At 42.0% G+C, this 123,878-nt stretch overlaps 1 protein-coding gene and 1 pseudogene across 1 annotated transcript; both read left to right on the forward strand.

Annotated features, from left to right (window-relative positions):
• Positions 1–25,347: 25,347 nt before the first annotated feature.
• Positions 25,348–55,118, forward strand: LOC115146595 (gamma-aminobutyric acid receptor subunit rho-2-like; annotated as a pseudogene).
• Positions 55,119–56,411: 1,293 nt separating this feature from the next.
• LOC115145967 (nesprin-3-like) lies at positions 56,412–105,775 on the forward strand. Its single transcript, XM_029687688.2, is given in 20 exon segments — positions 56,412–56,566; positions 57,978–58,133; positions 64,794–64,966; positions 65,296–65,434; positions 65,769–65,939; positions 70,469–70,624; positions 70,821–71,168; positions 78,911–79,047; positions 82,055–82,229; positions 83,003–83,185; positions 83,577–83,720; positions 83,990–84,124; positions 84,803–84,964; positions 85,207–85,379; positions 85,801–86,324; positions 86,327–86,901; positions 92,478–92,636; positions 97,168–97,365; positions 98,458–98,502; positions 102,461–105,775. Coding segments are annotated over 19 exon segments (3,930 nt in total). The 5' UTR covers positions 56,412–56,566; positions 57,978–57,989; the 3' UTR covers positions 102,650–105,775.
• Positions 105,776–123,878: the final 18,103 nt, after the last annotated feature.

The following is a 123,878-nucleotide window of genomic DNA, read 5'->3' on the forward strand; positions in this document are numbered from 1 at the left end:
CTTTGCATATGTGGCTTATTGATACACGGCAATATAATTGTGCAATATCAAACAGATGCATTCTTCTTGTAAATAGGTCTTGCATGGAAATGCTAACAATGTATGTGTCCCAAACAGCATCATATCCACTATATAGTGCTATGCAACATTTGTTGGATTTAACCTTTTATTTAGTTTAGTATTGTGTAGTGATATACAGTACCAGTCAAATGTTTTTATTTATTTTTTACTATTTTCTACATTGTAGAATAATAGTGAAGACATAACAACTATGAAATAACACATATGGAATCATGTAGTAACCAAAAAAGTGTTAAACTAATCTAAATACATTTTAGATTTTAGATTCTTCAAAGTAGCCGCCCTTTGCCTTGATTGACATAATTGCACACTCTTGGCATTCTCTCAACCAGCTTCACCTGGAATGCTTTTCCAACAGTCTTGAAGGAGTTCCCACATATGCTGAGCACTTGTTGGCTGCTTTTCCTTCACTCTGTGGTCCAACTCATCCCAAGCTATCTCAATTGGGTTGAGGTAGGGTGATTGTGGAGGCCAGGTCATCTGATGCAGCACTCTATCACGCTCATTCTTGGTCAAATAGAGCTTACCCAACCTGGAGGTGTGTTGGGTCATTGTCCTGTTGCAAAAAAAAGGTTGTTCCACCAAGCGCAACCCAGATGGGATGGTTTATTGTTGCAGAATTCTGTGGTAGTTATTCTGGTTAAGTGTGCCTTGAATTCTAAATAAATCACCAACAGTGTCACCAGTAAGGCTCCCCCACACCATCTCACCTCCTCCATGATTCACGGTGGGAACCACACGTGTGGAGATCATCTGTTCACCCACTCTGCATCTCACAAAGACACGGTGGTTGGAACCAAAAATCTCAAATTTGGACTCATCAGACCTAAGGGTAGATTTCCACCGGTCTAATGTACATTGCTTGTGTTTCTTGGGCCAAGCAAGTCTCTTCTTGTTATTGGTGTTATTTAGTAGTGGTTTCTTTGCAGCAATTCGACCATGAAGGCCTGATTCACACAGTCCCCTCTGAGCATTTGATGTTGAGATGTGTCTGTTACTTGAATTCTGTGAAGCATTTATTTGGGCTGCAATCTGAGGTGCAGTTAACTCTGCTGCAGAGGATAAGTTCATTAGAGGTAACTCTGGATCTTCCTTTCCTGTGGCGGTCCTCATGAGAGCCAGTATCAACAGCTTCATGATGACTTCAATAGAAATCTCTATTCTGATCACACAAGATCCCCTGGCCTGGCACATTTACAGCAATGCACACCATCTTAACACGAATTAAACAACCATGTCACTAGCCTGGCGCAGCGGTCTAAGGCACTGCATCGCAGTGCTTGAGGTGTCACTACAGACCGGGTTCGATTCCTGGCTGTGTCATAACCGGGAGTCCCATAAGGGGTGCACAATTGGCCCAGCATTGTCTGGGTTTGGGGAGGTTTTGGCTGGGGGGGGCTTTACTTGGCTCATCTCGCTCTAGCAACTCCTTGGGCGCCTGCAGGCTGACTTCGCTCGACACATTGGTGCAGTTGGCTTCTGGGATAAGCAGGTGTGTGTTAAGGAGTGCGGTTTGGCGGGTTATGTTTATAAGATTTATGACTCGACCTTCGCCCCTGCAGCAATGAGACAATATCATAATTGGATATCACGAAATTGTGGAGAAAAAGGGGGTAAAATACAACAACAACAAAAATGTAGGCTGTGCCAAAAGGCACCCTATATAGTGCACTACTTTTGACCAGAGCCCTGTTCCATTCGGGACACTCTACACACCAATTCATGTGATGAAGTCATTGATAGTTAAAATAGATCAACAGCTGTTTCCAGTGGTAGAAAACATGCTACATGTGCCAAAGCTCAGGATTAACACGTTCTACTTGTTACCACACGTGATACTATAAACATATGTCAACTGAATGGGTTAATGGGTTTTTTCCTTTGGCAGAGAGAGAGACTAACACTATCGTCAGATCGTGAAACTTTACTTTTGTACAGCTAACTTAAAGTAAACTATTAGAAGAGGTCATCAGAAGAGACTTGGAATTGTACTTACATTTCATATTCTGGTCAGATTCAGAAGGCTTTGTGGTTCCGTTGTGGGGTAGCAACTAGCTGATAACATCTACGATATGTTTGCACCAGTGAAGACATCAAATGGAATTGCATCAAACACCTGGAAACCATGTGTTTGATGTATTTGATACCATTCCACTGATTCTGCTCCAGTCATTACCACGAGCACATTTTCCCAACCTCCTGTGGTTTACACAAAGAGGAGATATTGATTGCCGACAGTTGAGCCTTCTATTGCAGTAAAGGGCTCTGGTCAACAGTGTTTTGGGCATTCAGCCAACAAGCTGTCCCTGACTAAAGTTTGGCTTAGGTGAAATAGTGTCCTTTGTCTTGAACAAATCTTCAGCAAGGAGCCAAAGCCGAAAACTTTTACTTCAGACACCCACTTTTGCCTAGTGGTTAGAGCGTTGGGCAAGTAACCGAAAGGTTGCTGGATCGAATTCCTGCGCTGACAAGGTAAATATCTGTCGTTCAACCCCTGAACAAGGCAGTTAACCCACTGTTCCCTGGTAGGCCGTCATTGTAAATAAGAATTTGTTCTTAACTGACTTGCCTAGTTAAATAACAATTCTGTCAGTCAACAGGATAAGAAAGCTTCATGAACTATGCATGAGTATAATCTCCAGATAGCCTATTAGATACACAAATCTTATAGCCTCAAGGCTGTCACCTCTTCTGACCAGGGTTGGATAAGTTACTTTTGAAATGTAATCCATTACAGTTAATAGTTAGGTCGCTGTGCCAAGAAGCACCCTATTCCCTATATAGTGCACCACCTTTGACCAGAGCCCTATGCCATTCGTGACGCACGACACACCAGTTCATGTGATGAAGTCATTGATAGTTAAAATAGAACAGCTGTTTCCAGTGGTAGAAAACATGCTACATGTCCCAAAGCTCAGGATTAACACACATTCTATTTGTTACCACACGTGATACTTTAAACATGCGTCAACTGAATGGGTTAATGTGTTTTTTCCTTTGGCAGAGCGAGAGAGAACATGGAATGTAATCAATCTGACTAACACTATCGTCAGATCGTGAACATGTACTTTTGGACACCAAGTAATAATAAAGTTAACTTAAAGTAAACTATAAGAGGAGGTCATCAGAAGAGACTTGGAATTGTACTTACGTTTCATATTCTGGTCAGATTCAGAAGGCTTTGTGGTTCCGTTGTGGGGTAGCAACTAGCTGATAACATCTATGATATGCACCAGTTTGATGCACCAGTGGAGGCATCAAATGGAATGGCATCAAACACCTGGAAACCATGTGTTTGATGCCATTCCACTGACTCCGCTCCAGTCATTACAACGGGCCTGTTCTCCCCAATTAAGGTGCCACCAACCTCCTGTGGTTTGCACAAAGAGGAGATATTGATAATCGACAGCTGAGCCTCCTACTGCAGTAAAGGGCTCTGGTCAACAGTGTTTTGGGTATTCAACCAACAATCTGTCCCTGGGTAGAGTTTGGCTTAGGTGAAATAGTGTCCTCTGTCTTGAAGAAATCTTCAGCAAGGTGCCAAAGCCAAAAACCTTTACTTTTGCCTAGTGGTTAGAGTGTTGGGCAAGTAACCGAAAGGTTGCTGGATCGAATTCCTGAGCTGACAAGGTAAAAATCTGTCGTTCTGCCCCTGATCAAGGCAGTTAAACCCACTGTTCCCTGGTAGCCCGTCATTGTAAATAAGAATTTGTTCTTAACTGACTTGCCTAGTTAAATAAAATAAAAATAAAATATTAAATACACACGTCTTATAGCGTCAAGGCCTTCTGACCAGAGTTGGGTAGGTTACTTTCTAAATGTAACCTGTTACAGTTAACAGTTAGCTGTCCAAAATTGTAATCAGTAATGTAACTTTTGAATTACCCAAACTCAGTAACGCAATCTGATTACTTTCAGTTACTTTTGGATTACTTTCCCCTTAATGTGATGCTCCAGAACTTTTGTATAATTTCAGCAGCTATTTTTGAAAGTGGTGCTCAGATCAGTTTCTGCGATGTTACCAACCATCATATCAAAGTAAACTTGGAGTCACGCAATGATATGTTGTGTGGTCCTCTCACTAAGACTTGGGGAAATCATGCAGTTTATTATGTTGGGGTCACATGTTATCGGAAGTTCTTAATTCTGACTGGAACGTTTCACTTGAACAACCACCCCCCAAATTGGAATGACAAAATGTTGTTCCCCTTGTTACCTAGTTGTGACGTTTCACCACTGACCTTTTATCTTTTCAACCAAAAGATGATAACAAATCAGTTTTTGACAACCACAATAGTGTATGTTAAGCAAGCTAGCTAACTTTATCATAAATCTTATTGGTTGAATAATTGCACACGAATGAAATAAAGTTGGATTTTCGACATCACAATAAGGAAATAAGAATCTCCGACGAGCACGTAAACGCAGCATTCGGCTACAGATTAAATAAATTATGATGAACTTCAAAGGGTGGTGAAAGTGGACGGTAAATGAGCTTGATGCCCTATTCCAATAAAGATCAAGGGTCTTATTCTGGTGACAAGATGATTGATGCTTGGCTGCCGTTTGACAAATAAAAATGATCTCGCTCTTTTGTCCATAATAATTTCATCATGTAGGTATGCTATACACGAGAGCTGTTGGCTAGAGCGCACGTGCCAATACATTGTGGGCACTTTCAATATAACGCAATAGTTTTGGTGACAAAACCATCAGTAGAGTTGACAATGCGATGGAAACCCATTTAACTTTAATTTAATATTCAGCACATGGAAATTTAACGCAAAAGTTATTTTTATGTGCACTACATCATCACGCACAGCCTTTTATCCGCAACAGGTCAATTTGATCGAAACACATCTGTTGTGGGAAAATTGTTTTATGGAAATTTTTCAATATCACCAATTGGATAGAAATCTAGCTAGAGAGAAAGATGTCATAATATATATTTTTCTGAATTTAAAAGTAATCCAAAAAAGTAATCATCTAGTTTTTTTTAAATATCTGTAATCTGATTACAGTTAAAAAAGAATTGTGAACAGATTACATGTAACTGATTTCATGTGCTTTTTCATTACTCCCCAACCCTGCTTCTGACAGACAAATACTACTACTACTACACACACACATGCACGCAGACACACACACAATACAAATCCATTATAACCCAGTGATTGTGTTGCCTATTGAATGATTGGGACAGAACATTGAGTGTTTCTGAAGAAATATGTCTGAGTATACAGGAATGAAAATGGATCCAATTATAATCATAATTACTTCACAGAGGCAGATATTGAATTTCACACATCTCCCTTAAAGCTGAACACAAATGCAGATTTCCTGGAATTGCAGAGGCCAATTCAAACCAAACATATTGTTTTCTCAAGGGGACCCTTGGAAATACTCATAAAGAAGCCCCCATTGCAGATACATTGAGTTCTTTAGGGAAAATAATACCATAGTACAAAAAATATATATATTGGCAAGGATACCCTTAAAAATACTTGGAAATGTCCCAGTTGGAGAAAGATAGAGAACTGCCAGGAGAATAAGTGTACATGGAAAGATTTAGGACACAATGTTCAGAATGTTTCAGGTAGATATAGAAATGCATTAAACATTCAGAAGTTCTCTAGTGTCAATTCAACAAGGTAGAGAATTCCACCTGTTAGTGTTCTATGACTAGCCTGGATGCCAGTCTGTTTGATGCTCTCTATACTCCTCGTGGAATTGTCATGTTTGGTGTTACAATGAGTGACAAGGAGTTGACAAGATAGCAGAAACAGATCTGTGACCAGGCTATTCTGACAATGACACCATTCCATTTTCTCTGTAATATGCTGAATGCTAAGCCCTGCTGAGTCTGGTGCCCTGTGCCCTGGCAAAGAGCCTATCCAGTTGTAGTATCTGTTGAAGCAACACTAATAGCCCTGCCCCGGCCGGGAGTGAAGCAATTTACTATCACGTATACTCCCTCTCCGGCCTCTAGGTCATCAGGTTGTTGATTATCCCGCACACCTGTCACCATCGTCAAGCGCACCAGCACCTCATGACACTCACCTGGACTCCATCACCTCCTTGATTATCTTCCCGATATGTGTCACTCCCCTTGGTTCTTTCCTCAGGTGTTATTGACTCTGTTTCATGTCGGTGCGTTGTTTGTGTTTCGTGTTTTGTTTATTTATTAAATTACTCACTCACTCACTCACTCCCTGTACTTGCTTCCCGACTCTCAGCGCACTCGTTACATTTACCTTCAAATCACAGCCAGATAACAAGACCAAAGTTTGCCTATTGCCAAAACTTCCTTGGAAATAATGCCAGCACTTTAGGGGGGATCACTAGTTAGTGGCTGGCATGTTCTATTATGTCATTGTTGTTTACTCACAGTCATTGTTAGGACCAGTCCTGTAGCTCTCTGTCGGCATCCCAAATGGCACCCTATTCCCTACATAATACACCAATTTTGATCAGAGCCCTATGGGCCCAGGTCAAAAGTAGTGCACTGCATTCTCTAGCTTTCTGGGGTTCAGTCACACTGTGTGTGTGTGTGTGTGTGTGTGTGTGTGTGTGTGTGTGTGTGTGTGTGTGTGTGTGTGTGTGTGTGTGTGTGTGTGTGTGTGTGTGTGTGTGTGTGATGCACCAAGCTACCCCTAGCTAAAGGGATCCTGAGTGGTGCAGCGGTGTAAGGCACTGCATCGCAGTGTTCGAGGCGTCACTACAGACCTGGGTTCAATCCCGGGCTGTGTCACAACTGACCGTGATCGGGAGTCCCATAGGGCTGCACACAATTGGCCCAGCGACTGTTAGGGGAGGGTTTGGCCGTCATTGTAAATAATAATTTGTTCTTATTAACTGACTTGCCTAGTTAAATATTCAATTAAAAAAGTAAAAAAATAAACAGCACAGCCAGGGGTGGACTAAGTGATGTGGAGACTCCAGACAGGCCATTATGAGCCCCCCCCCCTCTTGTGTGTGGACACTTGAGCCATGAACACAACCAGACCTTATGTTTTCATCTGATTGTCAAACAAATCACTTCAAAATGTAGGTTACTTTCACACGTTCCTCCAAAATAAGTCCAGCATCCGAACACTTGCTGAAACTATCTCACCAGAGAAAGCATCCAAGAGAGCGAAACGTATCTATCGAAATGTATCTAATCCTGTCTGGACAAAAAAGAGTGACATGCCAACACATACAGTTCGAGTCAAAAGTTTGGATACACCTACTTTATTTTTACTCTCTTCTACATTGTAGAATAATAGTGAAGACATCAAAACTATTAAATAACACATATGGAATCATGTAGTAACCAAAAAAGTGTTGAACAAATCTATATATATTTAATATTCTTCAAAGTAGCCACCTTTTGCCTTGATAACAGCTTTGCACACTTTTGGCATTCTCTCAACCAGCTTCCCCTGAAATCCTTTTCCATCAGTCTTGAAGGAGTTCCCACATATGCTGAGCACTTGTTGGCTGCTGTTCCTTCACTCTGTGGTCCAACTCATCCCAAACCATCTCAATTGGGTTGAGGTAGGGTGATTGTGGAGGCCAGGTCATCTGATGAAGCACTCCATCACTCTCATTCTTGGTCAAATAGCGCTACCCAACCTGGAGGTGTGTTGGGTCATTGTCCTGTTGAAAAACAAATGATAGTCCCACAAAGTGCAAACCAGATGGGATGGCGTATCGCTGCAGAATGCTGTGGTAGCCATACTGGTTAAGTGTGCCTTGAATTCTAAATAAATCACCGACAGTGTCACCAGCAAAGCACCCCACACCATCACACCTCCTCCTCCATTCTTTACGGTGGGAACCACACATGTGTAGATCATCCGTTCACCTACTCTGCATCTCACAAAGACACGGCAGTTGGAACCAAAAATCTCAAATTTTGGACAGATTTCCACCGGTCTAATGTCCATTGCTCGTGTTTCTTGGCCCAAGCAAGTCTATTATTGGTGTCCTTTAGAAGTGGTTTCTTTGCAGCAATTCGACCATGAAGGCCTGATTCACACAGTCTTCTCTGAACAGTTGATGTTGAGATGTATCTGTTACTTGAACTCTGTGAAGCATTTATTTGGGCTGTAATTTCTTAGGCTGCTAACTCTAATGAACTTATCATCTGCAGCAGAGGTAACTCTGGGTCTTCCATTCCTGTGGCAGTCCTCATGAGAGCCAGTTTCCTCATAGCGCTGGATGGTTTTTGCGACTGCCCTTTCAAAGACACTTCTTGAAATTTTTCGATTTGACTGACATTCATGTCTTAAAGTAATGATATACTGTCGTTTCTCTTTGCTTATTTGAGTTGTTCTTGCCATATTATGGACTTTGTCTTTTACCAAATAGGGCTATCTAATGTATACCACCTCTACCTTGTCACAACACAACTGACTGGCTCAAATGCATTAAGAAGGAAAGAAATTCCACAAATTATCTTTTAAGGCACACCTGTTAATTGAAATGCATTCCAGGTGACTACGTTATGAAGCTGATTGAGAGAATGCCAAGAGTGTGCAAAGTTCATGAAGGCAAATAGTGGCTACTTTGAATAATCTCAAATATAAAATATATTTGGATTTGTTTAACATTTTTTTGGTTAATACATGATTCCATATGTGCTATTTCATAATTTTGATGTCTTCACTATTATTCTACAATGTAGTGTTATGACCATATTATAACAGTTTATGACAAGCAAATAACATGTGATTTGTTTTGACTTGCACTGCCATTTATGTGGGTTATTCTGACTATTCTCTCATAATTGATTTCATATACTTATTTCAGCAATTTGAGGGTTTTCTGTATAGTTGTCTAATGTTGGTGGGGCATATTATTCTGTTTTCATGTTATTCCTAAGCCACTGTGATAAATATAATTGTTTTTCTTGTGTGTATTTTTTTTAACAAAGCTGAGATTTACTTTGTAGTCTAAAGTGTATTAATACAGGTAAAATCAGTTGCTGACACAGACATGGTGTCATAGCAGGAAGATGGGAATGTTGTAAATGCAGAGGATGTGAGTTCAATTCCCAGGAAAGGACATGTTAAATAATAATTACTGAACAAATAACCATGCACAATGTAGTCAACGTATGTCAAATATGTCAGTTGAAAACCATGTATGTTAAAAGCACTGTGTATTCTAATGATTCACTTTTGCCTGCAGGGCATCGCCTATGAAATATCATGAGAAAATATGAATCCACATGTGAAACATTCATATGAAATATCTTCATGTGAATTGTTCCAAAACAAATGGTTTCATATGATTTCACATGTGCAAAACTGTTATGTTCCCCAGTTTCTGTGTTGTAGTTTGTATTTGAGTGTGTGTGTTTCAGGAGATGGCTTCCTGAATTCTCCCCAAGCAGCTAATTGGTCAGCCCCATTGATGATTGGAGCTGACCCCGCCCCCTCGTCAAGTTACAGCTGTGTCGGATTAGACTCCTTCTGAAGCTATATAAAAGCCTGTGTTCTGTTCAGAAGAGACCAGATTGCAGAAAGATCATTGCTGAGAGATGATGCCTGAGAGAGGAGGCTGATGCCTGAGAGAGGAGGCTGATGCCTGAGAGAGGAGGCTGATGCCTGAGAGAGGAGGCTGATGCCTGAGAGAGGAGGCTGATGCCTGAGAGAGGAGGCTGATGCCTGAGAGAGGAGGCTGATGCCTGAGCGAGGAGGCTGATGCCTGAGCGAGGAGGCTGATGCCTGAGCGAGGAGGCTGATTGCTGAGGGTTATAGCATATGTTGGTTGTTTCTCAGGCAGTTGGTATGTACTAGGTTAGTTGTAGATGGGAGCAGCTGTGGTATGTTCTGTGTGAGTTTGTTGCTCAGTTAGAGCATATTTGATGTCCTGTATTTCTCAGTGTGTTTGTGAAATTGTTTATAATATTCTGTTTCATTTGTTCCCAGGGGGTAAGGGGAAGGCACCTATGGAGTGCTTAGGCAAGAGGCCCGCGGGCATACATATACCCGTAGTATATTCACTGTCTAGGCACACTAGGTAAGACCTGGGTGGACCGCCCCCCTGTGTTTTGGTTGGCGCACCAGGTGGTGTTAGTTAGGTAAGGTAGGAGAGGGGGCATTGATATTTACTTTCTTTGCTTTGGTTCCGTCACAGCCCCGTTTCCCCAAAATTACCGCGTGACAGAATAAATTCCTTGTAAACGGTACAATTCTCTGCCTTTTGTCATCCTTACTCGCACCTACAGTCCATACCTCTTTCACTTCACGTTGAGTTGTAGCAGGGTGTTGCGTTCCCACTTCATAGAGGCGTGTGAAACAAAAACAAGAGGAAATGTTACGTGAAACCTTCTGGAAACAGAAGATACTCTACAGGAATGACAGTGGGCTTTTAGTTTTGATTTACATTTGGTTCAGGTGTCAACTAATGTGAACTCAATGTGAAATCAACAACAAATTAAGGTTAAAATGTGGGTGAATCATCTTGGCTCCTGGACTCTGTCCATGAATTTCAAGGCAGCTTTGAAACAATGACTGGTAAATGATCCAGGATGAGCTCAGTTAATCCCTACCATTGTGACAATGAGTCGTCATAATGCTGCATCAAATGTACATGATCTTAGGGGCATTGACAAACACAATGTAAGTAATTTAATTTATGTACCCCTAATTGCACTGAATACATCTGTTTATGCTACAGCTATTGTAATCATGAGCCTATAAACCAGATTTACACTCTTAGCACTGAGGCGGTGTGCAATAGTAGGAAGACCACTTTTGGCTCAACTTTTGGCTTTTTAGCTCAACCTGCACTATCAGCTCCAATATAAATAACATGAGCAAGTCTACGTCTGATAAGCTTCCCAGTAAAGCATTAACAATCAAAACTCAGAAAAGTGCTAAAAATAGCCCATATTAACATATGTAGCCATAGAAACAAGCTCCATGAAGTCAATAACTTGCTTGTAACAGATGACATTTATATTCTGACCATCTCTGAAACTCACTTAGATAATACCTTTGATGATACAGTGGTAGCAAGACAGAAATGCCAACGGAGGCGGTGTTGCTGTCTACTGTATATTCAGAACCACATTCCTGTAAAGCTTAGAGACAATCTAATGTTAAATACTGTTATAAATAATATGGCTACAGGTTCATCTGCCTCACCTAAAGCCCATACTAGTGGGAAGCTGCTATAGACCACAAAGTGCTAACAGTCAGTATCTGGATAATACGTGTGAAATGCTTGATAATGCCTGCAACCTGGATCAGGTTGTCAGTCAACCTACCAGGGTAGTTACAAACAGCACAGGAATTAAATCATGTATTGATCACATTTTTACTAACGCTGCAGATATTTGCTTTAAAGCGGTATCCAAATCCATAGGATGTGGTGATCACAATATAATAGCCATATCTAGGAAAACCAAAGTTCCAAAGGCTGGGCCAAATATAGTGCATAAGAGGACATACATTAAGTTTTGTAGTAATTCATATGTTGATGATGTAAAGAATATTTGCTGGTCTGTGGTGTGTAATGAGCAACCAGGTGCGGCAATTGACTCATTTATGAAACTACTTATTCCAGTTACTAATAAGCATGCACCCATTAAGAAAATGACTGTAAAAACTGTTAAATCCCATTGGATTGATGCGGAATTGAAAAATTGTATGGTTGAGAGGGATGAGGTAAAAGGTATGGCAATTAAGTCTGGCAGCCCAACTGATTGGCAAACGCACTGCAAATTAAGAAATCATGTGACTAAACTAAATTTAAAAAATACGAAAATATGCTACACTATGATACAAAGATAAAATATATAAAGAATGATGGTAAAAAGCTTTGGAGCACCTTAAATGATATTTTCGGGGAAAAAAGCCAACTCGGCTCCTTCATTTATAGAATCAGATGGCTCATTCATCACAAAGCCCACTGATATTGCAAACTACTTTAATGACTTTTTAATTGGCAAAATAAGCTAACTTAGGGATGACATGCCAGCAACAAACGCTGACACTACACATCCGAGTATATTGGACCAAATTATGAAAGACATGATTTGTACTTTTGAATTCCGTTAAGTCAGTGTGGAAAAGGTGAAAAAATGATTGCGGTCTATCAATAATGACAAGCCACCGGGGTCTGACAATCTAGATGGAAAGTTACTGAGGATAATAGCAGACAATATTGCCACTCCTATTTTCCAAATGTTCAATTTAAGCCTACTAGAGAGCGTATGCCCTCAGGCCTAGAGGGAAGCTAAAGTCATTCCGCTTCCCAAGAATAGTAAAGCCCCCTTTACTGGCTCAAATAGCCGACCAAACAGCCTGTTACCAACCCTTAGTAAACTTCTGGAAAAAAGGGTGTTTGACCAGATACAATGCTATTTTACAGTAAACAAATTGACAACAGCATTTCAGCATGCTTATAGGGAAGGACACTCAACAAGCGCAGCACTTACACAAATGGCTGAAGATTGGCTGAGAGAAATTGATGATAAAATGATTGTCTGTCTTGTTAGATTTCAGTGCAGCTTTTGACATTGTTGATCATAGTCTGCTGCTGGAAAAACTTATGTGTTATAGCTTTACACCCCCTGCTATAATGTGGATAAAGAGTTACTTGTCTAACAGAACACAGAGGGTGTTCTTTAATGGAAGTTTATCACATATAATCCAGTTAGAATCAGATGTCTTCAATTAAGTTAAACATCAAATGAATAACTGTATGTTTATCAGTTTGTTTTGACCAATTCAATTTGTCATATTGTATTTCTAGAAATAATGATATTGACATTTTCCAAATTGACTGACCTTCATGTCTTAAAGTAATGATGCTGTCGTTTCTCTTTGCTTATGTGAGCTGTTCTTGCCACAATATGGACATGGTCTTACCTTGTCACAACACAACTGCTTGGCTCAAACGCATTAAGAATGAAATAAATTCCTCAAATTAACTTTTAACAAGGCACACCTGTTAATTGAATTGCATTCCAGGTGACTACGTCATAAAGCTGGTTGAGAAAATGCCAAGAGTGTGCAAAGCTCTCATCAAGGCAAAGGGCGGCTATTTTGAAGAATTTCAATTATAAAATATGTTTGATTTGATTAACACTTCTTTGGTTACTACATGATTCCAAATGTGTTATTTCATAGTTTTGATGTCTTCACTATTATTCTACTATGTAGTGTTATGACCATATTATAACAGGTTATGACTGTGAAGTGTCTGTCCTATATCTGAGAGATATAAGAGAAAATACCTGTATACCTTTGACGTGGAAATGCCCTATTCACTTCCATTCCTTTTTGGGCCCGGTACCATGTTACTTTCAGACGAGTCCTGTGACACTTGTGACACACCATTTGGGAGCAGCAGACATTTCAGTGAGAAGACCGATTTTCGAGATGTCTCCTGGTCTGACAAACACCACTGTAGCTTTGTCACCTTCCACCACATATGCAGAAGGCCCAAATTGGTGGATGCAGTGGATTTCGATGCAGCCCATGCAAAAAAAACCTATATCTAGCTTTAACAGATGGATTTTGATGGGTTTTCTTTTTTTTCATGTATTTTGCCTCGAGCGGAGCATGGGGGGGCTCAAGCTGAGAAATTACTTTTTTTTATGGCCAGCTCATGAGACCCCTTCATGATGTGAGGCCTAAGGCAATTGCCTCTTCTGCCTAATGGTACGTTTGCCAGTGAGCACAGCAACACTGTCATTTGAAATCTGTTATTCAGTTGAACCTTCGCTTTCTATTTATAAAATCCATGCAGTGTGTTGTTTTACAGTTATTCTGCACTGATTCCAATACAGACAAGCTGGTATCGCAACTTAATCACACAACAAATATGAATGTGTTGTGTAATGAGTTTATTTCCACAATGGGAGTGAATCCATGTAAGGAGAAGAAACATGAACTGAGCCATATGGAACTGATGCTCATATTCCCGGTGTTATCCCTTGTTTTTGTGATATTTCATTATTATGTAATGTACAATACAGTTGTGGCTGTTGTATATCCTATTCTCTGTTGTGTAGTGTGGGTTAACCCTGAGGAGGTTCTAAGGGCCTCTGCAGCCTGAGTGTGCCTACTGGGCACAGTTCAACATCTAGTTTTGATTTACATTTGGTTCAGGTGTCAACTAATGCGAACTCAATATAAAATCAACAACAAATTAAGGTTAAAATGTGTGTGAAAAAAAGATTAAATGCCCTTGTGTTGATGACTTTTTACAAATCTAATCAGTTTTCCACTTTGATTCAACATCATTGCATAGATTTTGTGGGTTGAAATGACATGGAAACAAAGTTGATTCAAACAGTTTTTGCCCAGTGGGTGAGGTCTTGCCATGCATAGCTAATGGACTATATAGCTTTACTATCCCCAGGTTGTCATGGGGCCATGAAGATGTGTCTGGGGCTGATATGGGATTGGGCTTGAGTCTCAAAAGTCCTCCCTATCTTCCTTGACCTTCCCACATCTCCTTTGTGACGATGAACTAAATGTCTCCATTTGCTTTGGAGGTTGCATTATATTCTATTCAGTCCTTTCACCTTTTAATTGAGCTAAAGATCAAGCATGTCCTGTTAAAACTCACACAGAGAAGGAGTGGTGTCACCTATAAGAGCATGAACAACAGTAGGCTTGCGTTCCAAATGACACCCTGTTGCCTATGTAGTGCACTACTTTTGACCTGGGCTCCTAGGGCTCTGGTCAAAAGTAGTGCACTATATAGGAATAGGGTGCCATTTGGGAGGCCCCCTATGGAAAAATCACATGAATTTCACATGTGAAGACATGATCTCATGTGATATCAAGTGATTTAATGTGAAGTTAATGTGATAACATGTAACAACATGTGAAGCAACATGTGATAACCTTAAAAATACACGTGACAACATGTGAGCATGTGAGAACATGATCTCATGTGAAATTAATGTGAAATAAATATGACAACATGGGGATGCAAAATTTCAACATGTGACGCATGACACTACACATGCCAACATTTGAACACGTGAAAACCCAAATGTCTTTTAGAATATTTTAGTTTGAAAGGCATAATTTACATTAATTCAATTTAAACAGTAATGGTCCCATGCAGGTTTTGTCTAGTTCCCGGTTTGTTCCAGGGACGTCCTCAAGGAAGCTTTTAGAATGTTGTGTCATGGTCCCCTTGAGGTTATGGTCCAGTTGCGGTTAAAATATGGGAAATCTAGCCTAGTGGTTAGAGCGTTGGACTACTAACCGGAAGGTTGCAAGTTCAAACCCCTGAGCTGACAAGGTACAAAACTGTCGTTCTTCCCCTGAACAGGCAGTTAACCCACTGTTCCTAGGCTGTCATTGCCTAATTAAATAAAGGTAAAATACAAATAAAAAGTTACAGCAGTTAATGTTAGTGTGCTGCTTACTTAGGATTTGAATTCACAACCTCTTGGTTGCTACCTGAAGTGCATGCTGCACCACCAAGTATGTGGTCTATCAGAAATGAGTATTCAACAATGGTATAAAGTATACTACCACACTCTCAAAAAACAAGGGCAGGATTAGGGTACACTACAGTTTGGTACCTTGTAGGTATACTGGCACATTTTTTCCACACAATATTTGAAATATAAGGTACGATCATCACTGCACTTTGATAGGTGGGATGCAATGTATTGGTGGGACTCATTAGCATATTTGGGGGCTTGGTCAAATATGCAGTGTGTGTATTTGTGCCAACCGTCAGTGGAAGTGTTTGATGGTTATTCCAATGCAAGTAGAGGACCTCCTTTGACACCGTCTGTTCTGTCAACTTTGTAAGAGAATTTGCCAGTAATGAGTTGCACTCTGAAGAGGTTATTGTGCATTTCCCAGTAGCTTAGCAGCAACTTGTTGCTGTGAATTTGTCATTTCTTAACTGGAAACTACTGGTCAGTAAGTTATTGTAAAAGTCACAATAACTTACTGGCAACATTTTATTTTTGTACACCAGGGAACAACACTGTACCATAACCGTACTCTTATTTTTGAGTGTTTGGATATATGTTCTTGGTAACAAATAACCATATGGTGGCACTGCTGCTTAATGTCAAGTGTCCCTGAGCACTGCTTCTTTTTAGTTGGTGTTGTCAAATAATCACACAATTATTGACTTGATTCCAGGCAACTTTCTGCAGAAATGTATTATTGCCAATAATTCTGCGGCCGATCTCTGTCACAGCCATATACCTTGTGTCGAAGCAGGAAAATCATGTTGCTGTCATCTAATGACAGCCTAGATGACAGCCTTTTCTTAAAGTATGGGTTGCGACCCGGACCTGTTAATAGGGGGTCGCAACGTGCCAGAGTAAATTTGATAATTATTTAATTAATTACTGGAATTGATTTGGCACACGCTGCTTTAAGCAGCGGTCTCTGCTTAGTTTGGCATCTGCGCGAGCGTGAGAGGGATATGCCCGTGTGCCTCGCAGTTTACCGGATCTTTTTACTTCCGTTTTCTTGAAGATCACTCCGCGACACACACGCTGCAGCGCTGTCCTCCAGCAGCAGATGATGCGCTGTCTGCCACTAACTTGACATTCCCACTTGCCATCACTCACCGCTGTCATCAAATAGACTCATGCTAGCCACATGTTCTGACTGCGCTCAATTGTCATGAAACGCATATACAGCGATGAGTTTCTCTCTCTTTCATACAAACGTATAACGAGGAGCGCCCACAATGTGTTTTGTGTGTGGAAGTGCTTAGTAATGAGTCTCTCATTACGAATAAATGAATTAAACGACACGTCCTGACCAAACATCCACAGCATGATGGTAAACCCAGGGAGTTCTTTCAGAACAGGGCAGAATGCTCCAGGAAACAGTGCTTCGACAGTGGAAAAGTAAGTCAGCTTGCAAGGCATTGTTGTCATTTTATAACAGGTGATGATAAGCAGAAGTAAGGGAGTACTAACTAACTCTCATAGTAGTAGATGTGAGTTTCTCTTTCAAACAATCCCCTGGCCTTGAACACAGCAAATAATAGCTAACATTCGCCAAAGCAAGCTAGCTACTGATAGTGTAACCCGAGTAACAGTACAGACGAAGATGAAAATTATCAGGCCTACTGTACATCTTACTGTATAAATTATTGTTGAAAACCAGTCTAGGTTGGAACTGTTGCTATTAAAATACAATAATAATTGTTATTTTTAACTGGAATAAACTGATTGAAGCAAGATGTTTTTTGAGGCAAACACACACAGTTCTGGGTTGTCCATCTACAGCAGGAAGCGGTTTCCTGCCTGACTGAGGAAGCAGTAGATGTTCTGGTCCAGTTTGGCACCACATACATATGCGAGTCAGGGTTCTCAACTCTGACATACTTAAAAAACAAGTACAGAAACCATTTCAAAGCTGAGCATAACCTCAGTGTTGCCATGTCAAAAACGGAGCCCAGAATAGACATGCTCTCATTAGGATTGAGTGTGTTTTCTGGTCTACATCTGTGATGTGATCGGTCAGAATAAAAAATATGTATTGTATTTTAACAGCAACAGTTCCAACCTAGACATATGTAAGTGTTTTAAATGGGGGAAAATAAACATTAATATATATATATATGGATATTTTATTTAATTGTTATTTGTTTTTGTCTATATTGCATTTGTTTTAGGCATAAGGGCAATGAAATCTACCAATATTTATGTACAGTTGCATATTTTCCTAAGCTTGGGTACCAGGAAAACACAGAATTTCTCATTTAGCTCCCAGGCTGAAAAAGTTTAAGAACCACTGATCTAAGAGGTTGTAAGCTCAAATCCCATGGGGGGGTTGCATCCCAAGTGTGCTAACCAATGTTGAGGTCAATTCCATTTAAGTTCCAGTCAGTTCAGAAAGTGAACCCAATTGTATTTTACCGGTATAATAATTGAATTAGAATTTTAATTTCTGTTGTATATTTACAGACAAAATACAGTTCAGCTGTAGAAATACATTAAAACTTGCTTCCACTATTTTCACCGCAACTTAGTAGCCAGTAATTTACTTTAAAATGGCAATACATGTTTTTTTTAACAGTTTGTGCCATAAGCACATCTAAAGTATCCTATTAGTTTAAATGCAATTGCAAGTGAGGTATGCCAAGTTAATTTGCAGGATGGGCCAAAAATAACGCAAGTGCATTGCGATTAAAAGTAAATATATAGCAAAACACTAGTACACAGTATTCCATTAATGTAGAAATGTACGGTACAATGACTGTAAAATGTACCACAAAATTAACAGAAATGGCTAACAGTGTAGTTTCATCACATGTTGAACTAGATGATTTCACATGTGGACCATCACATAAATTTACACATGAAACGTGACGTTTTACATGTGAATTCATGTGATTGTCCACATGTGAAATCAAGGGAAAACGTTTTTGGAACACCACGTGACATTTCACAGGTGAAAACATGTGATCACGTTTTCAACTGTGCAATTCCACGTGTTATTGCTGTTCAGCTAAAATAGGACCCGGCCTGGGATTTGAATTTACAACCTGGATTTGACATCTTTCTGCAGTGCCACAAAGTCTGTAGATTTTCCCTAAACATTCATTACCTACTGTATAATACATCTCTGCATTTAGCAAAAGAGAGCCACTGCTATTTTTCTATTTCTTATTGTTTACTTAAGTTTATTTACTAAATACTTTCTTAACATGTATTTTTTTCTTAAAACTGCATTGTTGGTTAAGGGCTTGTTAGTAAGTGGAACGATGTGCGCTGAGAGTTGGGAAGCAAGTTCAGGGAGTGTTTCAATAAATAAACATAAAACAAAACAAGAACCATGAACAACACACAGACTTAACACTGGAACAGAAACAATAATGCCTGGGGAAGGAACCAAAGGGAGTGACATATATAGGGAAGGTAATCAGGGATGTGATGGAGTCCAGGTGAGTCTGATGACGCGCAGGTGCGCATAACGATGGTGTGCACCATAACAAGCAGCCTGATGACCTAGAGGCCAGCGATGGAGCACACGCGACAGTAAGCATTTCACTGTAAGGTCTACACCTGTTGTATTCGGACATGTGACAAATAAAATGTGATTTGTTTTGATTTGAAATGTCATTTATGTTATGGGCTATTCGGACTATTCTCTCATCATTGATTTCATATACTTATTTCAGCAATTTGAGGGTTTTCTGTATAGTTGTCTAATGTTGGTGGGCATATTATTCTGTTTTCACATTAGTCCTAAGCCACTGTGATGAATATAATTGTTTTTCTTGGGTGTATTTTTTTAACAAAGCTGAGATTTACTTTGAAGAATAAAGTGTATTAATACAGATAAAATCAGTTGCTGATACAGGCATGGTGTCATAGCAGGAAGATGGGAATGCTGTAAATGCAGAGGATGTGAGTTCAACTCCCAGGAAAGGACATGTTAAATAATAATTACTGAACAAATGGCCATGCACAATGTAGTCAAAGTATGTCAAATATGTCAGCTGAAAACCCTGTGTATTCTAATGATTAACTTTTGTCTGCCTATGAAATATCGTGAAAATTTGAATCCAAATGTGAAACCTTATATTTTCACACGTAAAAATCCACATTATCACAATTGAAGTGTTCCAAAAACACATAGATTCACATGTGCAAAACAAGAGGAAATGTTATGTGAAATCTTCTGGAAATGAAAACATTTGATTTTCCACATGTGAAATCATGTTGTTTTTCCATAAGGGGCACTCTGGGCTATAACATGTAAAGTTCCTATATGCACACACTGATGTCTTCAATTAAATTAAACATCAAATTAATAACTGCATGTTTATCAGTTTGACCAATTCAATTTGTCATATTGTCTTTCTATAAATATTGAGTGGATTATGTGTGCGTAGGGAATAGAGGGGCAATGCTGCAACGCAGACACATTACAGAATGGATTCATCCTTTTTTAATATGGAAAGGCCATGCAAACTAAAGTTTCGTTAGCCTACATAATAACTGGGAACCGGCAGTACAGCTCTGTTAGTCCGTTTCAGTGGCTTGCTTCGGGTGACAGCGGGAGATGTCCGGGCATACTGTATGTTGAAAGCAGTGGAGGCTGGTGACTTGGTATAGACGAGGAACGCACAGAGATGACAAAGTGTATTTCAAAAATCATCAAAGACTAATTATTTTAACCTAAAGCATTTAATAAAGACATTTAAGGTACAATATTATGGGGAATGGGAATGAGAGGGCTACTTACATCATGTTGGAAAGGGATCACAGCAGTGATTGAATGAGGCATGAGTTGAGGTGTTCAGAGGCTTGACCAGTGCAGTACAGGATTTGACTGGTAAGACAAAAAACTACAAGACAACACAGTACACAGTTTGACAAAAGAGCTAAGAATAAGTTAGTCCAAGCAAGGAGGAAAATCATTGATGTGTAATAATGTGAGTGTAAGTAATTGACTACATACAGTAATGAGAGAAAATTGATAGGGGGTACTCAGTGCTTGGAGGGGAAACATTCAACGTGCCAGTGGATGAGCAGGCACATGAGATGTGGCTTCAGTTTATGTCAGGAGAAAGTTGACAATTGTAGTGGAGTCGAGTACTCATCACCTCTTAATCAGGGAACAGGAGGGGACTTCCCTGTAAATACAAATAGCAGATATATTCCATTACATAGTAGGTTTGGACAACAAGTTTCTCTATGAACTTCAACTAAGACACCTCAAAATTCACGAGGTCAAACACAGACTGCGCATCTTGTCCACTTGACACATTAAAGTAGCCCTGTCATGCTCGTCGGTGGAAGGATCGGACCACGCTTCCACATGTTTCATAAATGTGAAACTCACCAAAAACAATCTAGACCATGACGTTCTGGGCTGCTCAGGCAGCTACACAAAAACAAGATCCCACAAACAACAGGTGGGAAAAGGCTGCCTAAATATGATCCCCAATCAGAGACAATGACAGACAGCTGCCTCTGATTGGGAACCATACCAGGCCAACAAAGAAATAGAAAACATAGATTGCCCACCCTAGTCACACCCTGACCTAACCAAATAGAGAATTAAAAGGATCTCTAAGGTCAGGGCGTGACAAGCCCAAGAAAAATTCCTGACTAAAGCCCTGATCTAATGATCTAGATTTCTAATGTTTAGGTGTAGCCTAGGCTGCTGCAACATTTATGTCATGAGTTTTTGCTTGTGTCTGTCCAAAGTGATTATGTGTTATCATCTTTGCTAAATAAATAACGGAGGAAAGTGGAAAGCCTGAGCGCACGCTAAAAAATGCGCTGCGTCAACCTCTCTCTTTAATATAACTTTTCATGGATGAGGCGATGGAAGCTATCAAATAATTCAGAATTGTTTTTAACATCCCAGAAGAGACAGTTGAAAGTTCCATATGTTCAGCAAGTAAAGCATCACAACATGCAATTACCTCTACAAGCTCCTTGTAGTTGCCCTTGTTAATGGAACTTCCCTCTAGTCTTGTCCTCCTAAAAGCAAATTCTTACATGCCCTGCTTTTGTTTTTTCATTTAGCTGAACGATCGTTGTTCTTCAGGTCACAGCGTCCGAGCAAGGCTCAGACGTTACAAAAAGCAGGTAAGGCCAGCAATAGCCTGATGAAAGGCTCCCTGTTAACCAGCTACACTTTTGATTCAAGTTTGTATTGAACGCCCTCACATTTTCATGAAGCTGGTCGACCCTCACTTTTAATTCACACCTTTTCCATGTATCCAAGAGAATGAAAGAGGTTCTTCAACAAAAAAGTCCACAACATTTTCGGCAGCGTTAGCCATTCTGGCGTACAAAACTGCACACTTGTGCTGGTAGCTAGCTAGCTACTGAAGTTAGCAAAGCAAAATTAAATAAATTGCACTAACTGAACACAAAAATAAAGTTCTACAACGAAGAAAACTATTTATAATATACATCCTCCATCTCCTGTAATTTGAAAAAACTATTTAATAAATGTAATAATATCCCAAAAATGCTAAACTATCGCTCTTCACTCATAATCTCTATCCAACAATCTCACCAAGCCTCTCAACACATAGAACCCCCATAATGATCTGTTGGAAAATGGGAAGATTGTTCCTTCTCACTAACTCACTAGGTTCATTCTCTGATCCTAATTCTATGATTAGTTGGACAACATGTCAGTTCATACTGCAAAAGCTTTGATTGGTTGGAGGACGACCTCTGGAAGTGGTCAGAATTACCATGTATGTCTATGGAAGGGGGTGAGGCCTACGAGCCTCCTAGGTTTTGTATTGAAGTCAAGGTAAGCCAGAAGAGGACAGAAGCTAACACCAGGGTTCTACCCCAGACAGTGCTGTTGGAGTTACTGTAGACCTTCATTGCAAAAAGGTGTATTTTAATACTTTATTATGTTTCACTATTTTTATTTTTTATGAAATTTCACTGAGGAGGATGGTCCTCCCCTTCCTCCTCTGAGGAGCACCATAACCCTTACCTAACCCTAACCCAGCTAGCAATGAGGAATTGGCCCAGAAGCTCCCCACTTCAAAATGAATGACTGCCCAGAATCGGCCCAAGTACATCTGTCTATCAAAATTCAGCCGTCTTTCTCAGCTACTTACCAGAATCCCCCCAGAAGCGGTCCGATGCAAATTTAAATAAATGTATACAAAATTACCTGATTTAGTCATTTTAAATATTACTATTATACATTTTATACATACAAATTATACCCATCCACAAAAAAACAAAAACATTTTGTCTTGGAGGAAACAGTATACACTTGGTGACCGTGTCAGCGGCATGCGCCTAGCCCAACACAGGAGTTGCTACAGTGCGATGGGACAAGGACATCCCGGCCGGCCAAACCCTCCCCTAACTCTCCCGGCCCGGATAAACCCTCCCCTAACTCTGACGATGCTGAGCCCATTGTGCGTCGTCTCATGGGTCTTCCGGCCGGCACGTGTCTCGAACCAGCCTCTGTTGAAACGCAGTTTTCACTGTGACGCAGTGTCTTAGACCGCTGCGCCCCCCGGGAAGTTTCATCCACAAAGTTTTTAATGCTTATCAATTGCCTTGCACAAAGTATGAAAATACTAAAATACTACACAGGACGCCTAAAGAATTTCATTTAAATGTTAATTGTATTTTTTGATCACAGAAACAATGAGAAAATATGGAAAAAATAAACAATTAAATGTTAATTATATAAAGCAGCCCATGTAATCATCGGCCAGAGAGTAGCCCCAATCTGCCCGAGCCCCAGGTAATACATTTGGGCCAGATAACTCACACCGGAATCGGTCCGAGCTCAATCCCCGCATCCTAGCAATAAGTAATACTGCAGTAGGTGGCCCAGACTCGGGCCACATGACATCGGCCGAGTCTGACTCTCAACCGAGTGCCCCTACTCTCAGCCGGAATCGGCCAAGATCCACTGTTCTAGCTGGGGACCCTTTTAACCCTCTGGTTGTGTTCGTTTCATGTTAATTAATTTTGTGTTCTCGGTCCAAAATGACCACCCCATCCGTATTTTATCACCTAATGTTGTGTTATATATTTTTATTAACTTAAGTTCAATAGAAGTTTTGAACTTCTATTAGCTATTTATGGCCTGTAGGCCTTATTGACCTGAGCTCATACAACTTGTTTTTGAATAAAAAAAACATTATGTATGGATTATTTTTACTATAACAAATACTAAGATTAAACATATTGTGCTATTTATCACAGACTACTTCACTGTCAGTTTCCTGGCCTCTCTCTTCCTCACCAGTGTCATGATCAAAGATCTGATCAAGAGCCTCACATACAGTATATCGTTTGGTCATTGTGCTGCCACTGTCACGGACGTTGGAAGAACTGGACCAAGGTGCAGCGTGGTTAGCGTACATTTTCTTTGGAAAAATTAAGCCGAACATTACAATAAACACTACAAAAACAAACCGTGATGCTAAAGGCTATGTGCACTAAACAAAGTCAACTTCCCACAAAGACAGGTGGAAAAAAGGGCTACCTAAGTATGGTTCTCAAGCAGAGACAACGATAGACAGCTGTCCCTGATTGAGAACCCTACCCGGCCAAAACATAGAAATACAAATAATAGAATATAGAATACCCACCCCAACTCACACCCTGACCAAACCAAAATAGAGACAGGATCTCTAAGGTCAGGGCGTGACAGCCACAGAATGAATTGTGAGCAAGACCTCCAAAAAGCTTTATATACCAGAGCTGCAAGAAAAGTTCTATATATTATTGAAAAAAGGTTGCGATTGTTTGTGAGAATGCCAACAGGTGAAAGGTTCCCGTGGGGGTTGACATGGAAGCCAAGAAGAGGAGTGAGGTGTGTGTTTTCTCAAACACACATGCATGTGGGGGTTTGGGAGAGGAAGTGTGTCCATCTGATGAATGGGCATGAGCCTGAACTCAATTTTATACACTAATTGTAGTCTCACCAGTTCATTTTTATTGACCGGTCAAAAAGTAACACCAGAGGTGTACAAAAGTGAAATAAAACACCCAAAATGTAACAAAAATCATCAACATGTATTTTGCGTGCTCAGATGCCCTGCGTGGACAAAGTAATGGAACTTTATGACAATCAGATTAAATTAACTACATCTGTCAGAGAAAAAACGTTAAATCGGTCCAATTCGACCGGAACACAACAGGAGAGTTAAATGACAACGTCAATGGGGTAGGGGCGTCCCAAGGATCCAAAATAGCACCGATCGGGGAGAATTGCACTGAAATCCAGATAATATGCATTTCAGGGGCTGGAGCAGAGTGAGAGCTGAGTGGGCGACGACAAAACACGTAACAAAAAGCCGCGCGCCATCTGCTGTTGATGTTGCTGCTTCTCCGCGCCGCGGCGGGGACCGGAGGTACCCCAGGGACCCTGGTGCCTCTTACCCCCCCTGCGGACCTGAGAGCCAGGTCCCAGCGTGGAGCCCAGGTCCCCCCAGAGACTGGCCCTTATCATCTCAACTTGAGAGGAAGGAGGAATCACAGAGAGAATACTAATGGGACCTGCCGTTGCACAGCGCAGCGCAACTTTGAACTGTGAACATTTGGAAACAAGTGATGCATAATAGGGCTGCTCTTTTCTTCTTCTACACGTGCACTTTTCACTTAACTGTACTGCACAACGAGAATCTTAAAGTGGGCATAATCTATCCCTATAAATAGTGTTTGTATGTTTTGCCCACACATTCCGCAACCTCAGTATCTCCACTCAAAAACGAATCAGACCAAGATTAGTTGTAGCAATCCCTCTCTGCGCCCCCGTACATTGGAGGTTGTGTTATTATTAGGTTACATACCTATTCCTGGGTTTTATCAAGCATGTTAAAAATGACAGCTGTGTAGACCCGGAGCTCCCTGCCTGCGTGTTCGCTGCGACGATGACCAACCGTGACTGGGGGCACTGGGCATCAAAACAGCTGTGCAGTTGCTAACCAATGACAATCGGAAGAATCGTCTCGGAGTATAGATTCCCAAGCGGCCGTATTCAAACACAACCTACACATTATCAAACCATCGCAGTTGCAATGCAATGCCTGTCTGAACGCTTGGTTTCCCGTGAGCGAGGAGATGCGTACAAATCCGTGTGCCTGTAGGTCAACTTAACGAGGCTTTTGGAGTAACTTGTGGAATTTTAGACTTGCACGCATAACGATGCCTTATCTGACTAAATCGCTGTTTTTATTATTCTGTCTGGTGGTTACCGGGGAATGCCGTAATCACGGACACCGAGTACGGAGATGGACGGGTACCGTGGAGACGGCAAAGCATGGCACAGAGACAGCAAATCATGGCACGTAAGTTTGTACTCGATACTGCTCACCCAGGGGTGGTTCTGTGGTGTGCAGTGGTTCAAGATCCGTTGTCTTCTTCTTCATCATAATCATTGAAATTCACAAAACTTGATATGCAAAATTGGACATGGAAAAACGATCTAATAACTAATTATAAAGGACAGAGAGGCGGTGAAAATCCAACAAGACCCAGACAGACAGTAGTAGAAGACACGCAACCTGTTCTCAGAGCATTTCGTATTATTCTGTATGTAAATCCGTGACTCTCCATTTAGTATGAAATGTTAAGTTTGGGGTGGTTACATAAGACAATGGTTACTTGGGGCAAAAACTATAATGCGAATGTCTAGCTACACAAAGGTTGTGAGTTCAAATCTCGTCACAGACAACTATAGCATTTTAGCTAATTAGCACCTTTTCAACTACTTGCTACTTTGCAACTACTTAGGATGTTAGATAACCTTTCTCCTAATCCTAACCTTAACCCTTTTAGCTAACTCTTCCCCCAACACTAACCTTAACCCATCATAAGTTTTTCAAATTAGTAACATACAATACGATTTGCAATTTCATAACATATTGTAGGTTTGTAAATTCGTAACATAAAACACGTATTGCTAATTATTAACATATAATACAAATTGTAATTCATAACATATACAAAATGGGTGATGGACATCCACAAATGATTACATTCTATACGAAACATAACATATCATACTAAATGGAGTGTCTCTGATTTTACATACAGGGTAATGTGAAATGCTGTGAGAAAAGGTTGCAACACTAGACAGCCAGGGAAGACCCTAGGTATAGCCTACTTGTTGTGCCCACTCATCAATTACAGTTTAGCGGCTGGCTGCCAGTGCCTTGAGTAAGATCAGCATGACCACGTGTCTCAAAGCCATCTGTCAAAGCCATCAGGGAGGGAAGCACAGTTATCTGGATGTCACCCAATAGGGGTTGAGAACTGCAGCTACTGTTTTCATTTAATAAGGCAAAGCAACATGAATTTCCATTCCACTTTGATTGTGCTTTATGTTATAGCGAACGTCAGGGCATGAACGTGAACACGGGTCGCTGGTGTAAAAGGCCTATGCATTTGGCAAATAGGGTTAGCCCACTTAGCGGCAATTGTAAAGTGGCTCATATAGCGAGGAAAGCACGTCCCTGTGCTTTGACTACTCAGATGATGGCCTCACAGTCCGCCATCCCACTTCGGACGCCAATGTAGCGAACTGGGCGGTAACTGGCTTGAAAGGCAAGCACCCTACACATCACGCCAATACGGTTAACCCACTCGCTACTATATGAATATTCTCAGAGAGACCAAAGTGAGATATTCTCCACTCATTTAGAGTTTTATTTGATCTCATTCCAGATGTGCTTGTGTCGAGTTAGAAATGTATTATTCCGCCAGACAGTCGTTGTGACTTATTATGGTGTTGTCTTGTGTTGTCTTATACCAGCTCCTTGACAAAGAAGCCTCCAGATGTGACCAAAAATCGCAAGCTGAAGACAGAGCAGCTTCTGAAAGTAGATGATCATGATTTCACCATGAGGCCAGCATTCGGAGGTAGGGGGGGATCACACACACACACACACACACACACACACACACACACACACACACACACACACACACACACACACACACACACACTGGCCGAAGAATCCAGATATGCTCCTATTGGATGGTTTTCAGGGGACCCCATTTATCTGTAAGATGTCATGTGAAACACCTTAAACATCTTTCACAGACTGCATGAATTTCCCATTCATGGTATTTACCTACCTTAGTTGAATGCATGGACTGGATGGATGGATCATCCACCTCTGGCCTGCTCGCCTCCCTACCACTGAGGAAGTACAGTTCCCGCGCAGCCCAGTCAAAACTGTTCGCTGCTCTGGCCCCCCAATGGTGGAACAAACTCCCTCACGACGCCAGGACAGCGGAGTCAATCACCACCTTCCGGAGACACCTGAAACCCCACCTCTTTCAGGAATACCTAGGATAGGATAAAGTAATCCTTCTCACCCCCTTAAAAGATTTAGATGCACTATTGTAAAGTGGCTGTTCCACTGGATGTCTTAAGGTGAACGCACCAATTTGTAAGTCGCTCTGGATAAGAGCGTCTGCTAAATGACTTAAATGTAAATGTTAAATGACTGTAAGTCGCTCTGGATAAGAGTGTCTGCTAAATGTAAAATGGTAATGCTTTTGTGCTAGTTGACTTCACTCAGTTACTGAGTTCAATGGTTTAGCTGTAAGCCCATTCACAGTACTGTAACAACTGCAGTCCAACATGACAGGTCAATTAAACACATTAGGTAAAGTGAGAGAACATGATCTCAACTTTTATCCTCCAATTTACACACCTTCTCCTGCTTGTTAGAAAAGCACAGCACAAAGTGAGACTCTTACATCCTGTAAACTATAAATACTTTTGGATAGATACCTGTGTGTTGGTTAAACAATTAGATTTTCTGAGTTTTAAGCAGTTCATATACTTAGAATGATTAGAACATACATCTCCATTTAAGTCAATGATGCCATAATGGGTGGACTGATTCTATGCCCATTCTACTGTATTCTAATTCTATGGTTGTAAGCCTCTGTTTCGGTACCTCCAAATAACCAAATGTCTTACACCCAGCTACCACACTCTAAAGCATCCGAAGAGGATTTTTAAAAGCCGTCTACTTAGTTTTCAGTTACATACTGTACTCTAGCTTGTTATAGCCTACTAACCTGACTCACCATGTTCTTTGTGCAGCAGCATATTGAGAACAATTCATGAGATGTTTCATGGATTTCCTATGAGTGAACCTAGAGATAATTTCTTAGTGCTTTGAGTAGCAACGCGCAAGGATCTGTGTTTTTCAGCCACAGTGCAGATAGGGTACGGTTAGGTTTTGCAACCACCTAAACCCATGCTCTGTCTACCCTACCTGCACTGTGGCTGAAAAAGACAGATCCATGGGCGTTGCTACTTAAAGCACGAAGAAATTGTCTCTGGTGAGTCAGCCCTGTTCCACTTCTTTTTCTTCTTCGATATAATGGCGGTCCGCAAGCAATATTATAGGTGCATGCCGCTACCTACTGTATTAGCTGTGTATCAGCCTACTATTCTGTAGTATGAATTCATTACACTTTGTGAAAAAATTGCCCTACCAACTAACTCTGCACCCATTAAAACCTCACCACTATTCCACTACTTTGGCCCTATCTGACCCTACACCAGGCCATCAGCCTGGGAGGACAAGAAATTATAATTCAAAACATCTTGTAACTGTGCTGCAGTAAAATCTCATACACCCAAGTACTTCTATGCAGCTGCTACCTTAACATCAATCCTCTGTGATTTACATTTACAATACCTGCGGTACAATTATCAACCATGGTCATGAACGCCAAAAAAACAACCTTACTGAAGCACATGTTACTCCTATCACTCTCTATTGGCCTCAGCCTATTCACAGGGATCCTTTTAGGATTCCTCACCCTGGAGCCATCTACATCTACATCTACTACTCTCTTTACTGCCTCAATATACGACACCTTCTGCACTACTCTGATCCTGGCAACCTCAACATGCCTTTCTCTCAGCAGACACCTCAAATCTCCAGCACCATGGGTACCCCTACAGTTGACACACAACTTTTCCCACTGATACTACACATTCCTTTGTCTCATGTCCTTCTGCACACTTCTCACATCTAGACATCTCCCTCCTACACACTGCTGCCACATGACCATAAGCTTGACACCTAAAACACTGTAATGGGTTCGGGACAAAATCTCTAACGGGATAAGTGACACATTCTAAATGGATTTTATCTGGTAAAGACACTGCATCAAAACTCAGTTGTACAGAAAGTGTCTTCTCTGTTTCACCACACTCTCCACCAGGTCTGCGTCACACCAAATGGTGGGTGTAACAGACACCGGGAATCTTCAACTTCAGTTGATCCTCCTCAACACTTAACGCCACTCCTTTTAACGGCGCTCTGCTCCAGAGAAGAAAGTATGGGATGTTATGGGATGCATTTTATCCATTGTTTTTGATGGCAGGCCACTCTGGTAGGGCCACAGTATGATGAAACAGCCACAGTAGCCTACTTGGCCACTGTTAAAACTGTAATTTAAAGTGGGTACAGACTCAGTGTTCACAGTAAACTGGAAGTTGCACAGAATTTTCACAACGTTCAAGTTGGCACTCAGCAGAGCTGACATTTGCTCAGTGCCGAAAATAATTAGAGGGAACATTGCTCCTGACCCCAGATCCTCTCAAGCTCTGTCAGGCTGGGTGGGGAGCGTCGCTGTACAGCTATTTTCAGGTCTCTCCAGAGATGTTCAATCGGGTTCAAGTCCGGGCTCTGGCTGGGCCACTCAAGGACATTCAGAGACTTGTCCCGAAGCCACTCCTGTGTTGTCTTAGCTGTGTGCTTAGGGTTGTTGTCCTGTTGGAAGGTGAACCTTCGCCCCAGTCTGAGATCCTGAGCGCGCTGAGCGCGCTGGAGTAGGTTTTCATCAAGGATCTCTCTGTACTTTGCTCTGTTAATCTATCCCCCTGACAAGTCTCCCAGTCCCTGCCACTGAAAAACATCCCTACAGCATGATACTGCTACCACCATGCTTCACTGTAGGGATGGTGCCAGGTTTCCTCCAGACGTGATGCTTGACATTCAGGCCAAAAAGTTAAATCTTGGTATTATCAGACCAGAGAATCTTGTTTGTCATGGTTCGCGAGTCCTTTAGTCCACTCCAAGTGGACTGTCGTGCCTTTTATTTAGGAGTGGCTTCCGATTGGCCACTCTACCATAAAGGCCTGATTGGTGGAGTGCTGCAGGTTGTCCTTCTGGAAGGTTCTCTCAAAACTCTGGAGCTCTGTCAGGGTGACCATCGATTTCTTTGTCACCTCCCTGACCAAGGCCCTTCTCCCACGATTGCTCAGTTTGGCCAGGCGGCCAGCTCTAGGAAAAGTCTTGGTTCCAAACTACTTTCATATAAGAATGATGGAGGCCTGTGTTCTTGGGGACCTTCAATGCTGCAGACGTTTTTCGGTACCCTTTCCCAGATCTGTGCCTCGACAAAATCCTACAGACAATTCCTTTGACATCATGGCTTGGTTTTTGCTCTGACATCATGGCTTGGTTTTTGCTCTGACATGCACTGTCAACTGTGGGACCTTATATAGACAGGTGTGTGCCTTTCCAAACAATTTAATTTACCACAGGTGGACTCCAATCAAGTTGTAGAAACATCTTAAGAATGATCAATGGAAACAGAATGCACCTGAGCTCAATTTCCAGTCTCATAGCAAAGGCTCTGAATTTATATTCATAAGGTATTTCTGTTTTTATTATACATTTGCAAAAAAAAATGTTTTTTAAATGTTTTCGCTTTGTCATTATGGGGCATTGTGTTTAGATTGATTAAGATTTTTTATATATATACATATACATTTTCGAATAAGGCTGTAACATAACAAAATGTGGAAACATGGAAATGTGTCTGAATACTTTCCGAATGTTATACCTTTATTTATTTTAACACAAAATATTGTTCAAATGCCTGATACAATAAGAGAGAGTGCATTATAAGAAAATAAAGTGCATTTTGACACGACGCCAGGACAGCGGAGTCAATCACCACCTTCCGGAGACACCTGAAACCCCACCTCTTTAAGGAATACCTAGGATAGGATAAAGTAATCCCTCTCACCCCCTTAAAAGATTTAGATGCACTACTGTTCCACTGGATGTCTTAAGGTGAATGCACCAATTTGTAAGTCGCTCTGGATAAGAGCGTCTGCTAAATGACTTAAATGTAAAATGTAAATGTACCTGAATTACAACCAAAATTCCTGAACTCTATGTCCGTGCCAGTGAAATGTTTAATGTGCTAGAATTCAGTCAATATCTGATGGATTATACCATTTCAAAAGTTGGAGTATCTTCCTGCCGTTCAACTGTTGCATTTATTAGAATTGTTTAAAAAAATGACCGTTGCTACATTTAATGTGTGAAATCTAAGCAGACTTGTATTATTGGATGAGTTCAGATGAGACTTGCTCAGGGCTAGTCTTTGTGTTGACGTACATAAAAGTTTGCTTCGTTTGTTGCAACCGAGAAATCTACCAACTTAAACTTTAGGATTGTTTTCTTCGTGACAAAGGTAGCTTTTTTTAACAATGTTTGGAGATGCTGCATTTGAAAATGAGAAGAAATATGGAAGAGAGAGAAAGAGCATGAACAAGTGTTCTTTTCTTTTGATGTTTTCATCTCAACTTGTTTCTTGTTTGGAGCTGATCTGATGAAAGTAGGGGGGCTTGTACTGCAGGGGAACGAAGGGGAACATTGATCAGCAGGGGGTCACACACACATACACATGCTGTACACACACACACACACACACACACACACACACACACACACACACACACACACACACACACACACACACACACACACACACACACACACACACACACACACACACACACCATTCAGCAGGGCATCACAGTGTCATGCAGAGCTGGAAATAGCCTGAGTACAATCATCCCCAACATCCCAACAGAGGGTACATGGATCTAATCACACTACAATGGAAACTGACTAACTCAGGCTCATACAGTTACAGTCTCCTCTCCTCTCCTTGAAGAGAAACATGTATGTGGAGTTACACAGGACTCGTACAGATGAACTAGTGGTGTGTAACTTTCTGTATGCAAAATGGCCCAGTAAAGGAGCTTTCCTTGGACAGGCTTGGCTTATTTTAGTCCCTCCATGCATTTTCAAAGTCTGTGCTTTGTGGGAAGTTTAAAGTGAATGTATGCATGTCGGAACACTGACTTGTAGACTGCATGCAGTTTGTAGACTTACATTATGCATTTGCTTTGCCCTCTCCTAACAACATTTTTTTTTCACTATTAAATTGTTTCCCGCACTACTAGCTACATCTAGTTTCCCATACAGGAACCGAGCAAGCTTAGCTCCAGAGGCAAACCAGTAGTAGTATGCAGGGTGCGATGTGGCTGGAATGAAAGTGCCAAGAATTGCAGCTGGATAAAAGGCAGCAAAAGCAAAAGCCTTTGTCACGCCCTGACCTTAGAGATCCTGTTTATGTTTCTATTTTGGTTTGGTCAGGGTGTGAGTTCTGGTGGGTATTCTATATTCTATTATTTGTATTTCTATGTTTTGGCCGGGTAGGGTTCTCAATCAGGGACAGCTGTCTATTGTTGTCTCTGATTGAGAACCATACTTTAGGTAGCCCTTTTTTCCATCTGTCTTTGTGGGAAGTTGACTTTGTTTAGGGCACATAGCCTTTAGCTTCACGGTTTGTTTTTGTAGTGTTTATTGTTTTGTTCGGCGTCATTTTCCAAATAAACAGAAAATTTATGCTCACCACGCTGCACCTTGGTCCTCTTCTTTTAATGTCCGTGACAGCCATGGTAACGTAACCGAATATAGGGAAAATTGCAGGAAAAAGGGGGCCATTTTATTTAATCGTGTTATTGTTTTACGTGCTCTTAACCAAATGTGTTTGTTTGTTTTTTTTGCTTTGTTTGTAACTTTTAAAAAAATGTATTCTGTACATAATATTGCTGCTACCATCTCTTATGAGAAGTGGCAGAAGCTTTTTTCCCCCCTTTTTTTTCCTTTAACGAGTCCAACGAGCCTGACGTGAAAGACATACTGCTTTCCCGGGAACAGGCTCAAATCCCTGTAATTTGCGTGAAGACGGAGAAAAAGAGGATGGAGGTCAGGCTGCCTTCTGAGAATTCGTAGGCGATCGAACAAACCCCCACTGCCTTCCGTTTTACTAGCTAACAAGCAGTCATTGAAAAATAAAATTGACGACCTACGAGGAAGATTAAACTACCAACGGGACATTACAAACTGTAATATCTTGTGCTTCACAGAGTCGTGGCTGAACAATGACATTATCAACATACAGCTGGCTGGTTATATGCTGTATCGGCAGGATAGAACAGCGGCGTCTGGTAAGACAAGGGGGGGTGGACAATGCATATTTGTAAACAACAGCTGGTGCAGAATATCTAAGGAAGTATCTCATGAAAAGCTGTAAACCACACTATCTACCTAGAGAGTTTATCTGTATTTTTCGTAGCTGTCTACATACCACCACAGACCAATGCTGGCACTAAGACTGCACTCAATGAGATGATTCCGCCATAAGCAAACAGGAAAACGCTCATCCAGAGGCGGCGCTCCTAGTGGCCGGGGACTATAATGCAGGGAAACTTAAATCCGTTTTACCAAATTTCTATCAGCATGTTAAATGTGCAACCAGAGGGAAAAGAACTCTAGACCACCTTTACTCCACACACCGAGACGTGTACAAAGCTCTCCCTCACCCTCCATTTGGCAAATCTGACCATAATTCTATCTTCCTGATTCCTGCTTACAAGCAAAAATTCAAGTAGGAAGCAACAGTGACTCGGTCAATAAAAAAGTGTTCAGATGAAGCAGATGCTAAGCTACAGGACTGTTTTGCTAGCACAGACTGGAATATGTTCCGGGATTCTTCTGATGGCATTGAGGAATACACCACATCAGTCACTGGCTTTATCAATAAGTGCATTGAGGACGTCGTCCCCACAGTGACTGTATGTACATACCCCAACCAGAAGCCATGGATTAAGGCAACATCTGCACTGAGCTAAAGGCTAGAGCTGCCGCTTTCAAGGAGCGGAACTCTAACCCGGAAACGTATAAAAAATCCCGCTATGCCCTCAGACGAACCATCAAACATGCAAAGTATCAATACAGGACTAAGATCGAATCGTACTACACCGGCTCCGACGCTCGGCCGATGTGCCAGGGCTTGCAAACCATTACAGACTAGAAAGGGAAGCACAGCCGAGAGCTGCCCGGTGACACGAGCCTACCAGACGAGCTAAACTAATTCTATACTCGCTTCGAGGCAAATAACACTGAAACATGCATGAGAGCACCAGCTGTTCCTGGACAACTGTGTGATCACATTCTCTGCTACTGATGTGAGTAAGACCTTTAAACAGGTCAACATTCCCAAGACAGATTACCAGGACGTGTTTTACGAGCATGCGCTAACTAACTGGGAAGTGTCTTCACTGACTTTTTCAACCTCTCACATGTCTGTAATGTCTGAGTCTGTAATACCAACATGTTTTAAGCAGACCACCATAGTCCCTGTGCCCAAGAACACTAAGGTGACCTCCCTAAATGACTACCGACCCGTAGCACTCACGTCTGTAGCCATGAAGTGCTTTGAAAGGTTGGTCATGGCTCACATCAACACCATTATCCCAGAAACCCTAGACCCACTCCAATTTTGCATACCGCCCTAATAGATCCACAGATGATGCAATCTCTATTGCACTCCACACTGCCCTTTCCCACCTGGACAAAAGGAACACCTATGTGAGAATGCTGTTAATTGACTACAGCTCAGCATTCAACACCATAGTGCCCTCAAAGCTCATCACTAAGCTAAGGACCCAGGGACTAAACACCTCCCTCTGCAACTGGATTCTGGACCTCTTGACGGGCCGTCCCCAGGTGGTAAGGGTAGGTAACAACACATCCACCACGCTGATCCTCAACACAGAGGCCCCTTAGGGGTGCGTACTCAGTCCCCTCCTGTACTCCCTGTTCATTCATGACTGCACGACCAGGCACGACTCCAATACCATCATTAAGTTTGCCGATGACACTACAGTGGTAGGCCTGATCACCGACAACGACGAGACACCCTATAGGGAGGAGGTCAGAGACCTGGTCGTGTGGTGCCAGGACAACAACCTCTCCCTCAAAGTGATCATGACAAAGGAGATGATTGTGGACTACAGGAAAAGGAGGACCGACCACGTCCCCATTCTCATCGACGGGGCTGTAGTAGAGCAGGTTGAGCGCTTCAAGTTCCTTGGTGTCCACATCATCAGGAAGGCCCTAAAAGACTCCAGCCGCACTGTTCTCTCTGCTACCGCACGGCAAGCGGTACCGGAGTGCCAAGTTTAGGTCTAAGAGGCTTCTAAACAGCTTCTACCCCCAAGCCATAAGACTCCTGAACATCTAATCAAATGGCTACCCAGACTATTTGCATTGCCCCCCCCCCGCACTTTTACTTAGCTGCTACTCTGTTATTATCTATGCATAGTCACTTTAATAACTCTACCTACATGTACATATTACCTAATTTACCGTGACCAAACTGTTCCCCCGCACATTGACTCTGTACCTGTACAGTAGCAGCTACCTATATAGTCTCGCTATTGTTATTTTACTGATACTCTTTAATTACCTGTTCCTTTTATTTCTTATTCTTATTCATATTTTTTAAACTGCATTGTTGGTTAGGGGCTTGTAAGTAAGCATTTCACTGTATAGTCTACACCTGTTGTGTTCGGTGCAAGTGACTAATACAATTTGATTTGCTGCTACTGTGTACACAGATACATTACTCCTCTATGGCTGGAATATGGCTCTGCTATGACATTCATCGGCCAACTCGGAAATGTCTCGAACAGCAGTGGTCACTAACATAATGCTGAACTACCCAAGTCGTATGCTATCCTGCATATGTGTGCCCTGTTCTGTGTGTGTGTGTATTTTTGTGTGCGTATTTGTGTCCTGTCCCATGTTTATAGTGTGTCCACTCCTTTGGGAGGAACGCTAGAGTAATCGCCACCCCCACTGGGATGTTTTTGATTAGCGACAAAATAATTTGTCGCCAAGGCTAAGCAATACTCACTGACGGCTGGCTTAACCTGTAGCCATCTGCTGTAGCTTTAACCCTAGCCTAGCCATCACATCTAGATTTGTATTAGCTGCTGTAGCTAGCTGCTAGCCTTAGTTTACCCTAGCCAGTGATACCTAGCCGGCGCTGCTAACGATCATGACCAGATTAAACTGGCAGGGGATCCTCCTGCTGACCGTGTGGATTAGCACATAATGCACTAGGGACTTCTGACAGCTGTTTACCATCCATAACACTGTCTCAACAGACAGACCAGATGTGTTGCCAGGCTGGCTCAGTTGGGCACTAAAGGACACAGACAGTACTGAGTAGTACTAAATACTTACAGTACTAAGAGCATTACTGTAACATACATTATACTAGCAGTGACATCGTCTTGCTGAACAACAGTTTTGGGGTGATCAGTAGATTTTGTCTGAATCCCAAGTGGCACCTTGTTTCCTACATTATTTATTTGTTTATAGGGGATAATGCACATTAATCAACATCAATATTACAATAATCCAACATCCATGTAAATGTGCCGGGGTTAGCCAAAGCTCATTTGCACCTGTAGTCCCCAGGCAGACACAGCCACTATACAAATACTCACAAAAACAATACAAAATACAAATACATTACATCCAATAATATATCATTCTGTTGGGTTCTGAAAGTAGGAAATATACTTATTCATGTCACTGAGGGAGAGAGGGTAATGTATAACATTTACGTTATGTCAGGATATGTTATTGTTAGCCATCAGGGATCCTCTGGGAGGAGAAGAGACACAGTCTGGTACCAGTCACCATGACAGCCATGAGTTGGGGAGGAGTGAGCACTTTGGGGCAGAGGTCAGGTCATATGAAGTGAGGAAGAACCGATATCACTAAAGGTTCTGTCTAGCAACAGGGATGCATTGGCTGTTCAGATGTGTCGGAGGAGACTCAGCATAGGAGAAAGGGTTAAATACTAGTGCTCGTGTGAATATGTTTGATCCTTTGGGAAGAATAGACTTGGTTTAAGCTTTCACAGTGTCCGTCAAGTTCTTACTCTAATAATTAGAATCTAACAATTCTAACAATAACATTATCATCAAATGTTGTCTTGCATATGAGGAACCACAGATAACTCATGTGTACAAGTTTGGATAGATTTGAGCCATGTTTTCAATTTAAATTAAAAAATACAATAATCAGTGCAGCTTCTCAAGTCCATGGGCATTGCATTCCAGTATATTGTAGCTCTAACAGAGAAGGCAGATTGACCAATTTTACTGTGTGGAAAAGGGACAACAACCCCCTCTAGTTACTGCCCTTGTTATCCTGGAGGTGCTTTCCTTGAGCATGATAGAGGTGGAGGGGCAAGATCTAGCAGGATCTTAAAGACAAGGCTTTCATCAACATATTGCTTAAAGCTGTCAGTTCGCTGACAGTCAACCCAAAAAATTGTTAAAGGTGGTGGATTTGAATATATTTAAATCACCCATGAAGATGATCTCCTTCTTTTGATCGTGTTCTTTAAGCATGGCATTTAGATGGTCATAAAACGAGATATCAGATGTTGGTGGTCGATATAATCCAATAATAGTGAGAGATATATGAGGGGAGAGGAAGACATTCAGCCCCATACATTCAAGGTCATTGGCATGTTTCCATATGATACGATTGCATTTAAAGTTAGATTTCATGTACATAAGCAATCCACCCCCTCTGCACTCATTAAAGTCAGAAATAGGAGAATATTTCTTCAGCCATGTCTCAGAGAAACAGAAAAAAAATCTAGATTAGAGTCATTCAATAAATGTTCTACCTGTTCACTCTTGGAACAAGGGTCCCAGAGTATTTTGGCCTGATTAACGGTTTGAAAAGTTTCATGGTACATTGTTTTCTAATACCTGGCTTAAGGGAAATTAGATTCTGTCTCGAACGTGGGTTTTTGTATCAAGAGTTGGCATTAAAATGTAATTATCTGCAGATTGCTAATTCTTTTGAAAACCCATGTTAGCAACAGAGGTTATGCTCACATACATAGATGTCCTGAACCAGATAATATAGGCTACTCAATGCAAACATAATGCACTACTTGGGAATAGGGTACCATTTGGGATGTAGCCTGAAGACAGTTTGCAATGCATTTTTGCATGTCTGTAGGTCGACTTGACCTCAATTTTGCTCCACAAAGCACTAGAAGAGAGCAACATGAAGTTGTTTAACAAAAGTGCATGGAGTTTGCATAAAGACATCACTCCGGGATGTCTTTAAAAACCTTTGATATGCAATATGCTGCCAAGTTTTTTTAAGGGGATTTGGAATATTATTTATAATATATCAATATTATTCATTAGTTCATACTATTAAATTATTCAATACAAATTGACTCCAGACAGCTTCTGACTGTAGACAGTATAATACTCCTTATAATGACATCTAGGCTGTTGCACTGTTACATTCACCACTTAGTTCAATGAGTTGAGATATCAATGTAAATTGACTGTAAATCGCCATGTGTTGATTTATCGCAAATTGTAAAAAGAGAACATTGCATTGATGACTACTATGCAGAAACAGTCAGAAACTATTGATCTCCTGGGTCTCTTTTAGGCAAAATGTCAGACCGAACTGGGACAAAGTTGGGGCAAATCGAACCAAGGTCAGAGTGACAGAATGCAGATACATACATACACACACGCGCGCACACGCACACGCACACACAAACAATAGGCATATTAATAGGCCTGGGGGTGTTTATTCGAACATGTACCAGCATTGTTTACCCAATGGACATTAATCTAATCCGATCACAGATGCCCCAGGATAGATAAGTAGATAAATGTAAACAAATGACCAACAGGTTGTAGGATGTGTTGCTGTGTGATATGCAGTAGTATCTAAAGTATGGCGGCGTGAAACCACAATGCATGCAGCTCTAGATTTAGATTCAGATCTTTCCTCTGGCTAAATTTATGCAGTTTATCCACATTATGTTAATGTATGTAACTTAGAGTGAAACTTCTAGCACTTAGGTTAGTTATTGTCTAAGCAAGTTATCCCAATTAACCAAAGCCTTTATTGGCAGCCAGTGATGCAAACAGAAATTGGAAATTGCATCATGTAATAGCAAATTTTAAAAAAATCTATAATTGTTTCCACAGACAAGCTAATAACTATGCATCTTAAAAGGGAGCGGAGAGCCACTTTGATATCCAGTAAATGGCACCCTATTCTCTATATAGGGCACTGCATACTATATTCTAGTCTATGGGTCCTGGTCAAAAGTAGTGCACTATGAAGGGAATGGGGCGCCATTTGGGATGCAGCCCTCATCTTATTCTCAGCTCAGAGACTCTTGATTGAGAATCGAAGACAGATTCAGAAGCAAAACTGTGAAGACGTTCCGCATTAAGTGATTTTGAATCACAGACAATCAAAAAGCAGCTTGCAGGCCAATCCAAATCACAACCTCTTCTGAAATAACATGTCAGCTATGACTCCTAATAATGTCTTCGCTGGAGTGAATCTGTCTCCATACATGGAGCATTCTACAGAAGTGGTGCAAATAGTAGTCCCACCCCAAAAAACTATTTTAAAAAACCCAGTTAAGTCTCCAAATTTAGGACATTTATTTACATTGTTTTATTTCAATCCAAGGCAATAACAAACATATTATAAAATTAACATTGTGTCAGGATTTGGCCAGGGTTGTTCCGGTTTTTGGTCACTAGATGCCCCCATTGTGCCTTTTGACCTTTTGTTTTCCCTTGATCCCCATTATTATTTGCACCTGTGCCTCGTTTCCCCTGATTGTATTTAAACCCTTTGTTTTCCTCAGTCCTTTGCTCTGTGTTTGTATGTTAGCACCCAGCCCTAGTATTCTGTTAACTCTTGTTGATCCCGGTGGACGCTCTTGTGGAATTCTGTTTTTTGTTCTTGTTTATTTATTTTTGAGTATCTTTTGAGGTTTTTTGTGCTATACCTACCACCTTGTGGATTTACCTTTTTTGTCTTGGAGGATTACCTTTGTTCTTGTGGAATTCCTTTTGAGGTTGTGGAGTTACATGTGTTCCTGAAGGACTTCACTTTTTACTACATTAAATACACCGTCTCAAGTACTGCTGTGTCTGCCTCATCTTCTGGGTTCTGCCGACTATTCGTGGCTCAGTTGGTTAAGTGACTGTTTCTCACTCCGGAGACCCGGGTTCGTAACCGGGTCCTGACACATTGTACATACTGTATATAGTACATTGTACATAATATAGTACATTGTTTATGCACTTATTTCTATTGATGTGTTTGAAAATAAAACATTTCATGAATTTTTAAAACACTATTATTTCAATAGAACATCTTAGATTTTTAACAAATCTTTAAAAAAATTTTTTTAAAATGCTGTCCCCTCCTCCGTTGATGTCACTATCGAAACACACACATTGAAAGACTGTAGAATGAATGTGCCTTAAGCCTCACCCATACAAATATCACCAGGTGATATTTCTCCAGCATGGCCACATGGTGAGTAGTCTGTTTGCAAGCATTTTTGAGAAAATGACTTAGCAAGTTGATAAATCTTCACGTATTTTTAAGTGTCACTACCAAACATCTAATATACGGCAGCGGTATCGCCATTCTAAAGTTGAATGCACCGTGCTATACCAACTGAGCTACAGAGGACTACCATATGGGTATTGGACAAGTGCACACTTCAGGAAAAAGTGGAGCCAGCAGTGGGGCTCCAATGCTCCAAGAGCCCAAACATTTACATATATTTGGCAGAAACATAGGTGTCTTTAATGTGCTATACTGTACTGTAATGTACTGGGTTCTACTGTACTGTTTACTTGAGTTTCTTACAATTGAAGAAAGGGCCCATGGACACTTGATCGAGTGGTCTTGGTGTTGGGCCACTCAAGACCACATAAATTCGGTCTTTAATAACCTTTTACTGCAGTGGGTTAAATCAGGGTCGCACAGAGTGCTTCTTGGTAGTCTTAAACAAAGTATAAAAAGTATACACCTCACACACATGGTTATGGGCTTAAAAAAAAGAAGACACCTGTACCATGTCAGAGATGTATATGTATTACATTTTGAGTTTGCATACAAATATTACACTTTATATACATCACAGAAGACTGAAATTTAACAAAACCATTTGACATAGAAACACCAGATTTTCAGTCATTTGACCTCAGGAAAGGGGGACCTTGTCATGGCCTCAACTCACTGGGTCTGGATCTTGGGACCAATCCTAACTTCACTTTGTCGGGCAAAGACTCAATTTCAAAACTCAAAAGAACAGACAATGACAATTCTGTTTCCCCACTCTCGCCACCCTGTCTGCGTCGCATCAAACGACGAGCATCACATACACCGTAAATCTTTCCCCTCAGCTGGTCAACTTTTATATTTACTGATACCCCAGTTATCACTCCTTTCATTTGTGCCCTTTTCTTGAGAACGAAACAATGAACTTTTCTTCCCCCCATTCGTTTTACTCCAAGCGCATTCCACCTCTGACCAACAGAAACACAAACAATTATCACTAGATCACTTCTTGTTACTCTCACCGATTCCACATTACCCAACTATTTTTTCACCCAACTGTGAAACAGCAAATGGATCAGCCAAAAGGCAAGGGTCAACTTTTTCTAAAACAATTTGGAGAAGGGAAAGGTGAAAAAAATATACTTCTAACATTCAAAAGTCAACTAAAAACTAAAACTGTACTCCTTCAGTCATATTCAAATGTCCCTAAACAGGCTCAGGAACCTGGGAGGGGGAACCTCTTTATTCAGTATTCCCTGTAACAAGTTCTGTTTAGGGATCCAGGTGGCCGTTTTAATAATTGTTTATGTCTTGGGGTGGAAGCTTGAGAACCTGTTGTGCTTGAGAACCTGTCGAGCCAGCCGAGGCAAGGAAGCCTGACGAGCCAGCTGAGGCATCCCTGTTGCTTTGGCAGCGACACTTGGACCCAAAGTCACCAGTAAAAATATCATGAATCCCTGTTGTTTCCCCTTGGTGAGTTGTTATTCTGTATCGTATATGCTGGGAGTCGGGAAGCAAGTACAGGGAGTGAATTTAATAATAAATGAAACAAAGCAAGAAACACAAGTAGCGTACAGAACACAGGAACAGAATCAGAGTCAACAACTGAGGAAATAACCAAGGGGAGTAATATAGGGGATGTAATCAGGAAGGTGATGGAGTCCAGGTGAGTGTCATGAGGCACAGGTGCGTGTAACGATGGTGGCAGGTGAGCATAAATGAGACAACTGGCGGTAGAGCACCGGAGAGGGGGAGTGGGAGTAAACGGATACAGCTTGTTGCGGTCTTAGTGCCAGCATCGGTTTGTGGTGGTAAATAGATGGCTAAGGAAAATCTAAATGAAAACTCTCTTTGTAGATAGTGTGATCTACAGCTTATCATGAGGTACTCTACCTGAGGCGAGCAATATCTCAAGACTTCCTTAATATTAGACATCTGGACATTGATCTTGTACTGGTATATAGCTCCATTATTGTGTATTTTATTTAATTCCTCGTGTTACAATTTAATTTTTAAACACTGCATCGTTGGTAAGCGCTCGTAAGCAAACATTTTATGATAGTCTACACCAGTTATATTCGGCGCATATGATTTGAATATAGGCCTTCGTCCTCTATTGAATTACACAGATTTAAGTGTTACTCACTGCTTGCCACTGTGGGTGGAACAGAGGTACTGCAAGGCCATTACATGAAAGACAGAGAACAGTCAAAGGTTTTTCGGGTACTTGCCCTTACTTTTAGTACCAGAATGCAGTTGCGTAATTTGGCCAGCGGAATTTGTACTAAACCCCAACGTTTCCGCTCCCATTTACAGTACCAGTCAAAAGTTTGGACACAACTACTCATTCAAGGTTTTTTTATATTTATTTGTACTATTTTCTACATTGTTTAATAATAGTGAAGACATCAAACTATGAAATAACATATGAAATCATTTAGTAACCAAAAAAGTGTTAAACAAATCTTAGAAATGTTCTTGTTTTTGAAAGAAAAGCTCATTTTTCATCCATTAAAATAACATCACATTGATCAGAAATACAATGTAGACACTGTTAATGTTGTAAATGACTATTGTAGCTGGAAACAGCAGATTTTTAATGGAATATCTACATAGGCGTACAGAGGCCCATTATCAGCAACCATCACTCCTGTGTTCCAATGGCACGGTGTGTTAGCTAATCCATGTTTATCATTTTAAAAGGCTAATTGATCATTAGAAAACCCTTTTGCAATTATGTTAGCACAGCTGAAAACTGTTGTTCTGATTAAAGAAGCAATTACAACTGGCCTTAGACTTGTTGAGTATCTGGAGCATCAGTATTTGTGGGTTCAATCACAGGCTCAAAATGGCCAGAAACAAAGACCTTTCTTCTGAAACTCGTCAGTCTAAACTTGTTGTGAGAAAAGAACGCTATTATATAACAGAGCAAACTAGCTTTAGCCAGAATGGAAAGAGGAGTGGGAGGCCCCGGTGCACAACTGAGCAAGGGGACAAGTACATTAGTGTCTAGTTTGAGAAACAGATGCCTCACAAGTCCTCAACTGGCAGCTTCATTAAATAGTACCCGCAAAAAAACAGACTCAACGTCAACACCGAAGACGCGACTCAGGGATGCTGGCCTTCTAGGCAGAGTTCCTCTGTCCAGTGTCTGTGTTCTTTTGCCCATCTTAATATTTTATTTTTATTGGCCAGTCGGATGGCTTTTTTTCATTGCAACTCTGCCTATTAGGCCAGCATCCCAGAGTTGCCACTTCACTGTTGACGTAGGGTCAGGTAATGCAACGACAAAGCAATGATTTGGCTTTGAAGTTCAACGCGGATCATTCTCCTAATTGCCTGTGGGAGAATCCAGCTCAATCACTGTATCACCATCTATGTGCCACCTGACATGCCATACATGTTTGTAGGAAGAAAAAGAGAGTGATATGCACATCTTAAATTTAAGAATACCGGTGCTGGACTAAGAAATAATAAAGAGTGAGATACTGAGATAAAGGAATGAGAGGCCTGCACAACGAATATTGCTTCTCCCCAGCGCTTTATTTCTGCACCCAAGTATACAAAAGTCTTCATCTTTTTGTACAAATATGTTTTTCTATGTGGTTTCTTTCGTTTTGTTTTCCAGGCCCGGCTATTCCTGTTGGAGTGGACGTACAAGTGGAAAGCTTGGACAGCATCTCAGAAGTAGACATGGTGGGTTAAGGCTAACCAATTTTTGTACTACCAAGTTATGACACAAAAATGTCCAACTGCGCATTGTGGAAGTAAAGTTATAGTAAATTACCCACATCATTAACACTTATGCCATTTCTTCCTGAATCCAAATGGACACGTATTGTTTGTATTTTTTGTCCTGGTAAATCCCTATGTAACAGACTAACATTTGGATTGTCTTTATTTACCATTGTAGATGGTCATCATAATGATGGGTACTCCCAACTGTTGCTAGTCATTACATGAGGGAGAGGGGTGAAATAGGGAGTGAGAGAGGGATGATCTCTACTTTAGGGGTTTTGTGAGGAGTTGGAGTACACGGAGGGAGATGAGGAGTAGGAAGGGGTAAAAGCTGAGGAGGAGATTTGAGTCTTTTTGTAGTGGAGCTCAACCCCAGAGGCATGAGAGGTTGCAGAGAAATCAAAGAGACTGCTTTGACCATTGACTTTCAGGCTACACTTAATTTCACCCCCAACAGGATTTCAACCCAAAGTGCTGTAAGCACTGACAGCTGGGTTGATTTCTATTTACATGTATAAACTGTAGCACTTTTCTCAAAGTCAAAGCTCCACATAGATTTGTGTAACTTACTCATTGGGATGATTACGATTGGGTATAGCTTTGCACAATCACTGGGCACTTTCATTTTGGATCATAAAGTTTCTACATTTTAGACCATTCTATTGGTTCACTCACCCTGGGTACTGGGCAATGCATAACTTTCCCCTTCTCTTTTCCAATAGGACTTCACCATGACTCTGTACCTGAGACACTATTGGAAGGATGAGCGTCTGACCTTTACCAGCTCCACCAATAAGAGCATGACATTTGACGGGCGTCTGGTGAAGAAGATCTGGGTGCCAGATGTGTTCTTTGTCCACTCCAAGAGATCCTTCATCCACGACACCACCACAGACAACATCATGCTCAGGGTCTTTCCCGACGGACATGTCCTCTACAGCCTGAGGTGGGTCTGGGATGCTTTGGGGACTAGGGTTGAAAAATTCCGGTCACTTTTCCAAAATACCCATGATTTCTGGAATGAGATGGAAATAAGCAGGAAATCCAGAATCCTGGAATTTCTGGAAACCTGGGCATTTTTGTAAAGTTACCGGAATTTCGCAACCTTATGGAATGGGATGGAGCAAAAGCCTTCACACACTGGGGCCTTCCCTTGCCACGATTCGCCTCCCCTGCTACAAAGTGATCGACTCCTAAAATTCTCAATACTGGGATTATGTATTTAACTGTTGACATGTAAGAACGAAATATAATCAGTTTATAATGTTAATAGTATCCTACATTTTAATATTAAAAATAACATGGTTCTGTGCAGGATGTATGATGACATCTAGACAAGAAGATTAATTTGCATTTTGCTTCTGTTTGTTAAGATTTGAAATGTGCTTCTGGCTGATATTTAAAAAAATCTGTTTTTGAAAACCAGGCCAAAATGTGAAGGTACTACTAAGTTGTTGGTTATGCCAGATTGTTCTATTATGCTTCCAAAAGTCATTCACCAGACATTGGATGCACAAATTGTGTTCTAATGGGTTGAGAACATGTTTATTGTTATTCATGAAAGTGGCCCTGTTTTTTCAGACCATCTACGAAACTCAGCAAAAAAAGAAACGTCCTGTCTTTCAAAGATCATTGTAAAAATCCAAATAACTTCACAGATCTTCATTGTAAAGGGGTTAAACACTGTTTCCCATGCTTGTTCAATGAACCATGAACAATTAATGAACATGCACCTGTTGAACGGTCGTTAAGACACTAACATTTTACAGACGGTAGGCAATTAATAAGGTCACAGTTATGAAAACTTAGGACACTAAAGAGGCCTTTCTACTGACTCTGAAAAACACAAAAAGAAAGATGCCCAGGGTCTCTGCTCATCCGCGTGAACGTGCCTTAGGCATGCTGCAAGGAGGCATGAGGACTGCAGATGTGGCCAGGGCAATAAATTGCAATGTCCGTACTGTGAGACGCCTAAGACAGTGCTACAGGGAGACAGGACGGACAGCTGGTCGTCCTCGCAGTGGCAGACCACGTGTAACAACACCTGCACAGGATCGGTACATCTGAACATCACACCTGCGGTACAGGAAAGCAACTGCCGGAGTTACACCAGGAACGCACAATCCCTCCATCAGTGCTCAGACTGTCCACAATAGGCTGAGAGAGGCTGGACTGAGGGCTTGTAGGCCTGATGTAAGGCAGGTCCTCACCAGACATCAACAGGAACAACGTCACCTATGGGCACAAACTCACCATCGCTGGACCAGACAGGACTGGCAAAAAGTGCTCTTCACTGACGGGTCGTGGTTTTGTCTCACCAGGGGTGATGGTCGGATTCACGTTTATCGTAGACGGAGTGAGCGTTACAGCGAGGCCTGTACTCTTGAGCGGGATCGATTTGGTGGTGGAGAGTCCGTCATGGTCTGGGGCGGTGTGTAACAGTATCATCGGACTGAGCTTGTTGTCATTGCAGGCAATCTCAACGCTGTGCGTTACAGGGAAGACATCCTCCTCCCTCATGTGGTACCCTTCCTCCATGACCCTCCAGCATGACAATGCCACGAGCCATACTGCTTGTTCTGTGCATGATTTCCTGCAAGACAGGAATGTCAGTGTTCTGCCATGGCCAGCGAAGAGCCTGGATCTCAATCCCATTGAGCATGTCTGGGACCGGAGGGTGAGGGCTAGGGCCATTCCCCCCAGAAATGTCCAGGAACTTGCAGGTGCCTTGGTGGAAGAGTGGGGTAACATCTCACAGCAAGAACTGGCAAGTCTGGTGCAGTTCATGAGGAGGAGATGCACTGCAGTACTTAATGCAGCTGGTGGCCACACCAGATACTGACTGTTACTTTTGAATTTGACCCCCCCTTTGTTCAGGGACACATTATTCCATTTCTGTTAGTCACGTCTTTGGAACTTGTTCAGTTTGTCTCAGTTGTTGAATCTTATGTTCATACAAATATTTACATGTTAAGTTTGCTGAAAATAAACACAGTTGACAGTGAGAGGACGTTTCTTTTTCTGCTGAGTTTACATAGTTATAATCAGTATTGAATTGGTTGTATGGAATAATAAGGACAACAGAAAGGACCAACTTCATTTGGTGTTGTAAATAGGTGATGGTGTATGTAGTGAGTCCGCACTCAAAAAATGTGATTTTCAAAGTCATGTCATGCTATTTATTTATTACAAAAGGCAAAAAGAGAAAGTACCATACAACTTTGAAAATCTTGTGCTAGCATACAATAACTTTTTTGAGTGCGGACCCTCTACAAGAATCTTATGTGTTGCAAACAGGCTCATAGGGGAATCTTAGGTTACTTACATTTACATTTAAGTCATTTAGCAGACGCTCTTATCCAGAGCGACTTACAAATTGGTGCGTTCACCTTAAGACATCCAGTGGAACAGCCACTTTACAATAGTGCATCTAAATCTTTTAAGGGGGGGGTGAGAAGGATTACTTTATCCTATCCTAGGTATTCCTGAAAGAGGTGGGGTTTCAGGTGTCTCCGGAAGGTGGTGATTGACTCCGCTGTCCTGGCGTCGTGAGGGAGTTTGTTCCACCATTGGGGGGCCAGAGCAGCGAACAGTTTTGACTGGGCTGCGCGGGAACTGTACTTCCTCAGTGGTAGGGAGGCGAGCAGGCCAGAGGTGGATGAACGCAGTGCCCTTGTTTGGGTGTAGGGCCTGATCAGAGCCTGGAGGTACTGAGGTGCCGTTCCCCTCACAGCTCCGTAGGCAAGCACCATGGTCTTGTAGCGGATGCGAGCTTCAACTGGAAGCCAGTGGAGAGAGCGGAGGAGCGGGGTGACGTGAGAGAACTTGGGAAGGTTGAACACCAGATGGGCTGCGGCGTTCTGGATGAGTTGTAGGGGTTTAATGGCACAGGCAGGGAGCCCAGCCAACAGCGAGTTGCAGTAATCCAGACGGGAGATGACAAGTGCCTGGATTAGGACCTGCGCTGCTTCCTGTGTGAGGCAGGGTCGTACTCTGCGGATGTTGTAGAGCATGAACCTACAAGAACGGGCCACCGCCTTGATGTTAGTTGAGAACGACAGGGTGTTGTCCAGGATCACGCCAAGGTTCTTAGCGCTCTGGGAGGATGTCACATCATGGATCTGTGTTGTCCTTTACTGTACAGGGTGACAGTGACTGCAGCCTGTAACATGGACTTCAGCCGCTTTCCTCTGGACACCCAGACCTGCTCACTGGAGCTGGAGAGCTGTGAGTAACTGTCATCAACTACTATTAAGGCTGATACTGTCAGAACTTCTCACATTTTTAATAAGGGGATGAATCCTAACTTAGATACACACACACACACACACACAGAAATCTCCATTTGACATCAAAAGATGTATTCAAATGCCTACGATATCTCTAGTTAGGATTTTTCCCACTGGGCACAACATTTAGTATTTTTTACTAAAGTAAATACACAAACAGAACAATATTATGGAGAATATATCTAATGTTTGTGCTCCCCAGATGCCTATACGGATGAGGACCTGATGCTGTACTGGAAGAGTGGGGATGAGTCCTTGAGTACGGACGACCGTATCTCCCTTTCTCAGTTCCTCATCCAGAAGTTCCACACCACCTCTCACCTGGCGTTCTACAGCAGCACAGGTACACTAAACCACATTACAGTGCAGTACAGTACAGTTAAGACGGCAGATCAATGTTACGGACAAATAGGGTCATTTTGGTTGAGCTAAAGGTATTGACTAAGATTAGGGATCACGATCAGTGGTCAATTAGGTATTGGCACAGGGATCAACCACACTACATGATTTGAGTTAAAAACTCCAATACACAGTCATTTAAGTCATCATCACAATAACCACATGGAGGGAATCATAAGCATTGACATTCCCATGATGATATTATTGACCCATACTTTCCTTTGGTTTTGTGTCCTCCTGTACAGGCTGGTACAATCGTCTTTACATCAACTTTACCCTGCGGAGACACATCTTCTTCTTCCTGCTTCAGACCTACTTCCCTGCCACCCTCATGGTCATGCTGTCCTGGGTGTCCTTCTGGATCGACCGCAGGGCCGTCCCAGCCCGCGTCTCGCTGGGTAAAATTATGGTGGTGCTACCAATAGCTCAGAAGTCTTACAGTTTGTCGTCTCTTAGCGCTGCTTATTCCCCTCATTGTCAAATTTCTGCCATTTGGTGGTATTGTGTAAGTATCACAATGGTTTTCAGCGTCGAGCCTTGAACAATTAAAGCCCTCTTTGTCAGACCTAATGAAGATATATTGGTGTTGTACGATTACAAGAAAGAATACATATTCAAAAATACTCAGATACTTCTAGAAATGTCTGAACTCTATTCTGGTAGCCCCCATTCCATATATAGTTGAAGTCAGAAGTTTACATGCACTTTAGCCAAATACATTTAAACTCAGTTTTTCACAATCCCTGACATTTAATCCTAGTAAAAATTCCCTGTTTTAGGTCAGTTAGGATCACCACTTTATTTTAAGATTGTGAAATGTCAGAATAATAGAGAATTATTCATTTCAGCTCTTATTTATTTCATCATATTCCCAGTGCGTCAGAAGTTTACATACACTCAATTAGTATTTGGTAACATTGCCTTTAAATTGTTTCACTTGGGTCAAACGTTTCAGGTAGCCTTCCACAAGCTTCCCAAAATAATTTGGGTGAATTTTGTCACATTCCTCCTGACAGAGCTGGTGTAACTGAGTCAGGTTTGTAAGGCCTCCTTGCTCACACACTCTTTTTCAGTTCTGTTCACACCTTTTCTATAGGATTGAGGTCAGAGCTTTGTGATACCACTCCAATACCTTGACTTTGTTGTCCTTGAGCCATTTTGCCACAACTTTGGAAGTATGCTTGGGGTCATTGTCCATTTGGAAGACCCATTTGCGACCAAGCTTTAACTGATGTCTTGAAATGTTGCTTCAATATATCCACATCATTTTCCTACCTCATGATGCCGTCTATTTTGTGAAGTGCACCGGACCTTCCTGCAGCAAAGCACCCCCACAACATGATGCTGCCACTCCCATGCTTCATGGTTGGGATGGTGTTTTTCGGCTTGTAAGCCTTCCCCTTTTTCCTCCAAACATAACGATAGTCATTATGGCCAAACAGTTCTATTTTTGTTTCATCAGACCAGAGGACATTTCTCCAAAATATACCATCTTTTGTCCCAATGTGCAGTTGCAAACAGTAGTCTGGCTTTTTTATGGAGGTTTTGGAGCATTGTTATGTCGATATAGGGCTCATTTTACTGTGGATATTGATACTTTTGTACCTGTTTCCTCCAGCATCTTCAAGGTCCTTTGCTGTTCTCGGTTTTATTTGCACATTTCGCACCAAAGTACGTTCATCTCTAGGAGACAGACCGCTTCTCCTTCCTGAGCGGTATGGAGGCTGTGTGGTCCCATGGTGTTTATACATGCGTACTATCGTTTGTACAGATGAACGTGGTACCTTCAGGCATTTGTAAATTGCTCCCAAGGATGAAACAGACTTGTGAAGGTCTACAATTAGTTTTTCTGAGGTCTTGGCTAATTTCTTTCGATTTTCCCATGATGTCAAGCAAATAGGCATTGAGTTTGAAGGTAGGCCTTGAAATACATCCACAGGTACACCTCCAATTGACTCAAATGATGTCAATTAGCCTATCAGAAGCTTCTAAAGCCATGACATCATTTTCTGGAATTTTCCAAGCTGTTTAAAGGCACAGGCAACATAGTGTATGTAAACTCCTGACCCACTGGAATTGTGATACCGTGAAATAATCTGTCTGTAAACAATTGTTGGAAAAATGACTTGTGTCATGCACAAGTCCTAACCGACTTGCAAAAACTATAGTTCGTTAACAAGAAATTTGTTGAGTGGTTGAAAAATGAGTTTATGACTCCAACCTAAAGTGTACAGTGGGGCAAAAAAGTATTTAGTCAGCCACCAATTGTGCCAAGTTCTCCCACTTAAAAAGATGCGAGGCCTGTAATTGTCATCACATTTTCATCACACTTCAACTGTGACAGACAAAATGAGAAAAAAAAATCCAGAAAATCACATTTTTAGGATTTTTTATGAATTTATTTGCAAATTATGGTGGAAAATAAGTATTTGGTCAATAACAAAAGTTTATCTCAATACCCTTTGTTGGCAATGACAGAGGTCAAATGTTTTCTGTAAGTCTTCACAAGGTTTTCACACACTGTTTCTGGTATTTTGGCCCATTCCTCCATGCAGATCTCCTCTAGAGCAGTGATGTTTTGGTGCTGTTGCTGGGCAACACGGACTTTCAACTCCCTCCAAAGATTTTCTATGGGGTTGAGATCTGGAGACTGGCTAGGCCACTCCAGGACCTTGAAATGCTTCTTACGAAGCCACTCCTTCGTTGCCCGGGCGGTGTGTTAGGGATCATTGTCATGCTGAAAGACCCAGCCACGTTTCATCTTCAATGCCCTTGCTGATGGAAGGAGGTTTTCACTCAAAATCTCACGATACATGGCCCCATTCATTCTTTCCTTTACACAGATCAGTCGTCCTGGTCCCTTTGCAGAAAAACAGCCCCAAAGCATGATGTTTCCACCCCCATGCTTCACAGTATGTATGGTGTTCTTTGGATGCAACTCAGCATTCTTTGTCCTCCAAACACGACGAGTTGGTTTATTACCAAAAAGTTATATTTAGGTTTCATCTGACCATATGACATTCTCCCAATCTTCTTCTGGATCATCCAAATGCTCTCTAGCAAACTTCAGACGGGCCTGGACATGTACTGGCTTAAGCAGGGGGACACGTCTGGCACTGCAGAATTTGAGTCCCTGGCGGCGTAGTGTGTTACTGATGGTAGGCTTTGTTACTTTGGTCCCAGCTCTCTGCAGGTCATTCACTAGGTCCCCCTGTGTGGTTCTGGGATTTTTGCTCACCGTGATCATTTTGACCCCACGGGGTGAGATCTTGCGTGGAGCCCCAGATCAAGGGAGATTATCAGTGGTCTTGTATGTCTTCCATTTCCTAATAATTGCTCCCATAGTTGATTTCTTCAAACCAAGCTGCTTACCTATTGCAGATTCAGTCTTCCCAGCCTGGTGCAGGTCTACACTTTTGTTTCTGGTGTCCTTTGACAGCTCTTTGGTCTTGGCCATAGTGGAGTTTGGAGTGTGACTGTTTGAGGTTGTGGACAGGTGTCTTTTATACTGATAACAAGTTCAAACAGGTGCCATTAATACAGGTAACGAGTGGAGGACAGAGGAGCCTCTTAAAGAAGAAGTTACAGGTCTGTGAGAGCCAGAAATCTTGCTTGTTTGTAGGTGACCAAATACTTATTTTCCACCATAATTTGCAAATAAATTCATTAAAAATCCTACAATGTGGATTTTTCTCTCTCATTTTGTCTGTCATAGTTGAAGTGTACTTATGATGAAAATTACAGTCCTCTCTCATCTTAAGTGGGAGAACATGCACAATTGGTAGCTGACTAAATACTTTTTTGCCCCACTGTATGTACACTTCCGACACTAACTGTATATATTTTTAATTGAACAGACTTGAGCTTTTGCTATTTCCTTCTTTTTTCCACTGCAGGTATCACCACAGTGCTCACCATGTCCACCATCATTACTGGCGTGAACGCCTCCATGCCCAGAGTGTCCTACATCAAGGCTGTGGATATCTACCTGTGGGTCAGCTTTGTGTTTGTCTTCCTATCTGTGCTGGAGTACGCTGCCGTCAACTACCTGTCCACCGTGCAGGACCGCAGGGAACGTAAGATGCGAGACGAGATAAGAGAAAGGGCCAGGTCACAGGTAATGAGATGCTACCATAGTACTGTGCATATGAGACCATTTTCAAAGAGTAACTGAATATCTCTTGTGAATACAGTTTGCTCTTAATTTCATGCAACTCGGTTGGACTGCGAGACACTGCTGACACATTACTTCCTCTTCTTTCTTAGGGCCTAACTTAATACATGCTAACACATGAATGTTTGGTCAAATGTCTCATTGACATGCATGATTTAAAAAATGACAGGCATGCATCTCAAGTTAGTTTAGATCCATTTTTCCTGCCATAACCTCGGTCTTCCCCTTACCTTCTCTCCTTTCCTGCAGTCGCTGCCCTGCACCTGTGGCATGTCCCAGACCAGGACCATGATATTAGACGGGAACTACAGCGAGGCGGACACCAACAGCCTGGCCGGCTACACCTCGGGTACTATGGTGTCCGAGGAGGATGTGGAGATGCCACATGAGGTGATGAACGAGAAGCAGACTCCTGGGGAGCATATGGTGGTCCACCTGTCTGTCAGTAGCGAGTCCACAACTACCAAGAAGAAAGGTATCCGTGCCCTCAAAATTATCCAGAATACACATGCCATCGACAAGTACTCCAGGATGTTATTCCCTGGCTCCTATATCCTATTCAACTTCATCTACTGGTGTTCATACTGTATAGGAGCGTAGGGTCTACTGTATAGGTGCAGTATGGGCCCTGGTCAAAAGTAATGCACTATGTATTGAATAGGGTGCCATTTTGGGACACAGACTATGTTTATCATACGGCATGGACAAGAAAAAGGCTAAGAGAGACTGCTATTGGGGTTTACATGGATATTTTGATACTAATGGCCCATATTTGGATGGATTGCTAACTGGTTTGACTTGGGTACTGGCCCATATGAGACTGATCTATATGGGTTTATGTTTATTATGTATATTAAGGTAAGTGTGACTTACTCACGAATGACGAGGGAGATTGCGAAAGTCTGAGAGACGGAGACTGAGTTCTATGTGGATATTTGGCACTGATGGACAAAGAGAAAAGCCCCAGAGAGAGAGACCGAGACAGTCTTCATCATCCCACTGTAGTTTGTGAATTTCTGTCAATCGATTCCACAGGTTGATTCATAGTTCTGCAAGTACGTATCAGCTGTTGTTTAAAAACTATTTTGTCCAAATAACTATCATTTCAAGTATTTTGTACTCTGGGCTTGGTATTTGACAACAGAGGTGTGTCTACAATGTTGTTAGCTTTTCATTCAGGTCTATTTGGCATTCAGGTCTAAGTACCAGTTCAGTCTGTTGAAACAGCTCAGTGTTTAACAGAGTTGAGTTTAATGGTTGCTTACAAAATGGCACCCTACACTCTTTATAATGGACTACTCTGGGCAAAAGTAGTGCACTATATAGGAAATAGGGTGCCATTTGGGATGGACATGATGCTTTGGATTAGAGAATCTGCTACATACATATGTGAAATGTTATGATGCAATATACTACAGTGTGTGTGTATATATATATATATATATATATATATATATATATATATATATATATATATATATATATATATGGTTTGTGGTTCAAGTGAGGTCTTAGTGGTGCTAAAACAGCTGTGAAGTCATTAAAGCACAACAGTAACAATGTAGAGCATTTCAAGCTGTGAACAACAGTTACTGGGACATTTGTAGCTTACTGTGTAAAGGAACTGAGGAATTGTGTATAGATATGTATTTTCCTTTCTCTGATACCTCTCATATGGTCATTATTGTATGGTTACATGCCATTGTAAAAAAAAAATGTTAGGCCTACAATGTAAATGTATAAATCTAAAAACAAATACCTTGTAATCGTGCCACTGTAGCACTTAATAAAGATTTGTGTAATGAATTACATGTTTAAAAACATCTAAGGTGTCCCATGCCATCGTACCTTAACAAGCTACAGCCACAAAAGGCAACACATGGCTTTGCTTGAGATATTGACCTTAAATGTACAGTATAGAAGATTTTTGCCTAAAACTAAATATACTTTTATTTTGAGCACTAGAGGCTTTAATAGTCAGGTGAGAAGCTGCAACCCTAAAATTAGATGAACGATTCTATTCTCATTCTAATTACGTGGCTGGAACAGCTTTTAGTAAACACTGTTTTTGTTGTCAATGCAACTGTAGGCTTTCTTCACTAGACAAGTTCACATTAGTTTTGTGAAACCATAATACTACTTTAGTCATTCCATTTTGAATAGGGAGTCACTACAGGAAACTATTTTTTTGTATCACCATATAGATATTTTTCATTATGAAAATAAAATGTATTGTATAATTTGGTGGTATTAAAATATTATTGGTGAAATGTGTTTTATATTTTGCGGTTAGCATTTCTGTTCTGTTTTTTGCAAGTATTACAACTGTTCAGACTATTAAACTTCCCCCCTCCCCTGGCTCCTGCATCCTATTTAATTTACTGGTGTTCCTACTGTATAGGAGCAGTTTTGCTATGGGAGCTTGGTGAATTGTGTGCCATTTGGGACGCTGACTATGTTCATCATACTAGTGTGTTTAACACACAGCCAAGGACAAGAGGGACTGAAATTGGTGTCCTCTTCTCTCTCTCTCACACACACACACACACACACTTGCTCTGTCAATCAGACTGAGTCCAGAAGAACACCGTATCTGTCTAGCTCTTCAGCGCGCGCCTTTCCGTTTGAATTGTTGACGTAATACGCTCACGCCCCACGATTATCAATTGCTCTGCGGATTTGCTGCTCTCGTCTGGCTAAATCCGCTAAGGTTAGGCTAAGCAGCTATCGCAGAGGCCTCTCCTACACTTCCTGCGTTATGCTAGAAGTTTACAGTGCATATTAGGTCATTTGTGGACAGGAACGCAAGCTGTTACTTTCACCAAATGCACAGGAATCGGTAAGTCATTTCAAATCGTCTATTTCGGTTATTGGCAGGGCTGTTCATGTTATGGTTATTTGTACCTTAAATAGCATGATGACAAACGTATTATGGACTCCATCGTCACAATGTCACGTTGTCAGACTTCAGTAGTGTCATATTTATGGTTAGACATTTCCCTTTTGTAGACCTATATCACAAAATATGTGAAGTCGAAGTCTCTATTATTAATATAGGGTTGAAAACGTCCCGAAATAGCTTGCCGTTTCAGTCGTAGGGCTATTTCCATAAAATAGATTTGGATACAGGCAAATGATCAAGTCTTGGGGCAAAGATTGCAGATCCGAATCGTTTCAGTCAATATACAATTATAAAGCCACTGGGGAGCGATGCAATGTAACGTTAGTGAGGGCGTGAAAGATATCAATCATGTTGCAAGTCCGTTTACGAAGTGTGAGCTGTCAAAAAAACAGATGGCGGGGCGGGGAGTAACTTACCCGTAAACTCTGAAAGTACATTTTAAGTTTTGTCTATTCGACTATTATTGGCTTTGAAACGTAGGTAAAGTTGACTTTCTCCATTAATATAGCGCTTACATTTTTACTATATGTATTCTTTCCATTTTTCTGTTACTCTATATTGTGGCTCGTTAGAGAACATACAAGAGGCACAGTTTAGTATAACTTCCCTAAAAGGGGGATACGTGGGGAGTTTTGATCTGTCGGGGAAAATGAGTCACTCAGAAAAATGAGTTTGGCTTCATTTTCTGACCTGTGGAGAAAAAAAGAAAGAGCTGTGGTGCCCAGCGAGACTGAGTTAAGCCATCGTGACAAATACACCTTATTACACTACAAGTATCATTGATATGTAAACACACACTCAGCAAATATGCAAATACATACATATGCTATATTGTCTGGTGAGTGCAATAACGTAACACCCTCATTCCTTCAAACCAAGAGTCAACAGTGCACCACTGACTGAAGTATGAGGATTACATCAGTTCAACGATTTATTTTGTGGTGGTGTCTCCTTGAAACAGATATGTTGTGGTAGATCCTCCCTAGTAAGGTATTGCCAATCTTCTCTAAAGAAACCGACGAACCAAGAAGTAGGCCTAGACCTATTGTTGTTGTGTAGTTTTACTCACAGAAAAACAACAGGAAGCAGTATAATTTCTCTTCTGTGTTGTGGCCATGTTGAGAGTATAGATTATTTGATGAATTGTGGGTAAATTGTGACACTGACCTACAAATAATGAGTAGGTATTTATGATGCAAGGTGATTTGTTGATCAGTCAATCTTCAGTCTCCTATTTCGGCTGCCATGCCAAACAAGCCCATCTCCAGTCCATCACCTGACTAACCTTCGGTTACCAATGCACTATATACAGACTAAACCTCTCTCTCCTCTCTGTGTTTCGCCTCAGTCTGGCTCCCACATGACTGAGCAGGAGCAGCAGGAGTTTATTGATAGCCTGGAGGCAGTTCAGTCCTGGATACATGAAGTTCAGGAGAGGCTCCGGGTCAATGACAACACCCAGGGCCCCCGAGCAGCCCTGCAGGCCAGGCTCAGAGAGACAGAGGTGAAACCTAACCACTGACACAGAACTCTAACCAGGGATGGGAATAAATTACAGTTACAAAATATAACTACAAAATACCTGAAAGACCAATGTATCAAAATATAAGATACTTTTGTATTTGAATTCAAATGCATGTATTTTAAAATACAAAATAGATTTGCAAGTAGCTGGCCGAACAGCAACATTCTTAGTAACAGTTAGAGAAAAGTTTTGCTCTTACTGTGATATGTCGTTTATCTACCTTAGTTGAATGCACTGTCACTCTGGATAAGATTGACCTTGTTTCTGGGCGGAGCTCATTAGAGTAAAACTCAGAATGCTTTGAAATTTTTACATATAGTTACAGTGCATTCATAGTGTTCAGACCCCTTGACTTTTTCCACATTTTGTTATGTTAGCCTTATTCTTAAGTTGATTAAATCGTTTTCATCCTTGGGAGCAATTGCCAAACGCCTGAAGGTACCACGTTCATCTGTACATACGATAGTACGCAAGTATAAACACCATGGGACCATGCAGCCGTCATACCGCTCAGGAAGGAGACGCATTCTGTCTCCTAGAGATGAACGTACTTGGGTGCGAGAAGTGCAAATCAATCCCAGAACAACAGCAAAGGACCTTGTGGAGATGTTGGAGGAAACGGGTACAAAAGTATCAATATCCACAGTAAAACGAGTCCTATATCGACAACCTGAAAGGCCACTCGGCAAGGAAGAAGCCACTGCTTCAAAACCTCCATAAAAAAAGCCAGACTGCAGTTTGCATCTGCACATGGGGACAAAGATGGTAGTCTTCGGAGAAATGTCCTCTGGTCTGAAACAAAAATAGAACTGTTTGGCCATAATGACTATCGTTATGTTTGGAGGAAAAAGGGAGACGCTTGCAAGCCGAAGAACACCATCCCAACCGTGAAGCACAAGGGTGGCAGCATCATGTTGTGGGGGTGCTTTGCTGCAGTAGGGACTGGTGCACGTCACAAAATAGATGGCATCATGAGAAATGTTGCTTCAATATATCCACATCATCTCCAGACATCAGTCAGGAAGTTAAAGCTTGGTCACAAATGGGTCTTCCAAATGGACAATGACCCCAAGCATACTTCCAAAGTTGTGGCAAAATGGCTCAAGGACTACAAAGTCAAGGTATTGGAGTGGCCATCATAAAGCTCTGACCTCAACCTATAGACCATTTGTGGGCAGAACTGAAAAAGTGTGTGCGAGCAAAGAGGCCTACAAACCTGACTCAGTTACACCAGCTTTGTCAGGAGGAACGGGACAAAATTCACCCAACTCATTTTTGGGAAGCTTGTGGAAGGCTACCTGAAACGTTTGACCCAAGTTAAGCAATTGAAAGGCAATGCTACCAAATACTAATTGAGTGTATGTAAACTTCTGACCCACTGGGAATGTGACGAAAGAAATAATAGCTGAAATGAATAATTCTCTCCTATTTATTCTGACATTTCACATTCTTAAAATAAAGTGGGGATCCTAGCTGACCTAAAACAGGGAATTTTACTCTGATTAAATGTTAGTAATTGTGAAAAACTGGGTTTAAATGTATTTGGCTAAGGTGTATGTAAACTTCCGACTTCGATTGTACATACATACACTCTACTGGTCAAAAGTTTTAGAACTGTCACGCCCTGACCTTAGAGCCTTTTTATGTCTCTTTGGTTTGGTCAGGGTGTGATTTGGGGTGGGTATTCTATGTTTTTGTTTTCTATGATTTTTGTATTTCTATGTTTTGGCTGGGTATGGTTCTCAATCAGGGATAGCTTTCTATTGTTGTCTCTGATTGGTAACCATACTTAGGTAGCCCTTGCCCTCCTTTCAGTGTGGGAAGTTAACTTTGTTTTTGGCACATAGCCTTAAGCTTCATGATTGTTTTGTATTGTTTATTGTTTTTGTGGGCGTCGTCCTAATAAAAAGGAATATGTACGCTCGCCACGCTGCGCTTTGGTCTACTTCCTTCGACGGCCGTGACAAGAACACCTACTCATTCAAGGGTTTTTCTTTATTTTCACTATTTTTTTTACATTGTAGAATAATAGTGAAGACATCAAAACTATGAAATAACACAAATGGAATCATGTAGTAACCAGAAAAATGTTTAAACAAATCCAAATGTATTTGAGTCTTAAAATAGCCACCCTTTGCCTTCATGATAGCGTTGCACACTCTTGGCATTCTCTCAACCAGCTTCCATGAGGTAGTCACCTGGAATGCATTTCAATTAAAGTTTCTAAAAAGTTAATGTGTGGAATTCCGTTCCTCAAATCCAATCGGCTGTGTTGTGACAAGGTAGGGGAGATACACAACATATCGCTGTATTTGGTAAAAGTCCAAGTCCATATTATGGGAAGAACAGCTCAAGTAAGCAAAGAGAAATGACAGTCCATCATTATTTTAAGACACGAAGGTCAGTCAATCCAGAAAATGTCAAGAACTTTGAAAGTTTCTTCAAGTGCAGTTGCAAAAACCACCAAGTGCTATGATGAAACTGGCTCTCATGAGGACCTCCACAGGAGTGGAAGACCCAGAGTTACCTGTGCTGGAGAGGATAGTTACTAGCCTCAGAAATTGCAGCCCAAATAAATGCTTCACAGAGTTCAAATAACACACATCTCAACATCAACTGTTCAGAGGAGACTGCTTGAATCAGGCCTTCATGGTCAAATTGCTGCAAAGAAAACACTACTAAAGAACACCAATAAGGAGAAGACTTGGACATTAGACCGGTGAAAATCTGTCCTTTGGTGTGATGAGTCGAAATTTGAGATTTTTGGTTCCAAGCACCATGTCTTTGTGAGATGTGGTGTGGGTGAACGGATGATCTTCACATATATATTTCCCACTGTAAAGCATGGAGGAGGAGGTGTTATGGGTGTGGGGGTGCTTTGCTGCTGACACTGTCTGGGATTTATTTAGAATTCAAGGCACACTTAACCAGCATGGCTACCACAGCATTCTGCAGCGATACGCCATCCTATCTGGTTTGCGCTTAGTCCCATATCATTTGTTTTTCAACAGGACAATGACCCAACACACCTCCAGGCGGTGTAAGGGCAATTTTACGAAGGAGAGTGACTGAGTGCTGCATCAGATGACCTGGCCTCCACAATCCCCCGACCTCAACCCATTTTGGGATGAGTCGGACTGCAGAGTGAAGGAAAAGCAGCCAACAAGTTCTCAGCATATGTGGGAACTCCTTCAAGACTGTTTAAAAAGCATTCCAGTTGAAGCTGGTTGAGAGAATGCCAAGGGTGTGCAATGCTGTCATCAAGGCAAAGTGTGGCTATTTGACGAATCTCAAATATAAAATATAGTTAAATCAAACACTTTTCTTTGGATACTACATGATTCCATATGTGTTATTTAATAGTTTTGACGTCTTCACGATTATTCTACAAAGTAGAAAATAGTAAAAATATGGAAAACCCCTTGCATGAGTAGATGTTCTAAAACTTTTGGCTGGTAGTGTATATAGTTAGGGTTTCAAAGAGCCGCGAAATTTCCGGAAATTTTCCATGGGAAATTAAGCCCTGGAATTTGTAGAATTTTGTTTAATTCATAAAAAGGTAGAATTTAACAGTGAACCTTTTTTTGTGGGATACAGGTGAGGCAATTCTAGGTCTTGTGGCATATTTTGGTTAAACTATCCCCAATTCAATGGAATTTCATCCTTCTGCATGCACAGTGCATGCTTCCTTCACATGTACAGCTGATTCTCAAGATCTTGCACACTAATGAGATGCTATTGAGCCCACACTACTACACTGTCTGAGCCAAGGTTTACATTCTTTCTGGTAAGTTGTGATTACAATACTGGGTGGGGTGAAAATGTTTTCTGACGTACATCATTTTTTTGTTAACTTGTAAATCGTAGCCTACAGCAAAGTGTGATTAAATAATTTCTAACTTGTTAACAATTTCTGCTCGTTAGTTTTTGCCACAATGTAGGTTTTAGCTTGTTTGAGCCGGCTAACTGAGAAGTGTTAATTCACCTGTTTCCATACATGTTTCATTTTAAAACATGAATCTTACAAAGGAGTTGTTTAATCTAACTGCTTAACTATTTATCTGTACATGGATTTGTGTATATATATATATTTTTTAATGCCACAGGCAGTATCTGATGTGTGGATTCGAAGTGAAAATGATGATGCAACTGCTTCACCTCTGATGCTCACAGGCAATGTGTATTGGAAGATATTTCTGAATGTTCTTGGCCCAGCATACACCCCTCCAACCAGACATGATTTATCTACTCATTTGCTGGATGCAGAGTTCAACAGAGTTCAAGTGAAGTTCAAGCAAATCATAGTGAAAGCAGACTGTATTGCAATCATCGCTGATGGGTGGTCGACTGTTCGTGGGCAAGGAATAATTAACTACATCTCCACCCCTCAACCAGTATTCTACAAGAGCACAGACACAAGGGTCAACAGACACACCGGTCTCTACATTGCAGATGAGCTGAAGGCAGTCATCAATGACCTTGGACCACAGAAGGTATTTGTACTGCTGACAGACAATGCTGCAAACTTCAAGGCTGCTTGATCTGAAGTGGAAGAGCCCTACCCTCACATCACACCCATTGGCTGTGCTGCTCATGCTCATGAAAACAATGGATACACTCTACAAGAGAGGCAAGGAAATGGTTAGGTGTGTGACGGGTCATCAAGATATAGCAGCAATCTACCTCACCAAGCAAAGTGAGAAGAATAAGAGGAGTCTCTCCAAGAAATGGCCATATCACAGTCTGCCGATATGGACAGCCCCATCAAGAGGATCCTCCTGGATTATGTATTTTGGGAGAGAGTGGTAAGCAGCCTGAAACTCCTGATACCTATAGCGGTAGTCATTGCATGGATTGAGGGTGAAAATGCCATCCTGTCTGATGTTCAGACTCTGCTTGCAGATGTAAGAGAATAAATCCGTACTGCCCTGCCCACTTCACTGTTGCTTCAAGCAGAGGAAACTGCAGTTCTGAAATACATCAAAAACGTTAAGACTTCTGCCTGAAGCCCATACATGACGCAGCATACATGTTGAACCCCATGTATGCTGGCAAGAGCATCCTGTCTGGTGCAGAGATCAACAAGGCCTATGGTGTCATCACTACCGTGTCTCGCTAACTTGGCCTGGATGAGGGCAAGGTTCTTGACAGTCTGGCAAACTACTCTTCCAAGCAAGGGCTTTGGGATGGAGATGTAATATGGCAGTCGTGCCAAAATATCTCATCAGCCACCTGGTGGAATGGACTTTGTGGATCTGAGGTTCTTTTCCCTGTTGCCTCCATCATCCTCCAAATCCCACCAACATCAGCTGCCTCAGAGTGCAACTGGTCCTTGTTTGGGAACACACACACACCAAAGCATGCAACAGCTTGACCAATACAAGGGTTGAAAAATTGGTGGCCATCCAGGCAAATTTGAGGCTTTTTGAGCCAGACAGCGAGCCATGCTCAAGGTTGGTAAGTGACAGTGAAGATGAGGCCTCAGAGACTGATGTTCAAGATGTGGATATTGAGAAGGTCCCAGGAGAAGACATGGAAGACAAACAACAACTGTCCAGACTGTTTGGAATATGTATTTCTTGCACAGAATAGAATAGGTCGACTTTTGTACTAGTAGATTGACATAGGCTACTTCTTTTGCTGTTTGTTAGGCCTACTCATCTTGTTGGCTGATGAAAAGTAAATGTGGACAGTTCTTCCAATATCTTCAATATGCACCTTGGATTTGAATAAGGACGCACGCAGTTGCGTCCCCGATGTGTCTGTCTTCACTTGTAGCCTGTGAGAAAGACCCCATCACGTGATTGAGAGTCTTGTGAGAGATGCTTCAGATTGCACAGCACACTCGGGAAGAAAGGCAACGCAGCACTCCGGGCCGCAAAAGACATGTTTTTTTTTAGGATTCATTGTAGACACAAAGGGGATGCCGCTATGAAATTCGAGGCATTATCAAATGCTTCTCAAATTGTGAATGAGAGACTATTGGAGTATGTACAGCCTGCGCAAAAAAAACAAAGCAGAGCTCATACCTTTTCAAGATACTTTTTTCAAGTCATCATTAGTCTCATCATGCAGCCTTGCAATGTATTAAAATCTAAACATATAGCCCAATGTTTGTAGAACACCTAAAATTTCAGAACTATAAATTAAGCATATAGGACTACCTATTTGTTAACCGCTCAACACAGAATAGCCGTATGTGCGCACTCATCATTTGGAGAAAATATATTTTATTCAGCTTGGTTAAATTTTTATACTTATAATTATAAGCAAATCTTGTCTGCTAAATTAACTACTGTAGTGTAGCACACAGCCATTTGGCATTGCCAGATCAGGACCTAACATAAGGACAACTTAGAGTATGCTATTATTTTCTTCTGAAATAGACTACATTTACTTCATTTCATGTTTCTTTAGACCTGTCTAAAATAAATAATGGATTTATTGTGAAGTTGTAGGCTATATTACATGGATGTATTAGACTTTTTTAAGCACCAGAAGATGCTTAATGTTTATTTATTTGCTTGACAATCACCGGCTGACAATTTCATGATCACCATAACCCTATGCTTGACCACATTATCTGTCAGCCCAAAATTCATGATCTCATCAAGCATCTCCTGTGTTACTGGTGGACAGAAAATCCACGAGTCTGAGCATGAGGGTCGCGTGAAGATGGACATGGTGCTGGTGGCTGCTGAGGTCTTACTGCAGAACGGAGACCAGGAGACCAGGAGCAAAACCCACGCCAAACTCAAAGAGCTCAAAGCATCATGGGAGGAGACCTGCACCTTCATAATCCACTGCCACAGGTAGCTAACCCACGACTCCTCTGTGACTTTCCATGACCTCCAATGACTTCTGTGGCAGCTGAAAAGGGCAGGTCAATTACTATGTCTCCTTTTAAAAAGGAATTGCCATGAGTTTTATTGTCTGTCACATCAGCTAATATTACACACCCATGGATAATGTATGCATGAGGGAATACATTCTATTTGTTCAGTGAAAAATATTTGATTGTTAATGGCATGGCAGAAGGCCTTGTTTTTGTTTAGGCCATATCAACACAATTTTCTAAGGTCTTTGTTTTTTAAATTTTTTTAATTTACTCTTCATCCCACCCTACTACTCTCTTTCCCAGCCGGATAGAGTGGGTGTGGCTGCACTGGAGTGAGTACCTGAAGGCGCACGAGGAGGTTGAGATGTGGCTGGTCCGCATGCGCCGCAGTCTGGAGCCGGAGGTGGAACTACAGCTGGGGGTGAAGGAGAAACTGTGGCAGGTGAGCGAACACACCTGACACTGGCCTGGGTGTCAACAATGTTAATGTCTATGTTTAGCCAGTCTGGAAACTCTCTAGTGTGAGTGAAGACTGTAGGCCGTGGTTCCAACGGATACTGAATATAAAGTAATACTACTGATACCATATCAGAAGCTCAACTGTACTGCCATATTTTGAGTTTGGCTGTTTGGTCATAAGAAATAATAAACCTAGCTACATCAAGCTAGCCTTCAAATGCTGCCAATCATTCCTATAGAGCGCCCATAAACCACAGTAGCTAACTACTGTCTTCCAGGTAGAAAGTATATAATGTAATCTAATGTGTGTGTTCCAGGTGGACCACCAGCATGTCTTGCTGAGTGATGTGCAGAGCCAGGCACTGCTGTTGGAGAGGCTGTTGGATGAGGCTGCAGCGCTGCACAACCGTACCCAGGACCCCAGTGTGGACCAGGAGGCACAGGAGAGACTGCAAGAGGCATACAATAGTATACGGGACAGGGCTGAGGTGTGTGTGTGTGCTGTATACTGGAGGCTTTCTGATGACTTGTTCAAAATCTCCATCTATTCCCTTGAATTCTCTGCACAAAACTCAAGCTAGCATTCTTGTAATGAGCTTAGAGGCCTTAACGGGTCCAAAAAGTAGGACCCATTCCCGAAATGGACCTGAGGCTTTCTCACTCGGAACGAATATGCATGAGTAAATATAGAGACCCGTTCCGAACGGACCCGACTAAAACTAGACCTGGTCGGATCCAGACCCGGGCCGATCAGAGTGAGGGAAGCAGCAGAAAAGTTCATTTTTAAGATGCTTTATTAACCATAGCTGATAAAGCGTGAGGGAGAGGAGGTAGAGAGAGCTAACGCTCTAGCAGGGGCCGTGCTGTGTATGTAGGCTACTGTGAGTGTGAGCAAGTGACATGGTGAGCAGGGAGGACGGAGAGAGAGATGAGAGCCCGCAACCAACCAAGCCGACTCGCGCTATAGGAGACTAATAGCTGCCATAGCTAGGTTATTTATAATCAAATATGATTACCTATTACCTGTCTTAACTGCATTAAAATTGGAGAAGCTAGCTAATGTTAGCGAGCTAGGCTAATGGAGGCATGCGCTTTCTCGTCCTACACAGTTACAAACAAGAATAACTCCATTCAAAATATTAAGTAGCAGTCTACCTGTTGGCTCTTGGTTGTTGTAGCCTATCCTTCTTCCTTTTAACTTTTAATTGTCATTTTAATTACATTTTCCATTGATTAGATATCTAACACCTGCCACACATGTAGGCTCTATGACTGTAGCCTATTGCCACTTTGATGATTAGCCAACAACAACAATAAGCTACATGTGCCACTGTCATGAAAAGCAAGAGCAGCAGCAAAAATAATTACATCTATTTTTCTCTACTGCAGCAGTCGCGTTCGGACCTGTACTAGTCCACCCGGACAAGTCAATTAAAATTACACATACCCGAGATCCATGACTGTCATATCTGACCCAGACCCAAGATATTATTTAGAATTTTGGATCTGGACCCGTGTAAGCTATATAGCGAACACAATAGAATGATCGAAACCGTGTCGCTGTTATTGAGTGGTATTATTTCCATTCAGACAGACAGGCTGCAGGGTACAGTAACTAACTTCTAGGTTCTCAGAGTCGAGTAACTTGAGTCTCTTGAGCGTTGTTGGTGAATACTCTTCAATTTGTGCCGAGCTTCTTTTGTTGTGTACGTCCTTTTTTTATTTTTCTGTAGTCACACAATCAAGGCAATGCCTTTCCTGTTTCTTTCTGTTTCATCTAGGTCTTTGAAACATCTTACAGTCCACAACGGTCCTCTCCTCTCCCTGTCTCTACTTTCAAAGGGAACAGTCTTTTGGTGCTCCTCGCCCGTTTGAACATGCTTAGCTCATGGCAGAGCTGTGCGTTTGGTCCAAAGGGGGAATATCATTCTAATGATTTATATTCTCTTTCATATGGAGGTTGTTGCTCAAAAGAGGAGAACATTTGTTCCCCTACTCTTTGAAAGGAGTTAGAACTAGCTAGTTCTACAGTGCCTTCAGAAAGTTTTCACACCCCTTGACGTTTCTACATTTTGTTGTTACAAAGCGGGATTACAATGGATTTAATTGTCACTTTTTGTCAACTATCTACACAACATACTCTGTCAAATTGGATTTTTAAAAAAATTCATGAAAAATATAACACTAATAGATCTTGACTAGATATAAGTATTCAAACCCTCTGAGTCAATACATGTTAGAATCACCTGTGGCAGCGATTACAGCTGTGAGTCTTTCTGGGTCTCTAAGAGCTTTCCACACCTGGGTTGTGAAACATTTGCCCGTTTTATTATTTTCAAAATTGTTCAATCTCAGTCAATTTGATTGTTGATCATTGCTAGACAACCTTTTTCAGGTCTTGATTTTCAAGTAGATTTCAGTCAAAACTGTAACTAGGCCACTCAGGAACATTCACTGTCTTCTTGGTAAGAAACTCCAGTGTAGGTGAATTAATCTCCCAGTGTCTGGTGGAAAGCAGACTGAACCAGATTTTCCTATAGGATTTTGCCTGTGCTTACCCTCTGCATCTTTTTTTTATCCTGAAAAACTAACCAATCCTTAATGATTACAAATATACCCATAACATGATGCAACCACCACTACTGTGCTTGAAAATATAGAGTGTGGTACTGTTGTAATGTGCTCTAAACATAACGCTTTTTATTCTGAAAAAAAGTACATTTCTTTGCCACATTTTTTGCAGTATTACTTTAGTGCCTTGTTGCATGTTTTGGTATAGTTTTATCTGTACAAGCGTCCTTCTTTTCACTCTGTCAATTAGGTTGGTATTGTGAAGTAACTACAATTTTGTTGATCCATCCTCAGTTTTCTCTTATCACAGCTATTAAACTCTTAACTGTTTTAATCCCTGAGCAGTCTCCTTCCGCTCTGGTGACTGAATTAGGAAGGATGTCTGTATGTTTGTAGTGGCTGGGTGTATTAATACACCATCCACAGTGTAATGAATAACTTCACCACGCTCAAAGGGATATTCAATGTGTTTTTATTTTTATTTTTTAACACATCTACCAATCTCTTTGTGATGCATTGGAAAACCTCCCTGATCTTTGAGGTTGAGTCTGTGTTTGAAATTCATTGCTCGACTGAGGGACCTTACAATTATCTTTATGTGTGGGGTACAGATTTCCCACGTGGTGCAGTGGTCTAAGGCACTGCATCTCAGTGCTAGAGGTGTCACTACAGACCCTGGTTTGATTCCAGGCTGTATCACAACCGGCCGTGACTGGGAGTCCCATAGTGCAGTGCACAATTGGCCCAGCATCGTCTGGGTTTGTTCGGCCTGTAGGCCATCATTGTCAAGAGTTTGTTCTTAACTGACTTAAATAAAGGTTAAATACCTCTTTTTTATCATTCAAAAATCATTTTAAACACTTCTCATCCACAGAGTGAGTCCATGCAATTTATTATGTAAATTGTTACTCCTGAACTTATTTAGGCTTGCAGTGGAATACTTGACTTCAGACATTTTTAGCTTTTTATTTTTAATGAATTTGTAAAAATGTCAAACATAATTCCACATTAACATCATGGGTTATTGTGTGTAAACCAGTGACATAAAATCTAAATGTAATCCATTTTAAATTGACTGTAACACAACAAAATGTGGAAAAAAGTCAAGGGGTGTGAATACTTTCTGAAGGCACTGTAAGCTAATAGGCCCTCACTGAATACAATTCTATTCTACTGTTCACCAAGTACACCAATGGGGTTTCCTTTATTCAAAGAAATATGCGTGTTCTGTATCTACTGCATATTGATACGGTTTTCTTTCATTCTATTATTATCCCTGTCTGTAGCTCTGTTTATTATAGAGCATTTGCTGTTGCTTTTTCTAAAAGTTTTCTTGCAATGTTTTCATCTTATCTTTTAACCTCTCTAGGGTATGTGGGACGCTAGCGTCCCACCTGGCCAACATCCAGTGAGATTGCAGAGCGCCAAATTCAAATACAGAAATACTCACTATAAAAATTCAGAGAAAATACAACTATTTTACATAGGTTTAAAGATTAACTTCTTGTGAATCCAACCACTGTCAGAGTTCAAAAATGCTTTACGGAGAAAGCATACCTTACAATTATTTGAGAACATAGCCCAGCAGACAAATCATTACAAACAGTAACCAGCCAAGTAGAAGAGTTTACACAAGTCAGAAATAGAGATGAAAATGAATCACTTACCTTTGATGATCTTCATATGTTTGCACTCAGAAGACATTCATTTATTCAATAAATGTTCCTTTTGTTCGATAAAGTCTTAAATCCGAAAACCTCCGATTTGTTCACGCGTTTCCTTCAGTAATCTACAGGCTCAAACGCAGTCACGACAGGCAGACAAAAAAATCCAAGTTGTATCCGTGAAGTTCATAGAAACATGTCAAACGATGTTTAAATTCAATCCTCAGATTGACGACAATAACGTTGTCAATATAAAAGGTAAACAAGAAAGGCACTCTCTCGGTCGCGCGCATGAAAAAGCTCTGTGACACGGCAGGGTCCACTCATTCAGACTGCTCTTACTCCCTCATTTTTCAAAATACAATCCTGAAACAATTTCTAAAGACTGTTGACGTCTAGTGGAAAGAAAAGGAACTGCAATTTGAGTCCTAAGTCAATGGATATGAATAGAAAACTACAACAACAAAAAACATCCTACTTCCTGAATGGATTTTTCTCAGGTTTTCGCCTGCCAAATCAGTTCTTATACTCACAGACATTATTTTAACAGTTTTCTATCCAAATCTACTAGTTATATGCATTTCCTATCTTCTGGGCCTGAGTAGAAGGCAGTTTAATTTGGGCATGCTTTTCATCCAAAATTCCAAATGTTGCACCCTACCCTAGAGAAGTTAAACTACAGAATGTAGGAACATGTCATTTTCACTTACTGTATGTAGACCCTGGTATGGTGCTGGAGATGATGGATATGTGTAAAAAGTGGTGGATTTCCCCTTCAACAGGAGAGGCTGTCAGTGCTGCAGAAGATAGCTGAAGAGCACCAGATTTACCAGAGCTACATCCTAAAGTTTCAGGCCTGGCTGGTGTCCAAAGCTAAGGAGCTGAACACACTTACTGAGTCAGAGGACACAGCCGAGAACAATCTCCAAGCCCTACAGGTGAGAGTAGTACACCCTGGTTATACGACTCCTGGGAGGGACAGATGAGCATTCCCCCTAGTCACATCACACAAAATAACAAAAATAAAACATTGTTTTACTGTAAAGTTTGTTGTTATTTTAATTGCACTTTGAATTAAGTTTGAGAAGGGTGGAAAATCGTGACACAGCGTAACTCTCCTCTCCCCTCTGTCAGACGCTGGATGACAGTGTGGCCAGTGAGGAGCGGACGCTGCAGCACATCGAGGGCATGGTGGAGGCAGTGCGGGCCAACACGTCGCCTGGGGGGGTGGAGGTGGTGGAGGAGGAGGTGGAGGAGCTTCGTCTGGCCTGGCAGAGGCTCCGACAGAGCCTGTGTGAGGCTGGGGAGGGCCTGAGGAGCAGCCTAGACTCCCAGAGCCAGTACCAGAGCCACTGCCAGCGCCTGGGGGAGGACATAGCGCAGCTCCAGGCCCTGCTTCACAGACTGACCAGAGACCTGGAGACAGCCAGGGAGGGAGACAGGACTGAGGAACAGATGGTTGGGCAGTGGAGGAAGTACATGGTGGGCTTTATACACACTCTCTGTCTCTCTTTCGTTCTCATTTTCTCTCTCTCGCTAGCTCTCTTCCTAATTTAATTTCCTTGTTGTCTACCTCTCGCTTTCTCCAGTCTTCCCTCTGCCTTCCTTTTTTACCCTTCTCTCTTCCACTCTTATCTCCTTCCCCTTACTTGTTCTTTTCTTTTTCTCTTTCAGTGTCTCTCTGTCAATTTCACTCCTCAACCCAAGGCGTACAGCTTTAGTTACTAGCTAAAATAAGAGTCTGACACAGCATAGGCAGTTGCTCTAACTATTACCTTGCAGGAATTGGCCCTCTGGCTACATGCCTGGGAGATGTCTGGTGGAGATTACATAGAAGATAATGGTTGTGGGATGGTATTGTATCCTCACAGTCAAAACGTACCTGTTGTGGGGCAGGTTCCCACAGTCTATGGATTTGTATTGATTGTCTGAAGTGGCTTCATTGCTCTTCTAATCTCCTTCAATTCACTGATGTCAATGAATTGGACAGATGCAAGGAACATTGCATACATTGCTTTTACCTGTCCTGTGTTTTCAGATCAGATCATGGGGTTCTGGTGAAAAGTAGTGCACTATGTAGGGAATAGGGTTCCATTTAGGACTGTAGATGATGGAGAGGACATAAGGCTCGGAAGCTATAGTAGACTATTGAGGTCAGTTTGAGAAACAAAAGCTAGCAGAAGAGTGATAAGATTCGTCAGAGGCCAAAACAATTAGTATAGTCATTTTATCCCAGTGTCTAGACCAGGGTCCAGATTCACAAAACCTTCTTAACCTGTTGCGACGAGCAATCCCGTATACGGGATCCTATTTATAGCCTCAAGCTCATTACCATAACGCAACGTTAACTATTCATGAAAATCGCAAATGAAATGAAGTAAATATATTTGCTCTCAAGCTTAGCCTTTTGTTAACCTCTTGCTTCTACTCGGGACGCTTGCGTCCCAACTAGAGCTCTGGAAATGCAAATGCGCTACGCTAAATGCTAATAGTATTAGTTAAAACTCAAAAGTTCATTAAAATACACATGCAGGGTATCGAATTAAAGCTACACTCGTTGTGAATCCAGGCAACAAGTCAGATTTTTAAAATGCTTTTCGGCGAAAGCATGAGAAGCTATTATCTGATAGCATGTAACACCCCAAAAGACCCACAGGGGACGTAAACAAAATAATTAGCATTTCGGCGTTACACAAACCGCACAATAAAATAGAAAACATTCATTACCTTTCACCATCTTCTTTGTTGGCACTCCTAGATGTCCCATAAACACTATTTGGGTCTTTATTTCGATTAAATCGGTCCATATAAAGCCTAGATATCGTTATATGTAGACTGTGTGATAAACGAAAAAAACATTGTTTCAAAACGTAACGTCGTTTTTTAAAATTCAAAAAGTCGACGTTAAACTTTCACAAAACACTTCGAAATACGTTTGTAATGCAACTTTAGGTATTAGTAAACGTTAATAAGCGATAAAATTCATCAGGAGGCGATGTAAAGATCATTAGCTGTCCGTCTGGAAAAATGTCCGGCTAGAAACTCAACGAAAATATCCGGTCCTAGACCGGAGGAGATACGGTGTCCTGTATGTGTTTGACCAAGAAAAAACTTGAAGGGAAATGACAAGACTCTAGACACCGTGTGGAAGCTGTAGGTACTGCAACCTCAGTCAATTAATTGTGGTTCACCTTTATCAATGGGTTCAAGTAGCGCATGGATATATTTTCCCATTTTCAGTGATCAGTTTTTCCTGTGCTTTTCGATGTAAATGCCGTTCTGGTAAAGCCACAGCAGTGATTTAACCAGTTTTATAAACGTCTGAGTGTTTTCTATCCACACAGACTAAGCAAATGCATATACTATATTCCTGGCATGAGTAGCAGGGCGCTGAAATGTTGCGCGATTTTTAACAGAATGTTCAAAAAAGTAGAGGGTCGACTTAAGAGGTTAACAACATTGTCATCTCAGATTTTCAAAATATGCTTTTGAACCATAGCTAAACAAGCATTTGTGTAAGAGTATTGATAGCCTAGCATAGCATTAAGCCTAGCATTCAGCATGCAACATTTTCACAAACAAGAAAAGCATTCAAATAAAATAATTTACCTTTGAAGAACTTCAGATGTTTTCAATGAGGAGACTCTCAGTTAGATAGCAAATGTTCAGTTTTTCCAAAAATATTATTTGTGTAGGACAAATCGCTCCGTTTTGTTCATCACGTTTGGGTAAGAAAAAACCCGAAAATTAAGTCATTACAACGCGAACTTTTTTCCAAATTAACTCCATAATATCGACAGAAACATGGCAAACGTTGTTTAGAATCAATCCTCAAGGTGTTTTTCACATATCTATCGATGATAAATCATTCGTGGCAGTTTGGTTTCTCCTCTGAAGAAAATGGAATGCGTATGGACCTGGAGATTACGCAATAATTTCGACGGAGGACACCAGTCTCTTATGGTCAATCTTCCAATGATATGCCTACAAATACGTTACAATGCTGCAGACACCTTGGGGAAACGACAGAAAGTGCAGGCTCATTCCTGGCGCATTCACAGCCATATAAGGAGACATTGGAACACAGGGCATTCAAAATCTGGACCATTTCCTGCATGAAATTTCATCTTGGTTTCGCCTGTAGCATTAGTTCTGGGGCACTCACAGATAATATCTTTGCAGTTTTGGAAACGTCAGAGTTTTTTCTTTCCAAAGCTGTCAAAATCTTTTCGTGACAAAATATCTTGTTTAAAACGGGAACGTTTTTTATCCAAAAATTAAGAGCGCCCCCTGTCTCGAAGAAGTTAAGAAGAAAGGTCTTCTTAACTGCCATTTTTCCCCCCTTAACTATAGATTTAAGAAGAAAGTTAAGCAAAGTTGTTTCTCAAAAAGGTTATTGGAAAATGTATTGCGCTATTTCTTACAGTATGTTTCTCATTTTGCAAAAAAGTTAAGAAGAAAATAGATTTAGAAAATAAAGTTATTGGAAATGTTTTAATTCCAAGATGGCTAAACCCTCAGGGCAGTGAGAGGAAAAAGCTCATGAAAGCAATTCACTGTTTAATTCACTCAAACTTGAGGTTATTATTTAATTATTTTACACCCAAGAACATGTTTTAGAACAGTAATCTCAGTAAGAAAATATGCTAACATGATTGCCATTGCTAGCTAGATAGTTAGCTAAATGGTTGCCTAGCAACACAATCTTTATTTGTGTGTATTTATATTTCAGAAGTTTAAGAAAATCATTAAATCGTAAGATATTGTAGAGGAATTGCACTTACCTTGTGAAGTTTTTTTTTCTTCTTAAGAAGCATCTTCATTTTTTACGTAAGAAGTGTTTTGTGAATCTGGACCCAAGGGTCTCCAACAGGTCAATCGTGAGCTACCAGTAGCTCGTGGCCCACCTATGAGTAGCTTGCCAATAAATTCTGAAAATAGATTTTTTCACGTGTTCCATCGCAAACTCTCTCATAATATCAAGGCCACATTGACATTATCCCAACCCTGGTTAGCCACTATTGCCTTAAAGAGCCAAATGAAACACAATATCTGCCAATTAATTTCCAGAAATATTGCCCATCTCTCTGTTTGGTGAGCACATTTGTTTATCACTCTGTATGTAGCCATTTAAGTGATGCTAATGATAACCATCTTGTGGGTAGACAGACTTTTCCCCCAAAACCTTATAATGTTAACCGCAAAGTCGTTTCACCTGACAGAACAATATCAAGATTATTTGTATAAATTGGGTGGGGATTGTTTTGAAAACTCTGCCATGACGTGCTGCAGCAAAATTGGGTTGTTCAATAACACATACTGTATTTTCTAAGGGTGTAGGCCTAACGCAGTAACATCGTCAGACCGGAAAATTTCTCTCGACATGGACATCCATTTTCATTGTTTCTCTATGAATAATTGTAATATTAAGCATTAAGAAAACCAAGAAAAGGAATAATAAAACCAAGAAAATATTATTTTTGTGGGTCCCCTTAGAGTTGTTGATTAACCATTATTTTACCAGGTGTATTGACAAAATATATTGTACACTAAGGACTAGAGGTCGACCGATTAATCGGAATGGCCGATTTAATTAGGGCCGATTTTAAGTTTTCATAACAATCGGAAAACAGTGTGTTAATTGCCCTGTTCAGGGGCAGAACGACAGATTTTTACCTTGTCAGCTCAGGGATTCAATCGTGCAAACTTAAAGTTAACTAGTCCAAAGCTCTAACCACCTGCCTCACGAGGAGCCTGCCTGTTTCGCGAATGCAGTAAGAAGCCAAGGTAAGTTAATAGCTACCATTAAAATTATCTTATAAAAAATAATCAATCAATCAATCATAATCAATAGTTAACTACACATGGTTGATGATATTACTAGTTTATCTAGCGTGTCCTGCGTTGCATATAATCGATGCGGTGCGCATTAGCGAAAAAGGACTGTCGTTGTTTATGGTTAGGTACACATTGAAGCATCAATGCCTTTCTTAAAATCAATACACAGAAGTATATATCTTTAAACCTGCATATTTAGCTAAAAGAAATCCAGGTTAGCAGGCAATATTAAACAGGTGAAATTGTGTTACTTCTCTTGCGTTCATTGCACGCAGAGTCAGGGTATATGCAACAGTTTGGGCCGCCTGGCTCATTGCGAACTAATTTGCCACAATTTTATGGAATTATGACATAACATTGAAGGTTGTGCAATGTAACAGGAGTATTTAGACTTATGGATGCCACCTGTTACGGTTCCGTATTTCACTGAAAGAATAAACGTTTTGTTTTCGAGATGATAGTTTCCGGATTCGACCATACTAATGACCTAAGGCTCGTATTTCTGTGTGATTTGATAGAGCAGTCTGGCTGAGCGATGGTAGGCACCAGCAGGCTCGTAAGCATTCATTCAAACAGCACTTTCGTGCGTTTGAGCCAGCAGCTCTTTGCAATGCTTCAAGCATTGCGCTGTTTATGACTTCAAGCCTATCAACTCCTGAGATTAGGCTGGTGTAACCGATGTGAAATGGCAAGCTAGTTAGCGCACGCTAATAGCGTTTCAAACGTCACTCGCTCTGAGACTTGGAGTAGTTGTTCCCCTTGCTCTGCATGGGTAACGCTTCTTCGAGGGTGGCTGTTGTCAATGTGTTCCTGGTTTAAGCCCAGGTAGCGGCGAGGAGAGGGATGGAAGCTACAGTGGGGAGAACAAGTATTTGATACACTGCCGATTTTGCAGGTTTTCCTACTTAAAGCATGTAGAGGTCAAATTTTTTATCATAGGTACACTTCAACTGTGAGAGACGGAATCTAAAACAAAAATCCAGAAAATCACATTGTATGATTTTTAAGTAATTAATTAGCATTTTATTGCATGACATAAGTATTTGATACATCAGAAAAGCAAAACTTTATATTTGGTACAGAAACCTTTGTTTGGAAATACAGAGATCATATGTTTCCTGTAGTTCTTGACCAGGTTTGCACACACTGCAGCAGGGATTTTGGCCCACTCCTCCATACAGACCTTCTCCAGATCCTTCAGGTTTCGGGGCTGTCACTGGGCAATACGGACTTTCAGCTCCCTCCAAAGATTTTCTATTGGGTTCAGGTCTGGAGACTGGCAAGCCACTCCAGGACCTTGAGATGCTTCTTATGGAGCCACTCCTTAGTTGCCCTGGCTGTGTGTTTCGGGTCGTTGTCATGCTGGAAGACCCAGTCACGACCCATCTTCAATGCTCTTACTGAGGGAAGGAGGTTGTTGGCCAAGATCTCGCGATACATGGCCCCATCCATCCTCCCCTCAATACGGTGCAGTCGTCCTGTCCCCTTTGCAGAAAAGCATCCCCAATGAATGATGTTTCCACCTCCATGCTTCACGGTTGGGATGGTGTTCTTGGGGTTGTACTCATCCTTCTTCCTCCAAACACGGCGAGTGGAGTTTAGACCAAAAAGCTCTATTTTTGTCTCATCAGACCACATGACCTTCTCCCATTCCTCCTCTGGATCATCCAGATGGTCATTGGCAAACTTCAGACGGGCCTGGACATGCGCTGGCTTGAGCAGGGGGACCTTGCGTGCGCTGCAGGATTTGAATCCATGACGGCGTAGTGTGTTACTAATGGTTTTCTTTGAGACTGTGGTTCCAGCTCTCTTCAGGTCATTGACCAGGTCCTGCCGTGTAGTTCTGGGCTGATCCCTCATCTTCCTCATGATCACTGATGCCCCACGAGGTGAGATCTTGCATGGAGCCCCAGATCGAGGGTGATTGACCGTCATCTTGAACTTCTTCCACTTTCTAATAATTGCGCCAACAGTTGTTGCCTTATAAGCTGCTTGCCTATTGTCCTCTAGCCCATCCCAGCCTTGTGCAGGTCTACAATTTCACCCCTGATGTCCTTACACAGCTCTATGGTCTTGGCCATTGTGGAGAGGTTGGAGTCTGTTTGATTGAGTGTGTGTGGACAGGTGTCTTTTATACAGGTAACGAGTTCAAACAGGTGCAGTTAATACAGATAATGAGTGGAGAACAGGAGGGCTTCTTAAAGAAAAACTAACAGAGTCTGTGAGAGCTGGAATTCTTACTGGTTGGTAGGTGATCAAATACTTATGTCATGCAATAAAATGCAAATGAATTACTTAAAAATCACACAATGTGATTTTCTGGATTTTTGTTTTATATTCCACCTCTCACAGTTGAAGTGTACCTATGATAAAAAATACAGACCTCTACATGCTTTGTAAGTAGGAAACACTGCTGATTTTTCAGGTTATCAAATACTTGTTCTCCCCACTGTATACTGTTACACTGGCAATACTAAAGTGCCTATAAGAACATCCAATAGTCAAAGGTATATGAAATACAAATCGTATAGAGAGAAATATTCCTATAATAACTACAACCTAAAACTTCTTACCTGGGAATATTGAAGACTCATGTTAAAAGGAACCACCAGTTTTCATATGTTCTGAGCAAGGAACTTAAACGTTAGCTTTCTTACATGGCACATATTGCACTTTTACTTTCTTCTCCAACACCTTGTTTTTGCATTATTTAAACCAAATTGAACATGTTTCATTATTTATTTCATTATATATTTGAGGCTAAATTGATTTTATTGTTGTAATTGTCATTATTACAAATATATATATATTTTTAAATGGTCTGATTTAATCGGTATCGGCTTTCTTTTGGTCCTCCAATAATCGGTATCGGCTTTTTTGGGGTCCTCCAATAATCTGTATCGGCTTTGAAAAAGCATAATCGGTCAACCTCTACCAAGGACCCATGGAAGAGTGGTGGAGAAGAGATGATTTTATTTTAAAAATAAGTAGCTCGCAAAGTAGCTCTCATCCTAGAAAAGGTGAGAGACCCCTGGTCTAGAAAAATCCACTTAACCAATTACAGCATCAGAGGCCACTTTGTGCCTGCTGCCTTCATTCCTCTGAGGTGAATTTCACCCTTGTCAACGAGGATTGCAATAGTGGTTTAAAATTGCTTGACATTAATGTGAATTACGTTAAGTTTAAACATTTTCTCTTCTATGGGAGAAAGATCTTGTATAACATTTTAACTCTGGCACTAAGGAGGAAATTAAGTTAGCGTTTATCACATTTGGTTGTTGGTGTGTGTTTTGTGTGCAGAGAGCGAGTTGCCTGGTGCCCAGGCTGGTCTCTGTGATAGGTTTTTAAACAATTGTTCTTATTTTGCCTTTTGGTATTCCCCTCAGAATGTTCGGAATACTCTGTCAGCAGAGGAATCCCAGGTGGAGAACCTCAAGGCCCAGCTTAAAGAACTCTTCCGCTTTTCCCAAGATTCCCGGCATCTCTCTGACGACGTCCTGGCTGTGGTGAAGGAGCACCAGAGGTGAGTGGACAATCAGAGCACATCACAGTGTAGAAGAAGAGTGACGATGGAGAGGAAGATGCTTTTTAAGATTTAACACATATGGAATCATATATCAAAATATATTTCAGATTCTTCAAAGTAGCCACACTTTGCCTTGATGACAGCTTTGCACACTCTTGGCATTTTCTCAACCAGCTTTACCTGGGATGCTTTTCCAACAGTATTGAAGGAGTTCCCACACGCTGAACACTTGTTGGCTGCGTTTCCTTTACTCTGCGGTCCAACTCATCCCAAACCATCTCAATTTGGTTGAGGTCGGGGGATTGTGGAGGCCAGGTCATCTGATGCAGCACTCCATCATTCTCTTCTTGGTCAAATAGCCCTTACACAACCTGGTTAAGTGTTCCTTGAATAATAAAAAATCACTGACAGTGTCACCAGCAAAGCACCATCACACCACCTCCTCCATGCTTCACAGTGGGAACCACACATGCGTAGATCATCCGCTTGGAACCAAAAATCTAAAATTTGGATTCATCATACCAAAGGACAGATTTCCACCGGTCTAATGTCCATTGCTCGTGTTTCTTTGCCCAAGCAAGTCTCTTCTCCTTATTGGTGTCCTTTTTAGTAGTGGTATATTTGCAGCAATTTGACCATGAAGTCCTGATTCACGCAGTCTCCTCTGAACAGTTGATGTTGAGATGTCTGTTACTTGAACTCTATGAAGCATTTATTTGGGCTGCAATCTGAGGTGCAGTTAACTCTAATTAACTTTTCCTCTGCAGCAGAGGTAACTCTGGGTCTTCCTTTCCTTTGGCGGTCCTCATGAGAGCCAGTTTCATCATAGCGCTTGATGGTTTTTGTGACTGCACTTGAAGAGCGTTAAAAGTTCTTGACATTTTCCGAATTGACTGACCTTCATGTCTTAAAGTAAATTTTGCTTATTTGAGCTGTTCTTGCCATAATATGGACTTGGACTTTTACCGACCTAAGGCGATCTTCTGTATATCACCCCTACCTTGTCACAACACAGCCGATATGCTCAAACGCATTAAGGAAAGAAATTCCACAAATTAACTTTTAACAAGGCACACCTGTTAATTGAAATGCATTCCAGGTGACCTACCTCATGAAGCTGGTTGAGAGAATGCCAAGAGTGTGCAAAGCTGTCATCAAGTCAAAGGGTGGCTACATTGAAGAATCTCAAATATAACATATATTTTGATTTGTTTAACACTTTTTTGGGGGGGTTACAACATGATCTGTTCATGATGTTGATGTTTTCACTATTATTATTATTATTATTATACAATGTAGAAAATAATAAAAAATAAAGAAAAACCCTTGAATGAGTTGTTGTCCACACTTTTGACGGAACTCTAAATACAAAAGTATGTGGACACCCCTTCAAATGAGTGGATTCTACTATTTCAGCCATACCCATTGCTGACAGGTGTATAAAATCGAGCACACAGCCATGCAATCTTCGTAGACACACATTGGCAGTAGAATGGCTTTACTGAAGAGCTCAGTGACTTTCAGTGTGGCACAGACATAGGATGCCACCTTTCCAATAAGCAGTTAGTCAAATTCCTGCCCTGCTAGAGCTGTGCCTGTCAACTCGAAGTGCTGTTATTGTGAAGTGGAAATGTCTAGGAGCAGCAACGGCTCAGCCGCGAAGTAGTAGGCCACACAAGCTCACAGAACAGGACCACCGAGTGCTGAAGCACGTTGCGGGTAATAATCTATCCTCTGTTGCAACACTCACTACCGATTTCCAAACTGCCTCTGGAAACAAAGTCAACACTAACTGTTTGTCGGGAGCTTCATGAAATTAGTTTCCATGGCCGAGCAGCCGTACACAAACCTAAGATCACCATACGCAATGCCAAGCATCAGCTAGAGGGGTGTAAAGCTTGGTGGAATTGGACTCTGGAGCAGTGGAAAAGTGCTCTCTGGAGTGATGAATCACGCTTCACAATCTGATGGTCCGATGGACTAATCTGGGTTTGGCAGATGCCAGTAAACGCTACCTGCCCGAATGCATAGTGCCAACTGTAAAGTTTGGTGGAGGAGGAATAATGGTCTTGGGCTGTTTTTCATGGTTTGGGCTAGGCCCCTTAGTTCCAGTGAAGGGAAATCTTAACTCTACAGCATACATTGAGTTTCTAGACAATTCTGTGCTTCCAACATTGTGGCAACAGTTTTGGGAAGGCCCTTTCCTGTTTCAGCATGAAAATGCCCCCTTGCACAAAGCGAGGTCCATGCATAAATGGTTTGTCGGGATTGGTGTGGAAGAACTTGACTGGCCTGCACAGAGCACTGTCCTCAACCCCATCGGACGTCTTTGGGATGAATTGGACCACCGACTAATTGCCCAACATCAGTGCCCGACCTCACTAATGCGCTTGTGGCTGAATGGAAGCAAGTCCCCGCAGCAATGTTTCAACATCTAGTAGAAAGCCATCCCAGAAGAGTGGATACTGTTATAGCAGCAAAGGGCGGACCAACTCCATATTTATGCCCATGATTTTGGAATGAGATGTTTGACGAGCAAGTGTCCACATAGTTTTGGTCATGTAGTGTATGTTTTTAAAACCTTTTACCTATATTCTGATTATTTCCAGGGATACACACAACATCTTGAAATATGTGTAGATATCTTTGTTAGAAAGAATACTATATTCCCCTTGATGGAGTGATGCTGAATGTAAAAACATGGCTCAATTTATTCCACTTTCCCTTACTGATTAGCTTTTGATGTTGTATGATAATTCATGCAAACAGTCTTTGCTCTCTCTATAGGAAAAGACAGGAGGTCTATGCTGTTCTATAACATAATAACTTATTGAAACGTACAGTGATTACTTGGTTAAATGTCAAACAGGCTAAATGTATAAGCTGCATTTTCCCTCTGACTTTTTACTGTGTTTAAATATATACAGTACATTTTGTCTTTTCCATGCAATGCACCATATCTAGCCTGTTTGAAGCCCGTCTCCTCTCCCCTGTCTGCCTATAGTGTGAAGTGTCGCGCAATGAAGCTATGTGTGGAGTCAGAGACAGGGCTGAGACTGGTGCTGCAGGACCCTCTGCATGGCTTCTCTCAGTGGAGCCAGCTGGTCTCTCAGGTGCTGGAGGCCTCAGCAGACGTGTCTGAGTTCTCCCACATCGCCTTGCTAGTGCAGAACATCGAGGTATAAACACCACACTGCACTGCAGGCTGCTACTGATTTGATAAACTATTATTCCACCATGGGAAATGTTTTTGATCATGTGCTTAAAAGGGATGTAGCAGGACATGATACAGAAAACATACAATGCAGCTAATTCAACACTGTAAAATGCATCGAGAAAAGGTGACCTTCAATCCCATCAATCAAGCAGCTAAACCAGGATTGTATTCGTAAGGTAACCCATTGATAGCTGAGAAACCAAACTTGTAGTGGCTGTGGCACTCAAGGCCTGGAGACCTTCACTCTAATAATGATATACTGTAGTCATGGTTCCTTAATTAGGTCAGCTATGGAAATCCATTCAGCCCTACAGACAGACAGTACTTGACAGAGATTGGCTTGGGTCGTGTCCGAAATGGCACCCTATTCCCTGTTTAGTGCACTACTTTTGATCAGGGCCCATAGGGCTGTGGTCAAAAGTAGTGAACTATATATGGAGTAGGGTGTCAAAAGTAGTGTACTATATATCGAAGAGACTGCCATTTGAGCCTTCTCCATCATTAAATTGAATCTATGGCTTTCCCTATATAACCTCCTCCCCTCCAGACATGGGAATACTGAAAGCACAGGTCAGGGAGTTCAATCATTTCCTGATCTATGAAAAAGAGACATCTGAGGATCATGCTTGCTTTTCGTTGACACAGAGGAATGTGTGATTTAGATGCCCCGAGGCACATATTTCTACTTTTTTTTGTCTGTCTTTGTTTCCTCTATTTCTTTCTATCCCCCTACAGAGGTTGATGATGCAAAGTCTACAGCTGCAAGAGCGGTTGAGTCTGCTGCAGGTGAAGAGAGATCTGCTGGCTTCAGTGTTTGGCTCTGACAGAGCAGAGAGTCTACTGACGGAGCTCAACGCCGCCGTGAAGAACCGAGAGCTACTGCACAGCCAGCTTCTGCAGAGGAAGGGAAGACTGCAGGTGTGTGAGTGATTTTGTGTGTGTGCCATTGGGCTCTGGTCATATGTAGGTCATTATTAGGGAATGGGGTGCCATTTGGGATGGAATGTAATTTTTGTTATAAACTGGGTGGTTCGAGCCCTGAATGCTGATTGGCTGACAGCTGTGGTATATCAGACCGTATACCACGGGTATGAGAAAAATATGTATTTTTTACTGCTCTAATTATGTTGGTAACCAGTTTATAATGGCCATAAGATACCTCGGGTTTGTGGTATATGGCCAATATACCACGGCTAAGGGGTGTATCCAGGCACTCCGCGTTGCGTCGTACACAAGAACAGCCCTTAACCGTGGTATATTGGCCATATACCACACCCCCCCGTGCCTTATTGCTTACATATGTCCTTAGGGTTTGATCTCGAGGACGAAGGACTTTGGCGACGCCTACGAGTTAATCAGGAGCAAGCTGACCCTCCTGAGAGACAGACTATACTCAGCAGACATCCTCCAACCAGACATACTGGCCAAGAAGAGCCAGTCAGACCAGCTACGGGTGGGTCACTTACTACATTCTTAACCTGTGGCTCATTCTCAATTAATCTTACATCCTCTCTCCTCACCTCCTTCTCAAAGGCATTGGAGAATGTTCGAGTGGAGTGACCTTCTCCTCCAATATGGTTGGCAAGGAGGCAAGGAGATAGGATGCAAGGAATTGAGGAAAGATGAATTGAGATTGAGCCTGTGTCCAGGGGGTCCTATGAGGCTCATTTAGAACATATAAGCATGTATAAAGCATTCATAACGTTGCTTTGTGTCTCTCAGGGGATCAAGAAGGACTTGGAGGACTGTGAGGCCCACATCACAGCTCTGGAGACTCTGGTGTCATCCAGCTCCACTAACAAGACCCGGTCTGAGAGACTGTATGGGGACTGGAGGAACCTATACAAGGCAGTCCAGGTAAGAATGGAAGGATTTGACTAAGCAGAAGTTTTAAAAATGATGATACTCTAAAAAAAAAAAAAACATCCAGTCAGCGGCAGTACTATGGGCGCAAACAGCTCGTTAATGAGAGAGGTCGAAGGAGAATGGCAAGAATCATGCAATCTAACAGGCAGGCCACAAACAGACAAATAATGGCGCAGAACAGCATCTCGGAAGGCACAACTCGTCAATCCTTGTCATGGATGGGCTATTGCAGCAGACGACCACACTGTGTTCCACTCTTGTCAGCTAAAAACAAGAAGAAGCGGCTCCAGTGGGTACACGATCACCAACACTGGACAAATGAGCGGAAAAACATTGCCTGGAACATTGACAGCGACTTCAGTTTACTTGAGTGGCCTTCGCAGTCCCCAGACCTCAACTGAACAGAGCATCTTTGGGTTGAGATGGAACGGGCTGTTAGCAGCATGAATGTACCGCCGTCCAATCTGCAGCAACTGTGTGATTCTGTTGCGTCAGCATGGACCAACATCCCTGTAGAATATTTATGACACCTTGTAGAATGCCCCAAATAATTCAGGCTGTTCTGGAGGCAAGGGGCGGGGTCCACCCCGGTACTAGATGGGTGTACCTAATAAACCGGCACTGAGTGTATATCTTTGATATTAACGTGTGTGTGTGTGTGTGTGGCAGGTGAAGGGGAACGAGAGTGAGGAGAGCATCAGGGAGCACGAGAGTTTCCATGAGAGCCTGCTGAATGTAGAGAAGTGGCTGATGATTATGAGGCAGAAGCTGGAGTCCTACCGCAGTTCTGCTGGGGAGTGGAGCGTGGACAACAGACAGCATGAAGCTGAGGTACTGACATACCACACATCTGTTATGTGGCACTGATTATGGCTGTTTTGATGAAGATAGACAAACATGACTAGGCACTGGACTACTATGGAGAGGATATCCTGTGTTAAAAAAAATGTAATAAAATGTTCTCTACTGACAAAGAGTTATGGGAAATAAACTGTGACTCTGTCCAGTGCTGAACTTGCATGTAGTTTATATGTCACGTCCCATCCTGTGTTATTCCTCCTCCGGTCCTGTAGAGGGCACTAGGTGAGTTCCCAGAGAAGGAGCTGCAGCTGCACCAGACAGAGGTGGAGGGCCAGGGGGTGCTGAAGAGGACCTCTGAGGAGGGACGAGTACACATCCTCAGGGACATGAAGCGCCTGAGAGAGTCCTGGATGGCCCTGCATGACCTCAGCCTCAACCTCTTCAGGTACATTACGCTATAGCGGGCTTGACGGAAAACTCTTAGAATTAGATATAGAACTTTGGAATCAACAACTATACTTGACAAAGATGGCTGCTATTATCATCACATTCTAGAGCTTTGCACATGTATCGAATCATCCACCCTTGTGAATGATAGTGTCTCTATGGGAGGACTACTCTAGTACCATTACCACTAATGCTACTTCATCTCTAGTTTAGTGTGTTTCAGTGAAGGTTCTCGGCAACCTCATATGGCTTGTGCACATCTATCTCCGAAAACTTTACCAACCATAGCCTTCTACAAAGAAGTCAATGTTTTGCACATGCTGTCCCTGCATCTGGGTGAAAAGTATTTAATGTGGCCAATTACACACCAATCCTAAGAGATTCCTTCAGGTACTGACTGTCTGCTGTTCCATTCCCAGGCTGCTGAATGGGCACAGCTCCTCTGAGGACCATGACTTAGACATCCAGAGGGTGAGAGGTCAGGCTGGGGAGTTGACAGGCCCAGCTAGGGAGCTCTTTCCTGGGGAGGGAGGAGACCTGATCAAAGGAAGAGGCTCCAGCAGCAGGAGGGAGGGTGCTCCAGAGGGATCCCCAGGAGAGGACCATGGTGTCTGGGTCTCTCAGAGCTATGGATCAGGGTCTGGGAGAGGGGGAAGAACAGGGTCAGGGGCAAGGATGGAGCAAAGCGAAGGGGCAAGTTTTAGAGCAGAAGAGGGTGTGTGGGTCGAGGGAGGGTTCGAGGGCAGTGTGGAGGATATGGATCTCTCTGAACATGGGGAGAGACAGGGCAGTGGTCAACAGGGTCCAATGGCGTTAAGCCAAGGAAGCAGTCAGAGACCGGGACAGGGCAGTGGGGTTGAAAGCAGTGGCAATTGCAGGGAGAAGGGTGGCGGTGAGCACAGCTTTGGTGTTGAGGAGGTGGACTCCATTGCCTGGAGAGGGGGTATGGTCAGGGAGGAGAGGGGGAGACCAGAGGGGAAACCACAGGGATAAACTCCTCAGGCCACACAGGAGGCAGAAGCCCCCAGTGTGGAGTGGTGGGGGGCTCTGGGTCCAGGAGTAGCGGAGTGGTGGGGGGCTTTGGGTCCAGGAGTAGCGGAGTGGTGGGGGGCTCCGGGTCCAGGAGTAGCGGAGTGGTGGGGGGTTCTGATTTTACAGGTAGCGGTGTGGTGGAGGGATCAGGCTCTAGGAGTAGCGGAGTGGTGGTAGTTGGGGCGTCTGGGTCCAGCAGTAGCGGGCGGACAGAGGAGTGGGTGGATGAGCAGAGGTCCAGAGGTGTGGCTGAACCTGTGGCCATGGAGGTAGATGTGGGGTTAGGGCAAGGTCATAGTCAGGGCAGCAGAAGCAGCTATAGAGAGGGAACAAGTGAAATGGGAGACCAGAGTGGAAGTGGAGGGGGACACCCGCGACACAGAGGGTCCTTCACCCTGATCAAGACAAAGATGGAAGATCCAGTCATGGACCAAGGCTTTGCTAGAAAAGCTTCTGGAGGGCTACAGAGCTCAAGTCAACACACCACGGTACGGTTTACTATCAAATCAAATCACATTTTATTTGTCACATACACATGTTTAGCAGATGTTAGTGCGAGTGTAGCGAAATGCTTGTGCTTCTAGTTCCGACAATGCAGTAATAACCAACAAGTAATCTAGCTAACAATTCCAAAACTACTACCTTATAGACACAAGTGTAAGGGGATAAAGAATATGTACATAAAGATATATGAATGAGTGATGGTACAGAGTGGCATAGGCAAGATACAGTAGATGGTATTGAGTGCAGTATATACATATGAGATGAGTATGTAAACAAAGTGGCATAGTTAAAGTGGCTAGTGATACATGTATTACATAAGGATGCAGTAGATGATATAGAGTACAGTATATACGTATACATATGAGATGAATAATGTAGGGTATGTAAACATTATATTAGGTATCATTGTTTAAAGTGGCTAGTGATATATTTGACATAATTTCCCATTATTAAAGTGGCTGGAGTTGAGTCAGTGTGTTGGCAGCAGCCACTCAATGTTAGTGGTGGCTGTTTAACAGTCTGATGGCCTTGAGATAGAAGCTGTTTTTTAGTCTCTCGGTCCCAGCTTTGATGCACCTGTACTGACCTCGCCTTCTGGATGATAGCGGGGTGAACAGGCAGTGGCTCAGGTGGTTGCTGTCCTTGATGATCTTTATGGCCTTCCTGTGACATCGGGTGGTGTAGGTGTCCTGGAGGGCAGGTAGTTTGCCCCCGGTGATGCGTTGTGCAGACCTCACTACCTTCTGGAGAGCCTTAAAGGTTGTGGGCGGAGCAGTTGCCGTACCAGGCGGTGATACAGCCCGACAGGATGCTCTCGATTGTGCATCTGTAGAAGTTTGTGAGTGCTTTTGGTGACAAGCCGAATTTCTTCAGCCTCCTGAGGTTGAAGAGGCGCTGCTGCGCCTTCTTCACGATGCTGTCTGTGTGGGTGGACCAATTCAGTTTGTCTGTGATGTGTACGCCGAGGAACTTAAAACTTACTACCCTCTCCACTACTGTTCCATCGATGTGGATAGGGGGGTGTTCCCTCTGCTGTTTCCTGAAGTCCACAATCATCTCCTTAGTTTTGTTGACGTTGAGTGTGAGGTTATTTTCCTGACACCACACTCCGAGGGCCCTCACCTCCTCCCTGTAGGCCGTCTCGTTGTTGGTAATCAAGCCTACCACTGTTGTGTCGTCCGCAAACTTGATTATTGAGTTGGAGGCGTGCGTGGCCACGCAGTCGTGGGTGAACAGGGAGTACAGGAGAGGGCTCAGAACGCACCCTTGTGGGGCCCCAGTGTTGAGGATCAGCGGCGTGATGTTGTTGCCTACCCTCACCACCTGGGGGCGGCCCGTCAGGAAGACCAGTACCCAGTTGCACAGGGCGGGGTCGAGACCCAGGGTCTCGAGCTTGATGACGAGCTTGGAGGGCACTATGGGGTTAAATGCCGAGCTGTAGTCGATGAACAGCATTCTCACATAGGTATTCCTCTTGTCCAGATGGGTTAGGGCAGTGTGCAGTGTGGTTGAGATTGCATCGTCTGTGGACCTATTTGGGCGGTAAGCAAATTGGAGTGGGTCTAGGGTGTCAGGTAGGGTGGAGGTGATATGGTCCTTGACTAGTCTCTCAAAGCACTTCATGATGACGGAAGTGAGTGCTACGGGGCGGTAGTCGTTTAGCTCAGTTACCCTAGCTTTCTTGGGAACAGGAACAATGGTGGCCCTCTTGAAGCATGTGGGAACAACAGACTGGCATAGGGATTGATTGAATATGTCTGTAAACACACCAGCCAGCTGGTCAGCGCATGCTCTGAGGGCGCGGCTGGGGATGCCGTCTGGGCCTGCAGCCTTGCGAGGGTTGACACGTTTAAATGTTTTCCTCACGTCGGCTGCAGTGAAGGAGAGTCCGCATGTTTTAGTTGCGGGCAGTGTCAGTGGCACTGTATTGTCCTCAAGGCGGGCAAAAAAGTTATTTAGTCTGCCTGGGAGCAAGACATCCTGGTCCGTGACGGTGCTGGTTTTCTTTTTGTAATCCGTGATTGACTGTAGACCCTGCCACATACCTCTTGTGTCTGAGCCGTTGAATTGAGATTCTACTTTGTCTCTATACTGACGCTTAGCTTGTTTGATTGCCTTGCGGAGGGAATAGTTACACTGTTTGTATTTGGTCATGTTTCCAGTCACCTTGCCCTGATTAAAAGCAGTGGTTCGAGCTTTCAGTTGCACGTGAATGCTGCCATCAATCCATGGTTTCTGGTTTGGGAATGTTTTACTCTTTGCTATGGGAACGACATCTTCAACGCACGTTCTAATGAACTCGCACACCGAATCAGCGTATTCGTCAATGTTGTCGTCTGACGCAATACGGAACATATCCCAGTCCACGTGATATCTACAATGATTCTATTAACTCACAATCACATACTCATTATTTTCTAGTTAGTAAAATAATTTCAACTTCAAATGGGCATGGTATAATTACAGTGGGGCAAAAAAGTATTGTCAGCCACCAATTGTGCAAGTTCTCCCACTTAAAAAGATGAGAGGCCTGTAATTTTCATCATAGGTACACTTCAACTATGACAGACAAAATGAGAAAAAAAATCCAGAAAATCACATTGTAGGATTTTTAATGAATTTATTTGCAAATGATGGTGGAAAATAAGTATTTGGTCAATAACAAAAGTTTCTCAATACTTTGTTATATACCCTTTGTTGACAATGACAGAGGTCAAATGTTTTCTGTAAGTCTTCACAAGGTTTTCACACACTGTTGCTGGTATTTTGGCCCATTCCTCCATGCAGATCTCCTCTAGAGCAGTGATGTTTTGGGGCTGTTGCTGGACAACACGGACTTTCAACTCCCTCCAAAGATTTTCTATGGGGTTGAGATCTGGAGACTGGCTAGGCCACTCCAGGACCTTGAAATGCTTCTTACGAAGCCACTCCTTCATTGCCCGGGTGGTGTATTTGGGATCATTGTCATGCTGAAAGACCCAGCCACATTTCATCTTCAATGCCCTTGCTGATGGAAGGAGGTTTTCACTCAAAATCTCACGATACATGGCCCCATTCATTCTTTCCTTTACATGGATCAGTCGTCCTGGTCCCTTTGCAGAAAAACAGCCCCAAAGCATGATGTTTCCACCTCCCTGCTTCGCAGTAGGTATGGTGTTCTTTGGATGCAACTCAGCATTCTTTGTCCTCCAAAAACGATGAGTTGAGTTTTTACCAAAAAGTGCTATTTTGGTTTCATCATTCTCATCTTCTTCTGGATCATCCAAATGCTCTCTAGCAAACTTCAGATGGGCCTGGACATGTACTGGCTTAAGCAGGGGGACACGTCTGGCACTGCAGGATTTGAGTCCCTGGCGGCGTAGTGTGTTACTGATGGTAGGCTTTGTTACTTTGGTCCCAGCTCTCTGCAGGTCATTCACTAGGTCCCCCCGTGTGGTTCTGGGATTTTTGCTCACCGCTCTTGTGATCATTTTGACACTACGGGGTGAGATCTTGCGTGGAGCCCCAGATCGAGGGAGATTATCAGTGGTCTTGTATGTCTTCCATTTCCTAATAATTGCTCCCACAGTTGATTTCTTCAAACCAAGCTGCTTACCTATTGCAGATTCAGTCTTCCCAGCCTGGTGCAGGTCTACAATTTTGTTTCTGGTGTCCTTTGACAGCTCTTTGGTCTTGGCCATAGTGGAGTTTGGAGTGTGACTGTTTGAGGTTGTGGACAGGTGTCTTTTATACTGATAACAAATTCAAACAGGTGCCATTACTACAGGTAACGAGTGGAGGACAGAGGAGCCTCTTAAAGAAGTAGTTACAGGTCTGTGAGAGCCAGAAATGTTGCTTGTTTGTAGGTGACCAAATACTTATTTTCCACCATAATTTGCAAAATGTGATTTTCTGGATTTTTTTTCTTCTCATTTTGTCTGTCATAGTTGAAGTGTATCTATGATGAAAATTACAGGCCTCATCTTTTTAAGTGGGAGAACTTGCACAATTGGTGGCTGACGAAATACTTTTTTGCCCCACTGTAAGCAATAAGGCATGAGGGGTGTGGTATATGGCCAATATACCACGGCTAAGGGCTGTTCTTATGGATGACGCAATGCGGATACAGGATGCAGCCGTCTGTCGGGGTATATTGGCCATATACCACAAACCCCCAAGGTTCCTTATTGCTATTATAAACTGGTTACCAACGTAATTAGAACAGTACAAATCTTTATTTGGTTGTCATACCAGTGTATACGGACATAACACAGCTTTAAGCCAATCAGCATTCAGGGCTCGAACACCCCGGTTTATAACAACATTTGACATTTTAGTGATTTAGCAGACGTTGCTATCCAGAGTGACTTAGTTAGTGCATTCATCTTAAGATAGCTAGGTGAGACAACTACATATCAGAGTCGTATTAGCACATTTTTTCCTCAATACAGAAGTTATCAGCAAAGTCAGTGCTAGTAGGAAAAGACAAATTGAAGTTTTGTTTTTTGGGCGGGGGGGGGGGGGGATTTCTTATTTAAGATACTCTTTGGAGATGTACGTTTCAGACGTTTGCAGGAAAATGGGAAGGGACTCTGCTGTCCTAGCATCAGAGAGAAGCTGGTTCCACTATTGGGGGACCAGGACAGAGAAGAGCTGTGACTGGGCTAGGCAGGAGCTGACCTCCTGTAGGGGTGGGACGGCCAACAGACTGGAGGATGGCAGACTGGAGTGCTCGGGTTGAGATGTGAGGTTTGAGGATAGCCTGAAGGTAGGGAGGGGCAGTTCCCCTTGCTGCTCTGTAGGCACGCATCATGGTCCTCTCCATGCCACCTGACAGGCGCGACCTGCCAGGTTGAATGCAATCCAGGAGTGTGCAGAGCCTGAGATGTACGCACAGCCCTGAGAAGTTGGAGGGAAGGATTTGATGTTTCACGGTGTCGAAGGCAGAGGATAGATCTAGGAGGATGAGAACAGAGGAGAAAGAGTCAGCTTTGGCAGAGCAAAGAGCCTCTGTGACACAGAGGAGAGCAGTCTCAGTTGAGTGACCCAATTTGAAGCCAGACTGGTTAGGATGAAGATCGTTCTGAGAGAGATAACAAGTTGGTCAGTGACAGCATGCTCAAGTGTTTTGGGAAGAAAATAAAGAAGGGATATCTGTCTGTAGTTTTTGACATCAGAAGGGTTGAGTGTTGGTTGTTTCCTTGGGCAGAGGAGCGGCTCTGGCCATCTTGAAGTTGCAGGGGACGCAGCCAGTGTTCAGGGATGAGGGAAGTGAGGAATGGGAGAAGGTCTCCAGAGATGGTCTGGAGGAGGGGATGTTGTCGGGTGGCTGGACATCACTAGTCGCAGGATGGAAAAAGATGTTAGTTCTGTCCAAGTGGGACCAGTGGACTCAATAGGCTGAGTGAATGAGGAGCGGATGTCGTCAAACTTTTCTTAAAAGTAATTGACTCATCACTCAATATTCTCATTAACTGATATTACACTTCCGTTATAAACCAGAATATTTAGAAAATTAGCTAACGGATTCTCTTTTGTGAAATATCACCTCAAGTAAGTTGTTGTTATTGTGGTCCTTCAGGCAGATCCAGGGTCAGCTCTGAGTGCAGCGGAGTACGAGGACAGGAGGAGGATTTTTGAGGCCTGGCTACAGAAGGAAAACGATACTCTTTCAGGGATTCTCAACACCAAGGGACCGCTGAGCACCAGAGAACTCAAGATCAGGCAGAACACACTCAAGGTTGGTGCTAATGAATTCTCTCAGAAATATACAGTATTCCACTCTTGTTTATATTCACACAGAAATAATGAGGTACTCAAGTGCTGTGGCCATCTTATGGTTAGACTTTAATTTTTTTAAAACATTTATTTCAACTTTATTTAACCAGGTAGGCCAGTTGAGAACAAGTTCTCATTTACAACTGCGACCTGGACAAGATAAAGCAAAGCAGTGCAACAAAAACAACAGAGTTACACCTGGGATAAACAAATGTACAGTCAGTAACACAATAGAAAATCTATATACAGTGTGTGCAAATGAAGGCAATAAACAGGCTAATAGTGGCAAAGTAATTACAATTTAGCTATTTACACTGGAGTGATATATGTGCAGATGAGGATGTGCAAGTAGAAATACTGGTGTGCAAAAGAGCAGAAAAACAAATATGGGGATGAGGTAGGTAGTTGGCTGGATGGGCTATTTACAGATGGAGCGATCGGTAAGCTGCTCTGACAGCTAACGCTTAAAGTTAGTGGGGGGGGGGGGGGGGTTGCAAGTCGTTCCAGTCATTGGCAGCAGAGAACTGGAAGGAAAGGAGGTGTTGGCTTTGGGGATGACCAATGAAATATACCTGCTAGAGCATGTGCTATGGGTGGGTGTTGCTATGGTGACCAGTGAGCTGATGTAGGCGGAGCTTTACGTAGCAAAGACTTATAGATGACCTGGAGCCAGTGGGTTTGGCGACGAATATGTAGCGAGGACCAGCCAACGAGAGCATACAGGTCGCAGTGGTAGGTAGTATTTGTCATTTTGGATGGCACTGTGATAGACTACATCCAGGTTGCTGAGGAGAGTGTTTGAGGCTATTTTGTAAATGTCATTGCCCGGAGTCAAGGATCGGCAGGATAGTCAGTTTTACGAGGGTATGTTTGGCAGCATGAGTGAAGGAGGCTTTGTTGCGAAATAGGAAGCCAATTCTAGATTTAACTTTGGATTAGAGATGCTTAATGTGAGTCTGGTAGGAGAGTTTACAGTCTAGCCAGACACCTAGGTATTTATAGTTGTCCACATATTCTAAGTCAGAACTGTCCTCAGTAGTGATGCTAGTCGGGTGGGTGGGTGTGGGCAGCGATTGGTTGAAGCGCATACATTTAGTTTTACTAGCATTGAAGAGCAGTTGGAGGCCACGGAAAGAGTCTTGTATGGCGTTGAAGCTCGTTTGGAGCTTTGTTAACACAATGTCCAAAGAAGGGCCAGATATATACACATTGGTGTCATCTGTGTAGAGGTGGATCAAAGAATCACCCGCAGAAAGAGCGTCATCATTGATAAATACAGAGGAAAGAGTCGGCCTGAGAATTGAACCCTGTGGCACCCCCATAGAGACTGCCAGAAGTCTGGACAACAGGCCCTCCAATTTGACACACTGAGCTCTATCTGAGAAGTAGTTGGTGAACCAGGTGAGGCAGTCATTAGAGAAACCAAGGCTGTTGAGTCAGCTGATAAGAATGCGGTGATTGACAAGAGTCGAAGGCCTTGGCCAGGTCGATGAAGACGGCTGCACAGTACTGTCTTTTATCAATGGAGGTTATGATATCGTTTAGGACCTTGAGCGTGGCTGAGGTGCACCTGTGACCAGCTCGGAAACCAGATTGCATAGCGGAGAAGGTACGGTGGGATTCGAAATGCTCAGTGATCTGTTTGTTCACTTGGCTTTCGAAGACTTTAGAAAGGCAGGGCAGGATGGATGTAGGTCTGTAACAGTTTGGGTCTAGAGTGCCTCCCCCTTTGGAGAGGAATCTTTAGGAATCTCAGACGATGCGAAAGAGAGGTTGAACAGACTAGTAATAGGGGTTGCAACAATGGCGGCGGATAATTTTAGGGAGAGGGTCCAGATTGCCTAGCCCAGCTGATTTCTAGGGATCCAGATTTTGCAGCTCTTTCAGAACATCAGCTATCTGGATTTGGGTGAAGGAGAAGCGGGGGGGGGGGTTTCGGCCAGTTGCAGCGGGGGTTGCAGAGCTGTTGGCCGGGGTGGAAGGCATGGCCAGCCATAGAGAAATGTTTATTGAAATTATCGTGGATTCATCAGTGGTGACAGTGTTTCCTAGTCTCAGTGCAGATGGCATCTGGGAGGAGGTACTCTTATTTTCCATGGACTTTACAGTCCCAAAACGATTTGGAATTAGTGCTGCAGGATACAAATTTCTGTTTGAAAAAGCTAGCCATTGCTTTCCTAACTGACTGTGTATATTGGTTCCTGACTTCCCTGAAAGGTTGCATATCGCGGGGGCTATTCAAAGCTAGTGCAATACGCCACAGGGTGTTTTTGTGCGAGTCAAGGTCAGTCAAGTCTGGAGTGAACCAAGGGCTATATCTGTTCTTAGTTCTACTTTGTAAGGGGCATGCTTATTTGAAGATGGTGAGGAAAGCACTTTTAAATAGCAACCAGGCATCCTCTACTGACGGGATGAGGTCAATATCTTTCCAGGATACCTGGGCCAGGTCAATTAGAAAGGCCTGCTTGCAGAAGTGTTTTAGGGAGCGTTTGACAGTAATGAGGTGGTCATTTGACTGCAGACCCATAACGAACGGACGCAGGCAATGAGGCAGTGATCGTTAAGATCCTGGTTGAAAACAGCAGAGGTTGTATTTAGATGGCAAGTTGGTCAGGATGATATCTATGAGGGTGCCCATGGTTACGGATTTGGCGTTGTTCCTTGATCATTTGTGTGAGATTGAGGGCATCTATCTTAGATTGTAGGACAGCCAGGGTGTTAAGCATATCCTAATTTAGGTCACCTAGCAGTACGAACTCTGACGATAGATGGGGGGGTGAAATCTATTCACATATGGTGCCCAGGGCACAGCTGGGGGCTGAGGGGGGTATATAACAAGCAGCAACAGTGAGGGACTTATTTCTGGAGAAATTGATCTTTAAAAGGAGAAGCTTGAACGGTTTGGGCATAGACCTGGATGGTATGACAGAACTCTGCAGGCTATCTCTGCAGTAGATTGCATTTCTGCCCCCTTTTAGCAGTTCAGAAAATGTTGTAATTTGGGCTGGAAATCTTTTGTGGCCTTCCTATGCCAGGATTCAGACACGGTTAGGACATCAGGGTTGGCTTAAAACAAGTTACTTTGTCAGTAATATACATGCTTTGTGAGAACTTCTGGAGGATGTTATGTTCAGAGTGCACCAAACAAAGCTCTAGGATGGTCGAAAATAATCTTCTGGCCGGCGGAGTTTCTTTAAGAGCCCCAATCACTTGCTGTACGGTTTTGGAAACATAGTATCTTTCATATTAGCGAGAAATAATTTTCAAAAAACAAAAGGTTAAATTACTACACCCTTATAGGGCCGATTGGGGTTCCCACGTCCATATTTCCATGTTACAGCGCTTGTTTACCGAAAACAGATGGAAGACCGAGGCATAACTCTGCTAATTAGCTATATACGTCTCCGAACACCTGTGTGTAAACAGAAGGTGGATGCGGCAAACGTGTTGTCACTGAAAAATACTGTCGGCTGCAACTGTGTTAAAACTGGTTGAAACAGTGTACAGGAAGTGTCTATTTGTGAAATTATTCTGATGTGATAAGAAAGTAGAAGGCTTTATTTCTAGAACCGTACCGCAGTTGAGAACCAATTACGTTTCAGAGGATTTGGCTGTTTTGGCTGCCAGAGCCAATTTGCCTCTAAACAGAGCATGTAAGGTCCTTGGACTATAAGGAGTTGTGTTAGGCTCCTTCAGTTTATTACTGGGCTAGGTAGAAACATACCTTACAGCAAGGCCCTAACAAATACACACCCCAGATACACACCGCAAACCTTCCAGCGTTCCTCTAGACGGCTAAAATAACTTTGGGCAGCTGTACTGACGGCCAGTACACTTACATCCCAACCAGAAGCTGCCTGACAGTCAGACAGGTTGTGTCCTAAATGCCACCCTACCCACTTGGCACACACTGGTTGAATCAGCGTTTCTACGTCATTTCAATGACATTTCCAACATGAAATAGACATTGAATTGACATCTGGGTGTATTCTCTATATATACTTTTGATATAGGGCACTGGCCAAAATAGTGCACTATATAGTAAATAGGGTGCCATTTGGGATGCTAGCAGGCCATGTTAGTGGTTGGAATGTTTTTGTCAGGATAGGATAACAGAGCACAAAGCATGCCTTAATGTCAGCAGACATTGAATCAATGCAGAAAGGGGATTGAAGATGTTTGCTTCTTTGTTTGGGGATATACAGTATGTATGTGCTGCTGTGGTTTCAGTAGAGAAAAAGGGTTATGTATTCCTTCAGTATTTACTGCTGTAGCTATTCTTCTGTGCAAAGATCCTGTGTAGACATTACACACACACTGCTTATTGTTATTACTTTATGCAACAATTCCTCTGCTTACCCCTCAGCAATATGCAACTGTTTAGTCTTCTTCATTCTCCATCCCTCTGTTGTTCACTTGCCTCTTCTCTCTTCCTCCTCTCTCTCTCTCCCGCTCTCTTTCCACCCCCCCTGTCTCTCCTCTCATTCCCACAGACTTTGCGGTCCAGTCTGGGCTGGGGTCAGGATCAGTTCCAGCTACTGCTGATGTCTGGGGCGGCTGCATCCGGAGCCGGGGACGGGGCTGACCATTGGGCTGAGGATGTGGGTATGGAGGAGATACGTTATCGCTGGATGCTCTACAAGTCCAAACTGAAGGATGTAGGAGACCTCAAGGCTCTGTTGAATGTCAAGGTAAGAGATGCTGTATACATTGTATTGTGCCTCCCAAATGGCACCCTATTCCCTTTATAGTGCACTATTTTTGACCAGGATCTATATGGTTCTCGTCAAAAGTAGTGCACTATATAGGGCAGTGGTCACCAACTCCAAGGAATTCCTAGTCGATCACCAAACATTTCTGTTAATAAAACAACGATAGGGTCTCCCGAGTGACGCAGCGGTATAAGGCACTGCGTCACTACAGATCCGGGTTTGGGAGCCCCATGAGCTCTAGTGGCTCCTTGTGGTGGGCACATGACTTTGGTCGGCAGCTGTATGGTGTTTCCTGTGTCGGCTGGCTTTCGGGTTAACCGGGCAGTGTGTGAAGAAGCAGTGCGGCTTGGTGGTGTCGTGTTTTGGAGGACACATGGCTCTCGACCTTCGCCTCCTGATTACTACTCCCATAACACAAAAAGGGGTAAAAGTACCCTATAACAATTGGTGTGTGTGTACAATGTAGAACATAGTACAAGTAACAGAAACCCTTGGAATGGTAGACAATCAGATGCAGGCCATCAGTCCAGTAAAAATAAAGTATGTATATTTTATGCGCACTCAGCTGTGCATCACAATTAATACAACAAATGATCTATTACCAGTTTGATCATATACCAACATTTTTTAAAATATAATTTCAAAATGGTCTGAGAAGAACAACACTGGCAGGGCAATTCAAGCATAGCCATGTATTGGGCCTATAACCTACTGCACAAACCTTGTTGCGACAGAGCTCTTTTTAATTGGTTAATGTTGCATAGGCTTACTTAAGTCATGTTTTTAAACAATCTGAGTGGTAGGTCACGGTTTGCATTTTGACTCGAAAGTGATCTTGACTTAAGGACAGGTTGGTGACCTCTGATATAGGGAATTAGGGTGCTGTGTAAAATGTCCATGCAGCAGAGCGCGTTGAAGAGTATCCCATAATAAAGGGATGATACATTGGTCTACCACAAGGGTGCAGTGTATCATCATTGTTAGGTCATGGTCTGACTGAACTGTACTGTATAAAGCATAGTTTTACAGTATTTTTTTCACAGTATAGTTTTCTGGGTTTATTTCCATTAGGGTGCAAGTGCTGCTGGACAGGAGGAACACACCAGGACAGCTAAGGTACAGTTATCAATCAGCTCAGAGCTTGTGTCATGGTCAAACATTCCTTTTAATATTCAGTGTAGTTCAAACTGGAAAAACGTGTGGTCTGGTGGTCCGCGGCCTTTGGAACACATATATTGCTTTGAGCCTCCCCACTCCTCTGGGCTTAGAAAACACAGCTCTAGGGCCACTTGTCTGACCACCCAAGACTGGCACCAAGTCAAGCTTGCTGTCTCCAACAAACCCCAGTTAATTTGGCAGCCCAGTGGGGTGGAGCAACCTGGTCTCAGAGCATTCTGTGTTATTCTGTATGTAAATTCAGGACACTAAATTTACTATATGTTTCGTATGGTATATCTTAATTTTGGGATGTCCATCATCCATTTCGTATGATATGTTATGAGTTACAATTCTTATGATACGTTACGAATTTGCAAAATGTACCATATATTTTGAATTCCCAAACGTAAAATATTTTACGAATTCCAATTTGTTGTGGCTAACATTAGCTAGGTGGCAAAAGTTAGATAGGGTAAAGGTTAGGAGTTAGGTTAAAGGGTTAGGGGAAGGGTTAGCTAAAATGATTAGGGTTCGTGGAAGGGTTAGCTAACATGCTAAGTAGTTGCAAAGTAGCTAAAAGGGTAATGTAGTCCTGATGGTATACGAACACGCAACCTTTGGGTTGCTAGATGTTTGCGTTATACGCCCACACCGATCAACCACCCTCCTTTTGTTTTTACCTTAAGTAACCTTCTGTGTTATGTAACCATATCAAACGTAACATATTTTACTAATTTGAGTGTCCCGGATTTACATTTACTTAGTTACATCTAGTCTTTGAGACCAGACTGGGTGGAGAAGAGATTAAGCAATGCCATGCTCCGTCACTCCCTCCCTCGCCCCCCCATTTAGGTCTCTCTTTCTCTCTCTTTTTCTCTCTCTCTCTCTCCCCCCATTTGGTGGAGCGTGGGGGCCCTCGATATTACACAAAATTCCAGGGGATTTGCACCATGTTTCGCGTAGGTAGATGTAGTTCTGAGGTCAGTTTAAGGGCAACTTGTACCTGGAGCCTTTGTTTCAAACCTTGTCCTCCTCTCCAGCTGTTGATGGCTAAGTTAGTGGACAGCCTCATCCCAGTCCTCTCTGCTCTAGGTATAAGTTTCCTTTTGGCACAGATCTAGGATCAGCATACCCTTCTACAATCATCACCTTAACCATTTGGAGAAAGGGGGGAATGGATAACAAATCCTTGTCTAGGAGCAACCTCATTCTACTCTGTCTTCATCTGGTCTCTTGTCACTCGCGCTCTCTCTCTCTCTCTTTGCTCTCTCTCTTTCTCTCGCTCTCTCTCTCGCGCTCTCACTCTCTCACTCTCTCTCTCTGTCGCTATCATATAGCTGTGAACGCAGCAGGTGCATGGATGGTAAAAAAATAAGCAGAGGTAGCCCCCCGAGTTTACCCCCAGGGTTGTTGATATGAGTAAAACAGCAGACACAGATGAAAGACAAATATGGTAGTGTGACTCACAGCAAAGACAAAAAGTACATGCCTAAAGTACCCCAATGACAAACATCAGTGCACTGCAGCATCTGCGCTAAGACACGGAATCTCATCTATCCACAAATCTCTGTATAGGAATTGTGGTTGCTAGTTTTGCGGGCTATGAGTCTCTACATCTGTCATAACTTGGATTTTCACACTGTATAGACGACTGTTATTACTTCCCTTAGTTATTTTAGTCATGTTTTAAAGGTGCTTGTTAGCATTCTTAATACACACTATCCTATGATTGTAGATATGGCTCCTGTACCTCACACATGCCTTTGTCCCACGTAAACACACTTATGGAGATAACAAGGGAGATAACTCTTCAGGTCTCATTCGCTAGTTTCAGTTCCTTTCTGACCTGTCATTACTTTGGAGTATAAACATAGGGTTGTTTACATAATCGCGCCCCCTGACCTACAACCTTCCTATCTACTGAAAAAGACAAACCCAACAACAACTTCCTGGTCAACTTTAACACAAAACATGCAGAGGATGGCATGAGAGATTGCAGAGGACCCCTCCAATTTACTAAACTCAGAGTTCACACACCACCTGGCCTGCATTATACCTTCTCCACTGCCCAACAAACTCAAACCCCCTGGCCAACAGCAATCTCCTTCACTGGCTACACACAATCCTCACTTACACCAGATGATGAATTACCCCAAAATTCATCACCAGTCTCATTTATAATTGAAGTGCATAAAAATGATAAAATAATCCTCTTCATCACCCCTATTCCCATTAGAACAGCTCTGAGCAATTTTCACTCTGAACATAGCTATCTATAGGTCTGTCAGGCAGGGGGTTGAGCTTAACGGTGCTTGACTAGCTTAGCGCTTGTATACAATGATTGATTGATTGATCTCTTTAAGGGAGCTTAACACCTGTCTGTCAAATGGATTGCTATTGGGACTGTTTAGTTTGAGTATCTGGGACTGAGGTGTTAGCAGTTGTTGTTCTTCAATAACACAGACCCCAAAGGAAATCGGGGGGAGAAAATATATTTATTCAAAGAGAACAAATCATAGTTTTTATGCTGGGAAGTAGATGGTAGATTCTTCCCTGTCTGCAGTGTTTTCTTCACTGAATAAAGAGCAATGATGCTGTTTATACCCAAGCCTAGCCTGTGGTTGACCAATATAATTGGGCCAATAGCCAAATGCCAAGTATCCCGTTTCAGGCACAATGTATAGATAATTTGGACCAATGAGACCTTGCCACATTTAGCTATGAGTCCTGGACTGAAACCCCTCCTGTGTCCCTGTCCCGTTAATCTTCAGTTCCCCGTTACAGAAAAACAACTATTTCCATTGATAGTTAATTCCCTCTTGACCTCTGCGTTTTGTATTTATCTTCGAATATTCTTAGAGGTGATGGGAGTTTGGATATAGATGTAGAACGAGGAAAGGTGCAGGCCTGTCGAGAGGCTTTCTCTTGCCCTTCCTCGTCTTCCTCCTCTCTCGATCCTGGGTGCTCTGGAAAGTAGTTTGAGAGAAGGAGGGAGAGGGGGTTGATGGAACTGAGTGAGTGAGCATAAAGGTGGAGTGCAGAGAGGACAGAGTGGGCGAGGATTTACTCTCTTCACTTGGAAGAGCACTCTGCTCTGTGGTGTGTTTTAATGCTCTGTGTGTGCCATCACAACCCTGATTATATTGAAAGGGCTGTGAGCCTTTACTGTTTGTTTACTTAGCGAGCGAACACTGACCCTACTGTATGAGTCATCTTAAAAGTGACTTAGTTTAACACTCCCTGGGATATCTGGGAAATGTACATCAAACTGGTACATAAAACTAGAATTGTACTATAATGGATTGTCAGTCCATAACTCTGTCTATGAATTTGAGTGGTGACATTTCTCAAGCCTAGCCGACTACCAACAAAATGTAGCTGAGCAGTCTTGTTGTTGTTGGGATCCCAGATTTACCCTTTTTTAGACATTGGCACGTTGTTTCATTATGAATCAGTCAAATGTGGCGTCATTACCTAGCAAGTATGAGAAGCATTTATTTAAATTTCAGCATCACAGAATGTTCCTCCACGTTGAGAGGCAGATGTACAGGGTGTCTGGCGCATTGGATTAACATTCAGTTGGATGGGAGACAGAAATACTCTGAGTGAAACACCTACTTTTGTATTAGTTTTGATGTCATTTGGGGTTGAATTTGAGGCATTTCTGTTTCCCATATAATTACATGGCCCCTCTAAAAGGGTTTACGGTTTATCCTCAATCACTGGTTATTTACTTGTGCACTTAATGGTATAGACAAGGAATGTACAACAGTATGTGCATTTGAGAGAAAGTATGAGAATGGGATTTGATGGGTTCAATTACCATACTGACAACTATTGATGTCTGTGAGTGTTTGTGTAAATGGATATATACACACAGTGTATGTGTTAACATCTCTATATTGTCTCCCTGTAGGGGAAGACTCCAGGCCTGCTGTACCGTGTGTGTCGGGTGGCCCTGCCCCTCTGGCTCCTGCTGTTGGCCTTACTCCTCTTCGCCTTCTTCCTGCCCTGGATGGACGAAGGCTCCAGCTGCTCTCTGTCCAACAACTTTGCCCGCTCCTTCAACATCATGCTACGCTACGACGGACCTCCACCCACATAGAAGAATCATATAAGTTGATTCCTCTTCATCCTCAATTCATTGTGTGTCTGTGTGTGTGTGTTAAGGCATCCGCATGCTTCCCAGCCGAAACAGTTCGGAGAAGTTTGTGCATATATTATGACGACATTTTGTGACATTTTTGTTAGTTTTGGGCTTTTTCGGCTGTTCGGGCACACGCATTTCTTTTCTGGATGCAGGCTGAAGTTCGGAGCCAAAGTCTACGCCCCTTCGTCGGTGATTGGTCAACAATAGGGATTCTTCAATAAAGTCTTTGTTGTCATTCAACGAGGCGACTTGTTTTCATGCAAATTCTTTCATTGAGAAATACTGCACCAAGCATCTTAGTTAGATGTAAAATTGTGCGACTAAGATCTCTGCAAAAAAACGTCAAAATGAATGACAGATTTCTTGGGTTATCTTGAATTAGTTCTTACTATTTTGCGGAAGCGTATACTGGCTACGGCGTTTCAAATTGACACACAGTAATGTTGCTGTTTTTTTTTTTTTTTTCATTTTTCAAGCGAATGTCTTTTAAGGGAGTATGCGAGAACACTCGTTCGGCTAGGCGCCAGTCGAACCGAAGCATGCTGACGCCTTTAGTGTGTGAATGTGTGTCTGTGCTGGATGTGTCACTGTGTGGGCGGGTAGCCTCGGCTCTTTCCACCTGTTCCTCTTGACTCAAGCTGTTCTCCACTCTGCAACCCACACGATCAAGCCAATTCACACAGGCTGGCAACACTTCCATCCATCCACAGAGTAGCTTGCTCCACTCCCTCTCCTTTTCACAGTACTACAGTAGCTACAACAATGGCCACCAAGCACTTTAGGAGAGGATGAGGATGTGGATTTTTATTTCCTCTATTTGGAGGGATTTGATGTCTTAGAAAATTACTGCGTATGATCATACTCTCCAAAAATATCATGGTTCACTACCCCTTTAAAGACAGGTGTATAACAGAGATGTGAATACTTCTAAACTGCTTTTAAACTGCACAAATAGCGTTATGCTTTTTTTCTATTTTTGTGTAATTGTAAGCTTTATTTTTTACCTGTACATAATGCCTTTTGCATACAGTACCCCAATTTTAGATGCCGGATGTGCTCATCCCAAAACACAACGTCTGGGGTGTATTCATTACATCTTGCAACGGAAACCCTTTACCGTGTTCAACAACCAAAAAGAAGCAAACCTACCTGAAATTGTCAAGTAGGAACTCTCGTTTTCGTTATTTGGCGTAAACGGACATAATGTTTTGCAACAGAATCAGCGTAATGACTACACCCCTGTTCTATCATGTGTCAATTCAAATTAATCAATTTGACATGTTTTGTTCCAGTGTTAATACAAAACAGTCAATTTGTGATACTGACCATACGGAAAATCAGTCAGTGCTGGTATACATGATGTACCTACTTTTGACTGTTTAAGTATATTGTATTTGTACTGAACTGTAGGTATGTTTGAACAAAATGCTTTTCTTTCCTAAAGGTGCTATGCTATATTTGAACACTGTCATAATGATCCCTTCGCACAGTTTAACTTCTATCTTGGCCCCTGACGTTTTCTTGGACCACAGAGTACTTTAGATGCTAAGTTTACTTTCTTTATAATACATCATGTTCAGCAGGGCCCAGATTATATCATGGAAATAGCTCCTGTTATGGGAGAATATCCTTTTTTGAGCAGACTCTTAAAACGACGCAATGACCCAGTCAACCTTTTCTCTCTTTCCTCTCTCTTGCATCCCCCTCTCTTCTCTCATTCACTTTTGTACTTTTCCCTCCCGCACATGTTTGTTTTACAGACCCGAGGGTTGCTAGGGCAACGGAAACCAAATCGCATTATATCTATTAGTGTCCTATCACACAGCACAGATATTTTTGTTACGACAGCAAAATTAGGTTATAACCCACAAATAGTTTGATGTTTTTTTTACATTTGATTAAAGTTGAACTGTTAGCTTTTGTTCAGAATGAGGGAGAGCGTGTGTTTAGTTTTAGTTTGACTGTCTTGTCTCAGAATGTTGCACAATCTGTATCTGTTTTCTCCGTCAGGGAAGGTTTCAGAGGGCTGTCTTAGTCTGTCATCATGAATGTTGACAAACTGAATTTTAATGAAAAAATTGAAGGAAACCCGCATGCCTGCCCTACCTGTACAAAGCAGACTTGAACCGAAATATTTATACCATTCTACTGTTATCTATACACGAGTTATGCAATGCTCTTATTCAGTCTTCATACATATTAATGAAACATATCTAGCTCTTTTTAAATGTGAGAATATTAAACGTAAATGCTAAACTAAATACAGAGTACTAAACATCACCATAATATGTGGCATTCATTTGAGTAGCAATTAGCTACAGTAGGCCTACCTGGCAGTCTGGCACCTCTGCTTCTTGCACTGCTAGTGAGTTGAATGCGTATGCAGACCTTTACAATCAACGCAGGTTCAAATGCATACCCTGCCAGGAACCTTACTGTATGTGTGTAGCCATACATGTGGAGCATCCATGTGAACCTTTTTCAGAAGTGCTCCTCTTGAAAGGATCTGCAGTGGAACTGAGAATCTAGGATAGGTGAGAGATAGTGGTGGAGAATGAAGGGAATCTCATGGAATACTGTATCAGATTACTCCGCAGTGTGCATAGGAAGTAGGGTTGAAGAATTCAGCTTTTTTTTTTTTTTAACAGATCTCCAGGTTGGAATATTTCAGATACCTCCTGATTCCGGGAATATTCCAACCAGGATTTATGGAAAACTTTTACAAAATCCCCAGGTTATCAACATTTTCCAACCCTAATCAGATTCCTCTGGGTGTTTACAAGGAGTTTGATACATTTAGCAGAGCACTTAGTAGACAATGTAATACAAATGGACATTAGATTAGATTGGAATAGCTTGTCCTGCAAATGAGAATCTGCTTTACAATTTTTTTAAACTTTTAAACGCACATGCATGCAGGAATGAAGATTCAAAGCTTTTGTAAAACGGTACAATATTATGCTCTATTTTATTACTATATTTTGAAATGAATGAAATGCTTAAAATGTATCAACCGGGCCTAACCAATATTTTTGTATTGTACTCAAAACTGGCAATAAAATATGCAGTGTGTATAATTGATATCTGAGTCTGTATGGTGTTGCTCATGGTTGAGCTACTGTTGTTGGGAATTACTGAATCAGCATGAGTAAAATGCCTGAGTTACCAGGTCTTCATCTCAAATGGCACCCGATTCCCTACATAGTGCGCAATTTTTGACCAGAGCAGGGCTCTGGTGAAACCCAGCTAGCCATGTGTATGTGACAAATAAATTTGATTTGATTTTATGTAGGGAATTCGATTTGATTTTATTTTGATCTCTTTTAGTCCCCATTTGGACTAATCTTCCAAGAGTCCTTAAACATTCAAATACAATTTATAATACAAACACACGTTCACACTATTACAAACATACATAATATACTAACATAGTGACCCAATAAATACTCAATCTAAAACATATTGATTCTTCATCTACTATAGTCCCACAACATTTCTATGTATTATATTTAAATCGTTCTAAAATAATGTTTAAATTTACATATTGAAAGGTTTCTAGTTTGCTCAGTTAATTTATTCAATTTCTTTATTGCGCTAAATCGAAATGTTCTTTTGCCTATTTCTCTTTTCTGTCTGGATAATGCCATAGATGGTGGACAATCTATTCCTAGTATTTACGGAATGTCTGTCTCTTACCAACTGAATACCGTTGTGAATAGAACTTGGCCGTTTTATATGGTGCCATTTGGGATGCACACGGGTTTAAAGTGTAGCAGGCTGTTTAGTTTCACAAGCCTCTGGTTAGTCAATGATTTGAAAGGCTATGAGCATGTCTTGGAGTAAGCACACATTTCCTTATCACATACCAGGTTGTTAGGTGAGGTTGTGAACTTGTTCCTATACATGTCAAAAAAAGACTTAATGGCGGCCAGTATGATATAGCAAAAATTGTGAATTATTCACAAAAATATGAACACAAACATAGATCAGCATATTATATTACAACAGGTTGCATACTAATACACATACTAGGTTGCACCTCTAAAGGTCATTATTTAATTCCCAAAAATATCTGCCCTTTTTGGATGTGAGATGACTGAACAGCTGTACACATTCGCTTCTACACCTACTTTCCACCATCTTGCTTTCACCTTTCCAGTTGTATCAGCTCGGGGGAAGGGGGGTGAGCAAAGGGCAGAAGGGAAGGGACAACATTTTGGAATGAACTAGTTAGCTAGTAATATCTGATAGGTTTTCCTTAACCTGTGTTGAATAGAGGGTTAGGACTGAACGGGTCTAACAAGGTGGACACCACTGAACAAACCAGACACACTGACACCCAAAACCTGACACACAGCCACAGCCTCACAGTCAAATATGAAGCATTTACTAGCTTTTCTACTGCTTGCCTTGCCATTTCTCTCTCTTTCTGCAAAACAGCTCACGAGATGTGCAGTTGTATCGCAGTATGACATTCTCAGTAAATTAATTTGGCTGTGATTTAGGCCACCAGTGAAGCAAGAGCATCTCATCCGAGGAAGACAGTAGCTGCACACACACACCCACGCACACACACACAACCTCTTGGTAGACAGGCAATATTTATGTCTAGTGCTTGTGCATGACAAGCACTCTGTTGCAACACTCAGGTGACCGTTTGCCTTCCAGGTGTGTGTGTGTGTGTGCCAGCCACTAGGGACAACAGTGAGTACTATTACCATCAAGTAGGCTTGGGTTTTCTTGGGCGTTGTGGACGGGGGTGGCAGATGGCCGTAATCCCATGACTGGATCCGAATTCATTACGAATGGATCCAAAGATCATGACTGGATCCGAATTCATTACGAATGGATCCAAAGCTCATGACTGGATCCGAATTCATTACGAATGGATCCAAAGGTCATGACTGGATCTGAAGGTCTCGTGTTCAATCCCACACATTTTTTTGTTTTAACCCAAACCTTAACCCTTGACCATTCAGAATGAATTTGTAAACGTAATGTTTTAACCCAAACCTTAACCCTTGACCATTCAGAATGAATTTCGTAACATACTGTTTTAACCCTATCCCACACCTTAACCCTTAACTTAAAAACACGTCGACATTTGGTTTGGAGAAATGGAACGACGCTGCGCTGGAGGAGCAGGGTGTCAAAAATCATTCGAAATTTAACTTTGGAGCAACTTCGAAACTTGCCGTTTGGATAAACGTGGATAAACGTCAGAATCTGTAGTCAAATTGGTCAAACTTGTTGGTCTGTATGGACTCTGCCCTACCTGGCAGAGGCTGAAAGCAACAGTGGCACACTTTGCTATGTGCACAAGCCCTTGCTTGGCCTAATTACCTCAAGTGGAATTCCCTCTTGGTGTAGTGGGACTGTTTTCTCTTCTCTCTCTGTTCCATGTGTGCGGAATACCACAATCCCACTCACTGATATGGGTAGTAGAGCTGAAATCACTGTGTCCCTGTGAATGTGGGTGGCTGTATGTGTACTCCTGTGATTTTTTTATGTGTTTCCCTACTACCCACGTACACTACAGATCACAAACTCTTACCTAATACATCTCTTGTGTGTGTGTGCGTGTTGCACTGATTGTTTCCTCAAACCCACGTACACAGTACCTCACCACACTCTCGATCAGTGTGCATGTACATTTCACTGCCTCTACCCATCCACCCACTCTCTGCAAACTGCATCCTCACTCACACACAACCCTGCTTTTCTCAGCTACACCACTGAGACTCAATCTGGCATGTTAAATAATCTGTGATAGAAATACTCTACTCCTTCCTACTCACAAAGCCTTCCTATAGGATATTTAGCACTTCCCAGATAATATATATAGAGAGACACAGTATTACACAACAGTGGCGGACTGTGCCACTTTTTTTTTCATGAGCATGGCCTTATTTCTATTACAGCAAATTGGATGACTCTCATTCATATCCCATACACCCAGCTCAATGTAACATCGATAGGTTTAGGCTACTACATGTTACTCAAATTTTCCCTACACCCATCATGAGGTTGCTGCAACCTAGCCTATGAAGTTTACAACAGATGCACATGTCGAGATACATTTTTGTAACCAAGGAGACATTGTGTAAGGCAGTATTGAATGTGTCAATCTTGCCTGCACCTAGCTGATATACTGTAGGATGTCATCATTAGTCCAAAGGTTGCAAACAAGAGTTCAAGTATGTTTATCTCTGTTCCGTTTGCTTCCGTTTAAGAAACATTTTTCAACAGAATTGGCAGAATGAATACACCCCTCATCACACGCAAACACAGTTAACTTTCATATCAGCCACACACAAACAGCGTGGTCCCTTTCATCATTCAATAATTCCATCTCGCATCTACACACTCTCTTCCTCTTACCATTTCCCTTCGCTTGTGGACTTCAGTGCACAACACATCAGCTGTGTGACCAGGCCAAAAAACCTAAGGCACAGCCTGCTTCGTTGACACCATATTAGCTAATGTCAAGTCAACATAGCTACTAGAACTAACATGTTAGCAAACCCGCTACAATCGTGCAGTACAGTGTACAGTCAGCAGGCAGATTAGCAGTTAAACCGGCGGGCCCCAGTGGCAAAAAAATAATTAAACCAAACCTTGACTTGGAAGAGTTCCCGTGTTGGATAGCCATAGCCAGCTAGCTAACATAGCATCCCTCTCTCTGTTTCAGCCATGTGTTTGAGTAGGCTAAACTAGATAGCTGCATTGGCTAGCTAAGTAAGTGAAAAAAATATGAAATATAGCTAGATCTCTCTCTTGCTTCTCCTTCATTTTGAAGAAATTAATTTGTTCAAAACTGTTCAACTATTGTCCTTCTCTCTCTTTGAGTCAACTACTCACCACATTTTATGCACTGCAGTGCTAGGTAGCTGTAGCTTGTGCTTTCAGTACTAGATGTATTCTCTGATCTTTGATTGGGTGGACAACATGTCAGTCCATGCTGCAAGAGCTCTGATAGGTTGGAGGACAACCTCCGGAAGTTGTCATAATTACTGTGTAAGTCTATGGAAGGGAGTGAGAACCATGAGCTTCCTAGGTTTTGTATTGAAGTGAATGTACCCAGAGGAGGATGGAAGCTAGCTGTCCTCCGGCTACATCGTGGTGCTACCCTACAGAGTACTGTTGAAGCTACTGTAGACCTTCATTGCAAAACAGTGTGTTTTAATCAGTTATTTAGTGAAATGTGAATGTATTTAGTATATTTTTACCCAAAAAGGATCCCTTTTTTAATGTTTCACTATTTTATTTTTATGAAATTCACTGAGGAGGATGGTCCTCCCCTTCCTCCTCTGAGGAGCCCACACACATACACACACAGCATCTTCAAAGCCTGGCTAAATGATATTATACAATTAATTATCCTCTTTCTCTATAAGGGGTGATTTGTCATCTTACATGATAGACCATTCTTTATATAGTAAGATGGGAGAGAGTAAAGCCAAAGCAATGAATGGTCTGTCATTTACAGTGCATTCAGAAAATTATTCAGACCCCTTACCTTTTTGCACATTTTGTTACATCAGAGCATTCTTCTAAAATTGATTTTTAAAAGTATTCCTTAATCAATCTACACACCATAATGACAAAGCAAAAACAGGTTTTTAGAAGTGTTTGCAAATTTATAAAAAATGAACAGAAGTATCTTTACATAAGTATTCAGACCCTTTGCTAAGAGATTCTAAATTGAGCTCAGGTGCATTCTGTTTCCATTGATCATCCTTGAGATGTTTCTACAACTTCATTGGAGTCCACCTGTGCTAAATTCCATTGATTGGACATGATTTGGAAAGGCACACACCCGTCTATATAAGGTCCCACAGTTGACAGTGCATGTCAGAGCAAAAACCATGCCGTGAGGTCGAAGGAATTGTCCGTAAAGCTCAGAGACAGGAATGTGTCAAGGCACAGGTCTGGGGAAGGGTACAGCATTGAAGGTCCCCCAAAACACAGTGGCCTCCATCATTCTTAAATGGAAAAAGCCTCGAACCACCAAGACTCTTCCTAGAGCTGGTCGCCTGGCCAAACTGAGCAATCGGGGGAAAAGGGCCTTGGTCAGGGAGGTGACCAAGCACCTGATAGTCACTCTGACAGAGCTCCAGAGTTCCTCTGTGAAGATGGGGAAACCTTCCAGAAGGACAACCATCTCTGCAGCACTCCACCAACAGGCCTTTATGGTAGAGTGGCCAGACGGAAGGCACTCTTCAGAATAAGGCACATGAAAGCCCACTTGGAGTTTGCCAAAAGGCACCTAAAGGACTCTCAGTCCATGAGAAACAAGATTCTCTGGTCTGATGAAACCAATATTGAACTCTTTGGCCTGAATGCCAAGCGTCATGTCTGGAGGAAAGCAGACACCATCCCTACATTGAAGCATGGTGGTGGCAGCATCATGCTGTGGGGATGTTTTTCAGCGGCAGGGACTGGGAGACTAGTCAGGATCAAGGGAATGAAAAACGGAGAGAAGTAGAGAGAGATCCTCAGACTGGGGCGAAGGTTCACCTTCCAGCAGGACAACAACCCTTAGCACACAGCTAAGACAGTGCAGGATTGGCTTCGGGACAAGTCTCTGAATTTCCTTGAGGGGCCCAGCCAGAGCCCGGACTTGAACCCGATCGACCATCTCTGGAGAGACCTGAAAATAGCTGTGCAGCAGCGCTCCCCATCCAACCTGACAGAGCTTGAGAGGATCTGCAGAGAAGAAACTCCCCAAATAAAGGTGCGCCGAGCTTGTAGCGTCATACCCAAGAAGACTCAAGGCTGTAATCGCTGCCAAAGGTGCTTCAACAAAGTACTGAGTAAAGGGTCTGAATACTTATGTAAATGTGATATTTCAGTAGTTTTTTAATTCTTTATTTGTAAAAATTTCTACAAATCTGTTTTTGCCTTGTCATTATGGGGTATTGTGTGCAGATTGATGAGGAAAAAATACAATACAGCTTGTAACGTAACAAAACGTCAAAGGGTCTAAATAGTTTCAGAATGCACTGGATGATGCCTGAAGGGCACATGTTCTGTAGATAGCGCATGAACACCCACACACACACATTTGTCCTTTCCATTCTCCAGATGATCAATCATGATTCCACATAACCACCATGTATCAGTATGTTCCCCTGTCGGCTGAGAGAGCACAGCAGCATGCTGACTACTGTTTACACACTCCAAATGTTCCTCCCTCATTCACTTTGGTCACATCCATTCACTTTAGAGATATCTCCTCAAAGCAAGACTACTAACACAATTACTGTTAAAGGCATGACTGGTTGTGTTCCATCTGAAAATGTTTCCCCCCAATCCTATCACTACCCAATAATAATCATATTATACAATATATGCAAAAGTATGTGGACACCCCTTCAAATGAGTGGATTCTTCTATTTCAGCCACACCTGTTGCTGACAGGTGTCAGGTGTGACAAACATTGTCAGTAGAATGGCCTTACTAAAGAGCTCAGTGACTTTCAACGTGGCACCGTAATAGGATGCCACCTTTCCAACAAGTCAGTTTGTCAAATTTCATCCCTGCTAGAGCTGCCCCAGTCAACTGCAAGTGATGTTATTGTGAAGTGGAAACATCTAGGAGCAACAATGGCTCAGTGCCCAACCTTACTAATGCTCTTGTGGATGAATGGAAGCAAGTCCCCGCAGCAATGTTCCTAAATCTAGTGGAAAGCCTTTCCCAGAAGAGTGGAGGCTGTTATAGCAGCAAAGGGGGGACCATCTGCCCATGATTTGGGAATGAGAAGTTCGATGAGCGGGTGTCCACATACTTTTTGTCATGTAGTGTATTTCATTTAATCTTTTTTGTTGTGACCTTGGTCAGTGGTTTATGTATATTTCTGCTATGCGTTTTTATAATGACCTAGATGAAAGGAGGAAATGCTAGCGGAAGGTTGAAAGGCTACCACTGTTTGCATTCCAAATGGAACGCTATTCCCTATTTTGTGCACTACTTTTGACCAGGACCCATATCTCTGGTCAAAAGTAGTGCACTAGTTAGGGAATAGTGTTTCGGATGTATGACCTGTGGCTGGACAAATGACTAGTGAGCTAGCTGCCTGCCTTCCGGAACAGTAGGTTGCTGATTTTATTATGGTAACCGGATTCAGACAATTCTCATTAGACTGCAGAGTAAACAGAGGAGAGAGCTGTATTCAGGGGGCGGAGGGTAGACACAGAATCAAGGTAAACACCCAGCTAGCACATTTGGTTCATTGGGAGTTGTGGGAACGTATGTTTTGGGTTCCACATTGGTTGTGGGAACGAAGCCATACGTTTTCTGACCAGTAAAACGGAACTTTTTATTTTTAAATTAACATTTTGCCTGCTCTGGGAACGTATTTATAGGTTGCGGGGGGGGGGGGGATACATACTGTTATTAGCCCATACGAAATCATTGAATAACAGATTCACTACATGGGACAAGATAGTACATCAAAAAAATCTAACGGAAGTTTGTTCCGAAGTGTCTTTCCTATATGTGCGAGACAAGAAAGATCAGGAAAAGCACTTTTTTTTAAACATGTATTTAACCCCTTAAATACATGTTCTTCTAAGATATCTGGAATTATTTTAAGGTCATACCAAGGACCATTTTGCTGTTTGATTTGTAATTTTAAGACACATTGACCTATGAAATAAAATATATGCAAAAATAGTTTGATCAAAATGTTAATTTGGCCTTCCTGCTATTAGCCCATACAAACGCATTGAATAACATAGTGTAGTAGTCCTTGCACAGTCAGGGCTCTCTCTCAGCTCAAAGGTGCTCCACAGCAGTATAGTCCCATGATCACTTAACCTGTAAACAACTCTTAGGAACTCCAATTTCCCTCTTACTGCACCTGGCCCCTTTGTCCTGCTACTGCTGTCTGCTGACCACCTCCATTTTGAAGTTTGATTGACTGACCGACACTTCACCACCCACATGGGTAAATATTTAATCCTTTCACTACGTTGCCATAGCAGCTGCTGCTTGCTGGTTCCCACTAGTTACCACAGCCACAAAGTCAACATTGGCTATATCGTACAAATGTATGATATCAACAATTCGCTTTTTTATATTCCTCTATGGTTAGGCTTAGGCATTCACGTTTGAATAAGATACATTTTAGAAATAGGCGGGGTTTATGACTTTGTGACTGGTAGCTAGTAAAAAACACATTGCTGTCACAAGGTGTTGACCACGGGATGACCTCATAAATCTTGATATGATGACCCTGTAAAGCTACACTAGTCTAGGTTTGGAAAATGGAATATCTTTCTCTCCTCTTTCTTCTCTTCTCACCAGGTTAAGCACTAATGCTGAGGCCTCTTTATAGTCTAAGTCGGTCTGAGTATGTTTTTGTTTTAACTGTGTGATCTTTGGAAAACAAAACATTCATTTAAAGGTGAGGTGCTAGTCCAGTGGATGTGCTGTGTTCTGTCTCTGCCCCCCATGGAATGTGTGTGTGTGTGTGTAGGCAGAGTCCTGTCATGGAATGTGACCTGCCATCAATCTGTCCGAGTAGATTTACAGCTCCCTCTCTGATAGGTTGCTTTCACCTTACTGTCAACGCCCTCGGGCCATCCTTGTTTTTTCTTATTTTTTAACTCCTATACATTAATCTCAGTTCAGCCATGATGATAACTGATCGTTATCTAATCACATTGTAAGAAGATAAATTGTAGAAATTGGGAGAGACTTTGTGTCTGTGGTAAGTAGTGACAACCGTGTTGCTGTCACAGGGTCTTGACTTCGGGGATGACCTTGTGACACTGTAAAGTTACACTAATCTAGGTTTTGAAAATGGAATATCTTCCTTGTAAGCAACTCCAGTGTAGATTTGGCCTTGTGTTTTAGATTATTGTTCTGATAAAAGGTGAATTCATCTCCCAGTGTCAGGTTGAAAGCAGACTGAATTAATTGTTTCTCTAGGAATTTCCCTGTGCTTAGCTCCATTCTGTTTATTTTTTATCCTGAAAAACTTGTGGGTGGCTGCTTTGTAGAATCTAAAAAATAAAATATATTTTGATTTGTTTAACACTTTTTTTGGTTACTACATGATTCCATATGTGTTATTTCATAGTTTTGATGTCTTCACTATTATTCTACAATGTAGTAAAAATAAAAAATAAAAACTTCAGTAGGTATGTCCAAACTTTTGAATGCTCCTGTATGTGTTTTTTTTAAAAGTTATTCAAGTATAAATTACAAAAGTTACAATAGGTTTCCATAGATTTTCTGTTAATTAATTTAATTTTAATTTAATTTTATATTTGAATGCTTCCGCTCTCAAACAGAGATCAATTGACACCCTTTACCATGGCACTTTGAGATTTATTTTAAACTGCAAAACCCTTACACACCACTGCACTTTGGATACCAGGGTTGGCTGGCCTTCTCTAGTCACTCGTAGGCTCAGGCACGGGTATACTTTTATTTACAAAGCCATTTTGGGTTTACTACCTTTTTATTTGGGCATTTTTATTGGTCAGAAATGCGGTGGGTACTCTCTTCGTTCACTGGACTTTATCCTCCTAACTGTTCCAAATGTCTGAACTGAATTTGGTAAAAGGGCTTTTATGTACTCTGTGCCATCGTCTTGGAACACCGTACAAAATACTTTTAAACTGGAAGAACTTGTCCCAATTGCTATTTTTAAATCACTGATGAATGATCTTGAGACTGATTCCCTGACCTGTCAATGTTTTTAATTTGATATTTTTGATTATGTTATACTCTTGTGAATTCTATGGTTTTTACTAGATTACTTGTAGTTTTTCATGTTGTTTTTCTGTAATTTTTGTAATGACTTGGTGCTGCCTATCTTGGCCAAGACACTCTTGAAAAATACATTTTAAATCTCAATGAGCCCTTCCTGGTTACATTTTTTTTTATGGCACATCTGTATATTCCTAATCCGCACACATTTTGTGATGACTAATCCAGACAGATTATCGGTAAGTGTCACACAAATCGTGTTTCTATCTGCTCATCAGGACCTACCAGTTCTATCAAATGAAACTTCGACACACTTGCTGACTGTAGAACTATACACAGGGAATCTAGGTCTAGAAAATTAAGTATCCGTGTGGTGAAACTATGTCACGATGACACAACAGGGTGAGAGTGGGAGAGGATGTTTTCACACCTGACACCTCCATTCATATTGTATTTGTATCATGTATTTGGCCCAGCTGCTGTAATACATTAGAGTCTAGACTGATGCATAAGATTGTGTGTAGACTAGAGTAGTGTCTGTGTACTGACACAGTGTGGTTGACGCATGCTCAGTGTGTCTGTGGTTAAAAGCCTGTTCTCCCTCTGACCATCTAAGCTCCATATCCAGCCAATCAGGAGGACAGAGAGACAGAGAGATGGACGCTGAGTTCCTGGAGTGACTGGAGGGGTGGGGGTGAGAGGAGCTGTTTATTTGTTTATGTTTGTGAGCATGTGAGCTAGGCTCTATGGTTTTGCATGCGTGGCTGTTTGCTATGCACAGTAGTACTACTGCATGTACAGTTGAAGTCGGAAGCTTACATACACCATAGCCAAATACATTTAAACTCAGTTTTTCACAATTCCTGACATTTAATCCTAGTTAAAATTCCCTGTCTTAGGTCAGTTAGGATCACCACTTTATTTTAAGAATGTGAAATGTCAGAATAATAGTAGAGAGAATGATTTATTTCAGCTTTTATTTATTTCATCACATTCCAAGTGGGTCAGAAGTTTGCATACACTACATTAGTACTTGGTAGCATTGCCATTAAATTGTTTAACTTGGGTCAAACATTTCAGGTAGCCTTCCAGAAGCTTCACACTACAATTTTGGTGAATTTTGGCCCATTCCTCATGACAGAGCTGGTGTAACTGGGTCAGGTTTGTAGGCCTCCTTGCTCGCACAAGCTTTTTCAGTTCTGCCCACACATGTTCTATAGGATGAGGTCAGGGCTTTGTGATGGCCACTCCAATACCTTGACTTTGTTGTCCTTAAGCCATTTTGCCACAACTTTGCCTCCCCCTTTTTCCTCCAAACATAATGATGGTCATTATGGCCTAACAGTTCTATTTTTGTTTCATCAGACCAGAGGACATTTCACCAAAAAAGTACGATCCTTGTCCTCATGTGCAGTTGCAAACCGTAGTCTGGCTTTTTGACGGCGGTTTTGAAGCAGTGGCTTCTTCCTTGCTGAGCGGCCTTTCAGGTTATGTCGATATAGGACTCATTTTACTGTGGATATAGAGACTTTTGTACCTGTTTCCTCCAGCATCTTCACAAGGTCCTTTGCTGTTGTTCTGGGATCGATTTGCACTTTTCGCACCAAAGTACATTCATCTCTAGGAGACAGAACGCGTCTCCTTCCTGAGCGGTATGACGGCTCCATGGTCCCATGGTGTATATACTTGCATACTATTGTTTGTACAGATGAACGTGGTACCTTTAGGCATTTGGAAATTGCTCCCAAAGATGAACTAGACTTGTGGAGGTCTACAATTTTTCTTCTGAGATCTTGGCTGATTTCTTTTGATTTTCCCATGATGTCAAGCAAAGAGACACTGAGTTTGAAGGTAGGTCTTGAAATACATCCACTCCAATTGACTCAAATTATGTCAATTAGCCTATCAGAAGCTTCTAAAGCCTTGACATCATTTTATGGAATTTTACAAGCTGTTTCAAGGCACAGTCAACTTAGTGTGTGTAAATATCTGACCCACTGCAATTGTGATACAGCGAATTAGAAGTGAAATAATCTGTCTGTAAACAATTGTTGGAAAAATTACTTGTGTCATGCACAAAGTAGATGTCCTAATTGATTTGCCAAAACTATAGTTTGTGGAGTGGTTGAAAATGAGTTTTAATAACTCCAACCTAAGTGTATTTAAACTCCCGACTTCAACTGTATGTCCACTGTTACACCTGCTTTTCTAGATGGAGTACAGTGGTCCATGTTCGTTACATCCACAGAAATAGAGAAATACTATTTCTATTGTTAAAACCTCAGAGCCTCTATCTCCTCCAAAGCTTTTCTCTGCATTCCTTCTTTTTTCCCCTCAAAGGACACACTCCAAGTTTACTTACAGCTTCATTACAAGCCAGTATCCATTATTGCCAAGCACAGAGTGACTAATGAGTCACACTCATCCCACGCTAGTCCCTCCACCACATTAGCAACCCCACTGGGGATTCATAAACATTCCCAGCTTTCTCTTATAACAACAAGACAGGAAATAGAGGTGTCACATCTCCCAGAAATAAGGAAGTGTCCCTGCCTTATGAAGTCACAGGACTGTCCCAAATAGCACCCTATGTGGTCCCTGGTCAGAAGAAGCACAATTTTAGGGAATAGGGTGCCATTTGGGACACAGGCACAAAGACAGTTGTCATCTGCCGCCACTTGTCATCTGTGTCCAGAAACATCAAACCCCTGCAGATTGATAAGATAAATTAACCGGGCCTAATCTATGGATTTCACATAACTGGGAATACAGATATGCATATGTTGGTCACAGATACCTTTAAAAAAGTAGGGGCGTGGATCAGAAAACCAGTCAGTATTGAGGCTCCCGAGTGGCGCAGCGGTCTAAGGCACTGCATCTTAGTGCTTGAGGTGTTACTACAGACACCCTGGTTTGAATCCAGGCTGTACCACAACAGTGATTTGGGAGTCCCATAGGGTGGCACACAATTGGTCCAGCGTCGTCCGGGTTTGTCCGGCGTAGGCCGTCATTGTAAATGAGAATTTGTTCTAAACTGACTTGCCTAGTTAAATAAAGGTGAAATATATATTTATTTATTTTTAATCAGGTGTGACTACCATTTGCCTCATCCAATGTGACACATCTCCTTCTCATAGAGTTGTTCAGGCTGTGGCTTGTTGAATGTTGTCCTTCTCCTTTTCAATGTGTGAAGTTACTGGAAGTTACTGTGTGAAGTTACTGGATATTAGCGGGAACTGGAACACGCTGTCGTACACTTCGATCCAGAGCATCCCAAACATGTTCAATGGGTGACATGTCTGGTGAGTATGCAGGTCATGTAAGAACTGGGACATTTCCAGCTTCCAGGAATTGTGTACAGATTTTTGCAACATGGGCCCGTGCATTATCATTCTGAAACATGAGGTGATGGCGGCGGATTAATGGTACGATAATGGACCTCAGGATCTCGTCATGGTATCTCTCTGCATTCAAATTGCCATCGATAAAATGCAATTGTGTTCGTTGTCTGTAGCTTATGCCTGCCCATACCATAACCCCACCGCCACCATGGGGCACTATGTTCACGATGTTGGCATCAGCAAACCGCTCGCCCACATGATGCCATACACGCTGTCTGCCATCTGCCCGGTACAGTTGAAACCAGCATTAATCTGTGAAGAGCACACGTCTCTAGCATGCCAGTGGCCATCAAAGGTGAGCATTTCCCCACTGAAGTTGGTTACGACGTCGAACTGCAGTCAGGTCAATGGAAGAGAAATTAACATTCAACTCTCTGGCAACAGCTCTGGTAGACATTCCTACAGTCAGCATGCCAATTGCACGCTCCCTCAAAACTTGAGACATATGTGTTGTGACAAAACTGCACATTTTGCACATGCCTTTCAACTGAATTGGAGAGTTACCACCCATGACTGTATTTGTTCATTTAAAAAGGCCTTATTTTGAGGGCCTAGTTTTACCATAAGTAAAACTACCTGGGGCGGCAAGGTAGCCTAGTAGTTAGAGCGTTGGACTAGTAACCGGAAGGTTGCAAGTTCAAATCCCCGAGCTGACAAGGTACAAATCTGTCGTTCTGCCCCTGAACAGGCAGTTAACCCACTGTTCCTAGGCCGTCATTGAAAATAAGAATTTGTTCTTAACTGACTTGCCTAGTTAAATAAAGGTAAAATAAAATAGTACAGTGGCAAACTCAAGGTTTACAGGCCTGCAAGTCACATTATGATGGCTTGCAAAGTGATGTGTAATTCCTACTGGAATCCAGCCAAAGCGGGGATATCCAGCATTTGGAATTATTATTCACCGATAACCATTCAGAATGATATGAGACTACCTAAACTGGAACAACCATTTCAGTAACTGGTGCAATAAGTCCACATAACAGATTGGATTAGAAAAAAAATATATATATTATTTATATTTGAGTAGCATAAGACTAATTAATAAATCAATGTACATGAAAAAACAAAGATATTGAAACAAACTGTTAAAAAAAAATCTACCTGCAATACAGCATGCTGGGGAATATGGTAATGATGGGCATGGTTTTTGTATAACACTGGTTATTAACACCAACACTGTGTTACGTCCGTCTTTAAATGAAGACCAAGGTGCAGCATGGTAGGCGTACATTTTCTTCCACCAAAAACAATAAACAACTCAACGAACGAACGAACGAACGAAAAGCTTAGGAGTGCAATCCATGCAACAAACAAAGACAAGATCCCACAACAGAAGGTGGGAAAAAGGGCTGCCTAAGTATGATCCCCAATCAGAGACAACGATAGACAGCTGCCTCTGATTGGTAACCATACTCGGCCAACAAAGAAATATATACATAGATTTCCCACCCTAGTCACACCCTGACCTACCAAATAGAGAATTTAAAGGATCTCTAAGGTCAGGGCGTGACACACTGGGGTTCTTTTACACTGATGACTGTTAATATAACACTTACAGAATTCATTTAACACCTGAATCAACACTAGAAATGTCACACTGAAAAATCAACACTAGGTAACACTGCCAATTTGCTGTGTAGTTAGCAATGTTAAGAATTCAACTCCAAAATGCTGTCAACATCAGGATACGACTTGAGAGCACTAATTGGCTCCAAAAGTGGCTATACACCCCTTTGACTGCATGCTAACAGTGAATTCAGAGCCATTCAGTGGCTAGCTACACAACAAACATAATTTTCCCAGGTTCCCGTGAAGCAATTGTAATGACAGTCCATCACGACAGACCCAAGAGTTTCCTAATTATCAAGGGGTAGTCTGTGTTTAATTTAATTGTGCATTACAAACACAGTTTGAGATCATTGTGAGGAGTTTTCGCCAATGGTTGCATGGGGAATTGGGCTTCCCGGGAAAATGGCCAAGGTTGTAATGGTAAGCAAGGAGGCGGGGCTTAGCAAAGGGTCAATTATGTACCTTAGGGTGTTTTCACATACAGTCCTCTTTAAAATAAATAATCTCATTAAATTATATTTGTATTCACACTGCTCTTGCTTTTAAATGAAGACTCAACTCTTTTGCCAGTTCACTTCACCTATTTTGTGGGCTGAGTCCTCTTTGCATTCACATTTCTATGTTTAGAAAGGAACCAAGATCTTTTTCCGACATTCACTCAATGCACTCTGGGTTTTGAGCAAGTGCAGGACAAGCCATTCCATTAGAGCGTGTTATCAGACAGCTAGATATACCTACTCAAATTTTATTTAAGCTAATAGTTAGCGTTTTGTTAAAAGATCAGATATAATATTTATAATTAGAAGATGTTATTGGTAAAATAATAAATAGCAGAAGAATAACTGCAGATTAAATAATGCTGTATTTGAAAATGATGCCCCTTTAAGAGCTAGCACTGATTCCCCAAATATGTTACCTTCTATTCAAGGTTTGTAACACCCTTTCTTTTTGGTCTATTTAACTAATTGTTGCAATGGAAGGCCAAAACTCTATCCCACCAAAACAGGCAGAAATTTCAGGCGGTCTTTTCAAACAGCTCTTATGCTAGAAGGGCATTGTCATAATTTGCACAATTTCACAGTATTATTCCAACCACATAGCGTGGAAATATACACTACCATTCAAAAGTTTGGGGTCACTTAGAAATTTCCTTGTTTTTGAAAGAAAAGTACATTTTTTGTCCATTAAAATAACATCAAATTGATCATAAATACAGTGTAGACATTGTTAATGTTGTAAATTACTATTGTAGCTGGAAACGGCTGATTTTTAATGGAATATCTACATAAAGAGGCCCATTATCAGCAACCATCACTCCTGTGTTCCAATGGCACGTTGTATTAGCTAATCCAAGTTCATAATTTTAAAAGACTAATTCATCATTAGAAAACCCTTTTGCAATTATGTTAGCACAGCTGAAAACTGTTGTTCTAATTAAAGAAGCAATAAAACTGGCCTTCTTTAGACTAGTTGAGTATCTGGAGCATCAGCATTTTCTGGGTTCGATTACAGGCTCAAAATGGCCAGAAACAAATAACTTTCATCTGAAACTTGTCTGTCTATTCTTGTTCTAAGAAATTAAGGCTATTCCATGTGAGAAATTGCCAAGGAACTGAAGATCTGGTACAATGCTGTGTCCTACTCCCTTCACAGAACAGCGCAAACTGGCTCTAACCAGAATAGAAAGAGGAGTGGGAGGCACCGGTGAACAACTGAGCAAGAGGACAAGTACATTAGAGTGTCTAGTTTGAGAAACAGACGCCTCACAAATCCTCAACTGGCAGCTTCATTAAATAGTACCTGCAAAACACCAGTCTCAACTGTGATTTTTTGCCCATCTTAATCTTTTATTTTTATTGGCCAGTCTGAGATATGGCTTTTTCTTTGCAGCTCTGCCTAGAAGGCCAGCATCCCAAAGCGCCTCTTCACTGTTGACATTGAGACGTTTGATTTTATTTAAAAAAAACAAGGACATGTTTTTGACTGCACCGGGCCTTTAAAGGGATTATGTATTATGAACCACTGTAGAGTACTATTTAGATGTAGCTAAGTGATGGAGTTGATTTGGGTTTATTTCTCTGAAATTCAACCACTTTCTGTGGGAGTAAAATCACTTTCAGCTCTGTGCTGTGTTATACAACAGCTGCCTCCGCATGGTACTCAGAGTGGGCTGGGGAGCATTGACCCAACGCTTCATACATATGACTGTACTGATCGGTTCTGAGCAAAGCAGACCCTGAGATAGAGAGGCTCTCTTATTTTAACTACAGCTCTGAGAAAAACAAAACAAAAATGTACTTCTATTCTCGCTTTTGGGACTGGGCTGTTTTTCAACATTGCACTCTCTCATTTTCTTTGTTTCTCTGTCTTCCTCACCTGTCTCTCTCTTTCTCTCCCTCTCTGTCTTGCCCACCTGTTTCTCTCTCCCTCTATCTCCCCCATCTCTCTCTCTAGCTCTCTTTTACGCTTCTTCTTTAAATTTGTATTGGCGGATCGCAATCAACTGAAAGGTACATATACCGGCCACCTACAGTACTGTACTGGAGTGTGAGGCTGGCCATGGCCTCCCTATTGATCTATTTCTCTTACCTAGCCCTGTGTTTCTGCCTACTGTTCTGTAGTGTGAGGCTGGCCATGGCCTCCCTATTGATCTATTTCTCTTACCTAGCCCTGTGTTTCTGCCTACTGTTCTGTAGTGTGAATTCATTACACTTTGTGACACAAAAAGGGAAGGGACAAAGGATGGGGAAAAGGGAAGAGGGAAGAAAAACCTCCCCACTATTCCACTACTTGGCTCTATCTGATCCTACACCTTGCCAGCAGACTCGGAGGACATGACGCTATCGTTCAACGCACCTTGTAACTCTTCTGCAGTAAAATCTCGTACACCCAAGTACTTCCCTGCAGCTGCCACTCTTTTCTGTTATTTACATTTCATTTCTGCCATACAGTTGATAACCATGGCTATGAACTCTAAGAAACCAACCTTACTGAAGTACATGTCATTCCCATCACTCTTTATTGACCCCCGGCCTGCTCACAGAGAGCCTTTTAGAATCCTTTGCCCTGGACCCGTCTTCCTCTAATTCTCTATTCACATCCTCAGCATACGACACCTTCTGTACTACTCTGACCCTGGCATCCTCAACATGCCTTTCTCTCCCCGGACACCTCTGATCTCCAGCACCATGGGTAACCCTACAGTTAACACACACCGATACTACACATTCCTTTGTCTCATGCCCTCCAGTACACTTCTCACAACTAGGAATCTCCCTCCTACACACTTGGGGAACAGGACAGGAGGAGGGTAGTTTTCTCACCTGCCCTCATCCCTCAAGACAACAACAAATTCTGCAAAAGATGTCAGGTTGAAGAGGAGAAATGTCATTAAGAAGGGTTCCTCATACCCAACCTAGCCTCAATATAGTACTGTGTGTGTGTGTGTGTGTGTGTGTGTGTGTGCTGCGCACTAAGCCTATCGGCTACTC

This window comes from Oncorhynchus nerka, linkage group LG18, assembly GCF_034236695.1.
Source record: "Oncorhynchus nerka isolate Pitt River linkage group LG18, Oner_Uvic_2.0, whole genome shotgun sequence".
Lineage (NCBI taxonomy): Eukaryota > Metazoa > Chordata > Actinopteri > Salmoniformes > Salmonidae > Oncorhynchus > Oncorhynchus nerka.